Source organism: Camelus dromedarius, chromosome 14 (assembly GCF_036321535.1).
Source record: "Camelus dromedarius isolate mCamDro1 chromosome 14, mCamDro1.pat, whole genome shotgun sequence".
Lineage (NCBI taxonomy): Eukaryota > Metazoa > Chordata > Mammalia > Artiodactyla > Camelidae > Camelus > Camelus dromedarius.
Window position 1 is genome coordinate 12,052,425 of NC_087449.1, and position 144,179 is coordinate 12,196,603.

Consider the following 144,179-nt stretch of genomic DNA (forward strand, 5'->3'; position numbering starts at 1 on the left):
ACAAGTATGTGTCAATGATGCTTTATGTTACCATCACATTTTTTAATTTTATTTTTTATTGAAGTACAGTCAGTTACAATGTGTCAGTTTCTGCTGTATAGCACAAAGTCCCAGTCATGCATATACATACATATATCTGTTTTCATATTCTTTTTCATTAAAGGTTATTACAAGATATTTGAATAAACCATGACTTTTAGAAGAGTAAATGGTTACCTTTAAACTTGTCTAATCATTTCTGTGTAGGCAAAATTATATTAACATTTGGCTAGAGACAGTACTCATATTTATCATTATAGATGGAAATAAGGGGAAAACTCACAGTCTGATGTCTACCTTTAATAATTTTTTAATGAGATCAGTTACAAATGATTATAAGCTAATGTGTTTAACTGAGACTTCTAAATAGCTTTCTACTTTTTCAACCAATCCCTTCTTACAGAGGATATTAATAAAACAGATCACAAAAAGAAAATTAAATCTTTTCTGAGATTAAAGATTTGTGACAAACTAGAAAGTAAAGAGTAAGAATAAAAAGATAATTCTCAAAGTGATAGGAAGTTAATAATAATGTTCCCTGGAGATCTGAACCAGAGACTTATGTCCTCAATCTGCATGTTAACAATAATGGTGATAGTGAGTAACAAGCACCTGGAATAGGCTGACAGTATGTAATTACTATATTTAATTTTCCTAAAAAATTTGAGCCATTGTGAGGAATTATAAGAACGTATAATAGACTAGTGATTGAGTAACACAAAGGTAGATGAAATGTAATGTAAGGCACAACATATTATATACCTAAAGAAATAATTTAAATTACTTGTACCTCCTGATGGATTCTGTAACCTCTCAGGGTGCTATTTTGGGCAGCTCAATGAAGAAGAGCAATCAACTATGAATAAATCAATGCTATAACATGTTAAAAGCATGACTAAAAAGTATAACAATATTAAATAGATGGTGATTTTAGCATGGTTTCTATCTTAGAGGCATTGCCCTTTTAAAAAAGTGAGGTCAGTTTAATATTTTTGTAACATGGAAAAGGTTCAAAGGAAAATACATTAATAAAATAATTTAGAAGGCAGTTATAATGCAAACAATTAGCATAATGCACATCCTTCTTCTTCTCTTTCTCTCTTTTTTTTTTTTTTGTTGTTGTTGTCAATGCCTGGCTTAAAAATATCAGTTCCTAAACGTGGATGCTAATTTATAAAACTTTATGAACAGGAACTAAAGGAGAGAAAAAGCAGACAAAACAAGGACATTTGCAAATGTTAAACAGAATAATGGAAAGATGTAGTGAGTTTTCCGAAGGCCACAAAACAATTGAATGACCAGACTGGGAAGGAACTCAGATCTCCTTCCTTCCAGTCAGTGTTGAAAATTACCAGACGCTTTTTGCACCCCCTTTCACTAAAAAAAAATTAGTAGCTTAAACGCCAGTCAAGTGTTTCTGTTTGTAGTTTTGGAAACTCAATTTTCTAAAATGTTCTTTTATATATTAACTTGAGTTTTATAATTAGAAAATTAAGTTATTAAAAATGCCTCAGTGGAAATATATATTAACACATCAAAATTTATATTTGATGCAAACTGTTACCAGACATTAAGTAGACTCAATGTAGAGTCACAGATTTCCAGATAACTAGGTTTGAACTTTATAGCATCTCTATACTGATTATTTAAGATCATCAGTTTAAATGAAGATGAAAAAAAAATGTTTCTTATAATTTGGGAACTATAAATTATTCTCCAGTTAACTAAGAGTTTTTCTGGCTTTCCCCCTAAATTTAAATGTAAAAGATTGTGATTGACTATATCCCAATATTATGAAAGGAAACTGGAGACCTAAAAGACAAACAACTAATCTCCAAAATTAAAGATTTTCATTTCTGATAAACTTTACTATACACTGTTCTAGATATTTATTGACTTACTTATTCACTCACTCAACGCTTGATTATCTATTATCCTCAAGACACTGTGTGAAGTGTCGTGGAGGAAAAAATATTTAGGTTTCTTACCTTCAAGTTCTAAAAGCAAGACCAGGTTAAGGACCATTAACAGACAAGTTCACCCAGTGGAACCTCAATCTTTGTCTGTCTGTGGAACTTCCTTTGCATTGAGGAACTGCTGTCCCACTTAGATTATGCTTTCCTTGGTTTAAACATTGAGTATGTTGCCATCTGATTACTCTTCCCAAACTTACACATGACTCAATTTTCCTTTTTTTTTTTTTTTATCTTTTTGCCAATTGTACATTGTTAATTCTAGGTTTCACTAAAATTGACTTACGGTGGAAACATGTTATCTGGTAAATTGTAATCCTACTGAGGGTCCGATGGGAATAAAGATAATAAGAAAGAATGAGGAACTACCTAAATGAACAAATTGGTGACAAAGTTTCCATAGTTGTGAAAAATCAAGTGCTGTGTGAGTAACGATGTTACTTGGAGACAGTCACAGAACTGGCCACTTACAAATTGATCACACTACCGACACTCAGGTGAGGAATAAGAGGCCTCGTGATGGTGGACCAGAAGCTGCCAGTCTCTGTGGGCACAGATACATCAGTGCAGAAGGCTTCCATTTCAACTGTACTAATTTCCTATATTTGATGTGCTGAATATGAAGATATCAAATCCCCAGTCGTTTTGACATGTCTGTTAATGAACTTACCAACCCACTATGACCTATTAAGGTAGGCACTGTTATTACCATGTTACCATGGATAAACTGGCCCCCAGCAAGGTTAAGGAATCTATTCAGGATAAAAACTGGAGCTAAACCCAGGTCCCATGGTGAATTCTTTCCATAGCAAGCTTCAACCTGACCAAGAACCTTTCAAGGAAATCCTGTTTAATTTGGCACATTACAGACAGACCCAAGATAGAACTAATCATAGATTTGATAAGATCTCACATCGCAGGATGAATGTGTATACTAGTGTATTAAAACCACAATCAGGTAGGCAGCTTAAAATGATTTAACTTCCATGTGTTATACTCAGGCCAAAATCAAGCTGTAAGTGACTGTTCTAGCTTTAAACAATTAGACATGTCTCAGTGGTACCCAAATGAAGATTGTTGATAAAAGTTTAAAGTTCTACCTGTCTTTGAGAATACTTCTTTAAAATATACTTTTCCCCCACAATTAAAATATTTGGATTGAAAATTCTAAATGTTCCTTTTTCAGTAAAGACAACAGATCTAAAATTATTCAGTTACTATATTTATTCCTTAAGGCAACAGACTTCAAGTACTAAATTTTTAAGTGATTTTGATTTTTACAAAGAACAATTTTAAAGCTATAAGCATCATAAAGCACTTCATGCTTTCTTTTGGCTCTCCAGTAATTCCTTGATAAAATATACACAAATAAATTCTTACTTTTTAGTAAGAACACACAAGAAAAGGAAAGTTTGAAAAATACTTTAAAATTGTACTTCAGCTCATTTTTGTTAATTTTTAAGCAATTCATAGAGAAAAAAGTTTTTAATTGGCTGTCTTCTATTATCTGTAGTACAAAAATATAAAGTAAGCATGAGTGGTTGATATATGGAGTAAACTATTTCATGATAGTGGTTTTAAACATAGGTGCTGTGTTTCAGTTTATAACTTGTCTCAGAAAACAATATATTTCCATATTTATGTCTTTCAAATGATGAGTGTACTCAGTGACTTCATATGATGAGTGTATATGACGACTCTGGAGAAACTAGCTTCCTGTTAATGGAGTCAGGTCATTGGAACACCTTGAATTTTATAATATAAAACTGTGCTTTTAACTTTCTTTCCTTGAAAGCCACTTTTATAAATTGACACATAGTCAGTTACAATGTATCAATTTCTGATACACAGCATAATGTCCTGGTCATGCATATGTATACATATATTCATTTTCATGTTCTAAAAGCCACTCTTCATCCTTTCTTTCCTGTTTTTGTGAATGGTTCCAACCTTCTTCTGCTCACACAACTAGAAAATCTTCACATTCTCTTTGTCTTAAATGCATCCCTCAACCTTAGCAAGTCAACCAGATGTCAATTTTCTTTATCTAATCCTTTCCCCATGCCAGTATTCCAATCCTTGTTCAGGCACCTGTGGTCCATTTCCTGGACTATTCTGGCATCCTTGTCTTTGATGTCTCCATAACATCCCTCATACAGACTGCTGCCAGAGTTTTATTCACTGAATCACTGTCTAGCTTTAAAAAAAAAAAGGAAAAGGACTCTCAAAAGAAAAGCAATTAGCAACAAAGACCAAAACTTATTTTTCTTGGCATTTAGGACATCTAAATTGCCTTTCCAGACTCCCTGAATAGCAGTCACTGATTACTCATTTTTGCAGCATCCTTCTGAGGGTGGTACCACTGTAGATGGAATAGAGCTGGGAGACTGACAGCACCAACCAACATGGAAGCAAAATACACTGGGTCTAACAGAACCAGTCACTTAGACTAACTCTGTGACTCTGGGCAAGTCACACAACAGCTCTGTTCCTCATTCCCCTCATGTATTGTAGGACCACACTCAGATGCTTTTTGTGGGAATTAAGTTAAGCTAGAAAGTGTCTAGGAAGACGCAGTGGAGAGGCAAGGAGCCATGTCTATACATGAGCACATATATCATTGTGACTTATGTCACTGTGACCAGTTTTAGTTATTGCCCTGCTAGTTTACAATCATTTTGGCGTCCAAGGGCCACAGCTTGTCCATCTCTGTGAGGGTACTGTCTGTACAGAGTAGATTCTTAGCAGACGTTTACTAAATTAAACAGAATGCATATGAAATATAGCAAAGGCATGCCCAACTGTTTAAAGGTGACATGACTTGTGTCAGTGACAAAAACATCAGTCATTTCTTTTCTTTAAATCAACTTTACTGAGGTATAATTTACATGCAACAAAATGCACTACTTTAAGAGATGAGGTCTGACAAATGCATCATTTAGGGAACCACCACCCCCATCAAGATGGTGACTATTCCCATGACCCCCCATTTCCCTTAGTGCCTCTCTGCAGTCGGCCCCCTCCCCAACCTCAGACAACCACTGATCCGCTTTCGGTCCTTATGGATCAGCCTTGCCTGCCAGTTATTTCAAAATTTTTACACTAGACTTATTTCTGTGTTTCAACCTGAATGAGCTGTGTCTCTGTAATCAACTCATATAGTGTAACATGAAAAAGGAAACCTACGTGCATTGCAACGGGTGTTCCGGGGAGGGGGTGGTGAGGGGAGCGTAAATTTTAGTTGAAAGTGGAAATCAGCATTTTGTACTTCACAGTCACGTAGTTCTTGACACTTGGCTTTTTGGTTTGCTGGGTTGCCACTCAGCCGTTTTAGGCACAATCCTGACCTGTAGCAAGATAGTGCAGATCCTTCTTCTACAGTCTGGAACCCTGGATCCCAGCAAGATGAGGACTGAACGCTGGAAACGAAGGCCCCGGTTGGCGCCAAGCTCCAGTCTACTTCTGGGCCCATAGACCTTCAGGGAAACGTATTAGTGAGTAAGAGAAATCTGTGTCCTGGAACTGAGGCTGGAGGAAGGACCCCTAAGGCCTAGGCAGTTCTAGAACTCAGGGGGCACGCTCCGTGGGTCTCTGGCGCGCTGACTGCTGGGCACCGGCCCTGAGGGTCGTGCCCCGACGCTGCGCCTGGGGAGGGGGCACCATCCCCGCGTCGGGGTGCGCGGAGCGCTGGGGACCAGCGGCCCATGAGGTCAGCGGGGGCGCGGGGGCCGGGGCCGGACGTGGCCGGCGGACTCCGCGCTCCTCACACGCTCACACAAAAGAGGCCGGAAAGTGTCCGGAGGAAGCGGGTGCGTCACAGGGGACGGAGCCGGAGCCTGGCGCGCCCGCCCCGTCGCACCCCGGGTACCGGCCCGCTCGCCCCGCTGCTCCGCCACCGCCACCGCCACCGCCTGCACCGCGGCGCCGCCAATGAGACTCCTCCCGCTCCTAGGTGAGTCCGCGCGCCCCGGGCCCCGGGTGCACTCGCAGGGAGTCAGAGGTTTCCAGGGTGGCACTCACGTGCCAGGTGGATTTGGCCAAGACTCCAAGCGGCACAGCCCTTCTCAGGATGTTTTTCTCCCTGGCCTTTCAACTCTGGAGTTCGCTCTTCAGGGCCCAGGGACTGAGGCCCCTCTTCACTCCTCCTGACAAAGTCCCCGAAGTCTCAGCCTTTGACAAGTCTTCTGATCCTCCCCCGAGAAACTGGGGAAATCCAAACCATTAACACTTCTGGGAGGTTTTCTGGCCTTTGAAGGGGACTGCCGCTCAGCCCAGATTTGGGGTTCACTTCAAGTACTATTTCGATGATACTGTACGGAGAGAATAAATCACGCCTTTGAGGCTGAATTAATTCTGGTTTACACAGTGTGTACAGCCCTATGTGAGGCTGGGATTTAGAATTGAATGTTTAAGAATCTTTTGTTACCAGATAAGGGTAATTTATCTCAGATGGCTATTTGCAGAATAATAACTGGCATGATTTATAACTGTCCATCCCAAGTGGGCTTGTCTTGAGAAGTCCTAGGACAACAATAAAAAAAAAAAAAAAATAGAGGAACGTCCTATGCTTTCCCTTATCTTTTCCTACCAGCCCACAAAATACCACTGCCAACTTTGATTTCAATAACTCTGAAATAAAGGCTTGTTCTCTTTTAACGCTGCATATGGTTGGTGGTGTTTGGTGTTCTGTTTCTGAAAGATCAATCTTTGACCCATATGTTGAATTGATTGTTTTTCCCCCTAATGGGAGAACATGTGAAAGAAACTTCACTATGGAAAAGGCAGAATTTTAGAAGATCATTAGAATACAGGGGAAAAAAAACATAATTGCATTTATCTTCCTGGATAGTATGATCTGTTGCTCTTCATCATGAAATAATAGAGATTTAACTCTGGAAAGACTCCGATACTCAGCTGACCTTGATTTCAGCACAGAATCGTGCCCCAGAGGATGAATATTCCTTTATAATCATGCAGTGACCATTTAAAGTATTTCGTCTCAGAGTGAAGGGGCCAGTTATCCAAGAATGCGGTTTTCTTTATAAAGCCCAGATTGTGTATTACTTTTAGCTCAGTTGAGATTTACTTGGTAAACGATGAGGCTGAAGAAAAGTTAATTTTTTTACTTACTTGCTCTTGTCCTGTTATTCACCTAAATGCTCCCTGGGGGAAAATTCTCATGATGCGTTTATCCAAATGGAAAGAAAGAAGGATATTAATGTATACGTAGTCTACTACTCAACAATGGGGGAAGGTTTTTCTTTTTCTTTTTAAAGGGTGTGCTTCTCTATTTTCTTTAGTGGGTTTTTCCACTTTGCTGAATCGTTCCTACACTCAAAACTGTACCAAGACACCCTGTGTCCCAAATGCAAAATGTGAAATACGGAATGGAGCTGAAGGCTGTTACTGCAACATTGGATTTTCAGGAAACGGTGTCACAATCTGTGAAGGTAAACAATCTTTAGCACCTCTTTTGGATTATATTGTAAGACTAAATTCTGATGTGATGGCTCTTTTTCTTGCCCAAGAAATGAAGTTGTTTTCCTGTACACTGTTTGATTTCATGCCATTGATAAAAAAGCTTAATTACTAAACAATAAGTCTGAGCTCCCTAGGTCAGAATTTATGCTTGACTATTGATTTCTGTTGACTCTACATGTATCTTATTTTTGGTAAAGATTGCCTTTGAACCTAAGCTGAAAAACGAGGTTGTAGAGAGCAAGGTCAGTATCTTTAGAGACAAAAGAACAGAGAATTCATGAAGTCCAGGCTATACTGATAGGTGTTGCCCACAGATATCTTCTTCAGGTATTGAGTGTCTAAATTTGAGACAATTATTAAGAGATTCAAAGTTTTCTCCTGCATACCCAGCATATATGCCCTGGAGCGAGAGAGAGAGAGACAGAAAGAAAAATTTGAAATATATTCTTGTCTGAAAAAGAAGATCCCGTTTATGGAACTTTAGGCTAGAGCCCAGAGCAAAAATGCCCAGAAAATCCCTCCTCAGGTACAATTTAGCCCATCGGCTTGATGAACAGATCACCATCCAGTAATCAAATTTGCGTCATTTTTGTCTGTGGTTTTCATCACCACCACTCCTCTTCTTTCCTAAAGGCTCGCTCAATCTTTCTTTATTCTTGCTTTCATTTTTAGTAGAATCTAGTTTGAAGTAGGTCAACAGAGCAGCATTCTATGCAGGAGAGAGAGAGAAAGAAAAATTCCAAGTAACATAAATTAGTTTTAAAATATAATTAAATGGCAAGTTCACATTAGAACTGTGTAGTATTACACTCCTAAATGTATTTAAGATAACATGGACTTTTTCTAATTAAGCCAGGATATTGTACATTGTTAATATTGCATGTGTTTGCTTATAGCATAAACAAGTTGTGTCTGGTGATTCAATTTGATAGGCTCTTAAAAAAGATTAAATACGCAGTATATAGTAAGACCAGACCTCATCATAATTAGTTTAATGTTTAAAAAATGTGGAGCAAAGCTGCAGTTGCTTAATGGTGCATTAGATCAGGCGTTTCTGCTTGTACATACAGCCGGGATTTGTCATTTACTATTCTACAAGCACTAGAAAATTCCTTCCATAAATAATCTTAGGTCTTTATTGTGTACTTAATTGAACGGCATTACAGCAAGTTGATAGTTGAGTGACCTTCAAAATACTGCATCAAACATATTAGTGTGCTTTTCCACTAATCATTACAAATTGCACCCCAGCACTTCATAAGCAGCGTTGCCTTTTTGTTATTTAGATACTTTTCAGCTGTCATGATTACCATCGTAAACATCAATAATTTTTGACAATTTGGACCTTCCGCAGCCAACCAGCTTCTAATCATGTTTTTAATGATTTCTTCTAAAAACACATCTTCCATTATCCGATGCAGTTGTTTTTCCCCCATGCTGTTAAGTCAATAGCCAGCTGAAGGGCAGATAATATTTTCCGTGGAAAATAAAAATATTTCAAGACCTTTGGCCCTGCAGTTTCTTTTTGCACAGAACATAATTTGAATGGGAATTTTCTTCTGAACTTAAATTCTCTCCTTATTTAAAGAATGTTATATATTCACTTGTTTTAATATTCACTGTCTGAGGTTTCCAATGTCCTCTTAACAGTGTTCAAACCATGGTTTTTATCTTTTTCACCTTTTACTAATTCACTGACAGATTTTTGACACTTTTTTCCAGAAATATATTTAATATTGTTTTGGAATTAAAGCACTGTATTTTCAAATGCTGGATAGTCGAGGTTGTATTTTGGGTTTGAAGAGTTTGAAGATCTCTAAAGAGATCCCCCACCTTTCTTTATATTTCTCTAAGACTGTTGGTAGGCTATTAAGAAATCACTGGACAGAAGTTCTGTTACAGAGGATGCCTACTTCTTGAGGAAGGAAAGTTGATTTTTTTTTTGGCATCATTAACATCATCTTCATCATCTTTATAATCTTCAAAAAATCTGGCTCCCTCAAAGGCGTGCCAAATAAATATTATGTAGTAACCCAACATTGCTAAATGTATTCTGTTCCAAGAGCTAGTTTTGAACAAGTTACTCAGAATTGGGATTGCATGGTCCCCTAGAAACAAGTTTCAATAGCAGTGAATTTATTTCATTTAATTATCTTTTTATTGAACCGTATTTATTGAGTACTTTCATCATCGTCATTGTCGTCAGCACTGAATCGAAGATACTAATTAGCATAATGCCTTCATCCGTTATTACTCCCATTTTATCTACAAGGAAATAGAGTTTTAAGAAGGTTAGGTGAAATTCTCAGCTGACACAGCAAATAAGTGATGGAGCCAAGATTTAAGCCCAAGTCTGTCTAATTCCAGTGCCTGCATTATTACTCGTTCTGTTTGACCCATAAGGCCTCTGCTTAACAAACACTGCTATGCGCTTGGATTAACATCATAAATAAGAAATTGGCCTTGATTTCTAGTATGTCTGAGGACAGTTACAGAACTATTTTAATGATTTGATACAATGTTATAAAAAGTATAAAAAGAGGTAAATTTGAGATGTGCAATCAACTGCAGGGAAGCTTTCCAATTGGAGGTGACATTTAAGCTTAGAATTGAGAATAAATAGGTCTTATCAAGATTGCCAAAGTGACAAAGAGAAGTCAGGCAAAAGGAATCAGCAGTGACAAAGACCTAGAAGTTGAACACGTGTGTATTTTTAAGGCACTCCTAAGTATTTCATGCTGGAAATGTATCACAGGGTCCACTAGCTGAGGGATCAGTGGGAATTCAGTCAAGGTGTCCAGGGCATGGACTTTATTCTGTTAACAATAAAAAAAAAAAAAAAAAAAAAAAAGCTATTGGCAGGTATTAAGTAGCTGAGTTACACGATACATAGTGTGTGTTACAAAGATGGCCCCGTTAGGTCGAGTAAGAAAGGATTAGCTGGCAGCCCACAAAAGGCTACCTTCCCAATCTATAAAACAAATAGCACTTCCCATTTGTACAGTTCATTATAGTTTATGCTGCTTCTACCCAATATAGTTTTAATTTTCATAACAAGCTTTTGAAATAAAATCTACAGTTGCTGTCTTTTACTCACAAACACCATCATGACTGGTTATAACCAGCTTTTGCTGGGCTCCATGCTGTCGCCTTTTGAACATAGAGAAGCAGGACTTTGGAAGCTTAAGCGATTTTCCCAGCGTCCCAAGGCTAACCTGGAAAAGCTAGGACTCAAGCCCTGGGACCTCAGCCTTCTGCAGATTACCAAAACTGTCAGCATATTACTAGTCACCTGATATATTTAGTGTAGTACATGTTTTTAAACCAGATGGGTAGAACAGTATCATGTGAATAGGAATTTATTTTTTACCACTGTATTGAGGCATTAATGGAGTTTATTTACACACTCATCTCTATGCTGATAAGTATATTTTAAGATAAAAAATGGAAAAGTTTGTGTAGAAATTTGGGGGTACAGTCAAAGGCTTTTGAAATTGTTGAAGATATTTAACCATAAAATTTAAGTTATTTTAATTCTTTAGACGTACACTGCTATTGCTATTCCTTATGGTTCTCAGTATATTTTTGGTTACCTTCTGGTGCATAATAATTACAAATATAGGAAGTGAAAGATTCCTCCTCCTCCAGGTAATAAGGAAGGTGTTAAAAAAAGGGAAGGAAAGTTGAAAGGGCTGGAAGAATCTTTGTGCACACCTGGAACACAGTGCTGGCTGAGTTGGAATCAGCTGAGCTGTGAGAAGGAGAAGCAGGGACGGGGGAAGGAGGCTGTGCAGTGCGTGTTGGGTACGAGGATGGACGGGTGCGAGAAAGTGGTCTCCCAGCTCTCGTACAAACTCATTAAGTGGGGCTGTGTTCTTGGACGTGTCGTGGAATCTGAACGGGGAGGAGGGAAACAATTGCCCCGGTTAAGGTCACGAAGGCTCAGGAAGGATGCAACGGACTACCTGTACACATGCGCGGAAGTCTTTCCATAGCGCAGAACATGCCTGCTACGAACAGCGTCACAAGCACTTCACAGGGAAGCATGCCTGCACTCAGGGGGACATACTGTATGATTGAAAAGCAGTTTTTCATTATTATCTAATAACCGTACGTATGCTTGTAAAACTCAACGGGAAGAACACCATCATAAACTAGAGAGCAGCGTGATGGTGGTAAAGGCAGAGAGAACTGCGTCACGATGGCTTTCCAAGAGTCAGAAAGAAGGAGTCGTCCAGGGGTTTATAATGTGAGAAAAATATTAATTAAAATAGTCCACTAGCATGAATCTGCCCAGGCTGAAACTGACGTGCTGAGGACACGTGATTGCTTCCACAATAGTTGTTCTTCAGTAATAAAGAGGATGCGCATTAAAATGGGTGAACCAAGAATCATCAGAACAGATGCAAAGCATACAAAATGTGTGTGTGTGTCGTACATATACACAGACGTTAACGCAGTAAGATTTACTATCTAAACTATGTCCTAATAATAGCTGCCGTTTTAAATATTTAATGAACTGGTAATGTCTGTGATAGAAATGTGAACAGAAAGGTTGCTGTTAAGTATTCTTTGCATCACATCTCCACGATATTTCATATTTAATCATGTAGTCACATTTATATGATATGTGTGTGTGTGTTTATATACCTTTTGACTTTTATGAGGTCATGTTACGTATGTCAATGATTTTTAAAAACAAGCATGTCAGAATAACATAAACTAGTGGATATCACCCACTTCTCACTCAAATAAATGTAATTATGAGATAATTCAATTATGAAAATGATGCCGCCAGTACTCAATATTTTATTAGAACTCTCACTTTATATATAATATAATAAATTAAATTATTTAACTGTATGTGTATATTTCCCTGTCCTCAATGGCAGTGAGATTTTGAGAGTGGATTTAATTTTCAGAAACAGCTAAGAGAAACTTTCAGCCAAATTTCATGGGTAAACTGGAAGATTACTTGCCAAAATTGTTTTAAGAAAATAGTGTATGGTTAAAAAGTAATATGAAGTGAAATATTTTGCATGCATAGCCTGGAACAAAGACAATTCAAAAAATTTTGAAATGCTTTGATATTATATATAATAGCGAGATCAGTGGAATAAATGTACTGACTTGCATATTGTTAATTCTCATTCAGATGCTTATGTTCTGTGATTTATTTAAAGATAGGTGTGTTATTTTCATGTGTTCATCTCAAACATTACCTATTCTTCATGAATGCCATTCCAAAAATATTGTTAGTATCTCTAGCTCTAAAAGTAACAAAGAGACCTAATACATTGTTGAACTAGATTCTAAGTGTATGCCAGCTTATTCAGAAATATATTTATTTTGCAGTTATTAATGAAAATATTTTATAAAATAAACATTACAATGTAGGACAAATATGTCATAAAATGTATCAGTGCATTTTGGGGAACAGACCAAGCATTTTCTTGTGTGATCAAACACCATAATTACCTTTAGAAATGATTGAGAAAGAGGCAAGATCATTTACTTATTTTAACAATGGGTGTATATATTTTGTCTCTGTCAGTTTCAAAATTTATTATAGCTTTGAGAATTTAGAAAATGGTACCCTTAATAACTTAGCATACCAACATGGTGTTTCTGTTACTGAAAAAAGGTGGTCCATCAGTTTAGCTTTGCATATCCTGGCAAATTAAATACTCTCTTGACCCAAGTTAGTCTATTTATTAGGTGAGACAGTTTGGAACAAAAACAAGGAAAGTTAAAGTTTATAAATTACTTTTAAATTGTACCCATGTATAACTTCTGTGCAGTTACAAACCCTGAAGGTGGAGTGGCTCAAAACTGCCTCTAAGAAAGCCGTTGTTCACAGAAACTTCTAAATCTTGTCTTTTTGACTTAAATCTTCAAATGGTATCTTCTGAATATTTTTTTTTCATTTCTTATCAGGCATCATCAGCTTTCCTGGTAGTTCATCTGCAACCTCTCTTGTCCTTTTACATTTATTAAATTTTATGTTACTGGAACTTAGGAGTAGAAAATTGAGCAGCAGTCGGGACAAACATTTTCTTTGATTTCTTTCTCTCTCTCTCCCTCCGTCTCTCTCTCTCTCCTTCTTTTTCTCCTTCTCTCTTTTCTCCTTATTCCAATCCTTGGAAAGAAATGCCTTTTGGTTTTTAAGTAATATTTAAAGAATATTGAAAGATTTGGAAATATATGTTTCAATAACATTGCACACACATCTTCCTTCATATGTAATTTGTTACTAAAATTCTTAAGGAAGCAAATGTTTTTGTAAAACAAACATATTTTTACATATTCCAGAGGAATTTCTTAGGTAAATGAATACTAATACAAAAAAAAATTGATACACAGCTATCTAGAAACACATCAGAGTGAACTCCAATTTTTTTTTTTAAAGTGAGGTACAGGTTTCCCTGGGACTTCTTGTACTGAATGGAAAATGTAACCAATTTAAGGAATGAGAGTCTAAATTAACTCAAGGCTTACATTCCAGGATGCATGATTTCTGTGAACTTCATCCAAATAAATAAAATAACCTTTGCCAATTTCAGAAGTCCTTTTCCTTGTACTGGAAATACGACCTCTTTCATCTGTTGACAAGAAAGGTGACAATACAGAGGATAAACTCAACCACAATAATTAGATGGAACGTCCTCAGAATATTCACTCCTTAAGATTACAGATTCCTTTAACATACAGAAAGAGAAAAATAAAAGAATAAACCATTATAAAAACTTTCTTTAAGCTCATGTTTTAGTTTAAAAAAAAAAAAAGACACAGGGCTTGCTTGTGTCACCTGAGTTTCAGTGATCCGCTTCACAGTTTTAAAACTAAAAACTTGATCTGACTTGACAATGCCATTTTTACAGACTGAGTTTCAGGGATCATTTTTCTAAATCATCCTTCGTGTTTATCTCATAGGGCAACTATGAGAATTAATGAAGTACAAACTAAGAAATACCTTGAGATTTTAAAGAAAGGTTTAAGATGAACATAAGATTACAGATTTTCCCAAATAGTCTATAATGAAACATGAAAATATTTATTCATGTAGAAGTCTCATTTATTTTTAATTATTTTTAATCAGTATTTTCTAGGTGGATTACTTGCATATTTAGGATCAGAAAAGTAGTATCAGATAACTAATGACACAGAATTAAACCAAAATAGTAAAAATAAACATGGAACTTCTGAGTTCCAATTTCAGTCATCAAAAAGACTTATTCAAAATTCTGTGTTAAATCAGTCTAGATAAAACTTACCATCTGATTTGACATTATTAGAGTCTTGTTTTTTTTTTTTCCCAAGTGAAGACTATCTTTTTTTGTTTTTACTTCAGGCTAAAACATTAATTCATCATATACATACACAGATATATGCTGCTGATAAAGCATCAATAACAATAAAAATTTGGTATCATTTTTTCTAGGATTATTTTTCATTTTGCATGCAAAGTGAGCATGGAGTTTCCCCCAGCTTATATTTTCTGTCCAGTCACATCTTTAGGAGCTGCTAGGAAATTTAAATTAAATGAAGATTGCACTCTAGCTGTGGAATTTTCCTACATTTTAGCCCTCTGTTGCTTTTTAAGAGAATAATGATATAAAGAAGAACAGAGGAATTTGAGGAATAGAACCTTTAACACAACGAAGTGACTGACTGAGTCTCAATTTTTCTGCTTCGTTTATTATAGCTCTACTGTTTTGTCAGTACGTTAAGATTTCTAACCTCATTTGGCCAAATTGATGGCCTTTCCTCTGTTCTGGGACTGTCAGTGCTCTATAGTCCCAGTTTTAATGGGCATCACATACTTCATAGCCAACTTCCAGTTATTTCGGAAGCAAATTAACCAGTCTTCTGATTATCCGTTTTCCCAATATTTCTCTTCTTTCTTATGCAATCTCTTTAATGCTTAAGTAAGTGACTTCAGATTTACAGCTTACTCACAAGAAAAGAGTAATATTGATGTTAATTTTCGTGCTTTCTGTGAGCTAGACTATTCTAAGCACTTTACATGAGTTTATAAATTTAATCCTCATAACAATTTTGAAGTAAGGGCTAATATTATCCTCAATTAATAGATTAAAGAATTTTCCCAGAGAAAACACATTCAGACAATTGCCTCATATGGTCCTCAAACTACTATGTGAGGTACGTCTACAAATAATGAAATTGAATCTCATTAAAATAAAAATGAATTGTGGTTTAACCCCTCCTACCTCTATTTCGCTTTTTTGGCACTACGTTATCAAAATAACTGATAAAAAGAAAAAAAAATGTGTAGTGTCTATATTTATGATACCTTAGGAATAAGTGCATGCAAATTAAAACTATTTATAAACTTTAATATCTTGATGACATTCTTAGACCAGGAGCAATTGTTTAGCTCCTGTTCATCTACCTCCTAAATCTGTAAAGTCAGAGAAGGGCCATGAGAAGTCTATAAATTAAGAATGAACTTCTCAAAGCAAAATCCAGTGCTACAAACAGGGCAGTTCAGAATATACAAACAGGGCTTCAGTGAAGACAATGTCTTTTCCCTGGGGTGGAGATATTCTTTCCCCTTCCTGGAAAGGGAGTGGAAATCTTGGTGACTGGTTGAGACATTATTTTCCTAAGGCTACATAAATTTCCCATTGGTGTTTACTCCCAAATGAAGCCAAGAAAACACTATCAAAGGAAACCTTGTCATTTGCCTGTCATCCCTGAAAATTAATGCCACCTTTCTGCCCGCTCCTCACCTATGCTACCTGGAATATTGCCTGAACATTGCTGTGCCCCACCCACACAGGAAACTTGAAGCTTTATTGCACTGAAGAGGTCGTAATTGTCTGGCAGGCAAAATCAGGGCCACGCTACCTGTGGTAATCAACATTGTTCTCTAGTTATAAACATGAGGGTCATTTAAGGATAACCAGTCACTGGAGAAAAGCCAAAAATACAGACACAACGATGAATAAATAGAACAACTGGCCTGAAAAAAAAAAAAAAAAAGACACTTTTTAGGGAGAGAAGAGAGCTTGAAGGAAAAACTCCAGTTCATACCCCCAAAATGATTCTCAAAAATTTTGTATCCAAACAAACAAAGCAAATAGGCTTCTCTGGACGAAAGAGCTATCATACCACAAAAAAATACTTTCTTCTTCGGTAGATCCCATAAACTTTGTGCTATTCAGCTCCTTGTACCGTCTTTCTCCTTGTCCTCATCTCCTTTAATAGCAGTAGGAATCAAGACAATAAGCTGGTAAAATTGTCAGTAATGCAAGCCAGGGCTTAAAAATCACCAGAAGATGGAGACTAAAGTCTCTGGTCCTGAGTTTCCTTTCCTACAAAAATGATCACACATACAACAGGGGAGCTACAAATTTCAAATTTATTTACACATCAGTGGACGATACACCTGAATAAGTCCAGACACACTTCAGTTCATCAGTTCAATATCACCCTCCATTTATAATAATCCAATTTCACCCCCCACCATGATCTTTTCCATTATCCATGCCCAGACCTCTCCCAAATTCCTCCCCTACTTTATCTCAAAGGTGATGTGTTTTCTAACCATAATTGTATAATTTGCCCTTGATTTTTCACATTATAATTTGAGGATGAAGCCCTTGCTTGGTACCCAGGAAAAAGTGTGTTGTTTTAAGAACCTCTGCCCCATTTGATTCAACTCAGACTTTGCTTTTGACTCACTTATAACATCTGTGGTTATAATATTGTAATTACCTGCAGTTTCCAACCTATGTTGTTTGTTCCCCCCAAGTGATTTCCTTAATCCACTAGTTAATAGTCTTTCTTGTTCCTGCAAAACAAACCTGTTTTTCTCTTCCAGTAAAATCTATTTATCTTCTAATCTATATTATTCCCAAATTGAGGCAATAATGTGCAATGGAATGACAGAAAAATAATACCCAAAGACTGCAGAACTAAAAGGCAAAGGTGGAAAATATGAGAAGAAAACCAAGAAATGGGGACTAAACATGGAGAACCGAATATCCATCTAATAGAAGAAGGATCTGACAAAATGTAGCAGAGAAAATAACAAAAGATATAAAGTCTCTGAGACTAATTCTGGCTTAAAGAAGCGGGGAGGTATATTTTAGAAATCCTGTGATATTATCTCATCATCTTAAAAAGAAAATTTCTACACCAAAATCTTATCTTCCAGGTTTCCATTATTGGATCCCTCTTTTATATCCTTTTATCCCAGCCCGATGACTTGGAACCCTCCGGGTGTGCCAAGCCCTAGTAACTAGATTCTCAGGAATAAATTTTAATATTATTGTGTCAAAGTCTCCAAGCTTGTTATGTATATTCTAGTCCTGTTCAAGTGGGATTCTCACGGCATTGGACTAGGAGCATTATTAATGTCTCTTACAGTTTTAAAATTATTTGATTCTATTATTGTGAGACATTTATTTGAACTGTAGCCAATTTCCAGCTCATCTACTTTTTTGGATAGCTAACAGATTTTTGGCTCAGTTGGAAACATGAACGTGAAACTGATCTGGATTTTGGTCTCTTGCCTCTAAACTCAGTGCACTTTCCACTGTGCTATCCTGCTTGACTGATCTCTGGAGCTGGCATGACCAGTGCGGGTGATGCTTTCATCTGCTTGCATGTGCTCCCTCGTCCCTACTCCTAACCGTAACGCCGCCATGATAGTCTTTTCTGCTGAACCAGGTTGTGACCCCAAAGTTCCCCAGGTGGATGTTACAAATCAGTAGAGGTTGGAACATAAATAAAACGTATTTTCCACTATTTCCAACAAGAAAACTTGTTTTCTCTGGTGTCTTCTTTGTTTGGAAGGAATTTCTGGACCCGAATTCAGTGAACCCCCCCCCCCGTATTACAGTCCTAAAAGTAAGGTATTAAATATAATACAATCAGCAAAGAAGTACAATACCAGAGTCACCTAAATCACTAAAAACCCACAAGAAACCTATAAAACCTTGATTTTTATATTTGCTCCCCTGTGGGAGAGGTTTAGCACTGTCGTAGGTGACTGAGTGTACTCCCTTTGAATAAAATGGTACACGTATTCATTTTGTAGGGAGGAGGGTTGTAAGTCATGTAATTTTATAAGCGCCATTTAACAAACAATCTGAACAAAACGCTTTGAAATGGTTCTTGCCCTTGTGTTGCAGTTTCCAAAGAACACTGATGACTGTGAGATGAGCCAGGGATGGTGTGAGTGGACTTGATTAGAGGGGCGGTCTTCTCTGCTGGAAACCTGTGCCCAAATTTCTCCATTCTGAGGATTTCATATTTTTCCAGGCATCAAAATACTTTGTGTCAGATTCAATAAATGGGACAGGATCATCAATTGTGTGTGTGCTCAGGGGAGAAACTGGACACTTTCAATGTTGGAAATACTATAATCTGAGACTCATTGTCTGAGACCCAGTACTCATGTCACTTTCTCAGCAAGGCCTTTCTCATTTCTATATGTTAAGGACAATTGTTTGTTTTTTCATGTTGTCATATTTCCTTTTTATTTTTGTATTAATATGTAATATTGGAAAAAGTTTTGATGGAGTCTGTCTGCATTTAATACCACCTGGGGACTCCCCCAAATGACTGCTATTTGGGGACAATGACTAATTCTTTTTGACTGTATCCTTGGACACTCCTGAAATTCCTTGGATTGAATCTGTAAAATACAATGGATTGTTTTTGAGTACTTATTCTGATTGATTGGTACCCCATTCTTATCATTTCTTGCCTGTGCTGAATTTATTAAGACACTGTGGACAGTATTCCTGCTTGAATGGATCCAAGACTATCCATCATAGCCAGATGGAAAAATTTGTGTGAATGATCAGTTAGCACCATAACCTTCATGTTGGTTTTCTCCAAACTATCTTCATCTTCCTTCTTCATTTTGAATAATCCACTGTGCAAGACTGACTTTGCATTAACTTATCTACTGCTCTTTTGAACATTTTTGTGGACTAGGAAGTGGTATGTCCTAAGGCAGGGTCATTTGCAATATGGGCACTAATGTCTTGTGATGACCTCCTATTTTTGAAGCACCCACACTCTCATTCATCTTCAGAGTCCCAGGAGTCACAGTGACTATGTTATTTTCTTCTGCATTTTGTGTAAGAAATATGCCATTTTCACAATCTTAGGAAGTGTGACATTATTGGTATGTAACAAAATAATATTCTTACTTCTAATCATATTTGTACTTTGTTCTTTCTTTAATTGCAAAAAAGAATTCAAGTCTATGTGCAATTGAAAATACCTGTCCCACATTTATCATTCTTTGCAGTGAGCTAATCATTTTTAAATACACCATTACATAGAGCTATATTTATTCTTCAGTTGCCTACTTAAGGTAAAGTTTTATTTTTTTTTTCATTAATGCGTGCAAAGTGAAGGACTGTTAATAAAACAGATTGCATTGTGTTTATTTAAATCAGGCTCTAAATTCATTTAAAGTAGAATAAGTGATCACATGAATGAATTGGGAAGAAATAAAATATTCTTACTCTCTGTGACTTTACTTCATTAGAATTTTAATGCTTCCAATATATTGATTATGAAGAAAATTATGAAGATTATGAAGAAAATACTGTCTCCATCCACAAACATGTTTTGTTTAATCCTTAAAAAAATGTGTTTTAACCCTTCCCAAGAGTTATTCACATCCTTGCTTTAGAAAAGATTCTTTCCATTCTGTTTAGCAGTGCTGAAATCAACCAAAAGATTACATGTTTAGGAGGATGTGTGAAAAATGCTTTGAAAAACTCTAGTATATTACCTCAGATGATTTCTTCTTCCTGTTTTCTTGAAATATGATTTTATATCCTATATTTTACCAACTTTCAAACTGGTCCCAAGAATCTGAATTTACAATAGATTTTGTAGAATTTGTTAGTCAGCTGTATGAGATAATACCACTGTGTAGTGTTTAGTATGCAACATTTGTATAAATGTTTCAAATATTTTGAACCATAAAAACCATAAAACAAATCATATTTGTCTGGCATGAAAATTGTGATTTTCTGAATATTAAAACCTTAAGGCTATATTAATTGAAATATTTCAGTTCCTTTAACCTTTTTGGTTCACTGCCATTGAGAAAAAAAGGCACCAGGGCTTAAATTACTGTAGTCTCATGGGTAGTTGTGAGTAGGATGATAATAAGGATATTAGGGGAAAAAATACTCTTGTTTAAAGAAATTGGAATATAGAGAAACAACTCCAGTACCTGAATGGAATAAGTAATGTATTTTATATTCAGGTCAAAGAGTTTCCATTAAAAACTTGGTTATCTTGAGTGTCTTTGGTCAGACAAGCTCAATTCCTACAAGGTCCCTTTACATGGAACTTACTGCAAAAGAATGCTATTTTCCATATTAGCATGATTTCTCCCACAATTTCTGTTCAGGTACTTAATTTATATTATCAAGAAATCCTCATTCATAAACAGTTTCATGGGTTAGAATTGTTTAAAAGTTCCCAAATAAATTGCTGGAAGGTAGAATGCCAGAACTGTTCAAACCTTGTACGTATTTTAAGGAGGAAATTAACACTTTGGTCCTTTATTTGCCATGGAAAAAGATAATGACGTTCTCTAGAAGATTAGAATCTAACCAAACATTGTAGGCTATATATAGCATACAAAGCCTTGTGCCATTTGTGAAAACGCTCTCAGGCAGAACACCCAATGGCTGAGTTTCTGTGCTATATTTTTTAGGCACGCAGATTTAATTTAGAGATTATGGTTTGAAAATAAAATTTACTGTATGAGTGTTTTTGGCTGATAAGAAATTGATTTCGTGACCTTGCTACACATTAATTGAAAGATCTGGCAATGTGTCTTGACGAAGTTTAAGGAACCACACACACTTGGAAGCATGTCATTCCTTCCTGCTGAACTCGCTAGTTAATCACTTTGTCACCATGATAGGGAAGGAAACTACTTTTCGCTACTGTGGGGTCTGCATAATCTCCTCCCATGACATAGCAAGTAGATTTTACGTAATTGACATTATGTTTAGTTGTTTCACATTGAAAGTGGAGCCTTTAAGAGTATATCATTTATAGATTAATATGGTGTTTTATATTTTCTAATATTTTAAAGGTTCTATTTATCAAATTAAAAATTGAAAAGTGTGTGCACATGGGCCCAGATAGACATAAATATTATTAGTTATGTAAGCTATTCAATAAATTTTAGAATGCATTTTTATAATAGAATGAAAGTAGCTAAGTTGTCAGCATTCTCTACGTCTTAAATGTTAGCTTATTTTATTGATGGTAACTCAGGTTGTATTTACAGAGGGAAAAAATGAATTGCAGAGAAGAGTTAAAACAAATTGTGAAATCTGTAAAAATCTTCCCAGAGAACACCAAAATATATGTATGTTTTCCTTGCGATTCTTTGGGTTTACTAACTAGATCAGGTATCTATGCAGTAATTATCCAGAAAAGTGGACACCTCCATTTTACTTCTCTTTTGTGAGTGTAACCTCAGAACTAAAATTTTGGTCATACTTATTTAGAGACGTCATGCTGTTGGCCCTCTGCTGATCAAGAACACATCCTAAGTCTTAACAAATTTATAATTAAAAATAGAATTGAAGTCATGTTTAACATTGAGAACTCAAAGTGGGAAGGGAAGGAATGTGCTGTATTTGTGCATTTTTGATAATTAAAGTTGAGATGTACAGACAACAAAATCAATGTTGACAAGATTGAACAGAAGTTGAGGTGGTTTAACACTTGCTTGGTAGTTCTGCGTTTGTGGAAAAATGTTGATATTTTGAAATAAGAGAGTTCTGTATCCTTTGTGTCAGAAAGGTTCTTATGCCAGGTTTCCTGGTGCCATATGGTGGATAAGTTCTGAAGATAATTTCTGGACCTTTATAAACACAGAAACCGTTTGAGAATACTAAAAAAAGTACAGCAAATCTCTGCTGTGTATGCAATGCAGGAAGGCAAGCAGATGCTCGATTACAGTGTTATGTTTGTTCAACGAGTGTGATGTTCACTGCAGCAGTTTCATAACGCAACACCATGTGGAGAACAACGGTTTTTTAAATGTGTTTTGGACTTTGAATTTCAGTTGATTAGTAGATAAATATGTCTGAAAATTTTCAATAGAGGAATTAGCTGTTGTTTTACAGTCCATAATGTCTTTACAGTTATCTTTTAAGAAATCAGATGGCTGCTTTAAGAATAAAGAAGAATGAAGTTAATCTGAGGTTTTAGATTATAACCCATAATACACTTTCATTATTACGTTGAGAAAAGAAGACCTGTCTTATCAATTATTGGTGATACTTTTTTTTAATTTTTTAAATTGAAGTATAATAGATTTACAATGTTGTGTTAATTTCTGGTGTACAGCATAGTGATTCATTTGTACACACATACTTTTTTCATATTCATTGGCAATACAGTTTTATAAAAAGATTCCAGCGATTCATAAATTATGATCCAAGGACTTAGTACCAATCAATAATGCCTTAATATTTGAAGATCAATTCCTTCATTAATAGGAAAGAAATTATCCTTATAACAATAATTAAAACTGAACGATACACTTAGAAATATGGTACATTTAGGGAGGAGAATTTAAAATAAAATTTTGACCTATGATAAATATTCAAAACTAGAATATCAAGTACAAATAATGAATATAGGGGAGAAGAAATGACTATTGTTTATTTCAAAGTAGATTTCAGCAAATGAAGCGTTACAATGGAGACCCACTTGGGAAATCTGTGCCTCAACTTTTTAGATTCAGCTACTGCTGACAGTTTTAACTGAGACTGATCAAAAGTAGAATTACAGTTTATTGGAAGGGGCATGGCTATGGCTGTAGCAGAGCCTCTGAGGAAGCCGGCCCTCGGGTGGAATCCTGGTTCTGTCATTTATTAGCTGTCATAGTTGAACCAATTCCTATATGGTGTACACGTAATCAACTTCAAAATATTTTTTAAAGATTAAAGAAGAGAATACGAATATAGCACTTAGCCATGTTACTGGCCATATAGAAAGACCTCAGTAAGTGAACTGTTATTAATGTAAATATTAATATTCGGTCACTTCCTGCCAAATTGTTTTTGGTAGGCTTATTTTTTTCTACTTTTCCAAACCATCCAGAAAGTCAGATTAAGATCATCTAGGCAGCTAGGCTCTGTCAATAAGGTTACACATATAATAACAAAGTACTCCTCTGCTTTTCCCAGACTCTGTGAACAGCCAGCACCTGTGAGCACTTAACCACACACCTAACATAAGGGTATATGATGTCTAACTTGTTAGTGGTTTATTAATTCTCAACTTATATTTTAGGCTTGCTGTGTCTGAAGGAAAAAAAAATTATGACTTACTTATTAGTAAGCTTTCTTTAAAGAGTGATTTTTGTTAAATTTCCTTTGTACCAGTCATCTGGGTCAGCATGGTGGGAGACTGAATTTAACATAGAAGCCTGTTTAAAAAGAATATTTAGGAACTAACGTCTCCCAAATTGTATATATGTATACACCAATAAGTTATTTTTTTTTAATGTTTAACATTGAAGACATGATACTTAATGGAGGATATAAAGTACAGTAGGAAACAGATTTTAAAAGTATAAACTATCAGAAAACAGCTTGTTCTAGTCACTATAAATATTTTTCATAACTGATTAACAAACATATAAATATTCATATTTTTTATTGCTCAGAAACATAGGGCTTACATGAAAACTTGAACAAATCTATATATTATGACACTCTAAATATTTTTGTTTGACATAACAAATCACCTACTGAAATTAGCTATTTAAACATATATGAAGATTGATAAATACACGGAAAAATAGATAAGTAATGGATATTTCTACATATGAGGTTTTATTTTTGTCATTATTATTATGCAATTTAAAAAGAGACTTCCAGGATACTTTAGTATAAAGTTTATTAGAAGAAAAAGATACATATGTACATTGTGTGTATATAAATAATAAAGTTGCTATGTATAATAAGATTACCGTATTTATAATAAGATCCATGTATATAATAATAAGATTAATTTGTCATTGAATAAGGAAAAAAACTAGGCTAAATACAAATTCAAATGAAAAGGCATCCTTCTGAAACTAAATTTCAACTAAATATATTCTAAAAACTTCTTAGCACTTGGCGAGTGGTGAAAATTCCTATGAGTCTCTCCTAAGTTTAAATTTCCTCCTCCCTACGTTTTTTTTTAACATGTCATTTCAAAATTATTTTCAAGGAGTTAATGGCCATTTGAACTTTTTAAAAATTTCTGCAAATAAAGTGTTTAAATCCTGAATATAATAACATTTGTTTGGTTTTTATTACTTTCATTTTGTAATTTGGCAAGAAAGTACTAGGTTATATCTTACATTTCTTTACTTTTTTAAAATTTCTAATGTATTTTTCAACTTTTATTTTAATTTGTCAATATTCCTAAATTACAGACACACAAAAATGCTGCAGCTATTTAAAAAATACTTTAAGTAGTATGATAAATAATACCTTATCATAAGCATAAAAGTCTAGTCTGTAATTAGCATAGATTACTTTTTTAACAACAGAGCAATAAGGTTGAATCAGATCCGATGCTTTTTTGTATAATTTACCATTCATTAGTTCATGCATTCACTCACTCAAAAAATACTTGTTGAGCACCTGTGATGTAACAGGTACTTTTTAGGGTTAAATATAATGCCATGAGCAAGCATATGTGGCTCTTGTGGATTTTAGAAGGACTGAAAACATCAAAAACACAATTACACAAATGATTACTTAATCGTCTGAGTGGTCTGGGTGGTCATGAAGACTCATAAGGAGACAACGTTTGAGCTGAGGGCTGAGTTGGGAGGTAGCCTGATGAAGCATGTACCCGAGGATAGATATGGCAGGCAGGAACGATCAGTATATCACAGTGGAAGCGCAGAATGAATGATGAATAAATGCAAATTCTAAGAACAAAAATAAGTTGAAGTGTAGCTGGTCCAGTGCTGTAATTATAGAAGATGTATCTAACACGCTGTGGTCAGTGACCATATTTTGATGAGATGTGAAGTACACCTCTTAGATTTACAGTCTGAACCATTGGGGGGATGTTGATGCGTTTGATAAGAGAAATCTACATAGAGGGAAATGATGAGTTCTGTTTTGGACATAGTATGACTGTCATGCTATTCTTATATCTAGGTGGAGACAATAATAGTCTGGAACACAGAAAAGTCTTGAATAGACAGGAAATTTTTGGAGTCATTAGCAGAATACTGATGTTAATTAATGGAAGCCGTGGAAGCAAATATGATTGCCTAGAGAGACTACATAAGAGAGATCATAGAATGAAAACAAAGAGGAGTTAAGCTCAGGTCCTAAGAGACTAAAATCTTTAATCAGCAGAGAAAGGAAAATTGACATAGGAGGTTCAGAAATGTGGCCTCAAAGGTAGGGAGAACTTGTGTGTTATCATTAAAGATAAGGAAATGGGTATTTCAAGAAAGAGGAAGAGTTCAGTTTCAAATGCTATTGAAAGACCCAGTGAAAATTGAAAAAAGTTTAGTAACTATTTTAACAAAGTGTTCGAATAGTGACATTAGCAAGGATTACTTGGGTGAAATTTTGGTGACTGAATCCAATCTAGAATGGGTTGAGTCATGGCTGAGAAGCAAAGAAATCATTTTAAGTTGTATGGCTATGAAAGTAAAAGAAACAGCCCATATGGAAATTGACCAAATGTGAAGGTTGTTGGAAAGAATTGAGTAGACAAAGAGTAGAAGATGAGAGAAAAGAAAGAGTAGCTTCAATGAAGACAAAAACGGAGGGGATCTCAAGCACAGGAAAAGCCAAGCTAAGTGGGAGTGTAGAACAGAGGGAGATTCTGGCTTCCATGTGGGCACAGATGCAGGTTTGGCATCCAGAGCGTCCTCACGTGCTATTTTGAAGCCTTGAGGGATGGGGGACAAAAGAGGGAGGAAATGTGTCTCGTCTAGGAAAATGACAGGAGTCTTGAGATATTGAAAAGGAAAGGATAGCAACAAAAAAATTATCCACATAAAATAACCAAGAAGTGTCCAGAGCGGGATGCTAGATGATCGTTCCAATGATGTCATGCTTCCTGTCTTCTCCCACAGATGAGCATCATGATTTCTGTCTTAGTTCTGGCTGCTATTAAAAATATATATATATACCGTAATGACTGGGTGGCTTAAACAGTAAGCATTTATGTCAAAGTTCTGAAGGCTGGGAAGTTCAGGATCAATGTGTCAGCAGAGTGGATGTCTGGAGAGAACACCCTTCCAGGTCTACAGATGGCCATTTTCCTTTTGTACCTTCACGTGGTGCAGAGGGAGCGCTCTAGTAACTGCATCCCCTTAAAGGGGCACTAATCCCATCATGAGAGTTCTACCTTCATGACCTAATTACCTCCCAAAGGCCCCACATCCAAACACCATCACACTGGCGGATTAGGGATTCAATATTTGAATTTTGAGGGGGCACAGATATTCAATCCATAGCAGTACCCTTTACCAACATTGACTGAATAGTGCCTTGGAATTTTCTCAAGAGTAGTCTATTGATCAATAACTACCAAATAATTAGAATTGACATGGAAATCAAGCCTATTCTAACTAATGATGGTGATTTTTTTTTATCCTATGTTCGTGCTATAAATTAGAATTTTTAGACTACACATCTATGTCATTTATTTATAAATGATATTTGCAGCACTCAACATTATGTAACACCCCAAAACTGAAATGGGAAAAGGAAAAGATATCAGTAAATGAAGAAATGCTAACATTTTCCTGTGTCTCAGTAGATTATTTTGCACATGCTTTGGGGTGAATTTCCCCCACTGTAATTTGGAGACAACTAGTACTGGCGAGGTCCTCTTTGACAAGTGTCCCCTGGTAGCCTGTCTTAAATGATGCATGGAAATTGTAATTCATGTGTTTTCTGTTAGGTATTGATTTATATATTGAGATTTAAAGCTCTTTTTAACAAATGTTCTTGGTAGTGAAAAAAAATCATCTGAGATTGAAAATTTACTATTAAAAATAGCACTGACAGCTCCTTCCAAAATATCCTTTTTAAATGATATTTTAAATCATGCCATGATTTATCTATTTTTGTTTCATGACACATGTATTAAGATTAAAGTGCCTTCAAAGCATCCTAATGCTACAGAACACCTCCCTTATGGTCAAATTCATTTTTTTAGACTTTCTATGCAATCTCTTTTGCAAAATACATTTTTTTCCTGTTTTTGATAATCTTTTGAGGCATGAACATAAATTGTTTACAGTCATTTTGAATAGGACACCAGCTGCTTTTAGTTGTGATGAGTCAACAACTTGGAAAATATTTGAATTTGAGTAGAAATATAGTTTGTATTTGGATTTCAATTGTCTTTGATTAGTTGCAAAATATTATTCCATATCACATCTTTTGAAAGTCTGAATACAAGAAGAAAAAATAACGCGTACTGCTTTTTAAAAAATTGACATCTTTGTTGCAGATTTCATTACCGAAAAAGACAGTCATATTTCTGCTATATCGAAACAAATATGAATCATGTTTTTTCACATATTGCTTAAGTTTTGCCACTCATGTCTTCCACCAACTACGAGGATGGTCTTATATATAATTTTTGTTTTTCATCTTCTTTTGCATGGGAAATGAGAGATAATATGCCTGTCACCAATCTGGAATTGCCATTGGAGGAAGCATATTATGATAGTATGTTAGTTGTGCAAAACAACTAGAAGGTCAAAATTAAGATACTGTTGTTAGATTTATCAAGTAAAGAACCAACTCTAATCTTTTGTTTATAAACATTATTCTTTGTTTTTATAAGAGTGAGATATGTATATACTTGTTATAAAAATTTCAAGCCTTTAAAAAGTATAAAACAAAAAATCACTAAAATCCCCAAACCCCCCAAGCCAGCTGTTATGTATTTAATGAACACTATTCTGGAGATCTTTCTCTAGACACCTCTTAAAGGACATTATAGACAAGGGAAATGATTGATAAAAGATAGATAGATAGATAGATAGGCTATTATTTTACCGAAAGTTGCCACTCTTATTTCACTAGATTTAACAAAAGAAAACGAATATACAATTACAACTGAAAGTATATAATACACTGTATACTGAAAAATGCTGACGCTTGTTTTACTAGAAATTAACAGAAGAAACTGAAATGAAACTGAAAGAATTGCTGATTGTAGATTTCTATTTTTGACCACCAGAGAAATAAATTTTTAAGTAACTGTGGAAATAAAAGAAAAAATGTAAATAGAATCAGAGTGCTGAGATAAATTTTTTAACCACTCATTTTAGTTTCAAACAGTACCAGGTTGCCTGTTGCTGTAAAAGATGAACTGATTATCATAGTAACACTTTTCCCTTCCCTTCCGTTTTTACCTGGTTTTTGTTGCTTCTCCTATTTTTGCTTTATCGAGGCTTACACTACTGATTCTCTGTTCTCCCACAATTTCTACAGAAGTTTAATCTTGCTTTTACGTTTAAACGCTTTTAGTGCTTCCCTTGAGTAATTGTCACTATTGAGGCTCCATTTCTGGGATTAAAAACACACCTCCTCTAATTAGCTGAATTTCATCACTGAGAATGTTTTTTTCAAGAAGAATTTCTGACCACTATATTCTCTGTTCCTCTGTATATGAAAATGTCTAACAGCTCCTTTTGTACTTGAAAATCTTGCCTAGACATACTATTTTTAAGTCACACTGTCTTTTCATTAGAACTTGGTACACCGTTTTTTGTACCTCCTGCAGCTCACTGCTGTCATGCCAAAGATGCCGGCTAGCCTAAATTTTACCTCTCACAGTCGATGTGTCTTTTCTGTTTACATAGCTACAATCAAAATTTAGTCAGACTGTGTGCTGAGAGACATTTTCCTTTTCTATTCGTTTTCCTTTAGTAGTACCCATCATTTTTAGTTTGCATAATTAACTAAACAAGCCAAAGATAATCATTATCTCTACATAGATTTCAAAATATAATGCCTTAACTGTTTCAACACCTGTCGCTCATTTTTATCTGACTTGTCATTATAGTCCAATATTTTAGTTTGGTATTTTTTGATCCCTTAAATTAGGCATTATTATTTTGAAATAATAGTATAATAATAAAAATAATAAGAGATATAAGTTGCTCACTTTGTGCCTGGAACTGTTCTAGGATCTTAGCTTCTATTAACTCGTATAAGCCTCAAATATCTGTCTTTCAGATGTGAAAACTAATATAGCGCCAACGATCACACAGCTGACTAATGACTGAATGAGATTTGAAACACAAGCAGGCCAGCTCCAGAAAATATGTGCTAAACCGCTTCTCCGCTGTCTCTCTGAGTGCACTGCTGATGGAGTGATGTTATTTTCGATCTACCTGGTTACTTATCCATTTCTTTCTCACCTTCCTGTCGTGTTTACCATTCCTTCTTTCTGGGCTCCACATTCTTTGCCCTGAAGTTCATCATTGGTAGCAAATATACAGAGTTTGTTTATTTAAAGATGCTCGTAATTTTTTATTGAATTTATTTGAATGTAACATTTTGAGTTAACAGATAAATTTCCCTAAGAATTTTGAAGGTATATGGTACATTATTTTCTAGTCATCACTGTTCAAAAAAGTCAGTGGTCATTTATCTTTGCAGGTCATCTATCTTTTCTCTGTAGTTGTACATATTAATCATCTCAGACTGCTACAACACACCACCACAGACTAGGCGGCTTAAACAACAGAAATTTATTTTCTCACAGTTCTGGAGGCTGGAAGTCTGAGATCAGGGTGCCAGCAGGTCTGTTCCTGGCTAGCAGATTGTCAACCTCTTGCTTTGTCCTCAGACTCACATGGTAGAAAGAGACAGAGGGAGAGGGATACAGAGAGACAGAAAGAGAGAGATAGAGGGAGAGAACGCTGATGTCTCTTCTTGCAGGGGACTAATCCCATTGGACCAAGGTCCCACTGCCATGGCCTCATCCAACCCTAATTACCTGCTAAAACCCTGTCTCCAAATATCATCACATTAGGGGTCAAGGCCTCAACATGTGGATTTGGGGGGACACAAACATTGTTTATAACACTATTTATAAGATCGTCTCTTGTGTTTCACAGTGATGTGTCCAGGTTTAGATTTCTTTTTATTTCTCAAGGCTTGGAATTTTATTTCCTGTATTTAAACATTCTTTTCTTCAATTCTATAACTTTTTCATTTACTAACTGTTAAAATAATCATTTAATCTCATTGGAATTCCAGCCAAATGTTCTCTTTCATTCTTCATGTCTCAGACCTCTGTTGCACTACCCATCTCTTTGTTGATATATGATACACATTTAAGTAACTTTGTCAGATCTAACTGTACATCAACACTTTTTTACAATTATAGCTAATCTGTTGTGTTGCAATCTGCTAAATTATTAACTGCAACCATTTTTTAAATTCGAGAATTTCTACTTGATTCTTTTAAATTCTTTTGAGCCCTTAATAGAAACATTTTTGTTCCTTTTACATATTTTAAATTTCATCACTTATCACTTTCACATTTTAAACATAGTTATTTTATGTATTTCAATAATTCCATGTATAAAAGATCCTAAACTTCTTACTGATTGTTCCTGCTGATCCTCAGAAATGGTGAGGTTGTGAATGTGTGTGTGTTGTTTTAGTTGTAGAATTTACTATAGCCAGTCTTTCTGTTTCGGGTCCCTGTGATCCCTGTGTCAAGGATCTTTCTACGAAGGAAGAATATTCATTGGCTTCTTGCAGCTACCATGCCCTCATCACCACCATCTCAGAGTCCCTTTCAACTAGTTTGTCAGCTTGGGGTTTCCGTAGTGACAGGCATGTTATTACGGATTCTGAAATGTCCCCCACATACTGCCTAGGCCAAGACAGATCATTGTTTATGTTCCCTTTTTTCCCTGGTGAAGACCATGTAAAGTCCATCCTTTTACTAAGTGCAAAGTCCTTTGATGTCTAAGCAGTGACTTTAAGCAGTGGTTTTACTCTTGGCTTCATCTTGCGTAAGTTCAGTCCTTGTCTCTTCTCCCAGAGAACCCACTGAAAATCATCACCCCCAAAAAGTCCTTTGAGGCTTAGTTTTACATCCTAGTTTTTAATCTTCCTCTTCATTTTTGTCTCTGAGGATTTCTCATACTTTCTAATATGCTCAGTTTTGCCTTTAAGAGTATGATTGTTTTACTTGTCGTATTTTATCTGGTATTTCTAGTGTCTTGTTGGAGAAAGATATTAAGATTATCTAGTCTTAATATAGTTAGACTATAAATTCAAAACTTCGTAAGTCGTCTTATGACTATGAAGAAAGCTAGCCCGAGGCAAAAAGCATCAGTACTGTGGGTAACAGAGCAGAAAGAGGAAATAACCTTGGTGGTACGGTTGTGCTGCTAAATTCATCAGCCCTGTGTCACTCTAAGGCTACACTTTTCCTCTTGTGAGATAATCAATTGCCTTATGATTTAAACCACTTCGAAATGGGTTTTCTTTTATAGTCGGAAGCACCTTACATGACCTATAATCAATTTGTTTACTTTGATTTCTCAACTCTCCTGACCTGTGTTTTGATTGTAAGGCCACGTTGGTGTGAGCTGTTGGCTTACGTTTCTACACAAGAACATTAAAGCGAGGGGCTGTCAGCTCTAACAAAAAATGACATGCATATTTTGGAATGGTGCTTGCAAATATGGGAACTATAAATGAGATTTTCAAGGTAAACAGCTCTCAAGCTTAGGTTTAGGATTGCAAAACGAATCAGAACATATTCAAAAATATTTAATTAAAATATATCAATGCAAAAAATACATAAAATTGAAAGAAGGAAATTATGCCATCATTTTCTTAGAAGATCCTGAACTCAGGAGAAAGCAAAATAGACAGGTGAGGCAGATTGCAAAGACTGAAAACAGAGGTAAAAAGTGAAAACCAAAAATGAATTATAATACAAATGGAATATTAAGTGAAAATAGTAAAATTTGTAATTGTATTAAGGACATGAAGTGACGTAGAGCAGTCATGTAATAATATAAAAATTCAACTCTTACTAATTTTTGTTTTATGTTAATTATTATTTAAACAAAATTCATAACACAAGAAAGAGATATTTTAATAATTTTTAGCAGCCACTTTTATAAAACCAAGGAAAACTAGGATTTATTTCTTCCTCTGAGACAGTGTTCCTACTCATTTCAGGGCTTTTTTGAGAGTTAAAATGATATTACACGGTTCATATGTTTAAAGATAGTAAAAGGTCACTTGTACTACTACAAAAACTGCTGATAGTAACAAGTAACATTTACGGAGCACCTGCTTAATTCAAGAACCTTAAATTCATTCATAGTATCCTTATCAATCCTATGAGGTAGGTGTTATTATTGTAACCGTTTTGTGGATAAAAAGAAATAGTTATAACTTAACTTTTATACCTGAATCAGTAGAGGGATAAATTGACACAAATTAATTTGAAATATTACAAGGCAATGGGCATGACATAATCATGGCTTCCTTGTAACCAATCTTGGTCTATATTAGTCACTTCATATTAATCCGTTTTACTGTCAACAGATTTTTTTTATTCTCTCCTCTTTGAAGCTTGCATGATAGTGTGACTGCTTTCGAAGGGAGGGCTTGTTGAGGAGCAGGAGTGAAAGTTAGAAGGCTGTTGTAGCGAGAGGATGATGCTTTCAGCAAAAATCCAGAGAGGTGTCACAAAGATTAGGACAGTTTTGGAAAATGACTATTCAGCCTGAGACAAAAGAAGCACTCGGGCTCCAGTAATAGGCTGCAGTGTACGAGCTGCTTATGTGGAGATTAACCTGCTCTTCTCAGACTTAAATACTGACGGTACAAGAGGAAAGGGTTTAAATTCGAGCAATAGAAATTTAGGTTACATTTAGGGAGAGATTTTTAGCATGAAAAGTGTTATGTACTGGAGTACAAAGTTGCCGTATCTACTTTTCTGGAGTTTTTTTTTTTTTACAAATAGTGTAACTCTTCATCTCTCTGGATGATTTAAACGTGAGAGATGGACCAAGTGACCACCTCTGGTTCATTTCTAGCCTTGTAATTCCGTGAAGCAGTTCTTCAGAACCGCTCGTAAATTCCATTAGGCTGCAGCTAGTACTCTCAGTGGTAAGCAAGTTCCCGAAGATTTCATCTAAATTTTCTGGCTTTACTGCATCAATAAAGCTTTAATTCTTGGGTGGCTATAAAGTTTTCTGTTTTAAAAATATTAAGTAAAATTCTTAATTTTAGAAATCACTCTTTTTCAGTGGAACACTTAAATGGACTTGATTTGTAGGCGTCTCCTGGAAACAATGCTATATTGTAAGAAGCAGTGCTTTTTAAAATAAATATTTATTGTGTCTATTCTTATCTGGAAAAGGCGGGAACAAAATGTCCTTACTCTTCAAAAGAAAGGCCAAGTGAAAAAGTCATACAGTAAATAAAGGAATGGAAACTCAAGCACAGCAGGAAGAAAGACGGGAATGCCTTCCATCTCGGGGGCACGTGCAGGGGCATCAGCGCATACGCAGATGAGAAATTAGCAAGGTTGCTGGAAAAAGATGAAATCTGAATTTTGTCCTAAAATATTAGTATTCTTTGTTAAAATAGTTAAGAAATAATAATTTATCAGAAGCCATGTTTAATGGTTCTGAAAATGAGAGACATGAGTTGTTTGAACATCTTCAAGTACTTCATAGATCTGGAATGTTGGCGGCAGGGGTGGGATGAAAAGAGAGATACAGCCAAGGACTGGATCCTCGAGGAACTTCAGTATCAAGCTGTGGGAATGGACTTAAATATCAAGCTATGGAATTTGAAATCAGTTTTGAAAACAAAGTCTTTTTAAGTAGTGAAAGGACACGATGACATTTATGTTTTGGGCCCAAAGCTTTCACGACTGTGTGAACAGTATTTATTTTTGCAGGTTAGGTTAACCATATATAAATTGTCATAAAAGTTTGTTTCTACTTCCTTAGGAAGGCCAGCCACATTTGGGAGATAATTGTGCAGGCCCTAGAGAAGCTTGTGGTGTTTTCTTCATTACGTATTTGAAGATGTTTTTCATTACATTTTTCCCATACCTGATTCTAAAAATTGCTGCTGTTGCTCGTGGTAAATGAAAAGTATTGACAGTCCCAAAATATTAAAATGTAGAACATTGACCTTAGATTATCAATCTAGTATATGGAATGGAATGGAAAAGTTAGGATAGAGAGGAAAAATAGAAGAAGGTCTTTGGCAATAGATTGCATGTTTTCTTCCTGACTCCAAGCTTTCCAGCTTCGTAAACCTTGAAAAGTCAACCTCTTTGATTCTAATTTTCTAACAGGTGAAATAGAATTACTAAAATCTAACCCACAGGAATTTGGGGGAGAATCTATTGAAACAATACATGTAAAGCACTTACAGATTTCAGCACCTGGAAAGTACTAGATAAATGTTCGTCTGCTCTTGTGCATATTTGTAAAATACACTAAGGAATTAATTGGCAAAGATTAACACAATCAAAAGGAAGTATATATCATATGTTGAAGAGTAAGGCTATGAAAAAAAGCTGATAATAAAAGCAGAAATATCTGACAACAATGGTCTGAGGGTTTACCCAGGAGAGGGATTGAAGCATTGGTTATTGCAGGCAATTTTCTACTTGGAAATTGTAGCTTTTCATCTTCCATGTTCCTGTGGGCAAAGATAGTGCCTTTCACTTTTACAGTGTCAGCTGTATGTTAGGCAATACATTTTTAGTCCAAAAATAGTTGTTTAGGTAAAAGAACCTGTTATGCCAATGGATAGTCTGTGCTGATCCTTTGTAGAAGGCAAGAAAATTCCCCAGGAGTACCCCAAGCTGCAGAAATCTAGGACCTGATAAAAGGCATAGAGATTCGAGTCAGGATTAGACATCAGAATGGGTACTTTTAAACTTGGAGAGAACTGGAATGCTGATCTGATATGTGATTTAGGGTCTAAGAGCTAAGCGAAAGTCTTACTATTTTGGATGCCAAAGAAGCTGATACCAAACCTTTATCACATGGCCAGTGTAACAGAGGATATAGAGCGTGGTGGGGAATGGTTATGGAAATTTATATGGTTGCCAAATTTGGTGGGGAGAATTAGATTAGAAGTGTTTCTTATTTTTTAATTTCTTATTTATTTAATGAATTGCTTTCCTGGTGTAGTAGCTTATATTTCTTTGCTAGTATTTTCTACCACAAATACATTATAGGGGTGACTGTCTACTATTTTGATTGTGTTAATCTCTGCTAATTAATTCCAAGTAGAGGTTATACGTATATTACAAATGTAATCACTACCATAAACAGTCTATAGTTAAATTCTGGGAGTGCCACATGAAGAATTACACTTATTCTCCAAACTATTCATCAACCCACGCGCATGGTACTACTACTGTTACATTACTACTCCTACTACACACACACACACACACACACACACACACACATTTGCACATGGGTCTGTTTCTGGGTTTTCTGTTCTGTTTCACTGGTCTCTCTGTCTGTCCTTACATCAGCACTACTGTAACTTTATATTGTCTCTACTGATAAAGTCATCCTACCTTATTTTCTTCTCTTCAAGGGTATCTTAGAAATATTGAGCCTTTTGCATTTTTAGAAATCAACTTTGTTGATCTTTAATTTGCATACAATAATTCACCCTTTTAAATTTATATTTGATGATTTTAATAAATTTATAAAGCCACATACCCAATGCCACAATTAGTGTATAGAATATTTCCATCGCTCCAACAAGTTCCCATATAATCCATCATAGTCAGTCTTGTCCCCACCCACAAACCAGGCCTGAGGCAAACACTGAGTGACTTTCTATAACAACAGATCTGATCTATCTCAAATACATGCAATCATAAATACGTTATTTTTTTGAATATGCCTGCTTTTTCTCAGTATAATGATTTTGAGATTCACTCAAGTATCAGTAGGTTATTTCTTTTTCTTTCTGAGTACTATTTATAATTTATTAATCATTCACTTGATGGACAGTTGGGTTATTATAGTTTGGAACTATTATGAATAAAACTACTATAAAAATTCATACACTAGTCTTAGTGTGGACATTTGTTTACATTTTTCATGAGTAAATGCCTAGAAATTGAATTACTGGTTTATTTGGTAAGTGTATGTTTATAAGAACCTGATAAAATGTTTTGCAAAATGACTGAACCATTTTCCTCTCCCATAGATAATGTATGATAGATCTAGTTTTTCCATATTCTCATCAACATTTTCTACAGTCCATCACTTTAATTTTAGCTTTTCTATTAGATGTATAATGGTAGCTCATTGTGGTTTTAATTTACTTTTCCCAAGTTACCAATGATGGTGAGCATCCTTTTGCATGCTTTCTTGCAATCCCTAGCTTTTAAGTGTCTATTCAAACCTTTTGCCCAATGTTATTGATTTTTTTCCTCTTTGAATTTTGAGAGTTTTTGAAATATATTATGGATTGAAGTCTTTTCTGAGATATATTCTTTGCAAATATTTTCTTTCAATCTATAACTTTACATGATCTTAACAGTGTCTTTCAGAAAGCAGACATTTAAATTTTTGGTGAACCTTAGTTTATCAATTTAATCATTTCTTGATTTTACTTTTTGTGCTGTTATCCAAAAACTATTTTTATAATTCGAGCTATAAAAATTCACCCTAAGTTTTACATTGTGGTCTATTTGGAGTTATATTTTTTATATATGGTGCGAGGTAGGGATTAAAGTTCTATGTGTTTTTACATACAAACTATTCTGTCCTCATTTTCTAAAAAGACTATCCTTTTCAAGAAGACTATTCAGCAAATAGTTTTACTTATCTCTTTTACTTCCTTTTACTTCTTTTTTTTTTTAACCTAAATGCCATTTTTTTTTCTTTTTCCTTGCTTATTGCACTAGCTAAAACCTCTAGTTCAACGTTGAGTAAAAGTAATGAAAGCACATAGTCTCATTTTGTTATTTACATTAAAGAAAAGCGTCTAGTCTTTCACCATTAAATATAATTGTAGATTTTTTTTGTGATGTCCTTTATAAGACTGAAGAAGTCTCCTTCAATTTCCAGTTTGCTGAAGCTTAGTTTATCAGGAATAGACTTTTGTCAAATACTTTATCTGCATTAACAGAGATAATCAGATTTCTTTTTCTTTTTTAGTTGATTAATACAGTGAATTATATCAATTGTCTTTCGAAAGTTAAACCATGTTTACACTTCTAGAAAAAACCCAGCTGGTCATGATATTTCTTGAAATGCCTTTATCTGATTTTGGTATCTGGGTGATGGTGGCCTCATAGAATTAATTGGAAAGGATTTTCTTTTCTTGGATTTTTTTGACAAAGTTTGTATAGAATTAGTATTATCTCTTAAATGTTTGGAATAACTTGTCATTGAAGCCATTTAGGCCTGCAGTTTTCTTTCTGGGAAGACTTTTGATTACAAATTTGATTTCACCAATATTCAGATTATCTATTTCTTCTTTAGTGAGCTTTGATAGTTTGTGTTCTTTAAGGAATTTTTCCATTTTATCTCAGTCAAGAATTGGCAGATTTTTCCATAAAGATCAGAAAGTAAATATTTTAAACTACGAAAGACAAAATCAAAGTGTTTATATATGAATAGTACTTATATAATTATTTAACATAATATAAATATATATATAAGTGCTATTGAGTATTCACTTTAGATTATAAAAACCATCCTTAACTCATGGGCCATACACACAAAACTAAACTAAATTAAAATGAAAACAGACATGAAGTATATTTTTCATCTCAGATATTGAAGATTTTTTCAAGAATTTTAAAAATATTCTATATCTGTATGTAGTTTTTGAATATATGGGAGAAACTGCTGAAGCCCAACACTATTGAACCTTCTGCCCAGTGTCCTTTTTTCCATTTGGCTTTTGGGAATGAAAGTGTTGCTGTGTGAGCAAAGGGCACTGTTCTCTCCTTTCACATGGCTCTGTCTTCACATGCAGCACTATTCAGTATTCTGCTGAATCCTCAACAGGAACTTTGCAGTTCTTTAGGATTCTCTCTCTCAGCAGCTTTTTTTTTTTTTTTTTTTTTTTTTCTGTCCTGCAAACTCTAGTCACCTTGGTCTTCTGGCACTATTGGCTCCATCTGCTCTGCTCAGGGAATTTATCAAGCTGCATCTGAATCATGGTCAAGAAGCTCTCAAGGCAGAGCTTTTTTACTCATCTCACAGCGATTACTGCCTTTTGATATCTGTTGTCCAGTGCTGAAAACCATTTTTTCATATATTTTTCTTGTTTTGCTGTTGTTAATGTTGGTTATTTCTGGCAGGACAGTAATCTCATCTCCGTTATTCATTTCTAGCCCTTTGTGTTTTAGTGTCAATTGAAAAAAAACAGCATAACTAGCTCCACAAAAGCTTGATATTTTTTGGCTGGGATTTTGTTTCAAGATGAATGAATTGAAATATATCCTTTGAAATGATTATTTTGGTAATATTGAGGTAACCAATCTATGAACCTGATATATGCCTGCTTTACAATAATTCTCAATAGTGGTTAATGATATTTGTAGTGAGCTTGCAGAATTTTTTAGATTGCTTTCTAGACTTGTGTTACTTTTTTGTATTTTAAGTGATATTTTAATTTTATGGCCTATTTCTGTAAAAAATAAATGCAAATATTTTTTTATCTTGACTTTTTGTCTAACAAGTTTGCTACATTTCTTTATAATTCTGATAATTCATCAAGTCATCTACTATTTTATCTTTTTCTTCTAATAATTAAACCTTTTGTTACTTTGTATTGCCTCACTGTATCTCTAGTAAAATGATTAATAGATGTGGTAAAAGCAGCCATCCTTATCTCATTTCTGTTCTCAAAGGAAAACTTTCTTTTCATCATTAAACTTTGTGTTTATTTTATCCCTTATATTCCTCACTTATGGAAATTTTCATCAGGAATAGGTGTTGAATTTGATAAAATCCTTGTCCTTTATCTATTAAGATGACTCTGCTGTATTTTCTTTATACTACTATTTTGGCAAATTACATTAATTTTCAAATGTTAAACCATCTCTGTATTCTTGGAATAAGTCAAAGTTAGCAGTCACGTATTATCCATTTTTGTATTTTACTGGAATAGATTTGCTGCTATTTTGTTTAGCGTTTTGGCATTATTGTTTATTAATGAGGTTGATGTGTAATTTTACTTTCTCATAATATCCTTATCAGTCTTTCAGATTTTTAGATTTTTCTGGCTTCTTTGAATTAGTTGGATAGTATTCCATCTTTTTTTGTTCTCTGAAAGAATTTTAAATAGCATTATCTCATCATATCATCCAGATGGTGCACCATACAGGCCTGGTGTTTTGTTTATCTTTAATTACAGATTTAATTTCTTTAATAGTTAATTTTATATTTCTTTTCCATGCTTATTTTGATTTACAATAACAGAGGTACTGTAGACAAGGAGAAAGGATGATCTTTTCAGTAAATGGTGGTGAAACAATTAGATATCCATATGGAAAAATGAAAATCACACCCTCAATTTACATCATGTATAACAGTTAATTTCAGCTGAATTGTAAACTTTTATGAAATGAAAATCAGAAAACAGCTTGTAGAAGATTAAGAGCAGGTTAAGAAATGAGTTCTTCAACAGGACAAAATAGTAGTAACCATAAAAGTAAATATAAAATGGAATTAGATTAAAATTAAATATATATTTTTATTTAAATGACATCATTAATAAAAAGGCAACTCATATAGTGGGAGAAAATACATGCAACACATATAATTTATCAATGACGTTTACATCGGATATGTTAAGAACACCTGCAAAATAATAAGAATGAGCAACAGACCTGAAAATACATCAATGAAAGAAGACATCCAAGTGCTCTGTGAGAAAAAGAAAAGATGCCCCTGCATTAATAATCACAGAGATTAAAAGTAAACAAGTCAATACCACATACCCACCAGGATGGGTAAAACTTTAAAAGATTGTCAATATCAAATGTTAGTGAAATTTTTGGACAATGGAAATTCTCATCACTGCTAGTATGAATGTAAATTCCTAAAACCACCTTGGAAAACAGTTTGGCATAATCTTTACATTTAAAGATAAGGATATCTGATAACCCAGTAATTCTGCTGCCCATGCACCAAAAGACACAAAAATGTTTATGGCTGCAAGATTTCTAATATTTAAACCTGCAAACAATCCAACTGACCATCATCAGTAAAATGTATAACTCAACTGAGGAGTATCCGAACAATGGAATCATTTTCACCATCATCGTTTCCATACTGTAACTGTCATATTGTTAATTTATCACGGGATATTGATTCTAAGCAATCATTAATGTTTCCTCTATCATAGTTACAACTCAGAAACCATTTTGGTCCTATTTATCAGGCAAATCCAGAAACATAGTAGGCAAGAGTTAGGATTGCTTTATAATCACAAAAAGAAAACCACCAGTTTTAACTTTGTGCTAGAGAGAAAAGTTAATTTATTTATTCTTCTTTCTCTCTGTGTAATTGTATATGTATAATAGGATCTGAAAGACAAGGGGGCGGTGTAGCTCAGTGGTAGAGCGCATGCCTCGCATGAAAGACAAAGGTTTTCACCTGCCCACTGCAGTCTGTTTGGGAATTTAATTAGTGTTTCGTCACCATATTAAATAGGTTAACTGTGGTAGGCAGAATAATGGCCCACAAAGATAGCCATACCCTTATCCTTGAAACTTGTAAATAAGTTATAGTGCATGGCAAGAAAAAATTAAGGTTGCAGGTGAAATTAAGTTGCTAATCATGTGAGCCTGAAGTTGGGTAATTCCTGGGCAATCTCAGTGGGCCCGATATTATCTCACAGGAGTCCTGAAATGCGGAAGAGGAAGGCGGAAGTGTCGGTGTCAGAATGAAGAGATAGAAGAAACACTCAGCTGGCCATTTCTGGCTTTGACAGTGGAGGTGGGCCATGAGCCCAAGAACGCTGGTGGCCTCGTGGAGTCAGAAAAGGCAAGAAAAGAGATTCTCCATTAGATCTTTCTGAAGGGAACTCAGCGCCACCCACACATTTTAGCCCAGTGAGACCCATTTTAGACTCCAGTCTCTGAAATGATAAGGCAATAAATCTGTGTCGTTCATAGTCACCAAGTACGTGGTAATTTGTTACAGCAGCAATAGGATATTAACACAGCAATTGAGGATGTTTCCTTGAGTATATTGTATAAAGTGAGAAGCATAGCTGGATGAATTTTCACTCTTTTTAAAAAAGATTTTAGAGTCATATTTCTAAAAGAGACACTATACATTTTTTTTTAAACCAAATGACACAATTGAGTTGCCAAGAAATACCTGGAAAAATAGAGGAAAACAGATCATGGTGCTCAAATTGACCTGTATCCACAGGGAGACACAACACAGGATTGTGATTTTTAGCCCCGACTTTGTAGGTAATTATTAAATAGTTATTTAAGATCAGGGTACTTACCCCAAGTGTGTGTGTGTGTGTGTGTGTGTGTGTGTATGTTCAATATACTGTGTAAGCAAAGAAAAGAGTGTATTTGTCTCTAAAAATTATTATCACTATATTTCAATAATTAAATCAAGGTTAAAAGTTCATGGATAACTACTCAAAGATTTTTTCAGTTGCCCTAACCTTAATTTTTTTGTTCAGTTAGTCAAAATTCTTCTTGGAGTTGTTGAAAAGGAGAATTATGGAATATGAATGCATATGAGAAAAACAACATAAAACAAAAACCCTTCAGCAGTCATAGGTATGTTAGCACGTTTTACAAGTTGGGAAGGATAACAAGCAGGTGAATTTATCATAAACATTTCAGATGGCAAAAGTTTTTTAAAGTGTGTCTTATGTTAACATTATGTAAATACATTTCCTTCTTTACTTGTTTCTGTTGACACGTAACTATTTTCACTTACGACAGACCTCACATCACTTAGGAGAAACTGATACTTGTTACATTTATTCAAATTGCATTTTCAATATATTGTACTTGCTCATAAAATATCCCTTATTTTAAACTTTAAGTATAGTCACATAAATAGCTTTTAAATCCATCTATGTTTATTTAATACATTTTAAAATATTATTTTTAACAATAAGCAGAACAGTCACTCGGAATCTTTCATTCTTTTAGAAATGAAGGCAGTCTCTCACTGTATACAGCTAATATATAATACTTACACATATATGAAAGAGTTACTTGATATTTGCTTTGTTCCATGGAGCAAAAATAAACTCATTTTAAAAAGGCATATAAATTAGGTGGTAAAAAAGAGTTCTTGGTTTAACTCTAAGATCTGAACCAAAATTAAAGAACCTGTTTTTAAAAATGCTTTGAAACCAGCTCATAACGAAAGACTAAATCTGGAAGGAAATCAAAGGAATAAAGTGGAGAAGAACAGACATCTAAAAATGCAAATGCTGACAATCTAAGGATGCGACCTGTCTGGCTTCCTTTAAAACCACAGAAATATGTGCTTTGCAAATGAATTCAGTCTGACATTCAAAGCTGAGAGGCTCCCACCCGGCGGGAGCAGGGTCCGCTGGCAATCTTGCTGCTCGCCCAGACTTCCCGCACTGCTGGTGCAGAATGAGTGAGGCAGTAACAACAGATGGAGTGTCGTTGTGGAACAAAAGACATTTGAGGGGAAACGTGCAGATGTATGTTGGCCGAGAAACTATGCGAAAGGTCTTACAATCTAAGAAATTAATCAGAAAACAGAACCGTTGTGTAGAATTTGAGAAAAATTTGGCAATGAGAAGATTACATTTGTGAAACCGAATAGGCAATACCATCCCCTCCATCTTTCAAATCATAAATTTTATTTCCCAACATGTTCCTTTTCTAATTCAACAAACTCCTCTCAGTGTGCTAGTTGGAAATGCGTACAGTCCTTACATGATAAAGGTTTGCTATAGGAATGAAATGACTTTTTTTATGTAAGTTCCTCATGCTTTGGATTTTATTCTTTTTAACATATTTATAATTTCCATTTGTTATGCATATGCTCCATTTGGCAATTTATGAGTAAAGAAGATTTACAATGAAGCCTAACTTATTTTAGTCTCAGAATTCCACAGTAACGTGTTTCTGTTTACTTTCTTAATGAAGATTTGACCATAAATGTTAGACCTTAGCATTCCTCCTGATGTAAAATCCAGTCAGACTTTTCATCCTAATGATATAGTATGGTGATAAATACATGCTTTACATAACGGAGGTAGGATTCCATAGCCTCTGTAGTGGGCTAAAAATAATTCTTTACTTTCTTACCTATTTACTCAAAAGCTAGTATGCTTTATTATTCACAGTACTTGAATGTTAGCACCTTCAATGTACCAAGTTCTCCCTGAGGACATTTGATGTTTTGTTTTTGAAGTCTTGATTTTGAAAGCAGTTTTAGGCTCATAGCAAATTGAAAGGAAGATACAGAGATGGCCTGTACACCCCCTGCACCAGTAATGGCACAGCCTCCTCCATCGTCAACATCCCCACCAGAGGGAGACATTTGTTACAATTGAGGAACCTGCATTGACACATCATTATCACCAACTGTCCATCGCTTATATTAGGGTTATATTAGGGTTGTGCGTTCTATGATCATACAGACCATTTTCATGGCCTTAAAAACCCTCCATGCTCTGCCTAGTCATCCCTCCCTCCCCTCTTTAGTGGATTTTCCATCTTTACAACAATGCTACAGTGGACATCATTAATTCTGTTTTGCTGATGGGGGAATTAAACTGTGAACAAGTCACATAAGATTCAGATGTTGTTTTCTGCATGCCTCTTCAGTCTATGTTTTTTTCTCAATCTCATGGTGGCTCTTTTCAAACAGGATTCCAAATAACAGCTTCATTTTTTTTTTTTTTTTTTTTTTTTGGTTGGGGGAGCAGGGAGTCTGTGCCGTCATCACTGTTAAACTGAAATAAACTTTCTCATAAGAAGAGTTCTTTTGGCACCATGCTCAGTGGAGATAATATAAATCTGGCTTAATATTTTAGAGCATCAGCTCAGCTGTTAGATTTAAAACCCAGCTCTGACACTCCAGTGCTGTGCCTTTCAGCCTGCCACCTGACATCTCTGGGCCTTCAGTAGTTTATTCTACAGAATGGGGGCAATGTTTTTCAAAGGTTTGTTTAATATTTAAATGACACAGTCAATTTAACTGCCTAGTACGTCGTTAAGTGCTCCATCATGATTATACCATTATCATTATATATTTCATTATATAATCGTTATTAGAAGAGAGAGGTGGAAAGGGGTACAGTAGTTTTAATGCTTACAATCTCTTGTTCTTTCTAGCTGTTGATTTTTAGAGTGGATTATTTAAAGGGGGATTCTGGTTATACCTGTTCTTGGTAAATCATTTTGTTGTTTGCTACAAAACTGTTGAGTTGTAAGATAAGGACGTGCTCCACTTGTTTCTTCAGTTAACACTTTATTCTGTGCGTGTCTGCAGGAATACTATAAAAACTGAAATATTAGCATGTGGCCCCACATTATTTATTTTTAGGTTGGCCTGCAAGTTTTGCCTGCTATAAACAACAAAGTACAAGGAGTTAGTGCTCCAAATATCTACTTTGTTAGCACAATTAAAATTGAATTGTCAGTTAACATTTCACTTAAATTTTTTCTTATAACCAAGTATTATACAGATTATAGGCTTTTGTGTCATATTCAAGTGTGATTATTTTAAAATTTTAAAAATGTGCACTTTTAGCTTTTACATTAAAAAAAGAATCTCCAAAAATAGGTATTTGCATTTTTATCGAGGTTCTGTACTGAAACAGTTATAAGCATCAATTAGGCTTCTATATTATGACTTAGGTAAATTTCTGTTTTTAAAGATTAAAATACTAGGATAAAAGTAGCTTCACAGCTTAGCTTATTCAAGTCCATGTATGGCCACTATCTCCTTTATTGCTGAAAGCAATTCTACAGAAATTTTCAAAGGAGCAATATTAACATCACCACTTTAGGTGAGAAAACAAAGAGACACAAAATAGAACTAAGCGGCTGGCCTGAAATAAAGCGCCCCGTTGAAACTAAAGGTTTATCCTCCCGATTTAAAGTCGTCCTACTTTTTAACACACCAACAGGCAGATTTGTGTGCTAATTACATGTCTTTTCTCTTCCAAAATATCTGGTATGAGTCATTTAGCCAGAACCAAAGGTCCCATTTTCAGGAAGTCTGTACCACAAAGGCGTTAGGCTCAGCTAACTGCGGCCACGGCCCTCTTTAAATGGCTTCGAAAGCCACAACTTTGATACTGTAACAGAATACACCACAGAAGCCGAAAACAGTCACTTATTTGATGAGTTTAACAATATCTCAACGAATAGATTAGCTTGTCGTCTTTGCCCCGCGTGGAGATAAGGGGGACGAGGACATGCAGATGCTTTCTTTGGCATGCCACATGCCACTTTGCAATTACCCCATGACAGAGAACAGTTTTACAGTGATTGATGAAACACGTAAGAGGGGGGAAAAGGGGCTTAATAGAAGAATTTTATTAGGCTTTGAAATGGCATTGCTAACAATAGTCCTGGGGGAAAAGTAAACATGAAGACATTTTAAGTAGACAGTAGGAACACGACTGAATCCCAGCAGCCTAGAATGTCCTTGCTGTTTTCACTTCCTTTTGCATCATATGTGGGGATGTAAACCACTTAATTCTCAGGTTATTGTTGCAACCTTTTCTGCTTTGTACTTTGATCAGAAATAGTGTCTGAAATAAAAATGAGATACCTCCAAGACTTCAGTGGTTTGTCATAAAAGGATGTTATTAAACATAAAAAAAAATGCAGTAGCTGCATACTCTGAGCTAAAAAGCCACGAGAGTGATAAAGATTTAAATGTACATTATGCAGTGATATCCGGATCACTCTCTTCTTGAACGTTCATTTTCAAGTTGAACAAAGTTTGGGAATCAGTCTCCTTTGCTCTTAGGTATTCACATCTCAGGTTATATAATCAGTTTTACTATCCCATATTGGGTCAGATCACTGGTCCAGAAAATAAGGCATCATGTCTTTTCCCAGGGTCTGTACTGTTAGCTAAATCATCTTCCCACAGCTCAGTGTACCTCAGCAGTGGTGTAAGGCTGCAGAACTGATGGTGGGAAGCAATTCCTAACTGACCCTTAAGGCAGTTGTGTTAGGGCTGGAAGCATGATGTTTGATTACATCCAGTATCATTTTCAATTTAAATAGCTATAAATTACTCACAACTTCTTTTTTGAATAGCCACAATTTTTTTAAATCAATGAACACTTCTAAGAATTGAAAAAACATCCATGTTTATTATATGCACCATAAAAAAGTGTTTCTTTACATGCTTTAATTATTTCTTGAGGCCTTGATTTTATTACATGTCACTTTATTTTTATCCTTTTTACCAGGAAATCCTGTAAAACAGTCAAGAGACTGATGATCCGAGACCAGCCAGACGTAAATGATAAAATAATAATTTTGTGGCATGCTTTAGGATAAAGGCAGATTTATCTTAAAATATAAACAAATGTCATATTTAATCCTGCTAGAATGAAAACTAGGAGTACAAGGTTTATTTTCCGCAGTCCCCAAAGTGGGCCTCAAAGATGCAGATCCAATTAGAGTTTGCCGTTTCACTAAAGAGACTTCAAAAGGCAGAGAAATACAATCTTGGTAGCACCCTGGGATTTTGAATACTCCTAACTGGGCGGGGTGCCTTTAGCTTTTTTTCTGGACTCAGAGGAGTTTGGGGTCAAGTAGGAAAGACAGAAAGGTACACAAAGGAGCAAAGAGGGGTTGGAGCAAATGAAACATGGAACATGAATTCCGTAATGAATTCCAGCCTCCGCATTGCAGTGTGCACACTGGTGTGATTTATACAAATCCCCTACTAAGTTTTCAGCAGTTTGTCCATAAAAATTGTATGACATGCTCAGATCTGGGTGCAAGCAGGAAGACCCAGGATTGTGGTCTCCTCATTGAACAAGCATTTATTGTGCATCTGCTATGTGCCAGATAGACAGACATGTCTGAAAATTCAAATGTCAATCACTTATGGTCTTTTTCCTTGAGAATCTCACAGTTTAAAATACAGGACATATTTATCGATAGTTCATCAACATCATAATAAAATATGGAAGCCATATTTTAACAATAATAAAATATGAAAACAAGCTTTTATGCACACCATAGTTTCACACATCATTTTTTTAAGAAAAGGTAATCTTCTGTGACCATTTTTCTTAAGTAGACTGGCACCATATTTTGGGATTACTTAAAATGTATTATTTGATTAATTTTATTAGCCACAGGTTTTAAATATGTCCTCACCATTGTTGTTCTTTATTTTGTATATGGTGAGATATCGGTCAGATTTGAAAGGATACGTTATCAGAAAGATGGAAAAAAATCATTGAAATTAAATTTCTATATTCTTTTCTTTAAAAAAAAGCAATGTATATTACATATAAATATATATATAAACATATATACATATATGTATATATATTAGTTATGCAAAATACACAAATGACATTTTCTGAAGAATGTTTGATATGACTTTGGGGAAATAGTTAAAGAAAAAGAGGTCATAGTGACATTTTCAGGATAAAGTTTATGCTTGGATGGAGAAGACAGGGGAGAGAAAGGAATCAAAGATGTCTTCAATATGGGTCTGCAGGAGGACTCATGAAATGATAGTGTGGATAAAAAGAACTTGAAGTTTTTTTTCACTTTTTAGTAAAAAGCTAAAAATAGACTTACCTTATGCTCCAGCAATCCCGCTCCAAGGCATCTATCTAGAGAAAACTCTAACTGGAAAAGACACCTGCACCCCAATGTTCACAGCAGCACTATTTACAACAGCCAAGACATGGAAGCAACCTAAAGGTCCGTTAATAGATGACTGGATAAAGAAGTAGAGTATATATACATATGTATAATGGAATACTGCTCAACCATAAAAAGAATAAAATAATGCCATTTGCTGCAACATGCTAGCCCTGGAGATCGTCATTCTAAGTGAAGCCAGAAAGAGAAAGGAAAAATAACATATGATGTCACTTATATGTGGAATCTAAAAAAAAAAAGACACAAATGAATTTGTTTATAAAAGAGAAACAGACTCACAGAAATGAAAAACAAACTTATGGTCACCAGGTGGGGAAGGGGGAAGGAAGGGATAAATTGGGAGTATGAGATTTGCTGATAGTAACTACTACATATAAATTAGATAAGCAATAAGTTTATACAGTATAGTGCATGGAACTTTATTCAATATCTTGTAGTAACCTAAGATGAAAAGAATATAAAAACAAATATGTGTATGTATATGTATGACTGAAATTTTATGCTGGACACCAGAAATTGACACAACATTGTAAACTGACTATACTTCAATTTTTTTTAAAAAAGGGAAAAAATAAACTTGAAGGAGGCAAAATGGCTGTCCTCTTAGAAGAAGGTAATAAATGAAAACGTTCCGTATTTAGTAGGGAGAAATGCTGAGAGAGATTAAGTGGGACTATCTGGTAGCTATTGAATTAAAGTGTAGAGAGAGATCAAAGATGGAGAAAAAAGTGTAGCTATGTCCCCCCGGTAATAGTTGAACACAGAGAGTGAATGTGATCTCTAAGAGGAAGGACAAAGGCACTAACTAAGGTACTTTAGGGATGCGTTAAATGTCGATCGCAGCGTAAACTGAATTCTCGGCTTGCTCTGCCCTTCAAGCCCTGTTCGAGGATGCAGGACTGCTTTCCCACGGAGGAGGGGATGCTTTTTACAGATTGATGCAAAGGCTCCATATGTTCCCCTACTTTCCTGCCCACCAAGCTGTGTCCACCCAGAGGAGACATGTTTTTCTAATACATACAATGGTGTCATCTCAAAGACACACATACACTTACACTAAATGGAATCAAGTGACTTGAGCCATCTGTTCTTGTTCAAACTGTAGTTCATTAGTTAAAAGGCCAAAGTCAATGGAGTGGACCATGACCAGCTTTTTAAAACATACTGAGGTAATATAGAATTGACAATATCAAAGCACAATAAATGACAGAAGGGTAAATTATTTTATGAAAAAGTTGTTTCAATGTATTTATGAATATACCCATACATGGGGATATATGCACTTCCTACCATAGGTGACTATATATAAAAAAAAAAAAGTTGGCAAATCTTAACCTAAGAAATACACAGTAAAGTAGAAGAGTTACGACAATATCTCAAATTTTCTAACTCCACATCCTGATCACAGCTGGCTGTGCAATCTATCTGTGTGGTCCGGGAGCGAGGATGGTTATGTTAGGCCACTCAGTAAGGGTGTCAGAGCTATAATTATTGTTTCAAGAGCAAGAGATCATTGTCAGATGTATGGTCTGTTCTGAAGGCTTATGGTTGCCAGAAACCTGATTTAAATTAAACCTGATTATGGCATTTTTGTGATCATTTTAAATGCTAGATATTTTTTATAATATGCAATATGTAAAATCATAAACTGCCATGGATACAGATATAGTTCAGAAAACACCTGGATAACTTTTGTAAAACTTAATTGTTTTAGTAAAATCATGGTTCAGGCTGATGCTTTTTTAAAAAAAGCCACATTTTTATGTTAGTGAAGTAGTTCATAGGAAGATACGCCTCCAAACAAGCATGTCTCTTAAAAGGTGCCAGAGAGATTTCAACCAGGTAGTAAGCAGTGGGGGGGTGGGACTCATCGTTGTGTTTTTCAAGATATTTCCCTTATTAAACTACAGATGCCATCTAATAAAGTTAGCCAATATTCTTCAAAATATTATTTTGAATGGCTGTAGATTAGCAGATAATCCAAAATATTTGTAATGGGAATTGAGCCTTTGGCTTATTCTTGCCACCATAGTACTTTGTGAAAATTCTTGAATTAACTTTTGCCCTATCTTTGACGCTCAGAATTATTACCTGGAAGGGAAATTTCTGGGGGAAAAAATGTGGCCATTGTTAGGGCTCTTGATTTAACAGTGTATATAGACCACCTTTAGCAGGATATGTGAGGGCTCTGATTATACTAACTCTGGTTCCATATTCTCTTAAGTCACTATATTTTCTCCTTTATAGTTAAGGGAAATTAAAATGTTGAAGTGTTAAAGTAATGAAAAAAGAGTTTAAAAGAATAAAATCAAATGAAATACAAGTTGAATGCTATTACTTCTGCAAATTGCTATTAAAAATAAAAACAGTCCGAACACAGTTCTGACACTTTCCCTCGGAGAAAGAAAAGAATCCAAAGGTCAGAGTGGAGGCAGGCCTGAAAGACATTAGGGAAGAAGTTCATGTGTCTTTGCTCTTTCTGCCATATGCCCCAGTCTGGTTTAAAAACTTGTGCAGTAGCAAATAGGGAATACAGTGTCTGATAGTGTCATACCGGCGACAGTGGACTGGTAATCACAAAAGAAAACATCTGTAGCTTTAATAAAAATGATCATTTTTAAATATACCTTGCCAATTTTATAGATGATGATTGGCTTTGCCTTGCTATTTTAAGTAGAATGTCTTTGTTTATTAGTAAGGATAAATATTTATTTGCAGGGCAGTTATATATTTTTAATTCTTTTGTGAATTATAGACTCATTTCTAATGTCAGAAGGCTACAAAATTTCCATTATAATTTCTGATTTCTTCTGTTCTATGCATTATTTAGACGTTTTTGGTTTCTTGCTGTTGTTTTCTAAAACTTTGTGTAATTTTAATTTAAAAATGTGTTAACTCTTTATGCTGTTGATAACTAATTTAATTCACTGTTGTCAGCAATACTATTTTACATTATATATTATAAAAAGTGGAGAAACCTAATTCAGCATGAAAGAATTGAAAAATAGGGAGAAAGGAAATTAGAGTGAGGAATTTGAAAAATGAGTTTTAAAACTCTTGCTTTCCTCAAAATAGTAAGTTGCAAGTTTAGTGCCATTTCTTGCTCAGATACTAACACAATTGTATCTTTAGGAATGGATAATAAAATATGCACGGCTGAGGGAAGTTGGTGTAACCAATGTGGGCATCAGGAAGGAATATCACTCAGGCTTGGAACTCTGTCCTTTGGAGCTTAAAACTGAGTGTTCAGAAAGTTAAGTGAATTTTCGGTGCATACACAGTGCAACAAAAGCAAGTGAAATCCTAGTTTAGCTAAAAAGAAAACACAAACAAAATTCTGATAGTTTTTGCATTTCAGTGACATCTGCCACGCCTAAAAGTAGTAAATATAGAGATTAAGATCACAAGTTAGGGAAGGCAGCAGATTATCATAACATACATACTGTTGGATACCAAAGGTAATTCCAAATTTACATTAGAATATAATGTGAAAAAGGGTTAGAGTCAATTGTATGACACAGTAAAGAAGGTGCTATGTAGTTGTATGGATAAATGTTTAAACTTTCAGTAAGTGTAGGTTGGATATATTTTTTTCACAAAATATTTTATTACATCAAGGAAGTGTCAAAATGTATGACATCCTAAAATCAAGGAAACATGATTTCATTAATAATTAAATCAAGCAGGCAGTGATGTGGGTATTTACTTTGATATTAAATGTACCATCTATATTTCCTTTGTCCATTGATTTACTTTCAAGGTTGCTTCCATTTAAACATTGTGTGTTTATTATTAACAAAACATAGCTGGATTTCATCTGTAATGTAACTTAATAAGCCATGTCTTATAATGAGGAAGTATGAGTCTTTTACAGTTCATCTATTTAACTGATGTTTTTATTCCACTAAAATTATTTCATGTTATCTATTCTATTGTTTTGAAAACTAAACTGTAAATTTTCAGTCTACTTCCCATTCTTGATACTCACAATCAAATTCATATTTTTGAACTTTATCAAAATTAGGTGAGAGCACTTCCTTCTGCAGTGTGCTTTACCTGCCTCTGTACTTTCTCCTCACCCTGGCCAAAGTAATGTGAGCCCTGTGGACCCTATTATGTCCAGACTATTTATTAGTCCTTTATTTCAGTAAATATATTATTAAAATCCTAACTATCTTTTATATTGCACATTCATAATCATACAGTCATCTTCCATTTGAATTTACATATTGCAGGGTTCATTGTCTACCATTGTTACACCTTCATCTCATTTTCCCATGTTGAGATGTCTTCTAAATCCATTATTATTTGATTTGAAAACTATCTTAAATGTGTCCTTCACACAGAGTGCATGGGTGACCTAGACTCTGGATCCATGTATTTCTACCAGTTTTTCTGCCAGATGAGTGAAAATTTTCTCTGGCTGATTAGAGAATTACGATGCCAATTTTATCTCAGTGACTTACACATGCTACCCAACCCCATCTCTCAGTTATGTTAGCAAGAAATTTATACTATTTGGATCATTTTTCCTATGAAAGTTGGCAAATTTTTTTGCAGCTGAGAGCTTGTTAGCAAACCAAGCTTGGGTCTGCTTGCCCGATGTGCGGCAAAGCCAATCTCCTGACCAGGTGGTTGTGGTGAAGGGAGGTATAGCATTTACTGCAGGGCACCAAGCAAGGAGAATGGGTGGCTCATGCTCAAAAGACCTGAACTCTCGAATGGCTTTTAGGCATTTTAAACACAAAGTTAAGGGAGAAGGTCATAGGATGCATGATCCACTTGTGGACCTTCTTCTGTTTGGTTGGTGACGAGGTGACAGGGTGACGTTTTGAGAATCTCAATCATCAGCCTTCTGGTTCTAACCAGTCTGGGGTCTACATGCTTGTGATCAGCCTGAAGCCACCATCTTCCACCAGGAGGGGGTCTTAGTTTCTGGAGACCCACTCAGTGATACGCTTCAGATCATCATCTATACCCCTTCTGGAGGAACTGGGAGTCCTGTGACTCACTTGTTCTGATCATTAACGTTGGAGTCAGCTCTTTGGAAATTCAGGGAAGGCTTGGAGACTAAAGCCTTTTTTCTACAAACAAGAAATGGGGACATGGAGAGGCTTTTACGACTGGAAAGGCCCCACAGGGTCCTGATTGATTTCAGTCCCCCCTTTCTTTGATGCTCATCTATCCTGAGGAACGAGGGCAGGACAAGAAGGGGATAGAGATGTTAACTGTAAACTCTGCATGGGAACTCAGTTTTAGGGGAGCTCGGTTTCAACCTTGTAAGATTTTTCTATTATGGATGTGATTGAATATGTATTACTTTAATGACTAGAAACAAAAAGCATTAAAACTAGTTTCTCAAAAACTATTTCATAACCATCACTCAAGTACCAGAAAGCCTGTATATCAGTATTATTCATTTTTACTATTACAGTTGATAGATACAATGAAATGAAAAAAAAAGCTTCAGAATAATTGGTTTATAATTTGAAATAAATATATGAGGATTTTTATCCTTCCACTTGTATCAAATGAACAGGAGAAGTGGCTTCCAGTGTCTAGAGAAATAAGATGGCATATTTTTCTATTCGCCTTCTCACACTTGGTTTTGCCTGTTTGCTCTAAAATGTGTGTTTTAATAATTCTGACAAAGGATGAAAAAAATGACAGCAGTATAAAATGAGAATATTTTCCTAAGTGCTACATTTCCCTGGGAAAATAAGTAAATGTCAAAACAGCAACAGAGACCGTTCACACGTTTTTTTTTTTTCCTTGGTTTATATACCCTTTCCATAATCTGATCCATAGTCAAGGCACACTTTTCCTTTCAGAAGACTTTCAAATGATACTTGTTACTTCAAATTATTTAAAAAAAACACATTTCCACTAAATATGTTTTTTCAAATAATGAATACCCTGCTATGAACACTGTATTCTTGTGTAATCCTACTTCCTTTACCTAGTATTTCAAGGTAAGTTCTAACTTTTTGCATTTGATGTGTCTGAATTTTCTTTACTAAATTGGGCTTATTAATTATATGGTCATGGGAAACATATGTTGACACTATGTGTTTCATAATCAAGAATGGTAAAGTAGGAAGTGTGTCTTCAGGACTGGATTTGTATTTTTATCTGTATTTTTAATGATTCTGCCTATGTCCATCCGTTTATGTGGGTTATGTCTGTATCATACTCATATTCTGGCCCGCACTTAAAGGTTCAGGTGCAGAAGAAATCCCCAGAAGGGAAGAAGGACGTGCTTTTGCGTCTCTCCTTTGGTACCCTCCCTCGTCTTAGATGGCGGTTGGTAATGACAGTTTCAGCATGGAAGCAATAACTCCATTACTCTTCTTGACTGACTGCACCCATTCTAGTTTCATTGCAGCTCCTCTTTTTTCTTTCCCTTCTGCTGACCTTTTCCTCCCCTTTACCTCCATGACTATGTGTTTACCTTCATATGCCCCCGAAAAATACAAACCACAGGAAGTTCACAATTGAGGAGGCTCATAAGGATGGTTTTTCTAAGTTCATTAGACAGTACTGGATAAGAGTAGACAATCACCAATGTTACTGAAAACAAATCAGCCCAGCAGGGTGCCTGGGGGAGAAATAGAAAAAAAAAAAAAAAAAAGCAAGCGTCTGCATTGCTCCACCTTTGACTTTGAGGGCCTGTTTCACAAGAAATCACATAATGGTTAAGTCATTTTAGTGTTCACATTTACGGAGCAATGCTGGCAATCATGTCCAGAGGGAAAATGTGTGTTAGAGCAATGCTGCTGGTAAAGTTCCGTGGCTTTCAAGTTGTTATAATCAATTTGAACCCAGGCGGTAATATTTCAAGTGCTGGAAAAAGAAAGGGGGATATTTTCTCTTTTGTAATTATTTTTCTCTATCTGTGGTCAATAGATTGAAAAAGTCGAACACTGACTAAAATCTGTTTCAGACTCTGGAATGCCAGTAACTTATATGGCAGTAAAATTCTACTTTATTATACAAGATGTAATACAATTACATGGTTTGTTGCCAAAGATGTGTCATTACTAGGGAATTCAGTATCACTCTTGAATTTGAAGAATTAGATGCTCACTATTTGTGCCTTGTTTAGAAGCACACTTTGCAAAATACACCTCACTCTGCAATGCAGAGATATAATTTGGTCTTGTGGAGCCAGGCAGTGTTAAATATAAAAACCATATCCAACAGATTCTTTCTCTAAACTAGCATAATTTAACCCATCTGAGCTTTAGTTCCCTAGTAAGTAAAATGCGAACAGTATCAATCATTGTGTTACTGCAAAGATTAAATAAAATAAAATGAGCCATCTAGCAGAATGTCTGAAAAATGTTTCCCCTTGTCTTTCAGATTATTAGGTATAAATCATGCTGATCTGGTTTTTAATTTAAGCTCACAATAACTAAATGAGTAACTAACCATCCAACCATAGGAACAAGCTGCCCAGAAATGTATTGAGAGAAGATATTTCTGGCATGTGTATCTGTTTATTATCTTAAAGCCCTGTGTAGTTTCCTGGCAGACTGGACTGAACCATGTGGAAACACCCATGGAATTTTCTGGTCAACACTGAGAACAAAGACAGGGTAAGGGGCTTCCTTAGTCCTTTTCTATTCTCTCACATCATAACCTCTGGACTTTATCACTCAGTTGGTAGGCAGAGGCAAACTCAGGTAGACACATACCAAGAACAAAGAGAGAGAGAGAGACGGAGAGAAAGGAAAAGGAAGGAAGGAAGGAAGGAAGGGAGAAAGGAAGGAAGAAAAAGATAGTGTAATGATGCCCAAGGCAAAGTTCATGTGAACTACTGGGATCAAAGCAGGAGGAGTCAGAGAAAAGGTCCATGTAGAGATAAGTGCAAAGGAAGGCAGTGGGTTTGCTCCCTGCACTGGAGCCTAGTAAGTGCCAGGCTCTTGCTTCTTTTATTTTGTTTTATTTTATTTTATTTTATTTTATTTTATTTTATTTTATTTATTTATTTATCTATCTATCTATCTGTCTGTCTATTTTTAATTGAAGTATAGTTGGTTTAAAAAGGTGTGTTAATTTCTGGTGTACAGTATGGTGATTCATTTATCTGCATATATGTGTGTGTATATATATATGTAGGATATGTATATATATATATATATATATATATATATATATATTCCTTTTCACATCCTTTTTCATTATAGGCTGTTACAAGATATTGAATATAGTTCCCTGTGCTAAACAGAAGGACTTTGTTGTTAATCTATTTTATATATAATAGTTAGTATCTGCAAATCCAGAATTCCCAGTTTATCCCTCCACCCCTTCTTTCCCCTCTGGCAACCATAAATTTGTTTTCTATGTCTATGAGTCTGTTTCTGTTTTATAAATAAGTTCATTTGTGTCACTTTTTTTAGATTCCACAGATAAGTTATATCATATGGTATTTTCTTTCTCTTTCTGGCTTACTTCACTTAGAATGACAATCTCCAGCTTCATCCATATTCCATTTTTTATGGCTGAGTAGTATTCCATCGTATATATATATATAGCACATCTTTTTTATCCAGGCGTCTGCTGTTGGACATTCAGGTTACACCCATGTCTTGGTTCCTGCAAATAGTGCTGCTGTGAACATTGCATGTATCTTGCTTCTGATTCATCTTCTGGAAGAGAATAAGGGAGTCTTGAGCTCCATCTTGTGATTAAACAATTTGTGGCTTCACACTTGACTATTCAGTGGTGGTTACTCCCATCCGAACGCTCTAAAGGCACCTCAGTCTCTCCATGTCCCAGTGTGAGCTCACTCTCTTAGCCCCAAAGGAAGCCCCCCTTCTGCTTCTCTCTGTCTTCATAAGCGAGTCGATTTGTCCACCAGATCCCTCCAGACAGAACCTGGCAGTCATCTTTGCTTCCTCTCTCTCCAGCCAACTCACATCTAGTCACTCTCCAAGTCATAGTAATATTTTAAACATGATTTTATTATGAAAAATTCCAAAGACACAAAAGTAAAGATACTCATATAAAGATATGCATGTGGTCATTATCCAGATGACACAATTTTCAGTTCATGCCTAGTGTAGTTTAACTCTATCTGCTTTCCTTTCTCGCCCCAGATCCCTGACTTTTAATACCTCATCATTTCTAAAATATAGCCCACCCCCCTCCTTTCTCCTGGGCTCTTGGGTTAGTTATTCATCTCTTACAGGGTGTGGCAAGTCTACCTGGATCTTAGCTAATTTTCCTTGTATTTCAAAAACTTGTTTTGAAAATCAAATCTGATCAGTTTTTTTTCCACTATATAAAATCTGATGATGACCATCTTCTACCCACTGAATTTAGTCTGAAATTCTTAGCGTCTGGCTAATGCACCCACTTCCCTTTTAAACCTTTTCTGCAAATAACCTTCACCCTTTTATCTGGAAAACTTGCAGAGGAAACCGTCTCTTCTCTGAGTTACTTCTGTCCTGTTAAATACCTCATGTATTTATTACACACACTCCGTTCTAATCATTTGGGGTTTGTCTGGTTCCCCCCAGCAGCCGTAGATCCTGTGTATTACAGGCTGTGTGTATGCCTTTGTTCTTGCAGTGCTCAAGTCTCTGCATTAGACGTGAGCCAGGAAGAATTTTTGCTGCAAGAATGCTAAATCTTCCTCTCTACTAACAGTTTTTGATCATTTTTTTTAAATTTCTCTTCTATTTAACTGTATTATAATGAATTTTTCCAGTGACATCCTAATCTAAATATTTATTTTATAATCCCACAAGACTCTAAATACAGAGTCACAGAGTGTGGGTATACAATACTGATCATTGATTTAAACAGTGGAAATCAGGGTACAGAAGAACAGGCTTCTGTTCTCCTGCATTATACTCACTCAAAGAAACTTTCTCCTTGAAAATTAATAATTATGAGGCTGGACACTGGAAAGTTTAAGGCGATTGAAATAAGTCACATTTCTATATTACTTCACAAAGATAATTTCTTGCCCACCTCCGCTATCTTGGGGGAAGAGAAGAGGTTACTTTCAGGTAAGTGGTATTTCATGGAATAAGATTTGAGTGTGACCATTTAGGGAATTCATCCGTATTGTATATCTAGTACAGAAGATTGGGAGATAGATAAGGAAATGGTTTTATTTCCAAATTCTTCATAAGGAAGCTAAGAGGTCAAGTGCTCAAAACCATGCAACAGGAAGAGACACAAAAACCATGTCGGTCTTAGTATTTTTCTACCTATTAATGAGTTATCCTAGACATAGAATATACTGTAGTCAAATGACATATTGGTATATTAATTTATTTTTTGAAACACAGTCAGGTGACATGAAGTGGCTCATTTTCTTGGACTCTGACCAATCCCTCAGACCCAGAGAATTCTTTTTCTCTGTATTTTTGCATATCCTTTTTTTTGCAGCTATAGACCACAAGGGATTCAATCTTCATCATTCTCTATATTACCAATAACTGATCTGAGAGCACAATTCCTTTTAAAGTTAATATAAACTTCTCCCAGTATGCTGTGGAGGGAGTCAAATTTTGAGGTAAAAATTGAAACTTTTATTTTAATAAGAACTCAATTATATGCTCGTATGTTAACTTGCTTTAGAATGTGAACTCTGACAGCGGGGCACAGATCCTGACTTTTTGATTAATTTCTACTTATTTCCCAGTATAGATATCTTCACATTTGGGAACTGGGAAACTTCATAAATATTTGAGTAACTGAATGATTGAATCAAACTCAATATGAGTGAAGTCGTTTTCTTTAACTTGATTTAGATGCTTGTGTTCAATTTGTGAGCTGTCCTCGGGTAATTTTGATAAACTAGTATAATTGAGTTTGGATGCAGACGTAGACATATATGTTTACTTTCTGGGTATATATGTACATGTAGTCATCTAGAATTGTGTAATACCTCTGAATACAGAATAGATAAATTAATAATTAAATATACACATGTTAATAAAGTATTAATTCTTCAGCATTTTATAGAATAGCCATTCATAATTTCTCCTACTTTATTCTCATACTTCCACAAAATTTCCTCAAATACCCATATGCTTTAGTTAGGGGTGACAAGTGCCTAGCCAAATGCTAAATCTGAAAGGTATTTTAAATATGCTTTTTTAAATTTAAAAAATTTAAATACTCTAGATGAAGTGAGTACTTCCCTATATCATAGCCACGCCACCTTCTGTTGTCTGGCACCTGGTGAAGTCAAACTTCTACTTACCCACCTGCCTGACCCAAACAAGCTTTTGAGAGCTCAGCCTTTGCACGTACGTGTCTCCAAGTTGTTGGCCTCTAGGGGGAGCTCAAAACTCTTTTCTTGCTGTTCTGCTTTTCTCCTCATCCGAGAATAAATCACATGCTGGGAATGAGAATTTACAAGGGGGACAAGGGATTAGAACTCAAAATGTCAGAGAGGTGCTTATGGTAAAGTGCAAAGAGGTCTGATGACATAACATGAAAAAATATTAGGTGTGAGGCCTGGCCGAGCTTTGCTCGAGACATTAGAGAAAATGATCTTGCTTCTCACGGACTAACTGGGTTTTCTCATGAACTGTTTTTTCCAAGCAAACCCAAAAGTAGAGATTTGGGTATGTGCTCAGAGTGAAAGGCACCATAGGTGCTGCTTGCTTCCTTTGTTTTAGGGACCGGCCTGCCTCTGACACAGGGTCCTACCAGTCTTACTATGAGATAGGCCTGAATTGAAAGGCATCCACGTAGTAGTAATGAGGAGCTCGCATGTGTTGAGCTTGGGACCTCATGGGAACAGTCAAGGCCAGGTCTCAAATATCTGACAGTCTGTTTCCAGAGACCTATCGTAAGTAAATTGTATTTTTTTTTCCGCATTATAAAGTGGAATAATGCCATTGTACTGAAGTATTGGGTAACTTTTAATAACATGGAATAATTCTTAGTAAAATAAAGCTTACTATAATGGTATGGTATAATATAAGCCATGTACAAAAGTGGAGATTCTGCGTGCTCCAAATTATCTTTCAAATGGAGGTGCCTCAAAGGATGAGAGATTATCTTTGTGTAATAACATTGCAAATAAGTTTTCTTTCTTTTTTTCAGTGCCCTTTCAATAAATTATAATTAATTTATATTATAATTATTATTATTATATATAATTATATAGCATTAAATTATTAGAATTTTTAAAAATGAATTTTGGGGAAACTAATGTGGCTCTTTTTTTTGTATTTAGAATGGATATATTCTATCTTTACTAATGGAATCTCTGGACTTTTTATGATCTTACATTATAGATTCTTTACAAATATATTGATTATTTTACATGTGTAAGGATGAGCAATTTAAACTGGTTCCCAGACTTTGGAAGCTCACCTCTACACAGAGAGGAGATAAAACTCTTGTCAGTTATAAAGGGCCTTACATTACACGTTAAAAGCCAGGTAGCTGTTAAGAATTTTAAGCAGAGTTTAACTGGATCAGATTTCTAGTGATGTAAATAATAATCATGTTTTTAAATAATAAGATTAGCACCCCTGTATATAAAGCTTATTACATGCAAGTCACCACACTAAGCATTATCTTGGCATCAACTTCTTTTAATCTTCTTAACAACATTTTACGGTTGTCATATGTATTTTCCATTTTACAGTAATCTTCCTATCACAGTGAACAGCACATAATAAACCCTCAATAAATAATAGCTATTATGAATTCTTTTTATAACACAGTATTTAAGAAAAATGAGATCACTTTGACGTTCAGAATACCCAAGACTTGAATCGGACTTTGCCACTTATTAACTGTGTGCCTTTGGGCAAGGTTATCCAACTTTATATATTTCAGTTTTCTTATTTGTAAAATGGAAATAATGCCTGCCTCATAGGGTTTATATGAGGATTAAAAATGCAAGTCAGATCATGGAGATGAAGTGCTTAGTGCCTGGTTCATCGGGAGCCTTCAGTGAATGGTGGTCATCATATTGATCAGACAACCATGTCAGTCAGGTGTCCCCCAGACACTACAAGGTGGGAAACTCCCCCGTCAGGTGGGAGGGGAAAAGACATCAATTACATTATTTCCTCCTCTGTCCACGACATCTTTTAACGGTTCCATAATATGTAAAATTACACCTAAAAATGACCATATAAAAATGTGATGCAGTTACACCTCATCTTTCAGGGCTCAATGACATCTTTCCTGACCTCTTTCCCAACTGAAGTAAAATGAGTGAGTCCACCATTCACCCTTGCCGTCTTCTTTCACGACACCCACACTTCACTGCTCTTCTTTGCTTACATCTCCATCCTCCCTTCAGGATGCTCAGGTTCAGGAAGGCAGAATCAGCGTCATGGTTTTTCTTGTAACCTCCATCAGAGACACAATACTAAAATGCCAAAACAAATTTTAAAATGTATAAAATAAATGATTGGCCAAGGGAAGAATAAAAGCTATCAATGCAATGAATGTGCCTAATCCAAATGATATTTATTGACTTAAGAAATTACAATAACTTAAAAAGTATAATGTTATCTTCCCTTTTGAGTTCCAGTCAATTTATGTAGGCTTACTATTAATCAAAATTATTTTCTTATATTTGGTAAATTCTTCATATATACGGTTTTATTCTGTAAGTAACATTATACTTGTGGGAGAGTAAGTATGGCAGAGAGCTCTGACTGTTCAAAATCTCGTCTACTTCCTGGGCACCCAGCTACCCTACAGCCTCCAACCTCCCTTGTAGATAGGTGTGGATATTTGAATGAATGCTAGTAAACAGAATGTGGATACAAGCTATCCGTGTCATTTGTAGCCATAGCTCATAACTCTCTTGTGCTCTGTTTGACCCCCAAATCTTTGCCTGGATGAATACAGACAGTTTGGGGGCCCTATGGGGTGATGGAGCCATTAGATGAAGCAAGCCTGGGTTCCCAAACCATCATGGAAGAGGTCAAACCATCAACCTAACCCTGGCCTCTGACTAGAGCAGTAAATAATCTTTTATTAAATTGACCCCATTACATGTTTGGATATATTTGTAGCAGTTGGCCTATCATAATTAATATAATAAGTCAAAGTGATAAAACATTAATTTTAAAATAAAATTATGGAACAGAATACATAGATTGAATATCTTGAAAGGATAGGATTTTCAAATCAGCCTGACCCATCCACAGTAGTCATTTTTGAGAAAAAAGAGGAATTCACCTCTAGTTGTCTGTCATATGTTAACTTGTATCTGTAATGCTTGAAAATGGCTAAGTGGAAGTAAATTTTAAGTTAAAAATAGATAAAGTTTCTATTTTTCCTTCTGAAATCTCTACCTCAGTACCTTTCTTTCCTTCCCTCAAAATAAACCCATTCATTCATTAGATATCAGTATGATCTTATATTTTTACTTTTTCAAATGATCCTCACAGAGGCAGCTGGATGTTGTCTGGCACCTGGTGAAGTTAAGAGATGTTAAGAGAACAGGCTTTGGGACCAGACTACCCGGCTCTGTAACTCAGTGCCTGTGTGATCTTGACAAGTTACTTCTCCTCTCTATAGTTGACTTTCCTCTCCAGTCACAGAGGATAAAAAGGGTACCTGCTTCCTAGAATTTATGTAAGGATTAAGTGAATTAATATTTATAAAGCATTTGGGAAAAATCCCCAACTCTTAGTTATCACTGTATGTGTGCAATAACCTGTGTATAAATTTAATGGTACACAACTCATCCTTTAGAAATAGATTAACCTTGGCTTGATTGCAGTGGAGAATGAAAATTCAAGACATTTTCCAAACCTGACTTATTTTCACAACTACCCCCTATGATTTCTCCCCTGTGCTCCCCAATTAGTCTTCCCTCTACCTTTGTACTCAAAAAGGGGAAAGGAAATGACCCCAGTTCTTGTCTTACCAAAATATAAGAATTCAGACCGGAGATGGAGTGCTGTGCAGCAAAAGATTTTAGAAGATTTATTAGCAAAGGGAAGGTACACCTCCAAGATGGGAGACGGACTGACCCCAGGGAGGAAAAGCCGTGGTCGTCGCTTGCCCTTTCTCTTACACCCTTGCACAGAGGGGGTCTTTTGCTTGATTGACAGCTCTTGCCCCTGGAATGCCTAGTCTTGTTTGGTGCCTTTTGTGCATGTCCTTCCCCATGATGCATGCAGAAAAACTCATGCGGAGCCTAAACCACAGTGCTAATTATATTACAGTGAGCATTGGGCCATGGCTGGTGCGGTCCTTGTCTGCTCCTGGGCAGGTGCAGCTCTTGGGTTCTAACCGGCTTCTTGCTGGCACTCATTTAGAGGAAGTAAAGCCCCTTTATGGTGGAGGCGGGCATAACACCGCCTTCCAGACCATCCTCCCTCTCCTCCAACTATCTGCCCAGTGCACCCACTTATCTAACTGCCTAACAACCTTCAGAAATGTCTCCACAACCCCATGCTTGCATGTGTGCCAGTATTTTGCCTTCCTTGTAGTGACTTTCCTTCTCTCTGTCTAGTCAATGGTGTCTATCCTAGATTAGCCAGTTTGGGTCTGTTGGTTTCTTAAGGCTGTCCTAAAATACTAGCACTAACTCGGGGGCTCGAAACAACACAGATTTATTCTCTCACAGTTTTGGAGGCGAAAACTCTGAAATCCAGGGGTTGGAAGGCCCATGCTCCCTCCGAAGGGTCTAGGGAAGAATCTTTGCCTCTGTTTTTCTGGCTTCTGGTGAGTGTTAGCTGTCCTTGGCTTTCCTTGACTCACAGCTGCATCACTTCAGTTTCTGCCTCTCTCTCCACATAGCCTTCTCCTCTGTGACTCTATGTCTGAATTTCGTACATATTATAAGGACATCCATCATGGGCCCCACCTAATTCTGTATGACCTCATCTCAACTGGGCTGTATCTGCAAAGGTTCTATTTCCCAATAAGTTCACATTCACAGACACTGAGTATTAGGACTTGAATGTACCTTTTTGGGAGACACAGTTCAACCTACAACAGGATCTAATGTCTCCTCCAGCCCATCACGATCACTTCTAAGAAACACTTACTTTCCATTTCATTTATTTAACAGATAATATAAATCTGCTTTCTGATTTTTTAAAAAAAGATTTTTGAACCTATATCTTTTCTAATAAATTATGTTATGAGTATAAGGGTAAGGACCATTGATCATGATCTAATTTTTTGTATTTGTGTGCTCTTTTGCAGAGCAATACGATGCCTATGGTAATGAATAAATCCATTAAAGAATAAATAAAAGGATGCAGACCTAGTAACACAAAATTCTTCCGGAGAATAAGTGATTAAAATAAACGGGACGTGATTAGAGCACATCAATTTGTAATCTCTGATGTTTCATTTTTAACTTACGGTATACTTTTGACTGATTATAAATAGTATTGTAGGTTCACAAATGAGTATATATTCATTGACATTATAATAATTAAATTATATGTGAAATTTGAAAAATAATATAGGTGCAACAGCTATGTTTAGTGTTTTTGAAGTAGGAGATTCTGTTTTTCTTTGCAACAACAAAGATTTCACGTTTAAACAAGAATAAAGCAAGTAAGGAATGTGGATTCTTTAGTATTAATTTTTCTTAGAACTAAGCATCACATTACATCAAACTATTTAACAGGCAAAGTTACCAAATATTGATGGAAAACATTAGGAATTCATCTCAATTATATAAAAATAATGTTGTAAATTGGTGTGTCCACAGATGATAATGAGTGTGGAAACTTAACCCAGTCCTGTGGTGAAAATGCCAACTGCACTAACACGGAGGGAAGTTACTATTGTATGTGTGCACCCGGTTTCAGATCCAGCAGTAAACAAGACAAGTTTATCACAAATGATGGAACCGTCTGCGTAGGTAAGTTCAACCATCTACTTTAAAATCTGTACCTACCTCTTCTTGCTTATTACCTCCAGAGATTAAATAATATGCAAATCAAATCCTGTCAATTCTTGATTGTACCGCAGTTTTTAGATACTTCCAGAAATTAATCCCTTTAGTTCTTTAATGCTGTATCAGTTACTATGGTATATTTATCCAAGAATGTAAAAAGAAGAGAATTTTTTTGATAATATCAAAAGTTTACCCCCCAAAAATCAGTAAGTTATGAAATCTAGCATGGTGGCAAGCAACAGAATAAATATTTACACTTTAAAATAATACGTTCACTCAAGAAAATTGTCATTTGTATCACAAGATATTGGTACTTTTATAAATATGCACTCTTAGGTGAGCCTTGTGCTTTCCTAGAGAATGTTCAGACAGGCATTACTTGTGAAAGAATCGTCCTAGTGCTTTGCTGAAAATTAGTCACAGTTAAAATCTGCATGAAGTTCTTGTGAACACTGGGTCCTATTTAAAACTTCATCTCAGGTTCATTAAAATGTCCTCTAAAGGGATAATAATTTCAGTTCAGTCCCTAAGTGAACTATTATTGTGATTCTGAAGGGAATATCTATAGTTTTTTAAATGTCCGTCTATTGTATTTTGGTCATGCATTCGATTTATCAGAGCCTACAGAATTTGGATTACAGTCTGAGCAAAAAAGATTGTTTAGAAATTTCAAAAGATGAACGATCTTCAGAGGCACATTCTCTAGACAAAGACTTTAACACTGAAAATAAATTATAAATTATCTTAATCATGGTTTCTAAAAACTGTCTAATTTATGAACAACTGGTATAATTAATTATGATTGGTAATAATCTATGAAATTCATAGGTGAACTGAGGCCCTGAGAGTTTAATTACATAGTCAGGGATAGATATGAGACCAGAACTCAGGACTGTATAGGCTTGGACAGAAGCAAGATACTGCTTCTGCTTTCTGTAATTAGATAAACCAGAGATGCCTCAAAGAATCTACATCACACTAAAGCCTTGGATGAGCTCCTAGAGAGATTCTGATCAATAAGCTAAGGAGAAATTTGGCAATGTTATTGTTAACACACATGGTAAGTTCAGAGATAATGTTCAAATAAAATATTTGAAATGTTTCTATCAAAGAAATTACCCTGCCTTGTGTACTTACGGTTCACAGCATTTTCTCTGCTATGTAAACAAGGTAGACTTTATTCTTATATTATAGCCAAGGGGAGGGGAGGGCTGCCCCAGAGGCACACATTTAGGATGAAGTGGGGACCACAGTCACAGTCTTGAATCTAGAAAGCCACTGTTATTTCCACAGGAGGCTTAAGTGCGTGGCCACTTAACTCTCATACCTGGACCTGGATCATGTAAATGCAGTGGATCAAGCTTTGCAAGGGCATAGATGATCTAAAATAGGAGAAAATAATGCTATTTCTGTTGAATGAGAATATTATCATTAAGTGTTCACAGCAAAAAAAAAAAATTTTATTGGAATAGAGCATTACAATATATTCAAGAAATAAGAATCTATGAAATCCTGCCCAGAAAACTTATAGTACCTCACGATTCCTTCTTCTCAAGTCTATACGCTTGTCGCCAGTTTTAAATGTTATAAATGTGTGTATATTTTACCTTTACTAGCTGAGTTCTGACTGTATAGCTCTATGCGCTTTACTAGAAAAGTTCCAGTTAATGAAGAAATCTAACCTATAACATCTTAATCACTGGAATTTAATACAATTTTAACTCTGATCTCCATTCCCTCTTGGCTCTAGAAGACATCTGTCTTTTCATCTGATCCTGGTTTCTTTAATATGCCTCAATTCACAAAGGGCTGTATTTCTCTGTTTGTGCTCCCTAAAAGTAGAGAATTCCTGTATTAGAAAAAAAATGAATCACAGGCACAGAGCAAACACACACACACACACACACACAGATGAGTGAAAGCCAACATTGTATGCGATCGCAATACATTTGTAATGCAAGACCCTTTCTCCCAGTACTCATTTACTGTTGAGATACTGTGGAACAGCCCTATGTTTTTGCTAATTCCCTTCTTCACTATTTAAGTAATCAGTCCACACAATAACTTAAATTAAAGCCAATACCCAATATTGAGTCCTTCAGTTCCTACCTGTTTTGTTTGATGGATTATTCAGTGAAAAAAGTCATTTTCTGGAAAACCGTTATTTTTCACCAATTGTGTTGTCCTTAAGATTAAGCTTTTTAGAGAAGCAGAGCAGCTATTTCTTTTCTTTTTTTCCCCAGTCCTGTAGTAATTTTCGTTGTGCACTATGCTAATCCTCGGTGAATCTGAACAGAGAACCACAATTCTGCTCCCTTTTTACATTAGCGTATCACCTTGTAGTGTGTTGCTTCTGCTTTGAAAGTTTAGCTGATCCTGAAATTTGACAGGTCTGTTAATTATAGTCATAGGAATCTCTATAAATACATTATGAAAAACTCCAATCCAGGGCAAGAAATGACCCAAGCAAAATTCTTTATCTTTAGTCAGTATTCAAATACTATTTTCCACAGAGGAGGTAATTTTGTTGCAGAAGCTTTGGGTGAGATTTGGCTTCATGCCTATTTTTCTTCCCCTTGAAATCAGGATAAGACAGAACTTCAGACGCCCCATTCCCGAGAGACCTTATTCTAGATTCTCATTTCACAAGTGGGGAAACTGAGGCATCCAAGAGTAAAGTGACTCTCCCCTAAAGCAAATGAGTAGAACCCAAGAGCTTCTTCTCAATTTCTGTGTGTGCTTGAGAGCAGTATTTACTACCTGTAACTTTTTATGTCCTGTTGCCTTAGGTACTCTGATAAGTACCTATTTTTTTCCTGGCTTTGAATAATATTAACATGCAATTTTGTCTTGCCAATTACTTCCAGTAATTGAACATTTTATCTTTTCTTTGCAGTCTGTGAGTTAAACAACATTAGAAAATTCAGTTATTGATGAAAATTATAAAAATCAAAACAATCATGTGATCATGTTTTGAAAGAAGATTATGATAAAACACCGCTGGGTTGGCTCATTTTAGACATGAAAAACAAGCATAACCTGATTAATGAAAAAGTAGCAAATGAATTTTTTGATGTGCAAAACAAGCGAATGCGTGTTATTATGCACCTGCATTTAGCAAAATCAGGTTCTTAGTATTAAGCGGAGTGTTAGGTTGGTAGTGGAAAAAGCGGATCAGTTATTAAATATAGTACATCAAGTCTAGCCTGACTGAAATAATTACAAAGCAGCAATTTAGCTTTCATTGAGATGGGGGAGGGGGTTCCTTTTCTCTGTACAACTCTGGGGAGCATCAGAACATGGCAATGTAATGAGACACTCATTATCCATCTGTTTTCTCCAGACCTACATACTCACAGGGTTCCTCACAGTGTGAGTAGAATCAGGGGACCTGATTTCCAGTTCCAGTATCAAGTACCAGGGATATCTTAGTCACCACGCCAAACACCTTTAAGTACATTTCCTTTAAGTTCTTTCCTATGGAAAAGAACTCTTTTGAATTAAAAGGTTTTTTTTTTTTATAGTATTACCCAAGGTCACAAAGCTAATGAGTATTAGAGGCATGATTTGAATTAAGGTCCCTGCAGGGCATTTACCCATAGGAAGAAGGATTCATACTGGTCTTTTTAGACCCAGTTAGGCCCAGCAAGTGATTGCAAGAGATGTTAGGGTGGATCTTGATGTAAACTGGTAGCCACATTCATTTTGGCCAAGCCAGTTTCATCCCATTTGGATATGGGACACTCTTTCAATATTTTATGAATCTCTTTATACTACTAGGTAGCAAAGGGCATCGAGTGATGTGCTGAGGGTAGTGGAAGCTCTTTGACACCCTGACGTAGCCAGTTGTGGGGGGTCACACACACCACTACTAGTTAAACACAGTAAGCTATACTAAAGGGGCCCAGAGTGAGAGGAATGTCAAATTCAGCGCACCTCACTTCGACATTTTGGTAACAAGTTAAAGGAACAAAAATATAAACAAGAAAATTATAAACAATTTAGAAAACATTACTTTGATGGGATGATTAAGGTTTGAAAATCATTTCTTTGGTAGGACGATGAGTATTTGGAGGCAGGATGTAAAAATTTATGGAATCCTAACCTTGAATGCCAGTTTCCCAGGGTATGCCCTCATTATTTCACAGATCAACATTTGTCACTTGGTGACAAGTTCAGAGGCTGAAGTACCCTAGTGGGTCCAAGGCTGACATGCTGGGAAAGCAAACAGCTGAGTGGGTGCTGGGGGGGTTGCTTAAACTAGGGCAGAGACCCAAAATAAGCACCACAGGGTGTGGAAGATGCACAGGGGAAAGCCGTAAGAGTCAGGTATGAGCACCACGACTGTGTTCACCTGTGTTCAAAGTGCAGGAGGGAGGATGAAAATTGAGTTTGTCGAACCAAGATTTGTATGATGCTCAGAGACTGGGTTAGAGACAAAGTCCGGAAGAAACATGACACCCTCAAATGAGTTTGAAATTGTGAGAAACCAACACTTCATTTCCAGTTAGCCATAGAAGGCATCTAAAAACATGAGATGTGGGTTAGGAGAACATACAGTCAGCCCACTGCCACTCCCTCCTTTAATTCTGTTCTTTTTTTTTTTTTTTTTTTTTTTTCTTTTTTTGAGTGGCAGTTTCTGAGCATATACATACATAAAATAGGAGGACAAGCGTGAGGGCGTAGGGCAGCATTTGTTCCTGTAGAAGTAAGGTATTGGATTGGGTAGTACAGATCATGAATAAATAGATTTGGCAGAAGAACAAGGGGTGTTGGACCTCTTTTTCAGGCCTGTTAATTTCTTCTTCTATCCAGTACCATCACCTTCTTAGTTAATGGAAATTTCTCCAAGAAATGGCAAAACGCTTACTGTCAGTTCCATTTTCTGGCCCTATGGGTTTTAATGGTTTGTGTGTGTGTGTGTGTGTGTGTGCCCTTATTGCATTTGTACAATGAGAAATTAGGATCAGCTACATTTCAGATAACTATCTCAAAGACATTTTAATTGGACTTTGATTACTCCTCCTTTTTTATGGCAAATGGTATTGTACCACTCTGTTAGTTTTTAAAAAATAAAATTATGTATGTAAGATTACAGGTTTGTTCATTAATCTAACATAAATTAGCTGGAAGATGTCAGAGCAAGATGTTAGAGTGAGGCCAGGAGCACAAAAATCTTTGCATCGGTTGAAGGTAATGATCTGGACTCTTCATTTCCTTGGAATCATTCCCTTCTGGAACTCTGCCTACTGGCAGAGCATTTATACTTTATTTGTAACTTTAAGACATGTTTCACTGTAGTATATAAAATTTTAAATTAAAAGTATAAATTATATAGTTTATGACCTACCACATTTATTGTAGCTTTGATATATAGCTACTGAAAATCTGAGACTTAATCCTGTACACTTTGTTACTTTATCTACGATGGCTGTGTATTAAGAATCATAGTAAAATATAACCTGAACAAAAGCAATAACTTGTGGTAAAATTTTAAGGGAGTTGAATCACACGTTCTGCTACATCTTAAATTTTAGTTTAACTTACATGGAAAAGTGAGGCTTTGGAAAGAAAATGGGCCACTCTTTTTTGCCCTCTAGGTTACTCTAAACTGAGTTGTTACAATCAATTTTGATGTAATACTAGGAGACAAAGAATTCCAAATGTATTTTGTAAATTGGATTCTTACTAAATTAGGAAAAAATATTACATCATCAATGATAGAAATTACTCTAATGACTTTGTCGATGAATCAGGCTCTTCAGAAAACAACTCAAGAGTTGGCCTGTTGTTAACATTTTTAGGATACTGTCAACGTGGATTGGCCAAATCAAAGTTAAAAATATATCTGCACCTAAGTTTGCTCTGTCATCTTCCTAATGATGAGATTTTCCTTGCTTTCTTTTAAAATTTGCCATGAAATCAAATCTCTATGTAATACTGTTATCAACAGGGTAATATAAGCACTAAATTAAAAATTTACTTTTTCACCTATTTCCAGATATAGACGAGTGCAGTGAGTCAGCAGCCTGTGGTGATCATGCCGTGTGTGAAAATGTGGATGGTGGGTATAACTGCTCCTGCAAAGAAGGTTATCAGACATCCACAGGAAACTCCCAGTTCACACCTAATGATGGCGCTTACTGCCAAGGTAAATTATATTGTTAAATTTTATGTTTGCTGAAACTTTATGTATTATAAAATATGTACTATCTAGTGAAATATCAAAGAGCTACACCTTCCAAGAAATGTACCAGGAGCCTTTATCATCTATAAAATGAAGTAAGAAAAGGTATTGTTTTATTTAATGGAAGCTGTAGACCACATGCACATGTTTTATGTAATTAACATGACCTATTCTTTAGGGTAGCTACAAATTTTCTAGATTCCATAAAATACCGTGCATTTTAATGAAGAAAATTAAGTGAATTTTTATTATGACTAAAGTTTTAGGGTAATGAATAATGAAAACAATTTTAAGTAAATGAATTTTCATAAAAAAAAGAAAATGAAATTCAAGTGTTAAGAATGTTTTCAATGTTTAAGTAAGTGAGCAGAATTATTGGAATCAATATAATTATCTTAGGAAAGCTATTTTTAGAAACCTACCATATAATGTGTTTTTTTTTTTCCTGCAGAAATTGTGAATGCAGACTGCCACTTAGATAATGCCTGTATTGCTGAGAATATTGGTAAAACTTTAGCAAAAGTGAGTAAAGAAGTTGAATTAAAAATCTGTTCTCTTTTGACACTTTGGTTTCCATTAAAATCTCTAATGGCACGTTTTAAAAAGAGCAACAAGCAGTGGATCTTCATATAGAGTTGAAACTATGTTCGTTTAGAGATCTAAGTATTTTGTTTCAGTCAGAGACAGGATTAATTGGAAAATCCCCAAAGTACTGAAGAAGACTTTTACATATTTAACTTATGTTACTTTTTTACTGTTCAATATACTGAAAGTTAGTTTCAACATGCAAAGAACATTGATGAATAAAGTAGTAAAAACATACTTTGACCCCAAGCCGTTCCCACATTCTAAGAAGACATAGATGAATGCAACTAGATTTTGTACCTCAAAGTAAATACTATTTCAAGGAGTAAATAAGTAGAACATTCATAAAATTATTGTCCTGTGATTGAAAGTGTGAGTCTCAATATGACTCATTAACAATCCACTAAAGCAAATTTCCATTTTATCATGTAAAGAATTTTCTCTGGTTGATTAAAATCTAGTTCAAATTAAGTTGTAATTTATTATAACTTTTAAAAGCTCATTTTAAAAATGATCCATTCAAACATGCTATTTACTCCCTGAAGTAACTTGTATACTTTTTAGGTCATTGGCTAATCTTCAGGTTTCAGTGTTTCATATTATAGTTTAGGTTTAGTCTGATAACTTACTAATGTATAGGACAAAAAGAAAAACTCAGAATATATTTAGTATACAATGTTTATTCTTGAAAAGATCCAGTGGTACTTTAAACTGGTTTCCTTTTTCTGAACTCATTTTTGTTCAGATCAGACACATCAAAGAACCCATGGCTTTGCTACAAGAGGTCTATAGAAATTCCGTGAAAGATCTTTCACCAGTGGATATAATTACGTATATAGAAGTATTAGCTGAATCATCCTCATTACTGGGTTACACGAACAGCACTAATGCAGCCAAGGACATCCTTTCTAATTCAACTCTTACTGTAAGTATGCTGAGTTTTAACTCAATTATAATTAAGCTTTAAATTTTTCTTTACATCTGTGATTAAAGTAAGATTAAGAGATATACTTATTTTTTTTTCAACAGGAGTTTGTAAAAACTGTGAATAATTTTGTTCAAAAGGATACATTTATAGTTTGGGACAAGTTATCTATGAATCATAGAAGAACTCAACTTACAAAACTGATCCATGCTGCTGAACAAGCTGCCTTAAGGATCTCTCAGAACTTCCAAAAGAACACTCAGTTTGATACGAATTCAAGTGACGTAGGTAAGAAGTCAAGGTCAATGTCAAAGCAACAGTGTTTTCCAAACAAGCTCTTCTCAGAAGGGAAGGAAACTATTTCAAATACTGTTAATTAAATTGGCTGTTTTTTTTTTTTTAATCAATGCAGAAATGAATGGTAATGCATTTCACAAGGGTGGTATAAATAAAAAGGATGACTTCATACAATTTGCCTCTTTCCGGTACCCTCTACCTTTTCCTATTTCTCAACTGTTTAGCATTTAAATGCTCAGAGATTACTCCCTTGTCATCTCATGACTCGGTAGGATCTGCCTGGACTAATGATAGTGCAGACAGATTTCCTAGATATAGGATGTTAATTTTTAAGTTAAATTTTTATTGAAGCACACACATACAGAAAAGTGCACTATCAAAAGAGTATAACTTGACGAATTTTCACGAAGTGAACACGCTTGTACAATCAGGACCTCAGAAGCCCCCTCCTGCCTCCTGCCAGCCACGCCCTGCACCCTAAAGGTAATGCCACCCTGACTTCTAACACTGCAGCGTGAGCACCAGTTTTAGCGTCTCTGCAGTGGTCTGCAGAGAGACCACTATTTTACGTACTCATTTCCTGCCTTTCTAATGTTGGACCTTGAAGATTTTTTTTTACTTTTACCTTTGAGATCATTTGGGCATATATCTTCGTCCTGGAAGTGGTATATCTAAATTTCTCCTTAGGACTCCTTTACCTTTAGATAATATAAAGAAATTAACATAGTCAATTAGAATGTTTCTTGCTGTATGAAATCTCATACTTAAAACATTAAGAATCTAGATCAGACTGAGGAGGAAGTTTCTTGAGGAAACAAGGTACACTTTCAGAAATAATCATTGCACACACCTGTATTGTATTTTCTGGATGTCACCCTGCTATGCAGCAGTAGATATACAAAAATCATTATCTCTTCAAGATTCACCACTTACTCAAAATTAAGGTAGAAAGCATTGTGACCAACACATAGGAGCCTAAATTTCGATGATGTTCCTGAATGACAAAGGTGAAAATACATGAGGTAAGGAAATTATCACTCAAGAATTTAATTCAATCGCTCTGTATATAATAAATTATATTGTACATAACATCCTCTCATTAGATTGTAGTTGCTTGTCTGCCTTGATAATTATGATTTAAAGCTTCTTTGTATACATACATGTTTTCTTTTATTTAATTCAATAAATATAGAATTAAACCATGAATGCTATAGTGAAATCAAAAAAAAAAATCTTGAATAAGATTTTTAAATACAAATTATAATGTCCAGACATGTTTAGCATATGTTCATTCTACCTGCTGTAATTAAGAAGTTGAAATAGAATGATAGGTGAAATTGTCTCTAACTCAATAAATACCCTGAGGAAACTAATTGCGGAGAATTTGATTTTCGTGGTTCTGTTTCAGCTCTCAAAGCTTTCTATTTTGATTCCTATCACATGAAACATACTCATCCCCATATGAACGTGGACGGAGATTACATAAAGATATTTCCAAAGAGAAAAGCTGCGTATGATTCAAATGGTAGGACTTTGACAATCTTATATATAGTATTTTGACATTTTCCAGTAAATACTTATCATACATTTGATTGCATCATATGTACATAGAACATGTGTGGTTTTCTATAGGAAAAATGTTTTATGTTTGTGTACAGAATTTCCATATTTGTACTTGAGATTTTCATTATGATTTAAATACCTGGGGAGAATTTTAGCTGATGATATTAAGATCCTCTTGTTTCACCTCCAACTCTGTAACTGTCGAATATTGTTAAGATCCCAGTGGAAAAACACAAAGCAACTGTATTTCATTCCTCACCTTGCAGCGGTACATAGATGCTGTAATTTTCAAGGAGTTCTTTTAATATCTCCTCTCCAGTAATCCTTCATAGTCCTCACTGTGAGACTGAATTTGTGCTTGTATGAGGAAGGTGAATAGTGATAGTGTTCAAAAAGATAGAAAATTATGTTTAGGCTTGGATTTCTCGTCCACTTGTCATTTTCTTAGTCTTTGTACAGTAAACTCAACTAATCTACCGGCAGGCTTTCTCGAGAAATGGGATTCAGGAATGCTAGTACTCACAGGTAACTTTATGATTATCTAGCGTAATTTCCTCATTTCTTTGGTACTGAAACTAAGGAGCAAGAAGTCAGCAAATGGTACAGGACTAAGACTTAAAGGGGAGGAATTAACAAAGAAATCAGCCCCGAACAGCTTTTCCTTGCAACCTAAACACAGGCAAAGGAGCAGCTGCTATTTTAATTTATCCCTTTATCTGCTCTCTTAGTTCAATGCACTTAGGGAAAAAAAAAACTCTGCTAATAATACAATTGTTGTTCCCATACAGGTCAAAATATATGACTTAAGGAAAATGTGAATTATAATATTTTCCCAAAGCATGAGTAAGTGGTCATACAAATGAATGAAAACTATATATAACAACACACATATGTCTCTTACAGACATCATTTTATAAAACAGATGTAGTCTTTATTGTTAAAAAGCATGTTGACGCTTATTCTCAGACCATCTTTTAAAAAACTTTTTACGGTGCTACTGTAGGAATTTTTTCTAATCCGTTGATATTATCCTCTCCATTCTTTCTTGCCATTTTTTATTCAAAAGTAGGAAACAGATGGCCATAAAAAGCAAAAATAACTAAGCCATACTGCCATTGAACCCATGGTTCTTACCCTATTACATCATATTCTAATTAACCAAGCGCACATATAATATTTAGGAGCAAATCCAAAGAATGTGTTAAACTGTTGTATTTTCAAAGACAATCTTGAGTAGTGTTTAGAAGTTGAGAATAAAGACATTGAAAATACTTATCATAGTGACAGATGATGAAATTGTCATGAAATTAATATCTCAAAGAGATCCTGTCTGAGTGTATGGTAGTTTTGTTTCATTTCATAATCATGCAGGCAAACTCTGTCATTTGAAAGGGACAGTAATATCAGCTCTCAGGAAAGCAGAGGGAGAAAATTTGTTTTCCTCAAGGTTGAATCTTAAAGGGCAAAGCTAAGAAACTGATCAAAACCACTTAATGATGTCTACGTGTGATTATTCACTTATTGGCAAAACCTATTAATAAAAACATACATTAGTTAAAAGCAGCATAGAGGCATTAGTAGGAAAATAAAGGAGGCACAGATGGGTTTTTAATCTTTTTATAGTCCCTGTCATTAGGGAATGAAACCCTAGTTTACTGAAAGTAGGTACAGATTTGATACGAGAGCTAAATGAAATTTCAGGCCTGAAATTAGTGAGAAATCATGGGAATTAAAAGAGGCTTCCCCAAAAAAGATGATAATGGACAAATATTTGAAACAGTATTCATAAAGATATTAAAAGGGGGTTTTGAACCTTTCTATGTGACATGAATCTCCTTTTACCAAATGTCAAAAATTGATGTTAAATAAATATTTTCCTTTAGAAGGGGTAGGAGTGATGAATAGATTTTTAAAATCCATTTTATCTTTTTGGTGCTTCATTTGATTTTGGACAGTTCCCCACTATTACCCCCTGAAAAGTGGCTGTTGCACGAACTGGTTCATCGACTGGACTAGGTCAAGTTCACTCAAGAGGTTTCCAGGTTCTGCTTCAGGCCCTGGTCTGTTACAGCAAATGCTGGGCTGGTTGTCACCTCCGGGAATTAACAGAATTCACTAGCCCAGCCATGTTATACTAACATTATTTCTTTGATGTAAGCTTTCTGGGTTGAAAGTTTAGGAAAATATTCAATGTGCCTGAATTTCAGCAAGGCTCTTAGCAGTGTCTTGTGGGGCTTTTTTAGATTAAGGTAGAGAACATGAATGGTGATGTACTTCTGCAACTTCCAGCTCACATAATCATATCCAAAGAATACTATTTATTAGTGTGATATTGTGATGTGAAGGGTTGCAGCTTTGTATCACAGTCCCTTGCTTTTGATGATTGTCAACATTTGTATTGAAGATTTTGATTCATTTATGCTTTTCAAATTGCTGTAGTCACAAATTTGAAGGAACAACTGAATATGATAGAGTTCTTCCTAAGTTCTCCAAGTCTCTAAAGCAAACACGTTTCTGTTAATAAGTATGATGATAATCATATTAAGATAGCACCTTAAAGTTTACAGAAGACTATGTACTATTTCATTTGGTCTCCACCTTATCCTAGTAAAGAGCTAGGTTATGTTAAAGGTAAGAAAGCTCAAGTCTATGCAGGGACACCCAAGTAGGAGCAATGACTAAAACCACAACTTTCAATTCCAAGAGTAAATTCCAAATATAAATTCCTCAATTTACTGTCCATGATTCTCTACGGCAGACAGAGAAGGAATAAGACCTAAGTGGCAACAGGAATTTTAAAAAATAATTGTTTTCCATGTTGAGTTGTTCACACACTTGATATCAGTGATAATGAGTTGTTACAAAAACCAAGGCAGTTTGAGGTCCATTAATACAGGCTTAGTGTCCAGGTGAAGGGGAAAATGGTCACATGATAATCCAGACTGATCAGGGAAGATTTCCACCTTGGAGTTATGTGCCAACATGCTGTGTTTGGGGAGTGTCAGGCGTGTGAACAAATGGCTGCCTTAAAAGGCTGTAAATTTCCTACCGAGTTCACGTAACTGTATGTCATCGATTTAAATAGCAGACATTTCATTGGGCATGAGTTTAAACTCAGTGGCATCTCACAACTCTTTCAATTCTAAACTTAATGCTGTAAATCTGTTTTATTTCCCCCCAATATCTTTCTAATTCATATATTTGCACAGCTAAGTAGTAAGTCAAAATCTTATTTTTCAAGTGAATACACTTTGCACCTTGGTTCTTAGTCAGTACTTGGATGTAAATTTATCTAGGACTACTTTTATCCTAAATACAGTTTGTGCCAAGAAGATGTTAGTCCACGATCAGTTTTAGAATCACAGGGGTCAGAGAATAGGCTTACCGTGGTTTGACAGTGTAAGCGTAAGTATATTATGACCCACATTTCAGTGTCTGCGGATTTGTATGACTCCCTTAGAGTAAAAATTTTGTCTGGTCAATTTTTATGTTTATTTTAAAAGCTTAAATACATTTTTGTTTTATAAGAATTTCACTGAATACACTTATTTAATTGATAGGCAATGTTGCGGTTGCATTTTTATATTATAAGAGCATTGGCTCTCTGTTTTCATCATCGGACAACTTCTTATTGGAACCTCAGAGTCCTGAGAAAGCCGAAGAAGAAGGAAGAGTCATCTCTTCAGTAATTTCAGTCTCAATTAACTCGAACCCACCCACATTGTATGAACTTGAAAAAATAACATTTACATTAAGTCACATAAAGGTAAGTTGCGTTTCTGGTGACTGTTGGTTATGGCTATGAAACATTCAAAGAAATGAACATTTTTTTGTGACTTCACTTTAATGGCATGTGAGTTCTTGAGTTTAAGAACAGATTCAAAATTAAAATAAAAGAAGAGTAAAGTGGTTTAAACTAATTTTTCAATAAAATAATTTTGTACTTCCAGTGACCTTCAAACTTTCTAATAAGCCAAAGGATGTCACCTATTTGATTCCCTGAAATTAAGCTGTATTTTAGTTTTATTTTTAAGTATATTGCTCATTTTTGGAAGATGTTCATACCTTTAAGGAAGAAGTAATTAAAAAGTATCAAAGAGATAAATGTTACCTATGTAATGACGGAGACGTTTGGTTAATAATTGTCATTTAAAATAATATTTGCAGAGATTTGGGTGCTGATTAAAATAAAATCATAGAGAAATTTACAATATTTCATAAAGAAATCATCTGAGACTATTTTACTCTTAATGTTAGTCTAAATCTTTTTTTAAAACCGTGTATAATAAAACTGTATGATTAAAAAAAACATGATTAGAAATAACCAAGTATTGGGGGTTTTTATAGACCTAAAAATGAGTGGGGAAAGTTTAAATTATATTGTTTGCTGCATTTTTACATTTGATAGTTTCTTGGGCTTTCAATCAAATTTCAGTCCTAGTACATGATGCAAAGTGCCTCAGAAGCTCCGTTTAGAGAACCCTGGAGCTGGGTAATTGTATGTGCATGTTTATGGGGAGCAGAGGACTAAAAGAACATACAGTCAGCCCTCTGTAGCCACAGGTTCTGCATCCGTGAATGCAACCTGACACAGATCGAAAATATTGGAGGGAAAAAAAATGCCAAAAAGTTCCAAAACTCAAAACTCGAATTTGCTGCAGGCCCTTTACTTAGCATTAACATTGTATTAATTGTTATAAGCAATCTAGAGATGGTGTAAAGTATACAGGAGGATGTGCGTAGGTTATATGCAAATACTACTCCATTTTACGTAAGAGACTTAAGCATCTGTGGATTTTGGAATGAGCAGGGATCCTGGATCCAACCCCTTGTGGATACCGAGGGGCCACTCTGTATGCTTACGCACGGTCCAAATGTGTCGCTGTAAAGAAAGGCATCTGAAGTAGAGAGAAACTAAATGCATAGAAAATGCACATAAATAGTAGTTCAGACCTAAGCATTGGTAGGCATTCTGCTGAGGGGGAAAGAAAGTGTGAACTGTTTTAAGAATGGACCCTAAATTTAGATATTTTCAGATGCTAAATGCAAATGTCCTTTTGACACTAGAAAACAAACGCTGTTCTTTCACATGGTCTCATGGTTTTTCTGCAGTTTTTATTAGCTGAACGTTTTGGCAGCTGAAGAGATGCCAAAGGCAGCCCACTTGGTCAGTCTCTGACACAACAACAAAACAAAACACACACACAGCCTTCTCCTTGGTTAATAGAAAGCTTGATTGTCCTTAATCTTCTCTGTTCAAATCCTTTTCCCATTCAAAGTAATGACCACTCTGAAATTTCACCGCTTTTCTCTAACACACCTTCCTTCTCTAAGAATAAAATTTGATCCCATTTTTTTTCTCTAGGAAAATAGAAGCTGTCTCATTTATCACACCTTCAGTTTCCTGATCCCCTGACAATTTATTTGCAATTTTACCAACTAGTATATACTGTTTCATTACCTCAGAATAATATTAATCATAGCTTTTATAATAATATTGATAATGATAATAATGATAGCAACCAGGACTTGAATAATGCTTATATGGGACCAGACTTTGTTCTAAATTATTTACTTTTAAAAAATTCACTTAATTCTCACAATAGCCCCATGAGGTATGTACTGTTATCTCCATTTTACAGATAAGGATAGTGAGACTCTGAGGAATCAAATTACCCAAAACCCAGTAACTCCTCTAATTTTAAGAGTCTAAAAAATAGGAATTATCTGTTGACTTCCATCTGCAGAAAATTTGGATTTAGTTTTCCTATACATCTCTTTCCCTGGGAGACACACCCTCCCGCTCCCCCAGCAATCTATTCTCCCGTGTTTCATCAAGTTTCTGATTAAATCAATTTTCAGTGTGTAATTCACACCTGAATCAGCAAGCCGAACCATTCTCCTGCTGTTAGTAAATTCCTCAAATTTATTTGTTTAGATTTCTGTTTATCCATTACTAATTTGTCCCCAAACTTTCTGACAGTACTATAAATCTCCTCAGCAAACATTTAAATACATAAGATTATCAGATGATTTCTACAGACATCCTTTTTTGGCTTCTGTGAACTTGATCCTGTCTGGATGGTCTGCTCTTTGCCTGCTGTACAGCTATCAGCCTGGACATTCCTGCCACCTCATCCTGGACATGCAACTCATCTCTCTCCTGTGTCAGCTTCAACATTTCCTTGAGCTACTGTTTTCTTCTTTCGTGGCTTATCCCTGTGTTTTGGTGGCATATTCTCCACTGGCTCTTGAGAAAAGATGCCCAGAAAGTCAACTTTTTGAACTCTCACATTATCTTGTGAGATAAGTATCTATATTTCTATCTTATCCTTACTAGATAAATTCCATGGGTATAGAGTTATAAATTGAGAATAATTATTTCTTCAGAATTTTCTAGACCTTGCTCATTGTTTTCTAGCTTCCAAGGTTTACCTGGAGAAGTTGAACACAAATTGATATTTTCCTTAGAATCTGCATTCTTTTGCATGTGATCTGTCTCTTTCTGTCTAGAACTTTTGAGATCTTACCTTTGTTCTCAAGATTCTAATCTAAGATGAACGTTGGTGTGGATCTTTCTTCATTAACTGTGCTAGGCATAATCTGAGTCTCTTCAGTATGAAAATGTACGGCCTTCAGTTTCAGGGAATTTTTTAAATATAACTTGTGTGTTAATTTCTTCCGCTCTAGTGTCTCTGGTCTCTTCTGTTGCTCCTGCTATTTAAATATTAGACTTCTCAGCTGAAACTCTGAGGTTTTTTTCTTTTTAAATTTTCTTCTCCATTTTTAATTTCTTTTCTAACATTTTTTTATTTCTACTTTATACTTAATTATAATTGAAAACTCTTATTTTTTAAACTCTGCCTTTGTTTTATGGGTGCAGTATCTCTCTGCGGTATCATTTGTATTTAAAAAAACAAAGAAAAAACTCTTTTCTGCTCCCAACATTGTGTTGCTCCTGATTTTTTTCTCTGTTTGGCTTGTTGGCCTTTATTCTTTGTCTTTCATGTTAGAGTGTGTGCCCCGGAGGTCTGGTGGTTCCTGGTAGGTATTCATACCTAATAAGGAGGCATTTGAAAGACGTGCATATTCAAGTGGCTTGTGGCAATGGTGTGCTTCCTTAGAGAGTTACGTCAGGCTGGTTTCTGACCGTTGCATTGGAAGATCCACCACCTAAAAGTCACTTTTCTGGGGCCTTTCAGTTTCCCAGAAACCTTTTAACCTCATGCCTGTAGACAGAGCTTGGATTAGGAGAATGAAGAGAATGTGGTAGGTGATACTGAGAGCTCCGCGTGTAGACAGACCCTCACTTAACCCTCTGTTTTTTGCATGACACACTCTCAAGTGACTCAAGTTCCCCATTTCTAGAGTCCCTCTGGCTCCTCTAGTTTATGTGGGGTTTTTGTTTTTGTTTTTTTTTTAACACGTGTGGGATTGGGCATTTTCTTGGCTGTTTAGGGGGAACTAGATGTAGAGTTTCCATTTTCTTCACATAGCTTGACCTATTTGAAAAATTTCTTGACATCTCTCCAATTTTAGCTTAACCACTGTCTTCCCAGACTCACTCCAGTCAGATTCTCCAGAGCGCCAACTGTTGATCCAAGTGCTGGGATTTGTATACATGCCGTTAAAGCAACTGCCTGATTTAAAACCATCTGGGTTTCTATTATCCCTGAGGGAAGATGCTTTATCTTTTCAACTGAGGACCTCTGGCTCCAAGCACAGTGCCTGTCTCATATTTGATACTCCACTAATATTTTCTTTAATGAGTAGTTGTCTGAAGATTTGGGTTTGATTCTGTGTTACTCCACTCGCCAGTGGTTATGCTTGAGTATATTTTTAGATATCTCGTGATCTCTTAACACTCAACACAATACGTACCTCATAGGGCTCTTTTCAGGGTCAAATTAAATGAAATAGGTGAGAAAGGACCTAGTTAACTACAAATTGTTATAAAATTGTGAATAGTTTTTATTTCTACAAGAAACAAGTATAATGTGCACCATACTTTATGAATAAATCATTATGAAAACTTACAGTGCATTAGGCATTGTTATGATTAGTTAATATAAATATATGACTAGGAGGACTCTGCTGTTACTGAACACCCATCCTGTGGTCTACACGATCAGCCCCGTGCTGCCTGCTCTTATCCTCACTCCTCTTTACCTCACCCCTTGCTTGAACTACACTGGTTTCTCAATGTTTCTGGAAGATCCCCATTGAATCTCACTTAAGAGAGTTTCCATTTTCCATTCCAACTGTCTGGAACACTCTGTTCCCAATTCTCCGGGGCTCACTTTCTCACTTCATCAAAGTATTTACTTTAACGTCATCTAGAAAAAGCCTCCTCAGATTACTTTTATTCTCCTTTCCCAAGTTTATCTTTTTTGTTTAATAATTTCTTGTCTCTTCAATAGAATGTAAGGTCAACAGTGCAAACAGTTTCTCTGTTTTGTTCAGTGTTATATTTTTAGCAACTGGATCAATGACTAATGTCTAGTGTATACTCCATAAACAAACATTTATTGAAGATAATATGATATGTCATGCACCATTCTAAATGACATGCATGATCTCAGCTGATAACAATTCTCACAAGTCTGTGATGCAGGGTTGATAAGCTATAGCACCATCGCAGTATAATTTCAGTTCTTTCACACAACAGCAAAATTCATTTATTAGCATTGATTTTATGCTTCACTTTTTAGGCAGAGCTTTAATTATATTGATATGCAAAAATGGTATTTTAAATATAACAAAAATGATACCATATGGATAACTTCTTATCTTTCTTCCATCAGTAAAATGTCTCTTTTTCAGACCACAGAGAAGCATAGGAGTCAGTGTGCGTTTTGGAACTACTTGCCTGACACCATGAACGGCAGCTGGTCCTCCGAGGGCTGTGAGCTGACATATTCGAATGAGACCCACACCTCGTGCCGCTGTAATCACCTGACACATTTTGCAATTTTGATGTCTGCTAGTTCTTCCATTGTAAGGCAGTTTTCCACTTCATATTTATAAATCTGTCTGTGTTTTGTATGTCATTCATAAGAATAATTAATTTTTATGTTTCCTTTGGGTATAAATAGTATATTTAATTAATTGATAAAACCCCAACAGTATCTTTTTTTAGTCTGTTTTTCTACCTAACTTCTATGACATCTAGTCTGGATTTTTGGTTATTTTTAGTGTAAGACTTAGCTAGTCTATAATTTCTAGTAGATTGTGTGCTAAATATCTATCCATTGACTCTTAGATTTTAATGCTGCTTTTAATGACCATTTATACATTTTAATGTATCATGGACTTAAAGGGTTTTTGCTTTTGTATCAAAATTCTTTAGAATATTTGATACCTAGCCAATAAGTATTAGCACATTTATAATTAATGTCATCTTTTAATAATACAAGATTTTTAAACGTGAAAAATCTCTTTAACGTAAATAGCTTCATAATATGTATTTTACATCAGTAACATCTTGCTTTTACATTATATAACTTTTTTACTTTATATCTCTGCATCATAATCTTGATTAGATTACAGGTTTATTTCCATACAGGCTTAGACTCCATCAAATATATAAAGTAGTCAAATAAATCTGCTTCACCACAATGTCAGTGATAAAGGTGCTATTTTTTTTTCTGAATGTTAAGTAAACAAAGATGCTTCTATTCTGTATATAAAACCATTTAGTTAAAATGCAACCAACCTTTCTCATTTCAAGTCTCTCATCTAGACTGTTTTGTTATTCTATGTATGCAGCATTTCTATATATGCAGCATTTCTGATACCTTTGCTTAATGTGTTTAAATGAATTGCTGCATAGAAATAAGACTTGTTCTTACCCCCGATAGATCTGTTTTAATTAACCACGTTCACATTACAATAATGAATTTCCTTTCTAATATCAAAACTGTTGATGATAACGTTGTTAAACCATATACTAATATATACTATGGCTAGAAAAGAATCACTAATTACAGAACTGTTAAAGTGCTGTATGATTGATATCAGATTTCTCTGAATATTGAGCATTTTCAAAAGCACAAAATTTTTCTCTTCTAAATGCACATTTGTATTTTTACATTTTATGAACATTTTGATTAATGTTTCACCAAAAAAGGAAGTTCATTATATGTTATAGTTCCTTTGACAAGCTACTAAGTTATTCTGTTAACAGCTGTATTATTATTTTCCCTTAGGGTATTAAAGATTATAATATTCTTACAAGGATCACTCAACTAGGAATAATTATTTCACTGATTTGCCTCGCCATGTGCATTTTCACCTTCTGGTTCTTCAGTGAAATTCAAAGCACCAGGACAACAATCCACAAAAATCTCTGCTGTAGCCTGTTCCTTGCTGAACTTGTTTTTCTCATCGGAATCAATACAAACACTAATAAGGTATGTAGATCTCCCTTACTCTCTATTTTTATTCTCTAAATTTTACTGTCCTAAATATATATGTCATAGAAACCTGAATTATTAAAGGCTTATATGGGGCAAACACACAATATACTTTGTTCTTAAGCCTTTTCTCAGTTTGATAATGCTACCATATCTAAGCCACTTGCTTATCGATTCCCTGAGCTACGATGTCCTTCATAATGATGAACTATGAAAGCCTGGCAGAAAACTAAAGAAATAACCTGTTTTGTTTTGTTTTGTTTGAACATGGGCATTAAACAAAAACAGAGGGAAGAGAGAGAATTGGAAGTAAAATTTATCTTAACACAACAGCCAGAGTTCATTGATTGAAATTTGCACTTTTCTAACCACTAGTCACTGCACTTTTCTAACCATTTTCCACCAGTATTGATCTAGAGCCTTACTGAATAAATAGTTCCCATATCGTGCTGGTCTGGGTCTTCCTAGAAGCAGACGCTAAAGCGGGATAAAACATGCAATAGATTTATTAGGCAAAATGTCTGTGAGAGAAAATAGGAAGGAGAGTTTTGGAGAGCCATCAGAGCAAGACGCAGAGCTGACCGTGAGTGAAGGGAAGGAAGGAGAAAGGACGAGTGCGGGAGACTGTGCGCAGCAGTGCAGTCCTAGGCAAAGCGCAGCGTGGTTGGCCAGGAGCCCTTTGAGAAGACCCAGAGCCACAGGCAACAGAAACAGGCTCACAGACAGAGCAAACAAACTTATGGTTACCAGGGGAGGGGAATGGAGGTGGGAAGGGACAAATGGGGAGTTCAGGATTTATAGAGACTAACTACTATACAAAAAATAGGTAAACAGCAGGGTCCCACTGTATAGCACAGGGAACTATATTCAATATCTTGCAATAACTTATAATGAAAAAGAATATGAAAAGGAATACAGTATGTGTATGTATGACTGAAACATTATACTCCACACCAGAAACTGACACAGCATTATAAACTGACTACACTTCAATTAAAAAACAAAGCAAAACAAACAGGAAACCAGGAGTGTCTTAGTGATCTCGCAGCGCTCAGGCAATGGCTGGCAGCAGCGCTGGAGAAACAGGAACACATCACTGGCTTTCCTAGCGCAGCAGCTGCAGCTCCCCCTGCAGGCGGAGATGGAGAACGCATCCTCGTGGCGGCAAAACATCCTGTCCTCTCCATTAAATTGCCTCTTACTAGAAATCCTTCAAGTATTGAAACTAACCATCAGCTATCAAGGTTTTCTTCTCAAGCAGATGCCATAAAGCACTTACTGTAAATGGTATACACTAGACTGTAAACTTCATATCTGGTTTATTTTTATTTTTTTTGATTTGTTTTGCAGTGGTATTCATACCATCTTTCAATTTTATGTACTTCCCACTACCCTCCATCAGCGCCTAATTCCTTCAGCCTTATTCCACCATCATCCTCACCACAAAACTATTCCTTAGAGTGTTTATTTTCAATTCTGTTACCTATCAAATTCTTCCCATTTTGAAACCATATTTCAAATCTCACTTCCTCACTAAAGTGGTCCCCAAATTTTAATCATTATTCCCAACCTCATATAATGTTCTCCAATGTATTTTAGTATGTAATCTCATTATGTTGGATTATACTATGTTTTGTTAAATGCAATAGGTATGTAAGTGTTATTATGTTACCTCACCAGTAATAGATTGTGTTAGTTCTATGAATGCAGAAGTATGTAACTACTTGTTTTCTGTTGTTTCTCTTTTTTTTAATTGTAGTGTAGTTGATTTACAATGTTGTGTTCATTTCTGGCATACAGCGTAGTGATTCATTTTTTATATATATATTCATTTTATATATATATGTAATTCCTTTTTCATTATAGGCTATTACAAGGTATTTAATATAGTTCTCTGTGCTATACAGTTGGACCTTGTTTATCTGTTTTATGTATAGTAGTTAGCATCTGCAGATCCCAAGCTCCCAACTTATCTCTCCCTACCCCCTTTCCCCTCTGGTAACCAGAAGTTTGTTTTCTATGTCTGTGAGTCTGTCTCTGTTTTGTAAAAAACTTTATTTGAGTCATTTTTTTTAGAATCCACATATAAGTGACATCCTATGGTATTTTTCTTTCTCTTTCTAGCTTACTTCACTTAGTCTGATGATCTCCAGGTGCTAACTACAGTTCTAGGTGTGAAGTCAATACTAATAAATAACATTTAACTGCAGTCCATCTCGAATTTACCTGATAATCATATCACTTAAAATGACTCTAAAATGGATATTTTGGTAAAATACATCATCATTTGTCTGTTTTGTAAATTCAGTGTTTTCACTTAATCGAGCTATTTATTATTTTTTTAGGCATAATATTAACAATAAGTTTCATTCTTTTTGCGTGAATAAAATAAAGAAGAGTGAAAGAATGTCCAAAACAGTAATCAATTCAAATTACTAACAGGCACTAAAATATCGTGGCTTACATGTGACTAATCCACACTTTATTACATAATATAAATGTATAAAAAGTATAAACCTCTGGACAAGAACAGAAACTAGTTCTATCACAGAACTAATGTGAACACAGATGAACGTTTCACATCGATGAAGCACAGTTATTTTAAATCAGATTCAAGAGGTACATCTTAAAAGACTGACCCTTGCCAAGGCTAGTTTAATGGGATCAAGCATTATATAAAATGGTATAATTGGTGGAGAACGTCAGTATTTTATGTTACGATAATGTTAAAGCAAACATTGCTTACGGCTTCTTTCTTTCTTTCATTTCCAGCTCTTCTGTTCAGTCATAGCCGGGCTGCTGCACTACTTCTTTTTAGCTGCCTTTGCGTGGATGTGCATCGAAGGCATCCACCTCTATCTCATTGTCGTAGGAGTCATCTACAACAAAGGGTTTTTGCACAAGAATTTCTATATCTTTGGCTATCTCAGCCCAGCTGTGGTAGTTGGATTTTCAGCATCATTAGGATACAGATATTACGGCACCACCAAAGTGTAAGTTAAGACAATCTCATAAAAATTAGAAATGCAATTTTGAATATGCTTTGTGCATCATCGACAATTTTGCTTTGTTGAAGTACATAGTACATATTTATAGATTTTTACCTCTTATTTACTTTTCAGATGTTGGCTTAGCACAGAAAACAACTTTATTTGGAGTTTTATAGGACCAGCCTGTCTAATCATTCTTGTACGTATATTTAAAATTGCGGTGAGAATTCAAAAATGTTATGATTTCAGGGTGCTTAAAACTCTCAGCCATCAGTCATTTACTTGGAAGGGAAAAATAATTTTGAACATTTTACAGTATATCATGTATTAACATTTTATATACATTGCATCACTTTTGAGAAAAAACATACATATTTTGAATTCAAAACTATTACAATTCATTTGCCCCTCTTGGGAGGATATATTTTTGCATTACATGTAGGAAAAGCATCTCTCACGTCTCAGTAGTGTCTCTTCATACTCCAGTCCTGAGAGTGTGCCAACCAGCTAATAATCTGGCATTTCAGATGTTTACGTTATTTAATCTTTTATCGATGATCAGGGATCTTTGAAGATTAGACTGTCATCTTTCTAGTTTTATCATCCTTATGTACCCTGTCATCATGAAAGTGATTTTAAACTAAATTGCGACATCAGAGACCAGAACCCACTATTTCCCATGAGCAGACAAGTTATACATTGATAGCCCTATTTCAGCTGGGAAGAGGGCCTTTTAATTCTTATTGGAAGTAGTTTCAAACCTACAAATTTGGCAGGTGTTATGTGTTCTGTTCTAAATAAAGACATTTTTATATGTCTCCAGAGCATTTCTAAGTGCTGTAAGTTTTCAAAGCCATTCTGAATATAATAGTCTGTCAATGAATCTGGGAGGTCTGACAAGATTCTACAATAGAATGAATTGTCAGTGGAGGAGTTGTGACAATATTTTGGACAACTTTGCCCCATATGTTTTGATCGTAAGCTAGCTATCTTTTTGCTTTTTTTTTTTCTCTTACGTTTCCCCCATGCATTTTTTATGGCTGTGAGGAAGATGCTAAATGGAGAAAGACTTGTAATGCAAAGGAGAGAATTTTTATCAAGGTTTATATTTTTAATGGTGTGGGTGAAATAAAGTGCATTTAGAGGCTATATTCCCTAATCATCACAGAAAATTGTTTATAACTCTCACAAGGAATCTAGTAATAAAAAAAGAAACTCTTGGCAAGGTTTTAGCTAAAACAGTTTCAATGTTAGTTTATTTATAATTCCTAAAACTTCAGCTCCCATGAGAATCCAGACTGAGTGGTGGCCCATTCATATATTTTCATGTGTTGCCCTGATATGAGTATTCTGTGTGATGGCACTGCCTTCACATTCTGATTTTACTGATTCCCTCTCTACAGAGCGGGCCATCTCTGATACTGTTTTGTACAAGTGAAAGATCAGTGGATCAGTGGTTCTTACAGTTTAGATGAAAGTTGTAGGCTAGGAATATCCCGAAAACAAGAAAAACAGGAGCATTTCTCTAAAGTAACAAATGGAAACTGTTCCCTGAAAACATTTTTTTTACTGTTGCTTCTATATGAGGAAAGATAATTTTGAATTATCTTATAGTAAGGTCAATAGATTTCAGATGGGCTTATCTAAAAAATGAGTCCCATGACCTTTCCTAGAAATAAACAATGTCCTAGTCTGGAATTAACGAACCAATATATTTTTCATACCGTTTCAGTATGAGAATCATTCCACTTAACTAGAGGGTCAGGCTACTTAAGAAATGGATAAGGCTCCTTGATTTGACTCTAAAGCTGAATGCTGTTTATCTTTTTCTGTATTTTTAAAAACTGCAGAAATTCTCTGAATAACTATTGAATGGAAGTGAATTCCTTTGCTGTGGTTATCTCTGGTGTTCTGTGCCAATGCTGGCTGTTATTATTATTATTACTACTACTGTTATTATTCAGCTGTATGACACAACTTTAAGTAAAACTTTTCCTGTTGTCCCAGAATAGTATCGAGTTCAAAGGTAAAATAAAAGAAATACTGAGCACCAGACATTTGAAAAAGAGCCACCAACAGTTTGTGCCTGACACTCCCCGTGGGTCTTACAAAGAGACAGTAGGACCAGCAGTAACTCAGTAAGAGGACTAGGGATGGGGGCGCTGAGAGGTTAGTGGCTCAGAGTGAGGAGTCCGTGGCCTTTGAGGGAGTGCATTGTTCTCTATGAAAAGCTTTTCTTTATCCTGCCAGTGAGAAAGAAACGTCAGTGCGCCCCCATTTCCCTGAAGACGAGCTGTGGAGGAGTACTCCAAAGGGTTTGTAGAGAATGGAACCAGAAACAGTAAGAGTGAAAAACTCTCATTCTGATCCCAGACTGAATGCCAGTGTGGCTGTGGGATTATCATGTCTCCTTGATGTACAAGAGCAGAGTGGGAGCAGGTTTTTATGACAGCTTGACATGATCCCTGACTTTGGGTCAAATATGAACATAGAGACTAGACTTGCTTTTGGTTAGAGTTTCCTGCAGGCTGCATTTCCTGACAGCATGCAGGTGAAAGGATTACTATGGAATGTGCCTAGGAATAAAATAATGGGGGGCAAGGGGATACACAAAGGCTTTAGCTATCCTATAAGAACAGAAAAGTGAGAGAAGTGGAAAATAGTTGTGGGGCTGCCCGGAAAGTTGTCAGGTCAAGTGAAGTTATACATAACAAGAGAATGGGTCGAACAGAGGTGATGCTGAACGGTGGCATGGCTAGCCTTCTCTGGAAAATAGAAGGGGCCACGATGGAAGTGAAATACTATAAACACTAAGAAAATCACATATACCACCAAAGTGGAGGCCGTCACATAAGCTAAGATTACCAGCAGTAATAAGAACCAGACTAAACCAAAGTGATGTCCTGAGCTCTCTCCATCCACGAGGTGATCAGACCCTTGTAGCCCCCAGCAGCAGAGAAGCTGAGCTTTGTCAATGGAGGAACATATCCTACAACCACCCTTACAGTCAACTACATAGATTCACTGAATTGAAAATCATCATCCTATGTTTGGGGATATTCTGGGAGGTAAAGGTGCCAAGCCACATCCTTAAGTTCACCATGTTAACTGGGCGGTCTGGGCATGATGGGAGAACAAAGGGTATGTAAGAGTCATCCCCTGCCCACTGTCGTATCAATAAGGAGAAAGCAAGACAAAACAAATGGCAAAGAACATCATATAATAATATAAGTGATGCCAGTGAGCTGTAGGAGAGACCAACATGAGCTCAGAGTCATCGCTGTGATGAGGTCTCATTTGGAGGTGGGGAGAGGGGAAGAAGCAGAGTCGGCTCTACATGCATCGGATTCTTAGTGTGAGTTTGCCCTGTAAGCTTGCCGGGGGCCATTTGAAGAAACACAATGGGCACAGACAAAATAGTCGCCATTGAAAATAAGGCAATACCGGAAATCACAAAATTATCATCATCTGTCTGTTACTCAGAAAATTCAGGAATCATCCTTTCATAGATTCATCACTCACTGGTCGAGATGCCATTAACTATTTATCAAATTTTTAATTCCATTTCTCCTCTCCTTTCATAGTCAAGCCTTTGCTACCTTTTTTAGTCATTGTTACCCCTTACTAAGATTCTAGTATTATTAACAGTAATAGGAGTTATTTAAATTTACAGTTTTATTGAGCAGCTACTAATTTTGAAACACACAGCTAATACTTTAATACTCAATCTCCTTAAAGCAGCCATAGTGTTATGATATCATTTTATAGTTAATGAAAAATAGAATTTGATTCAAAATATTAAGTGATCGAGCCAAGGCACTGAATCTACAAATAAGTAATGAAGATAGAACTTGAAACTATCTCTGTCTTAATCTAAAGCTCGCCTTTTCATTTTACCTTGCCTCTTCTGCAACTGCCTTCTAATCTATCTTTCTGCTGCCATTCTGCCCCATTTCATTTTAATCTACCCATAATAAACTGCCCCAAACTCAGCTCACATAATGGGAACTATTAATAAGAAAAATAAGAACATTAATATTAAGCTCTGGTATACTCCTGGCACTAAACACTCTCCATGTGTTAACACACTGAATCTAATCTTTTAATAACTCAAAAATGGCTGTGAGTGTGTGTGTGTGTGTGTGTGTGTGATTTATTTTATTTTGAAGTTGGAAAAATCGGGGCATAGAGTGATTACACAGTTTGCCCAACAGCTAGTAAGTACCTGAGCTGGAACCCATGTCCATGAAGTTGAATCCACGGCCAACCTTCTTAATCCCAGTGCTGACAGTTTCCCTTTGTCTATAGTCCAAATGCCATCGGCTGGTTTATAATGTTCTCGGTATCGAGTTGAACCCTATCTATTTTCAGCCTTTTATCACACTGCATGTTCTCCTTTAAGAACTTTATCCTCTGCAGGATACTTGTTGTCCCTTGGATATTTTCTTGGTTCTTTGCACTCAATAGTCCTACCATCTTGTGTGAAATTCTACTACCTGAAATCTTTTCCTTAATTGATGCACAACTTCAGGAAAACCTTTCCTGATTTGTAACTAATCTCTGTCTTCATGCTCCTAAAGAATTTTGATTCAAACCTTTGTATCATACTTTTCACGCTTAGTTTTTTTCACATGACGATTTTCTGTGTGTATTACACTACGCATCCTCCACATCCAAACACCCAAACATAGAGCTATGAGTTTCTTGATGCACTGACCATAGCTTGTTTAATAATCAATGCCCGTGTGCTACATGAACTTAGGGGCCACAGCCCAATAATTGCAAAAGGATTCTCCACAGAGCGACATTTACACTGTATTCTCCGAGCTTGAGTGAACCCTAGACTCCAAAACTACACAGCCCTCTTTCTGGTCACTCCAGAACACAGAAGACAGTAAGCCTTTAATAGTTTTTCAGTTGATCCATTAATAGAAACCGTGGTAATAAATGAGGCAGGAAGAAATACCCTGTGATCTTTCTTAAGCTCTATGACTGTCCTGTGTTCTGGATCCCCAACATGGAAAATGAAGGTAATGATGCCAGCGCAACACAACAAAGAATATGGTAAAAACAAAAAGAATTTTTTTTTTTAGAAAGAGCATCTATTCTTTAAAAATTAAAACAGGAAAATACAAAATTATTTGGAGGGCAATCTTGGGCTTTCTCAGTTTTACCTGTTGTATTGAAAATTAAATTAAAACACTAATTTTAAAACCGTAATTGGCACACCAAAAATTTATATGCAAGACAATATATGTTTGGCTAATACAGTGTGTGTATATACATAAACATATATATACATATGAGCGCAGGTCCTAGTTTTTTAAATATTGGTGAAGATACGACAGCATTTGGTTAATTATAGCAAGACATGATTATATGTGCTTGTTACTTTGTGGAATTTGTTAAAAGTCTCTAGTACACTCTGGTGGAAAAAGTTAACTGAAATGAAACTAAGTGTGAAATAGCTTAAAGAAAAGCACTCGAAATTTAATAGAATAAATAGTATTTATTTTCCAGAATGAAGAAAAATTGTAAGTGAGCCTTCAAATTTAAATAGATAATTAGTGGAGACTTTGTGATGTCTGGCTTTATACGAGTAGTAAGATTGCTTTCACAGCTTTCTCTGAACAAATCTGGACAGACTTGTCCTCCGAAAAGACTTTTTTTATAGAACAACTGGCAATGGCTTTAATTCTGAGTCTTCGTATTTCTTCTATAAAGTGAGAACTAGTTCTCAGTAAATGGTATTTGCTTGTTGTTATGAATGGAGCCCTAGGGGGCACGTCTGGCTTGGGGTTATAATAATGCCTTTAAGACAATATGTAAATGAGTACAAACTGAATTAGTTCAGCCCTGGTGGCTTTTTTCTACCCCTAGGTATGTTGTTTCAAAGGAAGATTCCAGCTTTCAACCTACTCTGATAAGTGTTAACTGCTTAGGTATTTGAGCAGCAACATACTCTGTATTGATCAAATGAGACACTTCCTCAGGTGTTGACTCATTAGCATGAAGGCTCTCTTAGAATTCTGAAATGTGAACCAGTGACCCCACTGATGGCATCTATGAAGCACTACATTTAGAATGTTGAGATTATAACTGTACATGAAAGGGCCTAGCCATGCTTTTGAAAGATTGAGCTGGACAAGAAAGAGATTTCTAAATCTTTGTAAAAGCAAGCTGCTGACTGCAGATAATTTTCATAATTTATTTCTTTCTCCAATATTTTTCATCTTTAGTGCTGAATTCTTTCAACTAAAACTGTGCAAATGATTAGATTCAAGTACACAAATATAAAGAAGAGTTTGTGAAAATAACTTAACTTTTGAATAGAAATTGAAGTTTCCCATAGACATGTGCTGAAGAATGAAATTTGCTTGATTGAGGCAAATACTGATCAAGCTGTGTCCAAACAAGGCATCTTCTTTAAAAAAAAAAAAGTGAGAATTTTCATTTGGATTTGAATCACAATTCTTATAATTGAGTGCTTCTATAATGCTACGTTGCTCCCTTCTTTTTCCGTTGCCCAGAATTCCACCCAGTGTTTTGCAGTGGTCTCCTCTAATGGTTCTATGACTACAATCTCTTAACTTCCTTTCACTGGGAAATCCTTATCAAAACCTTCTCAAAAATGAATTTCTCACATAACCCTTACAAGACAGACAATATCTGTCTAAGTATATTTATTACTGTTATTGTTATTACATTTTTAATTTCACAAATTTCCCAAGCTTGAAATACAAATATTACAAGGCTATGTAAAGTAAAACGTGAATGTTTCAAAACATACTCATAGTCTCCATGATTGACTACGCTTTTTCTTCATATTTACTTTGTATCATTCTAGACCTCTGTTTGCCTGCACACACACGCACATACACACATACACATGCAAATATATCTATAAATGTAAGCAAGGAATTTGATTATAAATTCAAATAACCTGGATTATTTACAACCTGCAATATATCACATTGATCCTTCCTTGTTAATTCTGCCCTTTTTCATCATGCCATATTATGAGTATGCTCTAATGTATTTAACCACTTCCTTACTGATGAACATTTGTTTGCAGTATTTTCTTATTACAAATAATACTGCACAGAGAATCTTTGTTTCAGTACAGTTACGCATATCCACTATATAAAACTGTTAGGAAGTGTTTCTTGGAAGTATAATGTACAGCACAGGGAATACAGTCAATAACTAATAACTTTGGATGGTGCCTAATATATAAAAATATCAAATCACTGCATTGTACGCCTGAAACTGATGTAATATTGTAAGTCGGCCAACCAGACTTCAATTTTTAAGAGTACAAATGCAAGTAAAGGAAGATTTGCAAATTTACAAATTGCCTTCAAAATATTTACTTCACTTGATACTTCCATCAATAACATATGAGAATGTCCATTTCCTGACATTTTTGCCAACAGTAGACATTTTTATCTACTATGGTGTCTAATGGTTAAATTGAAATCTATGAACCAACAGGAAGAATTATGACAGACCAAGGTCTGCCACAGTGGCACCACTGACACTTGGGACCAAATCCTTGTTGTGCAGCCTGTGCTGCGTGGAAGTTTAGCAGCATCTCTGGCTTCTACTCACCAGATGCCAGCAGCACCACCACCATCCTCACCACCTCGGTGTGACAACCAAAAATGTCTCCAGACGCAACCAAATGTGCCGTGGGGGTGATACTCCCAGCTCTCTTGCTTGGGAGCAACAGTATACTGTAGACTCGGAATTAAACATCCTTTATAGGAGTGCTTTTGCAGCTTTCTTTAAATAGCATAAATATTTTTTAAAAATAATTAAAATCATGGTTTGGGCATGTCCTTTAGATGACCCCATTGAAGCTGTATTAGAAACACTGTTTATTGTAAATTTTAAATGTTGTGTATAACAGCATCAACATTTTAACTACGTGCTTTAATTTGTTAGATGCATCTTTTAGTGACCTCTGTGGTTCAGGTCACTTTAATAGTTTAACCTTTTCTTGAGATTATGTATTAAAAAGAATTTCAGGGCCTATAACATTTAGCTGCTTTTTTTTTCATATTATTTTGACCTTCTTGAAACAGGTAGCTGAAATTAAAAAAAAGAAAAGAAAAGAAAAAATGGAGTTAAAAAATACTTATCATAAATAATACGTTTGTAGTTTTCAAGGTATCCCCATACGTGGGAGCTATATTCTTACCGGAAATACCTTCACAGATAATCTCCTTGGGACTCGTACTAGAAAATTTCATAAAAATTGAATAACTTCATAGAAATTAGAGATCAAAAAGTTACTGGAAAAAAAAAAAAAACCCTTGGGTCTCTCAAGCCCAATTAGAAATAACCAGCCAAGGTGAAGTTTACCACTGGTATTTTCTTATAAATGCAGCTTTACAGTGAAGGATGTTACATAATGATATGGTGAGAGGGAAGCACTAGGGATGTTATTAGAGCAAGATGGTCATTAGAATTATTATTCACTTTACATCCGTTTAGTCTTTTAATCTTTACAAAACCCTTTTAGCATCTTAGTTAATCCTCGCAAAAGCTTCAGTAATACATCAAAATAAAGATAGTAATGGCATTTAGTAAGAGATAATGTTTTACTAAATTTTCACTAGATCTAGTAACTATAATCTTGACTTATCTGTAAATACCTGTGGGGGTTCTGTAATTTATAACTTTCTAAAGACGTGTACTAATTCCTTGAGAAGAACTGGTTACACTAAAGCAAATTGTGTACATTCTTATGTAGCTAACAGACGAAATCTTCAAGCCTCTACTCACTAAGAATACATAAAAATCCTTACATCTGGCCAACAGCACACTACATATTCTGATCATTCTTCTGCTTTGATCATCCTCTGTGTGTAACACAGCATCCTTACCCAAGCTAACCTGCAACAACAGTGAGCCTTTCTCTGAATCAGTCTTTCTAAGCATTTGCTGAGCTCTTGTTTTACACATCTGAAAATATTTACTCTTCCCCATAAGTATTTATCATGTCCCTCTGTCCTCTTCAATGTTCTCTACAAAACATAAAATGCTCGTTCTGAGAGAATGGGCTATCTGTGTGGGACTGTATTGATTTCTGTTTCTCATAAAAAAATGGTGTGTCTAGTTTCAACGCTTCCCAAGAAAGGAACATTTAAAATTCCTTCTGATGTAAAAAGCATGCCTCCTGATGGTATCTGTTCAAAAAGAGAGCCCAAGTTGTTCAGTGTTAGAGCACAGCCTTTATTCATTAGAGATTAATTCACACTCATTCAGAGCCATCATTTTTTCTGCAGTTTAAATAAGTGGAAATGTATCTTAAGGTGTGGAGAGCTTAAGCAGTTTACTCTGGATCACCCAGCTACTGAGTGGTAGAGGCAAGCTCATGCTTTCCGAATTCAAATCCTGCGCTGTTTCAGCACGGCATAGCCTTTCATCTTTCCTTGCACATGATTGAAGGGAGTAGATCTTTGTTGGGTCCATGAAAAACTTGTTCCCATCTCCCAGATTCCACAAATGGTTTCGGGGGGAGTTGTGAGAGACCCAGCAACCGTATACCTCCTAAAAATTATTCATAAACTTTCAATTCTTTACTTAGTGTAGATGTCAAGATAAATTACTTTCCATCTTGTTAGAAATGAGGGAAATCTTGCCTACTATAAAAGTCTCTTCCTCCATTTTGTATTGCTGTATCTGGATATTTGTCAAGCATATCTAACCACTAACCAAAATATCCTTCCTAAAATTCTGACTACATTGGATTATGGAATACAGACAGTCTGGATGCTGATTGTTCCTTTAATTGTTATGCATCAATAAGTAATTTTCAATGTTCTGTATACTATCTAATTACTCAAATTCTTTTTTCATTTTCTCTCATCAAGAAAAAGCTGAGATGGGAAAGAGTATACAGCTCAGTGGTAGAGACCTTGTTCTCAATTAGTGTATCAAGCTAACATGTGTAACAAACAACTCTAAGACAACACATCAGTAAGCTTGAGGTAACATTTTGGAAAAGCAAATCTGAACATCTCTTCACCCCCTCTTTACATCTTTCTTGGCTTTACATTGCTCTTGGGGTCAAGTCTAAAACCTGTATCAAAGCCAATGATAAGGGTGGCCCATCAGTTTATCATCAAAATTAGAATATTTCTGCAAGTGAAAAGTAGGTAATAAAAATACTTCAAATTGGTTTCATGGTACGGATGAATCTATAAAACAGCTCTATTCAGAAATCTATTTTCAAAAGTAATTTTTTTCTACATTTTTTTCTCTTTTTGAAGACCTTTCTCCATTTATAATTACATGACTATTAGTTTAAATGACTGATTAATAACTGATCCATATCTGTCTTATCTTACCCAGGAGACGGTAAACTCTTTGAGAGTAAAACCTTATGGATTTTCTCTCCGTCTGTTATCATTGAGGTTTTCCAGGTAGTAATCATTCAAGTAATACTGTTGGATGAATAAATAAATGATGTACCAAGTACAGCAGTTAGTTAAAAATGTTAATTATTATCCCCAAAGATGTTACCAAGTCCCAGTTCATACTGCTCACCAAATGATAGGACAAAAATCAAGAGATGAGTTGTTGGAACAAGGAATAGTGACTTTATTCAAAAAGCCAACAGACCAAGAAGATGGGGGACTAAAGTCCTAGAGAACCATCTTACCCAAGTCAGAATTTAGTCTCCTTTTATACTAAAAAGAGGAGGGAGTGTGGTTGGTTGTTGCAAACTTCTTGGTGTCAGAATCCTTAATCCTTAGCTCTTGCAGCCGTCCACGTAGGTCAGGTTGTGATGTTCCTGTAAACCTCCAATAAGACAAATGCTATTCTCTGTTCTGCAACTTTGTGTCTTTATATGAATGGAAAAGTGTTACACCCTTATAGGTCAGAGCCTTGAGAATGGGCTCTCCTGTATATTTTCAGCTGGAGGCGACATTCTTTTACAAAGGGTACAGAACCAGCATGACTAAGCACCGGGAACAGAGCACAGGGTTAGAGCCAAAGGAACAGATCTACCGTGGAGTCAGATTTGTTCTTCCCTGTTAAAAAGGAAATTTAAAGAAATCATCATCACCATGAAAATGGGATTCTTTTGAGAGGACTTCTCAGAAGGCATAGCAAGTAAAGCATTCCTTATAACGTATCACTTTTACTTTATTTCTTTAAACCTTAGAAATGATTGCTATGTCTATCTACCTAGATCTACCTTCTATAGCATGCTTTCACTAGCAATTTCAACATTGGCATTGAATAAAATGAGGTCCCAGCCAAATATTATTAGAGTTTTTCAAAAGCCATATAGGATTGGTGAAAAGTATGTATCACAGGGTCCTTTCTGTGCCCTGGGTTTCTGATATGTACATGAGGCTAATGTTGCCAAACTATATACAGAGTTACCGTTAGGAAAAAAAAAATAAGAAAGAAAGAAAGAAAAAAAATTAAAAGGATAAAAACATCTTTTAAAAGTGGGGGACAATCTTAAGTCCCTCTTCTATTTTTACCTTTTAAATTGGCCATAGCTTTAGATACATCTTTGAATTTAATTGTGTAAGCCTTGTATGAGATGCTAAGTAACAGTCAAATGATTTCTATAAGTTTGTATACATTTTTTAATTGTTAATAACCTCTACCTTCATTTTATACAGCAAGTATATACAAGGAACATTTTTCCTTGCTTATAGCTTAACAAAAGAAATTTCCTCACTCAGTTTTCATTGTCACATTAAATCGAACAATTGCTGTAAATACTCTTCACATATAACTTTTCTCCTTCACCTTTGTTCCTTTTCTACTGTCTTTCTATGGCTTATAACCATCTACAGTTAAAACCAGCCATAAAAATACGCTCACGAAGTTCGCTTACACCCACCGAGGTCACTTCCTCCTTCTTGTTTATAAATTTCTAGTTCTCCTCACTTTTTAATTCTGCTTGGAGACTAGTAAATTATTCTTTTAAACACTGGAAAAAATTCAGCTATTAAAATATTCCTAATAGAAACATGTTAAAAATATGAAGTGTGATTTTTTTAAAATATTTTTAAGATGGTTATATATTGCTGTGGGGTTTTACCATAATAAAATAGAGCAATAATTTAACTATTACCTCAGGGGTTGTGGGAAGATATTTTCCTAATGAAGCAGCATTTTGCCCATTTTTGATTACGACTTTGGTTGTGACCTACCTGTGTGCCCAAGTCTGATTAACAAGTATACGTCATAAAAGCCATGGGTCTGTGATTTCTGTTAGATGCAAAATGTTGCATGCATCTCAAGGTATCCACTCCTAAAACAAAGGAGTGTAACTTTGTTCTTCTCCTTTTTTTTTTTTAAACTTGTTCCTAGATGGTCATTACTTTTTGGTAATTATGTCTCTCAGTTTCAATTGGTATATCTGTACACAAATAATAGATTTCTAACAAAATATCATTTTGTCAAAATCTGCAAGACACAAGATGAAATAAAATACAATTTTTAAAATGTTTAATCAAATTCATGGTTGAATGCTCCTTTGCATAAACCATTGAGGATACCTGGGTTTAGGGTGTACCACCCTTCATTCTCTTATTCATTCAACAAATGTCTATGGATCATCTTTTATAAGTCAGACTTTGTGCTATGCCTTGAGAATACATCAGTGAATAAAATAGGAAAAAGTCCTTATCCTTCATGGATCTTGGATTCTAGACCAAAAGTCTGCAATGGCCATAGTCTTTTTTTATAAATAAAGTTTCATTGATTCCAATGACAGTCACATTCATTTGTTTGCATATTGCTTAAGGCCATTTAAGTGTCCATGGTGGGCAGAATTGAGTAATTGTGATAGAGACCATATGGCCCTCAAAATCCAAATTATCTACTTATCTGGCCCTTCACAGAAAAAGTCTGCAGACCCCTGTTCTATATTAGAGTGACATAAGAAAATATAACTATCCTCTCCCATATGCTGTCCCAGACTATCAGACTGGATTCATTAAGGATATGCTTATATATTTAAGGTATCTGGTAATTTTATATATGGATTATCCTTTGAAACCTAGTTACTCCTCCTTTTTCTATTAAATTCTTAAAGATAGCAAGAATTTTTACCTGGAAATTTCAGTTCTACCCTTGAGTTTTTTTTTTAACAATAATAGGAAATTGTTTACATGAGCAATAAATAATTGACATATTATTGAATTACATCTATTTAAGTATTTATTTTTGCTGACATTATTTTAAAGCCCTGAAAGTGGAAAAAAATCTTATGTTTTCTGTTGAAGACATATTGCCTAAAATAAAGACTGACAGATATAAGTTCTGATATTTTTAGGTGCTATTTACAGGTCCCATGAGACTATAACACAAAATGATGCTTGTCCAATTGTTGAAAAAATATATGTTGGATTTATTTCTAGACACTTCAAATTTTCCAGACAGAACATACTTCCAAATGAATTAATAACTCAGTGATAATGAGGTTTGTTATGAACTTATATATTGAGCACTCTTCTAAGTACTTTACATTAATTATGCATATAATTTAATGCACACAACAGCCCTATGAGATAAGCACGAAAATATCCATAATTTACAGACAAGGAAAATGAAATGCAAAGAATCAAATAAGTGTCAGAGCTGAAATTTGAATCCCTGAAGTGTGGCTCTAAAGTCTACTTATTCTACTTATTTTAAAGATCTATCCATTGCCTTTTTGAAACTGTCAAATCATACGAGGCAATGATCTCCAAACTTTTTTGACTAAAGAGCCCATCAGTTAAAAAATATGTACTTCAACAAATGTATGTTTTCATCTTGAAAATCTGTATACATTTACTAGTTTATTAATATCTTATGCACTTTACGTTATACATCATATATATAGTGTACATTAAAAGCATGCTTGAAAATACAGATTTAAAAGATTAAAGATGAACTAACAATATTTAAATGCATTCAATGTGATTCTCACTAAAATATCATTAGTATTTTCTTTTTAAAAAGTGAAATATTGATTATTATTTTAATACAGCAATCCAAAGTTATAGATCTAACTTCAGTTCAATATTTGGTTTTAATGGTTATCAGAGCTAAACTGTCACAAAGATACATTAAAGCTGTCCGTTAGGGCCACTACATTGGAAGTACACCACGCTAAGTACTCTGTTCTAAAACTCACTTCTTCAGATCTTCAGTAATGTTTTCAAATTGTACTTTCCATTAGCATTACTGAAAAGAATGTACATTTAAATGTATAAAGGGAATACATTTAAGTTTGTGCCATATTATTTTTCATGCATTATTTCAGTTAACATACTTCATCATGAAAGAACAAAGCTTTTCTCCAATGGCACATGACTTTTTAAAACTCTCACTGATAAGTAGAAAACTTTAAGAAGACTTCTAAACGTGTATTCTTGACTTTAGAGAAATTATGTGTTGAATTGAGTACACATGACTTTACATACAATTGAAAACTGTGGCTCTAAATGTATATACTTCAAATAGTCCTCTTAATATTTTGAATTTTTGAACAACGTGTTATCAAATTTGAATAGATCTTCATGAATTTTAACTTGACTTACTTACACCGTCTTGCAACTTGTCTGGCACGTAACTCACCCTAAGAGTAGGAAGAGTGTCGTCTGTGTTATTTTCTCCTTTGTGTGTTCCTTTTCAGCATTGACTTTAACCCACAGCACACTTACAGACATTACATCTTACCTCTTCATTTTATTGGGGTCACTTTATTAGAAGTACCTAATGTGCCTTGGAAATCCACCCAGCAGGCGCACATAGGATACACTGCAGTAGCCGAAAGATAACAAAGGGGTGACCCTCTCTACCTTCAGTAGGAATCACTTGTCCCTCTGAATGGCTTCCATCAGAGGTGTGTTTGTGTGACGTGGGCAAAAATGAGGGCACCGGTGTCCTTGGAAAATATCAGTGAGAATTCCAATATGTTCTTCCTATGCAACCACAGATTTTTTTTGCGTTCCACTTATGGCCACCAACGTGAACCCAATAACCATATTAGAACTCTAAAGGATAGGATAGAAAGCTCTGCTCTTCACCAGCAAAGGAAAAACTATCATTTTCTTAAATCTCTGACCACAGCAAACAGAAAACACGTGTCTGCATTAGGGAATCACTGGCATTGAACACTAAATCCTGTTCAGTGTAAACAAGGCCTTCGCCCACAGGCATCTTGACTAAGTTCAGTGAACTCTAATGCCAGATAGCTCACCACATCATTGCTCATGAGTGTTTCACTCTTCTGCTTCTACCATTTCTAACATAAAGTTACTATTAACCGTTAAAATTTTAAAAGTCTACAGAATTAAATCCCTGAACTGTCAGGTGTCAATTGAATTTCTTTTTACTGATCCTTCGTCTGTGTGGTTTGCCAGCTTTGCAACGCTTTTAGGAGCATAAACGTTAAAACGGGTCTCCTAAGGATGCCTCCTGGCTCTCCATCCTAAATGTATCACTTTGGGCCAGTTATTTAGCTTCCATATGCCTCTGTTGCCATAAATGTGAAATAAATGTAATGATACAGATCTTCCAATGGGGTCACAGCTCGATAAACCCATCCTAAGTTGAAATGCATTTAACACACCTAACCTACCGAACATCATATCTTAGCCTAGCCTGCCTTAAACAGGCTCAGAACACTGATGTTACCTGCAGTTGCGTAAAATCACCTCACACAAAGCCTGTTTCATAATAAAGTGTGGAAGAGCTCATGTAGTTCATTGAAAACTGTACTGAAAGTGAAAAACAGTGGACATTTGGGTACAGACAGTTGTCACTGTGTTGGATGTTCACCCTCATGACTGTGTAGCTGCCTGTGAGCTGCGGCTGCGACCCTGCCCGGCATCACAAGAGTGATGCGCACGCACACTGCTAGCTCGGGAAAAGATCAAAACTCAGAATTGGAAGTACCATTCCTACTGAATGCATATCACTTTCACATCATCATCATGTTGAAAAATATCGTAAAAGTATCGTAAGTCAGGGATCATCTGTAAACGATAATATTAAGAGGAATAAGAATGCCTCCCCCATAAAGTTCGTGTGAAGGTTAAATAAATGAATAAATAAAGAAGAGCTGGAATCGTGTCTGGCATGTAGAAAACACTCAGTAAATATTAGTTAGTTTTATTTTTGTTATTGACATGAGGCTCGATTTTATAGACGGTGTTGAGTATGTGAAAAACGCTTTTATTCCAGAACAACCGTTCATCCAGTGCCTGGTAGAAGAACACTGTAGTCTTCTAAAGTATAAACCTCAAAACATTAGTGGAGTATCAGGAATGCTGTTAACATTCCAGAGAAATCTATGAATAACACTCTTCTCTTACGGTATTTAGAACCTACTTAAATATATTCACTATGTTTTCAGATTGTTTCAAATATTTCGATATGTTTCAGATTACTCAGTATTTTTTTCGTGTAAGGATAGACTGCACTCCCATTTCTCTGTGTTCTACTGCCTCCTCAGCCGGGTGTTCGTACCTGCAGCAGAGGATTATCTCTCAGCTCTATCGACATTCCCAAGGATGCTAAATCCTGAGTCTACGGAATGTTAAACACGATAGGCTTGTGACGTTAGGAGAAAAATGCTTCCTAAGGGGGTCACGTAGGTGTCTGAAGAGGGAAAAGCTATTCCACTCCACAGTTCTGACAAAAGGTCCACAAGCATGGTGGTATCATAATTTGTGAGTTTTCCTTAAATTTATACTAATGCAATTTCACATCCAAACTTTGGAAATTTTATTTTTAACTGTTACTTTTTTAGTAAAAGATTTTTAACAGGTTGCCAGCCTGATCCGTTGCTTCCTGACCCAGCTTCACCATGAAGATAGAGGGCTTTCCGGGGTGGGGGGTGGGGTCTGGCAGGCCTGGGCATGATCTGTATTAGGCTCCAACTTTTATGTATGTTTTCAGCCACTGTATACTTTCAGGATATTTTCTTGGTCTCAGCACATACACATAGGTTTAGGTTCCACAATGATTGCAATATCTGAAAATGTACCCCCTCTTCCTTTGAGATGTCTTTTGAAACAGTTATGTATCAGCCTATGTCGAGAGGGAAATGTCCCTGGGGTTCTCTACTAAGAAGTCAGTGTCCTTAGATTGTAAAAAGAATCAGCTATGAAGTCACAGTTGTCATACAAACCACAAGAAAGTAGTTAATTTGAATTTCAAATAAACAACAAATTATTTCTAAGTATAAATATGTCCCCAATATTGTATGGGACAGACTTACACTAAAAAATAATTTGTCATTTATTTGAAATTCAACTTTAACTGGCATCTTGTATTTTTATTTACCAAGCTAGCAACGCTATTAGAAGGGCCTATAAAGGCAGGTATTATAACAAAAAAAAATGTGACAGGTACTTGAAAGTACAAACTGCATGTATGACTTGCTGGAAAGGAAGTCATTTACAAGGTATAACTCGTCTTTGTCTTGATCTTTTTATTTTAGAAACAGAAGCAGAATCCACAGATAATGAACGTTTTTATATAATTGGCTACTCACCAAATACCTAGAATGTCAATAATAAATACAAATTAGTGATAAATTAGTATTTATTTTAAACTGGATTTTAAAATTTTATTTAAAAAATAAGAAACACTACAATGACAGGGTGTTTCACAGTGAAATCTATCTAGTCAGCAAGAGGAAGCTAATCCAGAGCGGCTTTCACCCTGGATTAGCTCTCTGATGCAGTTGGAACAAAATACTGCAAACTTTCAACTTTCAACACCACAGATCTATTAGTTTAGTGCAGTAGGTCAGAGGTCTGGGTACTGCGTGCCTCAGCTGGTCCCTCTGCTCAGGGTCTCACTGAAGGCATCAGCCATTCTGGAGGCTGTGGGAGAGAATTTGTTTCCGTGCTTATTCAGATCATTGGCCAAATTCGGTTTCGTGCGATCGGTTTCCTTGCTGACCGTTGGACAGAGGTGAGTCTCAGTTTGCGGAGACCGCCCACACTTCCCGACTCATGGCCATTTGGCTCTGTCTTCAGTTCCCTCTGACCTCCACTTCTGCCTGCTCTCTCCTACCTCTGGCTGCATCTCTCTTCTCTCTGCTGAATCCCTTCTGCCTTCCCCTCTGGTTTTTAAGGGCACACATGTTTGCATTGAGCCCTTATCCAGGATAACTTCCTTGTCCTAAAGTCCATAACCTTAATTCTATCTGTGAACTCCCTTGTGCTGTATGCACAAGTTCCAGACGTCAGGGTGTAGACATTTTTTTTGGAGGGGGCATTATTCCACTTACCACACACCCCTATACTATGTCCATATCACTGTCACAGAGGCATGCAAAGAGGTGATTCCAATTAGAAAATAATTTTTTAAAAAAGAAAAAAAGGAAAAACTCAGACTGAAGAGAAAACTCTAAGTACTTAATTCCAATCTAGCTAGTAGACAGTTTTTTTTTTAATTAATAGGTCATCTCTTTTCATTTTAAAGCTTAAATTGAAAAGCACTTAGCCATCTCTGCAGTGGCTAGGGATTGAAAATGAGTTTTGTTTTTTTTTTTAAATGGTCTCTTGGTAGGCCAGTAGAAACCCAGCTTTTGTCCGTGGCAGAAGCAGGTTTGTCCTGGGCCAGTTAATTTAGAAGTAATAAAACTATTTGAAAGGATATAGTAGTTGTGATTATGACACATTCTTATATGAACCAGATCCTGCTTGATATATATGAAAAATTAAAGTGTGAGTCTAAAAGTGCTATAAGAGAAATTTTCTCATTCTTTCTGGTGAGATTTGACATCAGCATATAGATGGCTTCATCAATTATTGAGAAAAAGACAAAGAAAGGAAAAATGACTGATCAGGATGCTTTATTTTGAAGTCTGAATTTGAAGCCCTTGGGTTGAATGTACCTGTAGGTCTAAATCTTTCAGAATTAGCTCCCACCCTCTCACCAGATCATCTATTTAAATTTCTCATTTAAAAAAATAGGCACTTAAAAATTTTAATGCACTCTGTAAAACATCAGAACATGTCTGCCAAACTTCAAAGTAAGTGCATGTACCAATGAAGTGAAGAAACAGTTTTCTGTATAGATAAGTATCTCTCTCTCTCTTTTTTTTTCTTTTTTAGGTATAGTCAGTTACAATGTGTCGATTTCTGGTATCTCAAGATAAAGCGAGGGAACTGATTTTAAATTTAAAATATTACTGTTTCTCAAGGGTTAAATTTTCACGACTGAATGATTCTTCACAGCTATTTTCACTCTCTTCAGTATTCTAACGTGCAGCGATGAATTTCAGAGTTCTTATGTTTGCCATCTAATGTCCTTGTCTTGTTTATTCCTAGAAAAGGTTTAATAAGTTAAAATTGGTTTTTTGGAGGAGGTGGGTATAGCTTAGTGTTAGAAGGCATGCTTAGCATGTAGGAGGTCCTGGGTTCAATCCCCAGTACCTCTATCTAAATAAATAAAATTATTTTTTAAAAATTGAGACAAAAATGATAATGAATGACTTTACTCATTTGTGAGTCATTAATTAGCCCCTGTGTTTTGCGACACTAACATTAGAGATAAATAATAAGAGAATCAGCACATATAGATAGACACAAATTAGTGAAAGTGTGAATCAATTTAAAGGCATCATTTTCCTAATTAAGGTTAATATAAAAATTTTCATTATATTTTAAAGACTTACTGAAGAATTAAAATATGTTCTCATTGATGTAGCCATTGCTTGTAAGCACAGTGTTTATAGTACCTTTGCAACTATTTAACCTAAAATATAAATATTTCTCTATCAGTTCTCAAAGTCATTACTTCTAGAATAATTGCAAATTATTTCTTAGTATCAGAAATACTTTTTAACTCTTGTTTTGAGCTTTTGTTTTTATCGCATCTCAAGCTGTTCATACTTATTTCATAAAATATTCTTTCCCAAAATATATTTTTCTATACCATGTAAAATGCATAGCATTTCAACTTAATTTCTACTTCTAAGTAAATAAAGTCATGTGCTTTTAGGTGATATTGATTCTTTGTTTAGGGTTTTTCTTACTCTATTGGAAGAAGAATTTAAGTCACATACATCTCTGGATATAGAGAAAATGCAGGCAGTTTAAAAGGAGTAAATGTAGGTTTTTCTAGTTATCTGAAATTTGCTGAATATTATAATATGCTTTGGATTTGGCTCTGAGATTTGTTAGGGAAAAAAATTATTCTGCCACTTCTTAAAATGGTAAAGAATGCTTTTATTTAGGACTATTTTGATAGATATCAAAACTATTGAAATAGGGGAGATGCAGCTCAACTCTGAATATAATAAAGGCAGCTGGGGATTTCTGGCAAAGGAACAGGCAATGTGTGGGAGAGAGGGTGGGGCTGGTGGATGGAAAATCACTAAGAGGAGACATCAAGGGTAGGGAGAATTCTTGCTAAACTTTCTTTAACAGCTTTCTTCCTGAACGGCAGGCTGGGGTGATCAGAAATCAAGGATGTGAGATGCGGAGTTTGATTAGATATTGAAAGTGATCAGATATGAAGAGTGGGAAATCCTCTCGCAGCTGACTTAGCAGGATTCTTGCTAAAACTGGACACCGCAAGGATGGCACTGACACCCAAGGTCGAGGCCTAGATGAGAAGAGGGCTCACAGGAACCCGACCACAGTTTAGTCGAGGAACGTTTTTGTCAGTTTCCTAGCAACTAAGGCAAGGGGAGAGCACGTTGATGTAAGAATTTGCATCATTCAAAGCAGTAAAGAATAGCATCACTCTCTACATTGCCATGGGGTTGAACGCACAGGTCTGATTTTATCACTCGGGTTTCAGTTTTTCATCGAAGTCCACTGGGAGGCAGTGTGTAGGTTAGGGGCGTTTAAACAGAGGTGGTGATGGAGAGAGCCATGGGGATACCCATGGGCCCTGCACATCCAGTGGCCAGAAGGCAGGCTTTGTGTGCTGGGGGGAGACCGGAAGAGCCAGTGTGAGTGGAGTGAAGTGATCAAAGCTTAGAGAAGCAGGACTTGCAGGAAGAGGTGTATCATTCCAGGCCTGAGAGACTGTTGTGAGATCTTCAGGTTCAACCTGAGATGGGCAGCCACCGGAGGGTTCTGACTAGAGAAACGGTCTGAGTTACATTTTAAAGGGATTGGTCTGACTGTTGTAATGAGAGTAGATTGTAGGAAGGCGAGAATACAAGCAGGAGACCACTTAGGGGGCTTTTGCGATTGCCCAGGAGGTGGTGGTGGTGGTGGCCTCTTCCAGGAAAGGCTCTGTGAAGGCGGCAAGTGGTGGTCATATCCCAAATATGGTTTGAAAGTAGAGATGAAGGGTTTGCTGATGAGTAAGCTTGATCTGCTTGCTGGAAAATGAGATAACTTTTATGTGTGAAGTGGGAAAGTTTACAGCGAAAGTAGGTTCTTTCAGGGAAGACCGCAGTTTAATTTCTGACATTTTTAACTCAGGAGGCCAATTAGACTTCCAAGTGGTGAAGTCAGATAAGATCTAAGGATACTATTTGGAGCCACGGGGTCTGACCACCCAGGAAGTGAGTGTACATAGATGGGTCCAAGGACTGAGATGCAGACAAATCACTTCTTTTCTCTGTGCTGCCCTCCTTGGGCTCTGCTGGTCACTGAAGATGGGCTTAGAAATCATACGTTAGGGCATCATCGCCTGGGTTCTACTGCTGCTGTGCAAACAGCTGCATGGCACGTCCTGAATAGTGCTGCTCTTGACTCTTGCCTGCTCACCTCCGTCCTTATACTGTAAGTTCCTTGAGGAAAAGGACTCTAGCGCATAAGTGATTCTTAAGTGAAAGAATAAATAAAAAACCTTTGCCGTTCAGAGAAAAGCTAAGTACTATTCATCTCTGTCTACCTCACCTCCTGATCCTCTTCCCTGTGTTTGCTACGTCTCAGCCACCACTGTGGTTAATGCCTTAAAGGCACGTCGCATTCCTGACGCTCTCAAGCATCAAGGCTTTTTCTATGTCATTTTCCTTCACAGAAAGCATTTCTCCCTCATTCTCGTTCTGCTCAGGCATTATCATTCATCAGGTCCTGGTTTAAATGCTAAATCTTAAGAGATAGACTTCCAAAACCTTCATCCTAATCCACCTTCATATAATTTCTCCTAACAGTCTAAACTTGTGACTTAAGAGCATTTTTCACAGTTTGTAGAATTATAAGTATTTGTATGATTTTTTTTTTACTATTTTCTTAATAAGTTTATGAGAACAAAAGACAGTATTTTGTTCCTTAATAGGTACCCAGCCCTCACCACTCTATCAGCCACTTAATAGACCCTTTATAAAATGTTTGGAACACATGCAAGTAAAAAATTCCATATATCTGTATTATTGTCAATGAATGCAGATAATACAATCAATGTATTTGTGAGTATTTTTATTATACAAAACCATAACACCTTTTGATAAAAACGCTTTAATCTGTTTTATCTTACAATTGGGAAAATAGAAATTTATGGACAAAGAATTAGTCTCCTGTTCGTCCAGTGCACCTGGTTTTCATAATAGGTAAACATTTTCCTTTTTAATGCAGAGAAGGTGTACTTTCCAGAACTAGATCACCCATGGAGAATGTTCCATTTCCACTTTTCACTGTTTTAGGATATAATGTAAAAGAGCATTTCTAAAATGTGTGTGCACTTCTGAGAAACCCTAGCAACATGGGTGACTATTTTTCTAATTTGTTTTATCAAAAACAGAAGTTTAAGAAACTTTAATATTACAAATCACTAATGTGGAAAAATTATTCATTAGAGAACAATTTTGTAATCATTTAAAGTTATTTTATCTTATAACACTTCCTTTGTTTAGATGACAAGTTCAGTATAAACACCTTATTAAAAATTTTTTGAAGATTATCAAACCAATAATGTTTGAGTATACTATTTATACTAACCAAATGCTAATACTTTGATTATTTTTTAAAATATACATATGGCAGATACAAACTACTATGTACAGAATAGATAAACAACAAGGTCCTACCATATAGCACAGGGAACTATATTCAATGGCCTGTAGTAACCTGTAATGAAAAAGAATATGAAAAAGACTATTAAATATATGTGCATAACTGAATCACTGTGCTGTACACTAGAATAAACTAATACACATTGTAAATCAACTATACTTCAACTTCAAAAAGCCTAAGTGTATATATATATATTTATAAAATTAAATACCATTGTTGTTTCTAAATTTATTTAAAGAAGCTATAAATATAGAAATCTCATAAATACTATGCACCTCTCCTTTATAAGTAGCAAAGGCTACTTATAAAATTAAATATTATTGAATTGTCATTTCAATTAGTTATTTGAGCATAATACAACAGGGTGAAACTGTCAACTGAATCAATTTAAATATATTTTATCTCCTCTCTGCATTTGCTGAAATTTTTTCTTTGTGGGGGGGTCTTACTGTAATTAAAATTAATTAATCATATAATTAGAAGTAATAGACATTTGGAAGCAAGAAGAAGGAACTACATCCATATTCCTCTAAGATTTTCTCTCAAGGACCTCTCCATGGAGACCCAGTAACATGAAATTACCTGACCCTTTATTTTATACTGTTTTTTATAGTAGTAATTTATAAATTTCATTTTCAGGAACTATATAAAACTCCTTAGAGTATAGAAGAAAAAAAACAGAACTTTTCTATAAGTTTCTGAAATCCTAGTGTAAGAATTAGCTGAAAATTAAAATACTGCACTTTGCTGCTGTTATTACAAAATGGCTTTTGAAAAATCTATTTGGATTAATAAAATATATTCGGTAAAAGATTAACCTGCAAATTATTGCTATAATTTAATATTTTAAATTACTAGTATGCTTATATTAAAATAGATATACATTTAAAATATATCCCTCAATTAATCCTCTGACACTGCAAACGTGACTTACAGGTCTCCAAAAATACAAGAAAGGAAAGAAAAGAGGAAATTTTACATAATGCAGTCACTTTAGAAGGGGTAAAAATCCTGCGTACCCTATGTAGCTCATGTGAGGAAATATAAATAATAGAATGTGTTTTCCAGTAAAAATGTATATGCCTTCACACAAACATGTATTTCATTGGCTAATATTTTGAAAGTTCATGAGGTTAAATCTAGGGAAAGAAAACAACAACATGAATATTAGAAGGAATAGCCAGTTGAACCAAAGAAGGTATATTCAGACATTTTCTAGCAATAGAGATTGAGTGTGTTCTGGTGAGTTTTCTTATTTCCTTTCAGTTTCTCTTCTCTAGTTTAAATTTTCAAAGGGTTGACAGAATTATCACTGCAACTCCTTTTCAAAGAAACAGCACACAATTTAATGAACAAAAATTTGACTTCTCAAGTGTTCATAAAGTTTTTCAAACCAAAATTTATCTTACTATGTATATTAACCGTATTATTGGCAGTAGACGATATTCATCAATCTGTAGAAGTGATCGTAACATCTGAAGAAGTTCTTGAACAGGTGCTTGATACAATCTGGCAAACTGTACTAATTACCATTTGTACCAGCAATTTTCAATGATATTGTAAAGATCAACCACAGATTTGTTTGCATAAGTCTACCAGAGGGTTTGTGCTTCTTAATATACATAAAAATGCCATGATTTGCTGGTTTCTATTTATTTGATGTCTTTGCTACTTGTTTATTTCCTTTATATATATCTAATGTACTATGAAAATTATCTCTTTTTTGAAATTAATTTATTTCCTCAGGTTAACCTCTTGGCATTTGGTGTTATCATATACAAAGTTTTCCGTCACACTGCAGGGTTGAAACCAGAAGTTAGTTGCTATGAGAACATAAGGTAAGTGTTTTTTCAACTGTACTTTCTTTAGTAATTAAAAGCTTCTGTAACTTAAAGTACAAATCATTTTTGGAAGGACAATTTTTACATGATTTTTTCACGTTTTTCCCCCATCATATTTTAAATACTTATTGCAAAATAGCATTTAATATGTTCAATAAGCCTATAATCATCAAAGATTAAACGGTAAGTAAAGCAATCTTTTTAAATATACTCCCCTTCAAAATAAAAAACAAATGATGATTGCATTTGAAGACAAAAGAAGGCCTTAGTGATTTTATTTTGCACAACATTTCTCAGAGCTTGGTAACTGTGTTTCTTTCTTGTGATTACTAGTTTGCATACTGCCGTGATTTTTCCATCACCTCCTCCCTTTAAAACTGATTTATTGAGACCTTGAAAATTGTTTGTTCAGGAAAAATTGAAGTGAGCTGTAGGGAATGTTAGAAACAACTGATTTCAGGTGGCTTGGGAACACTCCTGGAGCTTGGATACCTTGCACAAGATTTACAGTTGGGATTTAGCAAATGTTTGATCTATTACTTTCTTTTACTCTTCACCATTCATAGTTACATATAGTTTGCCAGTTTAAATAAGGTTAAGAATGACGCTTTTTCTAAGGTACACTGCTAAAACATCTTCGGCAGTAAAGAATGATTGCACTAAGAATGAATGAGAAAATAATCATTATTTTCAAGGCAGTGTCCTCAGTAAGCAGGATTGAAGATTATTTTACTGAAACTCATAGGCTATAAGTTGAAACTGTATAAAAGAGACTATGTGCATGTATTTTTTTTTAATTTTTAAGAAATCAGTTTTCTATCATGAATTTATTTTGAGGTAACTGTATTGCAAAAACAAAACAAAACAAAAAATTCTTGTTTCATATCTTCAACATTCTTCTCCACCAAGACTGAAAGGAAACAGAAGCTTCCTTTGATGTCCGGCACAAGGTAGCCTTTTCAAGGTTTCTTAGGGAGAATAATTTCTAACAGATAACTGTCTTAACCTTCGGGAGTTACCACAACATTAGATTGGAAATCAAAGCATACACCCTGCAGTACACCAGATGAAAATATTTTAAGATTAGGGAAATTCCTTGCAAAAGACCGTATTTTAGTAATGATGCCTTGAATTTGGAAGCACATCCAGCCACAGTGCAGCAAGCAGGATACCCCAGTCTGTCCCCTGTAACTTGAGCACAATTTGTCAGTTTCAAAACCATGACTGGTCTTTACCAAAGATTCCTCGATTATGCAAAAACTGACTCCCCACATGACTGGAGGAATTTGGGGATGTCCACGTAGATCTTTCAGCTGGAACATTTCACATTGGTTCCAGGTCTTGTGCCAGAGGAGCCCTTGCTCTTCTGTTCCTCCTCGGCACCACCTGGATCTTTGGCGTTCTCCACGTTGTGCATGCGTCCGTGGTGACCGCTTACCTCTTCACCGTCAGCAATGCCTTCCAGGGGATGTTCATCTTCTTGTTCCTGTGTGTTTTATCTAGAAAGGTAAGCAATTTGTTATTTTTGTCGACCTCATAGAATATTTTTGTAGCATCAGCTACCAAATTGATAACCATTCTCATAGATTTATTGTATGTACCTTTATTGCCTAAATGCAGTACATTTAATATCAAAATAAGCGGAACATCTAGTTGTTCATAGCACAATATGCTTTTAAAAAACCTGTTAGTAAGGATATAAATATAGCTTATACTCACTGGAGCGTATTCTGACAGGTAGTCAGAAGACAATAATGATTTAGAAAACCAAATATAACAGTTTAATGTGATTCGAAAGTAATTTGTTGTGATTGCTGCAATTATGTTTAATATTTCTTTCTTTTTTCTTTTTAGATCCAAGAAGAATATTATAGATTGTTCAAAAATGTCCCTTGTTGTTTCGGATGTTTGAGGTAAACAGAGAGAACTATGGATAAAAAAGTCAAGCTATGGACGGCCGATGTGTAAAAATGACCCAATTATTAATTACTAGATAATCAAATCTTTTAAATCAGTTTTTCTGTTTACTGTGTAGAAACTGTAGATAATAAGAGATAAAATTATGTACCATATAGGTATAGTAAGCTTTCCTACATGACTTAGTTATGTCAAAAGTAGTATTGCAGATATTTGGAAAGTAATTGGTTTCTCAGAGTGATATCACTGCGCCCAAGGGAAGATTTTCTTTCTAACACAAAAAATATATACATGTCCTGAAGGAAACCCCTGGCTTGATATTTTTGTGACTCATGTTGCCTTTGAAACCAGTCCCCTATCATCTTGGTAATGAGCTCTGTTACAGAAAGTGGAGCGTAAGAGAACGAAGGAGTGGAATATAAAACAGTAAAAAAGGAATAGCTGTTATAACAATGAGATGTATTTCGAGCACACTTGTTTTGTAAACTAGATGAGAAATTAAAGGGATAAAATCAAGTACTGAACAAACACATCTTACCATCTTGTGAATTGTTCTGAACTTAAATTTCTACTGAAATGACTCTGACCTGTATTTATGTCCATTTTCTATTCGAATAGTCTAAAAAGGACACAAAACTTTACAAAAGGAAAAACTAAACATTTCTGTTCTGTTTTTAGGTTCACGTTAGAGTGAGGTATATGCTGTTTCTATACTTATTTCACAGATGGTGACTTCAAATGCTTATTCAGTAGTACAGAAATGTGTTAAAATATAATATTGTTCATGCCTGTAAATGTAAAAATGGTGTATATAAGCCTGAAGCACTGTGTGCTATAACCTTTCAGTGTAGTGAAAAATACTGTATCTCATTAGACTAGGAAATTTGAGTTCTTTTTTTTTTTAATTTTAGAAATGTAGATCACATGGCAATACTCCCTTTTAACTTACTATTTGTAAAATGGCATTGTAAATATGAAAGTATTCATAAAGTGAATTGCTATTTTTTTTTCTGTTCAGAAAAAAACACATTTTAAAATGTTATTTATAGCAAAGAAATCACTAAGAACTGTGGAAACTTTCATGGTAGCTCTTTCCTGACACTTTCCCACTATTAATGTATATCTGCTAAAATGTAAGGCTTCTGTCTTCAAATCTTCTCATTCAAATGCAGAAGTAGTAATTTTATTTCAAAAATATGTAATTGTTCTGCACTTACCTGTAAAAGTATGCCAAGATACGAAATGTTGTGATTTTAACTTAATTTCTCCAGCCGTTAAAATGAAGTCTGTCAAATCTTGCTCTAACAAATAAAACATGATCTAAATGAACCTTTCTGTTGCTTGGCTGAGTCATTTTCTCAAGATGAGCTACCTGCCAACGTCTTAAACATTTTTAGAGGATTTGTGATAATAACTTTTGATTAGATCTTCTGATCTCTTATAAGAGAAACCTATGACCTATTATTAGCATTGTCATCATAGGACAGTGTTATAGGTCTACTAGAACTGAGATTGGAAAAGTAACCTGGTAAGTCAATGTGTACAAATCACGTGTGATGAGCAAAACAGTGCCCCCCCGCCAGAATGCCCACACCCTAATCCTCGGAACATATGACTATGTTAGGTTGCATGGAGAGGAGAATTAACCAGCTAACAGCTACTCAGCTAACCTTGACAGGAGGAAATTATCCTGGATAATCCAGGGGGGCCCAATGCAATCAGAAGATTTCTTATAAATGAAAGATGGCGGCGGCAGAAGAGGGAGCCTGTCAAAGTGATGCACCATGAGGCATCCTCAACCATGCCTTGCTGGCGTTGAAGCTGGAAACAGCTCGCAAACCAAGGTGTGCAGGCAGCTTCTAGAAGCTGAAAAAAGCAAGGAACTGGATTCTCCCCCAGAGCTTCTAGAAAGAAGTCAGCCCTGCTTGCCGTACCTTTGTTTTAGCCCAGGGAGACCCAATTCCGACTCCTAATCTCTGGAATTGTAAAATAAGAAGTGTATATTGTACTAAGACACCAAGTTTGTTGATAATTTGTCACAAATTTATTGATAATTGTTTGATGATTTGTCACAGCAACTATAGGGAACTGATACTGTGGAGATATGCAGTGTTAACATCTTCAGAGACAAACAAGTACTCATAACATTAGGGCAAACCTTAGCTCATGCACTTTGTTTTCACCAACCCTCCCCTAGATATCACTGGATGAGATTTCAGGCCTTCTCGTATCTGCTTACCTCCCCGATTTTCACTTTTGCCCTAAGAGCCTCTTCAGTTATACTAAACCATTTCTCTTTCCCAGAACTCACTATGGTTTACCAAATCCCCTATTTCTGTAATTTTCTCCTTGTGATCGTCGTTACTCTGACAAACATCTACTTTTCCCTAAGGTATTTTTCTCTGTGAAGCCTTTCTTGGTTCACACAAGGAATTAGTCCCTCCCGCTGCTGTGTCATCCCTCCGCCTAGTGCTTATCTGTTTTAACATTTATCACGTTGTATTGCAATTATTTAGCCCAAGCTTGAGATATTTATTGTACCAAGATTTGTTCTTCCTTAAAGGCAAGTACCTTCTCTTTTTTGCTTCCTGAATCAATGTTACTGCCTTCTGTTTTGTGACCACACAGTTGATGTGATAAGAGAGTCTGGATCCTCTGAACAGTCTGGCTTTTGCTCTTTTGCTTTAGGTATTCCATACTGGAGGCCCCTTGGGTGAGCCAGCTTCCCAGGTAAAGCCCTCCATGCTTCTCTCAAACTGCCACACAGTTAGGCGGAAGAGACAGCCAAAAATGTCAAATTGGTGGCATGGAGCAGGCAGAGGAATTAGGCTACTAGTGTACACCTTGAGCTCATAATATAGCTTCAACTCAAGTTTTCCAATGAAAATCTTCTTTGGGGATTTCTAAGGAGCTTGCCAAACTACTGATAAAGTAGTGCTTCATTTTCCATCGGGCTGGTATTCCTCACATGTCACTTCCTCATTTGATAGTGATACCAGGATTTGAGATGCAATCTCCTCAATTCCTAAAATGTATCACAAATTCATTAATAAATATTACTTTACAAACTCTTCTTTGTAAACAAATAAGGATGGGAGAAGGGTTACAGAATTTCAAGAGATTTAATCAAAGAACTCACTACTTGAAGGATGGCCTTGAACAATGAGATGAAAGGACATCAACATACAAGATAATTACCCTGACTGTGTAAAAACATTGCTATTAACTAGAGATATTATGATCCTCTATTAAAAAATATCTTTTGGTTGATTGATTGCACTGTGGTTAGGAAAAATATTTATACACAATGTAACACAATATAGAAAATACATAAGAAAGTCTATTAACAAATACTCCACAATCTGCATGCTAGATAAACTAACAAACTATACATTCTTAGTTGAAGATGGTGTCATTTCTTCAGTCTTATTAAATTCACTGTCCCCCCAAAGTGACCCTGCATTTCTTAATTTTCCATATTTTTAAAGTTATTGTACCCATCTTCAATGAGTTAGAAAATATGACTCTTTTCTGTGTCAAGATTATTCTCTAATTTTTCCAACATGAAATCTTTGAGGAAAGTATGAATTATTGATTAAGTGTGGATCTAGAAAAAGTATCTGTTGTTCAGATTTTTCTTTTACTGAGAATGTCTTCTTCCATGCAAGTTCTACCCATCATTCAAAATCCCTGGTATGAAGCCTCTCAGATCAATTTGGTTCTTACTAATTACCCCAGTCACTAAAACTATAGCAGTTATAAAGTGTATGAAATAACATAACACTTAACAGGGGTTGTTAACTTATCATGCAGTGTTGAAACTTTTAGATTTTAGACTACGGAGGTGAGAGAAATAACTTGGAGATGGCATTTAAAAGAAAAAAAAAAAAGGATCTCTTCCTGAGAGTTAATACCGATTTCATTGTTAAATTGCAGGATCTCTTTTAATTCTTACAGTAACATATGCAGTTTTATCCTCATGTTTCAATGTGAAAAGTACTCAATGTCACACAGCTAGGAAATTGCAAAGTTAGTGTTTAAACTGAAAGCCGTAGCTCCTTCTGCTCCTCCATTGGAACTCTGAGGGACGTGCTCAGACTCTCTCAGATAGGAAGTTAAATTCCTGTTTACAGTTATGCTCTTTGGGGGATGGAAGATGGGTGACGTGCTTTTTTAACATGTCTCTTCTACATGCATGTGCAATTTGAAGTGTGTATTTTATATGCTCTAAGGTGAAGTGTTTTTCTCCTTTCCCCTTTGCTTGGCTGCCCTTTCCCCCCGCATCTATTTCCATCCCCCATCCCCACTTACACCCTCAACCAGGCAAGTTACCTTAACTACTTGGGATATAGCCTTCCATAATTTTCTTCCTGTTCATTTCATCAGATTCAAATGATTTATACGTGGGATCACATTTTAAAAACATCTCTGTTACCTGCTTTTCTCACATGGAAAGCTAATGGATTATTTCATTCACTCTTTTTAAGAGACTGAGTAATATCTCATATTGAACCTGGACCATAATTTGCACAGCTGGTATGCAATCTGGATTAATGAAGTAATATATTGGAAGACTTCAATATCTTTCAGGAATAACGCTCTCCATGCCATGTGGCTTAGTTTTATTGTTTAAAATACCAAATGCCAACAGTTTTTTTTTTTTTCCGTGACGGATGTGGATCTATGTTGATAAGCCAAAGCACTATCGCCTTTTCATTGATACAGAAGTAGCTTGTTATTTCTTGTAACTGTTCAGTGAAAACCATACCCTGAATTTGAAATCCACAAAGCTCCTTGAGCATTTTCATTTAAGTGAAAAGGATTTGAATTACTTACCCCAGATTGAAGGCTTGAGCAAGCATTGAGATCAGTAGGTGATCTGAAAGTACAGAGCAGTTTTCTTGGTGTTTCATTCAGATGTTATACATCATAGGTTTGTATGGTAGTTATGATTAATACAAAATGAGAGGGTTAGTTTAGCTGCAATGGATCTCTTTCGGTCCAACGGACCCATGATTCTAATCTCAGCCCCCCACTTTGAGGCATAGTAATTAATAAACTCTATAAAGTATATTACAATTTTATGCACTCAAAAATATGGGAAAAAATAATAGGTTTCTTGCAAAATTGGCCTTAAGAAATGTGGTTTTGTTTCCTATTGGGCTGCAATTTGCCATCTATCAGCATCCGAGGGCCAGGCTGTTCAACCTGAAAATGATTATTTTCTTTCTTTTCCTTAATGTATCGGAAGTGGATCTCAAAGAACCTCCAGGATGCAGAGGGGGTTAATTATCCTGGCAGTCAGTTAAGCTCTGCAAGTTTTAGGTGATAAGAACAGAATCCTGTAAAAGACTCCCTGGGACTGCTGCCTGCTGTGAAGAAAGAGCCTTGAGCTGCCACCACTGCAAATATTGTTCAAATTACCTGAAAATTCCCCTGGTTTTCTGCTCGTCGGGCTCCTGGAAGAGCAGCCCCCTTTCCAGTGAGGTCATTTATGCTGTCACTTCAGCCTACTCAGCAATCATGACAACTACATCTTTCACTCAATCGGATGCAGAAGGCTTTTCTGCAGAACTTTTGTGACCCAAGTGAGGAAAATAATTATTCAAAACAACATGGCTTCTTGTTTCTCGAGTGCCACTCACTCCTCTGCAGAACCACCTAAACGCTCCCTAATCTGATCCTCAGATCTATGGCTCAGAGTCTCCTAAAGGAATGTGTAAATAAACAGCCACCTCTCACATCTTTCAGAGGCACTGCGGTGTTGGATCACTCTGCAGTCCAATTGCCTGGGCTAGAAATCCATTTCTACCCCTAGTGAGATATGTGATCTCAGGCCAGCTACAGCCCCATGCCTCAGTTCCACAGTTTCTCAACTAGGAAATGGAGATAACAACAGTACCTACTTCATAATTAAACAAAAGAATATATGGAAGATAATTACCACAGTGCTTAGCAAATAGCCAGTGATATTGAAGTACGAACTATTATTATCACAGCCTGGGTGAGCAGCCATTCACTGTGTGCACTTGCTAGGTGCCAGTGACTGTTACAGGCATGTGGTGGAATTCACTAGTAAAAACCAAATTAATAAAAAAAAAAAAATAGACTTAAATTTCTTTTTTTAATTTTATTTTTATTGAAGTATAATTGATTTACAATGTAAGTTTCAGGTGTACAGCAATGTGATTCAGTTATACATATACATACACATGTATATTTCAGATTCTTTTCCATTGTAGCTCATTACACGAAACTGAATATAGTTCCCTGTGCTGTACAGTAGGTCTTTGTTGTTTATGTGTTCTATAGGTAATAGTGTGTGTCTGCACATCAATTTCTTGCATAGGATGAGGGTTTCCATAACATTGATTTATCAGCAAGTTATTTCTGAAACAGGGAAGGAAACAGTAATGATAAAATCAAATTGTAGGTTTACTTGCTCTGTTTTCTCCACCTCCCGACCTATCTTGCCAATCTCCGCCTTGTCCCATTCAAAACTTCAAATTTCACTGCCATCCATTGTGAAGCCAGTAGAAAGTCAGAGAGAATTTTAAATGCTTTAACATTGCCAACGTGCTCTTCAGAGTGGGGGTGCTGCCCAAGCCCCTTTACTGCTCTGTACGTGTAAAATCTCTGCCTCTGAGGGGCTAAATGTCCTACAATTGAATTAAAATGGCTTTCCTGTACAAAGGTGCATTGATATATTTTTATCTAAATATAAATATTATTAGCATGTACATGAAACTGCAAAATATAATCTCTTCTTTAAACAGTACATATGAGCAAAAATAATTTGATATTCTCAGCTTTCCACATACTCCTATAAAAGACAGAGAAATTCATACTAGCATCATGCAGGTTCCTCATATTCTTTGCTCAGGACAATTTGCAGTCATTTCGTTTGCTCTCGCCTAATGTAAAACAACAGAAACCAAGCTCCTTTAAAACACAGTCTTGATTTCTTTAAAGGCAAAAGCCAAAGAGCTATTTTAATACTTGTGGGAAAAAAATAAGAAGGAATTTTCAGTAGAAAGGAAGAAATATTCTTCAATAAATGCATCTCCCTCATATGTAAAATGTATTTGTTTTTGCCTATTATTTATGCTATTTAAATATTCAGCATGGTTTCCTGGACAATAAGATGTCTTTGTTGTGATACAAAGGCAATTTATAGTTTCCATATTTAGTAAACTAGATATTGCAAATTTTTGAGATAAACGAGCCAGGAATTCTATTAGTTACTAATTTAAGAATTCAGACATTTTGTTTTATCTGTCACCCTCACCTGAATATCTCATCATTCTGATAAAGAATGCCTCAGAGATCAGAAACAAGGTTCTTTATTCTTCTGTGTGCCCAAGTATAAGACATGTTTAGCATTCTGTGATTTTTTTCCCAAGTAGATTTGCATGCATAGCTTGAATAAGCTGAATAACTCTACACAGCCAAACATTTTTTTTTTTCCTACTTGTTGGGACAAGCAGCATAGGAAGCTCACTCTTGCTCACCAAATCTCTGTTTCCTTGAGACAAAGAATGTAATGTCATTTCTTAGTATCTCCTTGTTTTCTTTATAAATCTCAGAAAAGGTAAGTGGATTAATATATATTTTTGGACTTGAACATGACGTGATTTTAGACACAAATCATGATGTATATTCAACCTTCTTACAAAATAAATTTAAGGCACTTTTACCAACATGGGTAAAATAGAAACTAGATACTATAAATGCAAAAACAAGAGTCGCGCCAAAAGAGAAATAAGGGTACAGCCATAAAACGGAGGTAAAATATGAATGCTTTATTCATCCAGGTTCCGTCCTGTTATCTATTGCTGTGTAACGACACCACTCCAAACCCTAGTGCCTTGGAAAAATGGTTTATTACTGCTTCTCATATTTCTGTTGGTTGATCGGGCTCAGTAGGGAAGCTCTCCCCAGAGATTCTCGTGCTGTCGGATACTCACTGGGGCTACAGCCGTCTGACATGGCCATCCACCACCATCTCAACAGGGACTGCCAGCCACGCATCCATTCATGGTCTCTCCGTATCATCTGGGTTTCACACATCATGGCTTCTGGGATCCTTGAGAGAGCATTCCCAAAGCAAACATTCCAAGAGGCCCTGGTTCAGGCAGAAAGGCTTCTTACCACCTGGTCTCTGACGGCATAAAGCTTACTTCTGCCAAAAGTAGTCACAAAGCCCACCCAGATTTAAGGGGTTGGAAATATAGACCTGCCTTATAATGGAGTGACAAAGTCTCATGCATAAAAGCATATGGAAACGGGAAATATTACTGAGGTCATTTCGGTTAAATACAATCTGCTGTAAATTTTATGCTCTTGTTAATATCTATGGATCATGCTAATATCCTTTCATCAGACAAAGCAATGAATTCAACAGGACTGTCTCCTGAAGTGTCCTTGAGTATAATCCAATGATGTGATACCAAAGAGCAATCCAGTAAAAGCAATAAAAGCCATAAAAGTCCTAAACTGTGTGACCCAGGTAAATATTTTTTGCTACTATATCTTAATCCAGAGGTAGCTTTAAAAATTCATGTTTACATCAGTATTTTCCATACCATATCCTAGTATTCTAAACATCAGTTTTCTGCTTAAAGTTTATAGGGTCCTATTTGAAAAAATATAATAATAAGGGCATTTTATAAGTAAATATTTTTGAAAAATCCTGCATAGTTTACCCGTAACCACTGCCCAACTCTCTACCACTGACTCTGAGTCAGCTTCTCAATCATCTTAATACATCAAATGTTTTGAAAATTACTGCTGTTTTAGAAAACACACAAATGAAAATGTTGATGTTAACTTACCGTAGTTTTGCCATACCTTTTTAAAATTCAGAATACTTCTTTTTTCTCTTTTGGGTGTACCAATGAAGAGCTAAGAAACTTCACGGAACATAGATTGGGAGGTACTGATGTGATACAATACAGAATGTTCACATCCTGCCACTGTCACTCATCCATAATTATTGCCTCTATCAGTTGAGTTGTTCAGCAATATTGACTGGAGTGACATTCTGTTTGAGAATAAACTCTAAGCTATGTACCTGTTAGTTGTGAAATGAAACTCCTTGGCATTCAATTAATCCAGGAATGTAGTTGATAATTCTTCTGTAAAAACAACAACAAAAGAGGACCCAGTAGTTTTATTAAGAAGCAAATCAACAGAATACTTTCCTCAGACAATATAACAAAGGATTGGGTGATTGAGTGCCCAGAGGACTCCACATCCATAGCACAGTTGGAGTAATTTACTTAAAATTCCCCCTGGTCAATACATTGACAAATGTCAGGCTACATGAAATTTACAAATATATTGATCTTAATACTAAAGTCAAGGTTATAAGTAGAAAATCCAAAGTCGGTGTGAAAAAATCTACTAATGTCTTCCCTTCACTCAATAACTTTCAAAACAATTTCAAATTTAGAACATACTTGCAAATATTTAGTTCTCAAAAAAACTATAATTCTAAAATTTAGATGAACACATTTTCTTTTTATGAAATGGCCCATAAATTATTTTGTATTACTCATAACTATTATTCTAAGTTTAATCATTGCATAACTAATAATAGTGTAGTATTTTCTAGATGAATGTGGATTAACTAATATTTAGTAAGTAAATGAATACAAGATCAAGTATATTATATAATCATATCTGTTCTGGCATTGCTCCAGGAAGTGGATACTGTTTACAGAATAGTATTTCTATATAGTACTCTGACTAGAAATAACAGAAGACAAAATACTTAATATCAGAGAAATTAGGAAGAAAGTTTACATAGGTAAGGAATCTATTTCAAAGTTTGATACACTGAGTGGGACTAAACGATGTCCTATTTTCTCTTCCCATGAAAACCCAAGTCAAAAGGCTATGACCTAAAACAGATTGTATGCTAAGATTAGATTTCATCTCACCCCAATCCAGTTGTAGAGCTTTCTCAAGACAAGATGACTGATTCAAAAATAATATGGGTGCTACCCACAACATTAAAGATCTTTCGAGAGTCTCTGCTTCACTGCGGCAGTGTACAAAACAGAAAGGGAAGTAATGAAGCTGTGCTGAAGGAAAAATAAATTTATGAATTAGGGAGTGAAATTAAAGAAGTTTTCAAGGAAAGCAGTTTGCAGGGATTCCTTCCCTGAAGCTACACAAAATTGAAACGGCATCTACCGAATCTGAAAACATTCGCTATGAGATCTTCTTGTCTACCCTTTTAATGGATGATTTGTATGCAACACTTCCAAGTGAGATGACTGAATCAGGCATAATCACCCAATAGACTCAGCAGGGGAAGCGTGAGATAATAGGGAAAGGGTGAAAAATCCCATGTTCAGAAAGTGATTTTCTCTGAAACCATCCAGGCAACACAGACTGTGAACACTGTGCACATCATTATGAGGCCATCGCCACAGCTTAACACTTCTCATCGTTAAAGGGAAAACAACCACGAGCAAAAAGTTAGCCTGCTTCCTTTAGTCCTCTGTCTCTAACATGCTAAAGCTCAAAGTAAATGATCATTGCCTTTGGTAGTGTTACAGGCACTCACAAACTAATGTGCTTTAAATGAAGACAGCTGTTTTGGTATTAGGCAAATTTCTTTTTAAGACGTGACATTCCAAAAGTATTGTAAGCTAATGGAAACCAATGAGGAGACCCACCAGTGGCCCCATCACTGAAAAACAGACACACAGAAAACAATGCCATCCCTCTATAAGCAAGGGATAATAGCTAATCTGAAGAATTGTCTTCCTTACTGGAAGAACACAGCCATGAGGGAAGACCATGTGGACATTCTTCTCTTTCCGACAATGCTAAAGAGAAACAACATCCCATGAAGATTAACATATAGTAATAAAGACTTCAACTAAGATGCCTAAGTACAAAAAATGGCCATTTTAACATTTTCTTATTAAAAATTTGTCCTATAAAATACTCAAATACATTATAATTTGCACTCTACTTTCTGAAAGAGAAGGAAATACTACAAGTTCTTTAAAAATCTCAAAGTGTGTATTTTTCCAGCACTAGTAAATATTGTCACTATCATATTTAAATTATGTTTCATCTTATTTAAAATTCATGTAATCTTTGTCTTTATAATGTGATGTGTAGTGAAAAATTATCCAAGGAGAGGTCTGAGTTTTGCCCTCAGTTCCTGGAAGATGATCTCAAGGTCCCTGGAATGTCCTGCCTGATGGGAGTGTCTTCATTGGCCTAGGGGTTTTGACCACCAGACAGTCTATCAGTGTGATTTGGGAGGGAGACTTGGGCCACACCATACTGGTTCTGACCTCCAGGGGAACTGGAAGATAAACTTGTTAGCTGAGTCTCCGGGAGGGGCTGGAGACTAACGGTCAGCTGTGCAGGAAACACATATTCAAGCGTCAGTAAAAACTCTGGGCACCCATGTCTCTGGTGAGCTTCCCTTGCTGGCAATGCTCTGTGTGGACTGTCTCACAGGGTGACCAGCAGGAGGAAAGGCTGCCCATAACTCCAGGGGGAGAAGAAAATCAGAAGTTCTGTGTTTGGATCCCTCCTGGACTCTGCCCTGTGCAACCCTTCTCTTGGCTGACTTTAGTTAGTATCCTTCTCTATAACAAAACTTTAATCATAAGTATAAGATGTTCCTGAGTCATTTATTCTAGTGAGTTATCAAGCCTGTGAGTGATTATGGGGCTCCTGAATTTGTAGTTGTATCAGTCAGGGTTCTCAAGAGAAACAGAACATATATAGATATATATATATATGATTTTATTGAAGTTTTTTTTTTTTTCTTTAGGAAACTTCACTGTTTACTCTTAAAGCCTTCAACTGAATGGATTAGATTCATCCACATTTTGAAAGTTATGTCCTTTTCTTAAAATAAATTTATTGTAGATGTTAACTGCATCTACAAAATACTCTCCCAGCAACATCCATACTAGTGTTTGAGTGAATATCTACTATGGCCTAGCCAAGCTGAGATATAAAACTGGCAATCACAGTAGCCAAACGGTCTAAAGTGAAGGCAGTCCTAGGATCCCCTTGAACTTAAGACTGGTGTCTGAAATGAGGGTAGTCTTATAGGGACTGTATATAATTGGTTAAACTCCAAAAATAGACCCACACAAAAATAGTCAACTGATTTTTGACAAAGGTACAAAGACAATGCAATGGAGAAAGAATAGTAGTTGCAATAAGTAGTGATGGAAAAATTAAGCATTCATATAAAAAATAAACTTATAAACAGACTTTACATTTTATACACATACACCCCCAAAAAAGAAAAAACTTGAAAATAGATCATAGACTTAAATATAAAATGCTAAACTGTGACACTTGTGTAAGAACTTAGGAAAATGAGTTTGGTGATAAGATTTTACATATTCCAAAAACACAGTTTATGAAAGAAAAATTGATAAGTTGGACTTTTTGAAAATTAAAAACTGATCTGCAAGGACACTGTCAAGAGAGTAAAAAGACAAGCCACACACCGGGAGAAAATATTTGCAAATCAGATATCTGATGAAGTGCTTGTATCAAAAATATTCAAAGAACTCTAAAAGTCAACAATAAAAAGTAAACAATGCAATTTAAAAATAGGCCGAAGATCTGGACACTACACTAAAGCAGATGTACATATGGCAAATAAGCATATGAAAAGATAGCCAACCAACATCCTTTGTCATTAGAGAAATGCAAATTAAAACAACAATGAGATAGCACCACATGCTGATTAGAGTGGCTAAAATCCAAAAACCTGACAATAGTTACTGCTGACAAGAATGCAGAGCAACAGGAACGTTCTCTCATTCATTGCTAGTAAGAACCCAAGGCCATCCCTCTAGAAGGCAGTTTGGCAGTTTCTTACGAGCTAAACATAGCCTTACCATATGATATAGCCATTGTACTCCTAGATATTCACCCAATGGATTTGAAAATTAATGCCTATACAAACGTACATGTGAATATTATAGAAACTTCATTCATAATCACTGAAAAATGTAAACAACCAAGGTGAATTGATAAACAAATGGCGGGAAATCCACACAGTGAACTGGTACTTGGTGGTTAAAAGTCATGCACCATGAAGCTGTGCAAAGACAGGGATGAATTTCAATGCATATTACTAAATAAAAGAAGCCAATCTGAAAGGACTATATATTTTATAATTCCATATAAATGACATTCTGGAAAAGTCGAACCTTAAAAGACAGTAAACAGATCAGGGGTTGCCAGGGAGAAGCGAGGAACTAGCTCTATAGACAGGAGGAATATAGTGCATTTTTTAGTGCAGTAAAACTCTTCTTTACTGTAGTGGCGGATTACGTGACACTATGCATTTGTCAAAATACACAGACAGTTACAGCGCAAAAAGTAAATCTTAATTATGCAAATTTTTAAAAATCACTTAGAAAGGTGAGGGATTCCAAGATACAGTGCAGAATGTGACAAGAGACTGTAGGTCTGTTACAAATGTATGATGTAACCTCACTGAAAGGAGGCAGGGGAAGGCGTGCTGAGTGAAATAACTTTGGAAATGAGACTAAAGGACCAAAAGGAAAAAAGAAATGTACATAAGCACTCTATTCTAGCTGATGAAATTGTTTCCCAATTTTGAGGGGCCATGGGTTAACAATTCTGAAATCACTATACATGTATACTGGGATTGAATAATTAAGTAAAAATAAGGTGGATGCTGATAGCCAAATTTCTCACTTTGGGAGTGAGAGGTTACGGTTAAGCAGGAGGAGAAGGCTAGAATGATATAAAAGATAATGCATTAGAGATGGAGATGTCAGTGTGAACTACTTAATACAGATACAGATGGTTACATATTCAAATGTGTGTATGTGTCTTCATGTGCAGTCCACATATTTGTATCCATGAATCAGCAGACAACATCTATCTAATTGCTCTATCATCTAAGAGAGTCTAAAACAATGATAACCTGATAACCATGAGCACATCTAACACAGAGGTCTGGATTTTGAATACCATTCTCCAGTAAAAGGAACTGGGCTTCTTGAAGAAATGGCTGTTCTAGGAACGAGCAGGAACTATACAAGATGAGCCTGGATTATTTTTCAGTGACAGAAATTAAGGAAGTTCTCAAAACTGTGGGGTCTTTTTAAATGATGGAAATATATTAAAGTGGCCAGTGGAAAGAAATCCCCAATGGCCAAAGCTGGACCCCAGCTGATCTTTGACAGAGGGGTAAGGGCAACATATTGTAGAGAAGTCAGTCTTTTCAAAAATGGTACTGGGACAACTGTTTACCCACAAAAAAAAAAAAAAAAAAAAAAAAAAAAGAATCTACACACAGACATTTACCTTTCATGAAAATTATGCAAATGTAAAATGCTGACCTATAAACCCCCTAGAAGATAACACAGGAGAAAACCTAGGTGACTCTGGGTATAGCAATGGCTTTTTAGGTAATATCAAAAGCATGATGCATGAAAGAAATAATTGATAAGTAGACTTCATTAAAATTTAAAATTTCTGCTCTGCAAAAGACAATATCAAGGGAATAAAAATACACGACACAGACTTGGGGAAAATATTTGCAAAAGATGTGTCTGATAAAGGACTGTTTTCCAAAGTATACAAAGAACTCCTAAAACTCAGCAATAAGAAAATGAACAGCTTGATTAAAAAATAAGTAAAAGACCTGAACAAACACTTTACCAAAAGACACAGATGTGGCAAATATGCATATGAAGCTCAACACCATTTGTCATTAGGAAAATGCAAATTAAAACAGTAAGACACCACTATTAGAACAGCCAAAATCCAGAACATTGACAACACCAAATGCTGGCAAGGTTATGGAGTAACAGGAACTCTCATTGATCGCTGGTCAGGATGTAAATTAACACAGCCCCTTTTGATGACAGTTTGTCAGTTTCTTGCAAAACAAAACGTACTCTTACTCGAGCAATCACGCTGCTTGGTATTTACTGAAAAGAACTGAAAACGTATACCCGCACAAAGAGTTGCACAAAAATTTTTATATCAGTTTTATTCATAATTGCTAAAACTTGGAAGCAACCAAGATGTTCTTCAGTAGGTGAATGGATAAACTGTGACACATTCAGACAATGAAATATTATTTAGCACTAAAGAGAAATGAGCTATCGAGCCATGAAAATACATGAAGGAAATTTAAATGATTATTACTAAATGAAAGAAGCCAGTCTGATAAGGCTACATATGGTTTGATTCTATGTCTATTTATGACATGACATTATGGAAAAGTCAAAACTACAGAGGGAGTAAAAAGATCGGTGGCTGCCAGGAGTTAGCAGGAAGAAGGGACAAATATGCAGAAGAAGGAATGAAAGCACAGAAAATTTTTAAGACAGTGAAACTATCTTATATGACGCCGTGACAGTGGATATATTTTGTAATACATTTGTCAAAACTCATAGAATGTGCAACATCAAAAGTGAACTCTAACTTAAAGTATGGATTTGGAGTGATACTCATGTGTCGATGGAGGTTTATTGTTTGTAACACATGCACCTCTCTGGTGTGTGATGTTGATGGTGGGAGAGGCTGGGCACGTGTAGGGGCAGACGGTGTGTGGGAACTCTCTGCATCTTCCGTTCAGTTTTGCCGTGAACCTGAAACTTTCTTAAAAAGTAAAGTTCATTAAATAAGTACTTAGATAAAGCATTCAGTTATAGCAGAAAGTACAAAATAAATATCCATGTGTCCAGACTGATATTAATAAATAATTAAGAAAATAAATGGGAGAGAGTAAGCAAATCTCGCATACAATAGAACTCCAAATAATTCACGTAAATATCACTGCTCAAGCATGTGGACCTTAAGTCCCTCACTTATTAATTATGGACTATGCACTGTGAGTCCTTCCAAAGATTACACTATGGAAAAGAAGAAAAAAAGAGAAAGAGTGGAGAAGCCTGCCAAACACTACCTCAGTCTGTTGATCTAGGTCAACATCTGCAGTGATAAGTCATACTGTTAAACTTATCTCGTAAGTCTTGATAGAATAAAAAATGGCAAGTTTTCTCTGTGATTTTTCTCCCCAAAGCCCAGCATCCCAGAGATGCTGAGAAATAATGAGCAAAGCATAGACACATCCCAAGTGAAAGACATTCTACAAAAATCCTGACCAGTATTCCTCAAAACTGTCAAAGACATCAAAACCATGGAAATCTGAGAAATTATCAGTCCCGGGAGATAAGGAGACATAACTAACTATGGCGTGGTGTCCTCAATGGAATTCTGGAGCAGAAAAAGGACATTAGATAAAAACTAAGAAAATCTTAGTTACAGACTTTAGGTAATAATGTATCAGTGTTTATTCATCGATTGTGACAAATATATTGGGTTTGGGGGTATATAGGAACTGTGTATCTTCACAATTTTTCTGTAAATCTAAAATTTTTATTCTAAAATAGAAAAGACTTTTTAAAATTTTAATACTTTTCAAAATTTTCACCTTAAAATGTAATTCAATTCTCACGCCAGAAAGTGAAAATATTTTTGCACATGGAAGAAGTATGTTTTTTTATTCATAAGCTGTACCCACCACCCAATCTCTGTTTACTTTCAAATACACAGCTTTACTTGGTAATGATAAAGTTCTGCTCCATCACTCAAATAACATTTGAAAACAGGAGATAACCTCAGTGTTTGGCCTGACATATAACCGAGGAAATTAACACTTACCTAACAGCATGTGTAATTGCCTGCCGTAGCTGACTGATCCCTTTAAGGTCTTGACCCTGACAACAGACACTAAATTAAAATGGTCGCACAGAGCAAGGGGGTCCTGTGGCTCTAGGGCATGGAATCAAAAGACACTGAGCATTTTCTAAGGTCAGAAGAATGGTGAAGACCCAAGCTGATAGAATGAACAATCCAAAGAAGACAGGCAAGGTGGTTAGAAGAACTTCTTAGGCAATGAGATTTCAAAGGGAAAGGGAAAAAGGAAGTGATAGTGGCTGCGTTGGGGATTCATGATGCAATGTAGAGGCTTTACACAGGGCGCCTTTAGAGTCATTTGCCCTCATACTTGGAGGGCAGTGTCAGTGAGCCAACTAGGACACCAGTTTTCTTTTTTCCCTAGCTTTCAGAGTCTATGCTTGAGACGTGAATAGAAATTCTCTTAGTTGAAGTATCAGGTATAGCAATTTTGAGAACTGAAAGAATGAAGAGGATGAAGCCCTTAATAGTTAAGTAACCATTAGTGAGAACGGCCCCATGAAATCCTTGGGGAGGGAGCCCTGCACCAAGAGGACCATGGTGAGATCAAACTGACCATTCCACTGTTTCTGGCTCTCTTATGGATACCCACTTCCTTCCTTCAGTCTATTTAAATCCGTTTCTCTGACTCAGCTCATTGACTCCTCATTTTTCACCCTTGGACTTAGATGGTCTACATCCATGATTTGCTACCCCCATACCCATTTCTGTCTCCTTGCCCTACAAAATGAGTCTAGTCTGATCCAATATCCAGTAGTGTTCCCCAAACTTCAGTCTGGGCTGAACCTCTTCCTAGCCCTACACAGAATCCAAGACACCAGCCCAGGAGACACATCTCTCAAGGGCTTTGTCCCTGTGGCACGTGCCTCTGAGATAACTGGAACACTCTACTCTGCTCTTGTGAGTCCTCTGAAAATACACGTTCATCTCAAGAATTCTTTTTATGTGTATACAGTTTGATAGTGTACAAAAACACTTCCACATCTATTCGGTCATCTGATTCTTCCACAAATTCAATGAAATAGTCAAATAACAGTTTCCCGATGTTAAAACTAAGTAATTAAGTCAGTGTCGTATTGTTATCTCAAGTAGGTGCTGATCACTAAACTCTCTACCCATAGAATCTATTTCACATTTCTCTACATTAATTAATACCCTTCATTGACTTTAAGATCTAAAAATTCAGCCTTTTCTTTTTTCACTCTGCAAGAAATTCATCCTTTTTAAAGCATGCATCTGATTGTCTTTATACTATCAGTTAAATCCATCTCTGATAATATTGTTTTCAGAATATGTTTTTCATCTGGAGTAATTGCATTCCAGTTGTCAGAGGGGAAATATATTCTCTGTCCTCTGCCCAAACTCACGCTGGGTACTTAGAGCACAGAGAATGCTCTAGTTCTTTATTGCTTCATAACAAGCCAATCAAATCAGTGGTATAAAACAATTGCTTTTTTTTTTTTTATGCCACCTAATTTTGGGGGCAGGGGTGAGAAATTGTACCAGAATACAGAGGTGTGGCTTATCTTTTCGACTTTACATCTGGAGCTTCCTCCGGAAGCAGCACAAATGGCTGGGAGCTGAAAGAATCAGGGCTGTTGGGTACACTTCCAAGACAGTTAATACAGTTGTATGGCTGGTGCCTGGGCTGGGATGACTCAAAGGCTCAGCTTAGCTAGGACTGCCGATCAAAATACCTACACGTAGCCAAGCCAGTGTGGCTTCTGGGCTCTAAGAAGGAACAGCCCAAGCACAAGCATTCCGAGACACCACGGCAGAAACCACACTACTGCCTTTAACCTGGCTTCAGAAACCCCGCAGCATCACTTCATCACTTCTGCCATGTTCTGTTAGCAACAGTTCAGATTTGGGGAGCAGAGGGAAGCAGTTAGACTTCACGCCTTGATTAGACAGTGGTCAGATCATATTGAAGAAAACATGTGGGGCAGATTGGTTGCCACCATCTTTGAAAATACAATCTTAAAATTTATCATAAGGCAAAAATTAATTTTGTTAGGATGAGTGTTCTATGTCAGGAGGTGTGCTGCTTACTGTGTTGTTTCTAATCTAGGAAATACAATCTCCACTTTTAGGTTACAGTTGTAGACATGTGCTGAATGAGTGGCATCTTTTTTGTTCTGAGAATTCTCCCTTCAATATATGTAATCTTGCAGTGCTGTTACGCAGGGTGCTTAGCACACCTGGGCCACTGGAGGTGAAGGGGTCAGAGAGGGAAAGGACACAAACAAAGCCCCAAACCAAACTAATCATAAAACCTAACTCTGCAAGTCATTCATAGGAACTGCGTGTCTGGCAGGACCAATCAATCTTTTCTGAAGACAAACATTAGAGCGAGGATACCCATGTCCTCTAGTGTTACTGAGCTGGAAACGTGAAGAACTGTGCCCACTAGCAGCCTCAGCATCCACGTGTGAAAAGCTCATCTGGAGTAGAAAAAATTCAAACTGACACACAACAAGCAGCAGAGGCAAGGGATGAAGAGAAAGGCCTGGTAACGTCATCAGACCCCTAGATTGTAATGGTCATGAAACTAGATCCACCCTTGACTTCCAGGTGACCCAGGCCAGTAAGTTCCCTTTTTCACTCATGGTGATTTAAACTGAGTTTCCAGTAGCTGTATGGAAAATGCCCTTCTGATCCGAGTAAGGCCCACCCATTCTGTCACCTATGTATGAGAATACTTGAAAGAAAATCTTTAACAAGGAATAACATTCCATAGAGAAAGTTAACGTGAGAAGAGACATATAGAACAAAAGAAATTCTCATACAGATAACCAAGGCACAAAATAATAAAGCAACGTTGACTATACAACATGAGCAATGACATCAATTTGCTCACTTAGAAACTGGTAAGAAAACTTGGCAAGGAAAGCCAAAAGAAAATATTTGAATTTTTTAAATCAATTAAGTCTGAGTTACCTTTTACTTACTCATGTCACAGAACCACTGTTCATTTTCTGTATACCCAGTAGAAATCTCACCCCACAGCATTCGGTGCTAGAAGAACCAGGATTTGCTTTAGTGCCCTCATTCCTAAGTCTTTTTAATTGCTTGTTCACAAATGATCAGTTGACTTTCATTACTAGGCAAGGTGGTTATAATACTGAACAATAGGTACACATTTCTTTCACACCTTTGTGAGTGTTTTGCATTTTGTCAGGGTGCACTGAAGAATACTTTGTAGTTTTGAACACTTTTCTTCTTCATCCTAACTTGAGTGATCTTTCAACAAATGTTTAGTGAGGACATACCATATGCCAGCTACCATGTTAAACACTGAAGACACAAAGTTTTGCAGGGTAAATTCCTGTCCTTGTGGTGCACACCACCCAGTCTGGAGGTGGGAGTGATGGACAAGGGTGTTATTTCTGCCTCGGTGAAACTGAGCTCCAGCCCATGTCTTGAATGTCCTTGTTTCCATGCTTTTGTTTAAGCCATTTTCTCCACCTTAAATGACTTTCCCTTCCTGTGTCTTATGTGCTCAGTCCTCTACTTCTTTCAAAGAACTTTCTTTCCAGCTTTTGGACTTGAATCAGATCCAGATTTGTTTTATTTTGTTTTGTTTTTTGAGGTTCATTGGCAAAGAAAGATTCAAAAAATATCTTTCTTTAGTAAAAAGAATCACTCCTTAATGGGGACTCATTGAAGATAAGTTTTCTGTGGACCAAATGCATGATATTATCTGGATTTTTTATTACCGATCATCACCCTTGTGGCACTCATTTATGGAATTTCCTGTTCAACAATTGCTTATTCTGTTTCACATTGTCTATACAACAGATATTTGAGCACTGATTATGTGTCTAGAACTGGGCTGGGCACTATGTCACACAAGCACAGTAATATATAGTCCTAACACACAGGAAGACAGAGTCAAGCCAATACCCACACACAGAAGCCAATTAGAGAAGAAAGCATTGTGTAAAAATCACACCACATAAAGAATCTGAGTAATAAGTCATAGATAACAGGACGGTACTTACAACGTTCAAAAAAAATGGCAAAAAGGGAGGATCACCATGGGACAAAATCCTTGGAGAGGCTGGATAAATGTGTTAGAACATCATTCTCGTGGAATGAATGAGATGTGGCTAAATGCATAAGGTGTCAAAAAAGGGAAGTGAATGAGGCAGATCACATGCGTGGAATAAGCATGGCGGTCTAGGGTGCAGGGGTGAGAACAGGCTCCGCTCGTGAAAACAATTGAAATAAACTGGTCTAATTATGGCAGCGAGCACTCATTGGAGAGGAGTCAGCAGTGAAACTGAAAGTTTAGGAAAGGGTCATGTTACCAAGAAAACTGATCAGGAAAAAGGACGGTTCCTAGCACCGGATACCTAGCCCAGTGATAGAAGAGCTCCCGGTACGAAAGATGACAATCATTATTAGTTAAGCCAATCAGACTGACTACGTCAAGGACTGTTCAAAAGAGGGTAAGAGCTAAAAAGAGGAAACTTGTACATAGGAGCATATCATGATATTACATAGTCAAGAAGGGAGATTAAGAGACTAAACAATTGCTTCCAATAATCTCCTTGTATGTTAGGTGGTCAGAGCAAAACTCTATTTGGCTTAGGAAGCCTGCTTAACAGATTGACATCATGAAAGAGATACTTTAGGAATATTTATCAGGCAGCACTGCTGAATCTTGGGGCTAAGTGAGACAGGAGGGAAGGGGGCAGGGCACAGCCACTGAAGGAATGACACAGCAGTTAATGACAGGACAAACTGGTTAGAACCAAGATGGTAGAAGATTCGATTTCCAGTAGACCTTGAGCCTCATGGCACTCCTACAGGCGCCACGACAGTTCCTAGGATAAGTTTAAAAGGTCAAAAAGTGGATGGGATCCAATTCATGGAAATCCCCCCTTCCCCAAAACGGTTGGAATAATCCTCCTACTCATTAGCATATGAAGGTACCGAGCCCATAAAAACTAACAGTCCTGTACCTTGTAGTTACTCTCTCTCTCGCCTTCTGAGATGGCACGCGCTCTCCATGGATTGTGTGACTCCCTCAATAAACTTACTTTCACTTTACTATGCCTCACTCGAGATTAGAACCTATTCTCTGGCAACATAAGGAACAGAAAAGCAAAGGAAACTGCTAATACATTGAAGCAAGCTAGACTCAGGGACGTGGGGGCTGGAGGCTTCGGCAATGGAAATGAGCATAGGACAAAGGAGGTGCAAATATGCAACCCTGAGAAACTCGACAAAGTCTGGGTTACTGAGCTGACGACCGTCATTGGTCAATTCTCTAACTGAAGTCCATAGATAAATAGATAAATTCTTTGTAGGGGGAATAATAAATAAGGTCCATGTCTAAAATTTTAACGAGCAAGAGAGAAGTTTTCTTTGGTTTTCTCCCTTTGGTTTCCTTCCTCCCTTCCTCCTTTCCTTTCTTCCTTTTTTCCCCCCCCTTTTTTCTCTTTCTGTAATGTAAAGAATGCATTGGTTGAAACACCAGGTCCCAGTCAGGCAGTCAGGTTAACTTGGATAACTACATCTATTTGACCTCAGGAAAACAGCAGTTGGCTTATCAGCAGTCAAACAATGACTTTCTCGAAAACCTCGTGTTTTTTAAAATAATTAAGTCACAATGGACAGCAACAAGAAAAATGATGAACTGTATCACCCACAGTAATATTTAGCTTCTAAAAACAGGCAAACACAGCTTTGGCTTAAAATCTGAAGGGTAGCTTGGGGGCCTGTGCCGTTCTGTTCTCAGTTCTGAATTTTCCGATCTGTGCGCCTTGCGGCAGAGCGACTACCAGGCAAAGCCCCCTGTGGCTCTGCTGGGCTGTAAACCAGCTCATCGCAGCTGGTTTTGTGCTTAGCACGGTTACCAGGGAGCACTGGAGGAAAGGAAAAATATACGGCAGTCGTTCTGAAATTTTAGTGTGGTGAGAATCCTTAGGAGGCTTGTTACAATAATAAAAGCAGATTTCTAAGCCCATCCTTAGAGATTCTGATTCAGTAAGTCTGGGGTGGGGCCGAGAAGTCTGCATTTTATTAAACACTCCATGGGTGATTCTGTCGCAGGCAGTCCATGGACAACACTTTGTGGAACTGATTTGTGGAAATAATGAGCCCAGTGCTCCGCCCAGCACGTCCTCGCAGCAGGCAGTGCCTCTCCCATTATGTCAAGGAGCACGTCCTATTAAGGTGATTTGTTTATATTTTGTCTCACTAGAGTGTGAGCTTCTTGAGGGCCTGTCTTGGTCAATTAATTTTATGTCCCCAGTGCCTGGAACAGGGAGTTTAATGAAAGATAACCTAAAGTTGATGCCACAAGTGCAAACAGAATGCTTCTCAATGACTGAAAGAGATAAAAGAACATTACAGTTTAATTAGAATTCACTGTTTGCCAAGATTTTCCCCTATTAAAATGTACCGTCCAAGCCATATCTCGGCTATGTCCCAAGCCACTCTGACTTTGGGGGGGACTGTTTCTTCTCTTCCAATCTGTTACATAACTGAATCACCACCTTCTGAGATAAACTTACCTTTCTATCCACAGTAATTTTTTTTTAAGTGAGCAACTGACTGATTTTGAGCTAACTTTGCTACCTAAGTTCATGGTCAATGTCATAGGATTTGTTCAGAAATAGATTCAAACCCAAAGCAGAACTGCTCAGTAATGCCAAGGACTTATTTTTTTCAAGTGTAGCTAGTGTAACATATTTTTCCCTTTTTTATAACAACTCATTCATTTATTCATCCAGTAAAATCATGTCACTTCTCTGTCCAAATACCAAATATGGACAATGAGCCTCAAGTCTCTTGGTGAACTGGCCCCTCTCCTTCCTGCCTCTGAGCTCATTCACCTCAGCTCCTCTCTAACTTCCCTCCTCGCTCCACTCAGCCGCAGTAGTGATCACTCTCCAGTCAAGCTCCAGCCTCAGGGCCTTTGCACTGGCTGTATTCCCTGCCCCGATACTCTCTCCACTCCCGCCCCCACATTCACATGGTTCACCCCCTCACCTTCAAGTCTTCATGGGGAACCAGCAGCTGCCTACCTGGAGAGCATTCCATCTCCTTTTCCCCTGCTCTGCTTCCTTGTCATTTTGTAGAATTTATCACCTTCAAACAGTACAAATGTTGCTTTTATAATTTATTTTTTAAATTGAAGTATAATCAGTTTACAATGTTGTGTCAGTTTCTGGTGTACAGCATAATGTTTTAGTCATACATATACTTACATATATTCCTTTTCATATTCTTTTTCATTTACTATAAGATATTGAATATAGTTCCCTGTGCTACACAGTATAAGCTTGTTGTCATAATTTACTTTTAGATTATAAAATTTACTTTTAGATTATAGTTTATTTTTATATTTTATAATTTACTTCTATAATTATCATTTGTTTTATTCCTCTAAACCTTCATCTCATGTGAACTGCACAAAAGCAAGGACCTTTGATGCATTTTAAGTGTCTGGAATAGTGCTTGGCACACAATAATTCAATAATTTAATTTGTCCAACCAATATTTGAATGTTTCCATGTGCCAGTTAAGCAAACAGATCAAGTCTCTATTCCCACGGAAATCACATAATAGTGGGGAATACAAATAAAAACCAATAAATGTAGAACACCAAGTGTCGATAAAATGCTTAGAAGAAAATAGAGCATGAAAAGGGAGAAGAGCAGGGTACTTTAGAAAGGGCAGTCAGGTCTTTGAGATGGTCTTTAAGCAGAGTCCTGAAGGAATAAAGAGAATGAAGACGTAAAGCCTCTGAAGCCAAGTGTCTAGGGCTTGAATCTGGCTGGGCTATTGATTCACCGTGTGACACTGAGTGGGATACATTGCCATGAGTTAGTTTACCTCTTCTGTATAAATGGGGATAAAAGCAGTATCTTTCTCAGCAGTTTGATTATTCATTTATACATAAAATCCATACAATAATGCCTGAGTATAATAAATACTCTATAACTGGCTATTACTATTGCTATTTGGGGGTGAAGTCCAGTGGAGGACTTGCAATGGTAACATGCTTGGCAGATCCAAGGAACAGCCAACAGCCAGGAGACTCAGCATGGCTGGTTGGAGGAGCCAGGGGTCTGGAGGAAGGGAAGAAGATTTGAGAAGGAAATACCTATGGACCAAATCACTGGTCTGCACTCATGAAGGTGGCAAGGAAGAGCCCAAGAAGTCCAACCGTGTTCCCACTGAAGGGGTAGAGGGAGGCATGCTTCTGGAGGAGAGGACACATTTTACACACTGATAAAAAGTAGGGATGAGAAAGCTGCAGAAAATGGATTTGATGACACTTGAATTGCTGGGATCCCCAGAGATAGTTTAGTTTCTCTTTTACCAAGAGCTTGTGATCCTCTTCCCCTTTGGGAAGCACCTTAGAGCCCTTCCAAGAGGTCCATGTTTCCCATTTCAGTGGGATGAGAGTGTCGGTTCAGCTTGCCTGAGCTGGGTTTCTGTCATCTGCAACCAGTGGGGTCTGGAACAGGACACCCCCAGCTGCCATATGAAATAGGTACTACTGTCATTACACTTATTTTAAAAACAAGAAAAAAGTGCAGAAAGTACAAAAAATTTCCAAAGTTATAGATCTACTTAGTGGATTAACAGAGAATTGAAATCACAATGGCCTCATTTCTTCGTAGTTCTCTTAAGGATCTATTTGCATGGGGGTTAAGGATGTAGATGCTATGCCAGACTGCCTGGGTTCTTATCTTAGGTTTTCACTTAAAATGCTGCTTTGCCTTAAATAATTTCCTCATTTACAAAACTAAGCTAACAATAATGCACATCTTAGTGGGTTCTTGCAATGTTAAAAGTATAAACAAATGTAAAGCACTTAGAACAGTACCCCTCCCCCCACAAAAAACAGTACCCAGCATATGTAAATTGTCAATCAAATGTTTTTATTATTATTATTATTATTACTATTATTATTATTACTATTATTATTATTATTATTATTACTATTATTATTATTATTACTGCTACTACTGAGCTGGCTGGGCCAGAGCTCCATACAAGTATGTCCTGTGTTTGTTAGGTTTTGATTGCTATGACTGGCCTGTGAATCAGTTTCCCCTTTCCTTCCAGAGAGGGCACCAAACACACCCGGTCCTGGCTCTCCTCCCATAGAGCCGCCCACTTTCTCTCTTGCCACTGACTACGCCCACCTCCCTTTGCTTTCCTCTTGAAGTTAGGTTCGGTATTTAGTCCTTCTCACTTCACTGTACATTCCTTCTCCGGTCAAGGTCACCAGCCCCGCAGCATCAACTATCACGTTGTTTTAGACGGATCCCCAAATCTGCTATTATCATTGTATTAGTTTCCGATCATTACGGCAATATGTTACCAGAAGCTCAGTGGCTTAAAACAACAGAAGGTTATTACCTGAGAGCACGGGAGTCAGAAGTCCAAAGTGGGTTGACAGACTTGCATTCCTCCTGTAGGACCTAGGGGAGAATTTGTCTCCTTGCCTTGCCAGCTTCCAGAGGCTACCTGCCTTCCTTGACTCACGGCCCCTTCCTCCATCTCCTCCTGTCTTTCCCTTACAGAGAGTCTTGTGATCACTTTGGACGTGCTTGGAAAATCCAAGATAATCTCCAACTCAAGATTTTAACTTATTCACCCCTGCAAAAGCCTTTTCTATGTAAGACAGTATTTTCCAGGATTCTGGGGGAATAAGACATGGACCTCTTGGGGTGGGGGCTACTATTCTGTCTACCACACTAGTTTTGATTTTTTGCCCAAGTTTTATATTTACGTTAAATTGTGCAGTGTTCTGCTTCCAAAACTTTTTCAACTCTATCTAAAAATATATTAAAATGCGACCATTTCTCAACACAGATTCAAGGAAACTCTCTTTCAACTAATGTCACCATAACAGTTATTCCAGTCACCCTGACCAGGACACATGACAAGAGGCTAAGATGATGCACAGATGTGGTCACTGGGGGGAAATCCTGGCTTGAGTATTCTGACCAAGAAACCTTTAGCCAGTCTCTCTTCACAACAATACATCTCAGATCCTCACCGAAATACAGAGACAATAACGATGTCCATTTAATAGATTCCTTTAGAGGAATGAACAAGATAACTAATGAACAGATAATGCCACGTAGTAATTACTCAGTAAATGTCAGCTAGCTCCCACGTCCCTTGTATTAGTCCAGACAGGCTAGGTGTGCTGCAGCAACAAATAAACCTAAAGTCTCAGTGACTTACAGCAGCAGAGGTTCCTTTGCCCACACAGATCATGCCTCTCAAAGATCAGCGGGCTCTCTGCTCTTCACAGCCATCGAAGGACCAGGCTGAATGAGAAGTCACTTTCTCAGACATGGCATATCGCAGGGACAAGAGGGAAAGAGAGGGGTCTGGAGGGTGATTAACTATGCAGGCAAAAAATTACACACTTCACTTCCACGTACAACTTATTGTCTCAAATTTACCACATGACCCCCCCCCAACTACAGGAAGACAGAACGTGCCCTGAACGTGTCTGGAAAGAGAAAGAACTGGAATTTTTTGACTAATAGCGCTAATAATAACCACTTCACCAAACTCAAGCTATTTGAGTCCTTTTTTGCCTACTTTTGCCATGACTTTTATATCCAGGCCCTACTTTCATCTCAGCTGCCGTTTCTAGAGCTGTGCTTTAAAAGACATCTTGCTTGGACCGTGGCAATAATCTTACTGGTTTTCACTGGAGTGTTTTCACTTCCAATCTCTCATATCTTTATTGCACACTTCAAAGTGATGACATGGTCCTAATCATATCTCCTCCTCCTCCAAAAGCTTTTGATAAAAGGCAGCTTAATATGATAGTTAATGGTCCTGGCTCTGGAGTCAGATCTAGATTGAGACAGATACGCTCTCAGCCAGAGAGGCGACTTTGGGAATATGACTTAAACCCTCCACTAAGCCTCAGCGAGGTTTAGAGGATTAAGTAAGATAATGTTTGTAAATTGCATATTTACATGCTATAAAACTCAATAACCACAGCTCAATAAATGCTAGCTCGTTTTCTCCACTGCCTAAAGAATAAGGCACAAAAGTGTTAACATGACATTCACGCCTTTCGTAGCCTGACAGCAACTTAATCTCTGGTCGTGTTTCCTCTCTCTCACATTCCCCAGGAACTTCCTGTTGCAGCTCTGCCCTCCTGCATTCCGTCAGCACAGCATAAACTCTCTTCCCATTTTGCCTTTTGACGAGTTGACCCCGTTTGTAGAAATACTCCTTTTCCCTTTGTCCTATAGGAAGGTCCCCACACTGTGGGATCCCGAAAACAGATCTCAAACACTAAGTTCCTCCATGAAGCCTTCAGTGATTATCTACTCAGAATGAATCACGTTCTTCCCTCCTTCTTTGTGCATTGATTATCTCACTTATCCATTGTTTCTTGGATTGCAGCCTTATGTTTGCATCCCCACTGGATTCTAAAGCCTTGATTCAATTCATCTCATATGGACTGAGGTACCCAGAACAGGGCAAAATGTGGTGGTCACATTAATGAATAAAACAGATGTGGCTCCAGCCTTCTTGAGCTGTGCCTTTCCCTCTGGGGTCCCTTGCCAGGAGTGTTTGTTGAACTGAATTACTTTCTTACACGAGGCAGACTGAGGAATCTTTACAGCATTCCAGACTCTCTCCTCTGGATTCTCTCCAGGCTCCACATATCTGTTTAAATTGCTTTGGTCAATTCTAAACATGAGGCTCTTACAAAAGCTTTACAAACGCTAAGGACCGTGAAAGAATTAACTCATGTTTCCTCCAGTTACATTCCTGTTTGTATGTCCCAGAATCAAACTTTGCTTCATGAACAGCAGGACGATAGCGTGGCTGTGTTTTGCTATACATTAAAATATGTATTGGGGAAGGACCAGATTCTCAGCCTGTAGAGCTATAAACATTTTCTCCAAATTGCCTCCCATGTGATCCACCCCACAAAGAATATGCACAAAAACAAAGCTTTGAAGCAAGGTATTTTCCCAACTTGAAATTGAATAACATATAAACCACCTAGCAACAATCCAACACTCCTTTTTTTAAATTAGCTAATGACATGTGCCAAGAAAATATATTCCCCCGTCTTAAGAGCTGCCTTCTCTGTGAAGTCTTCCCTGTTCACTTCAGTGTTCCTGGCAGAACATTTGACTTGATCTTTTGTATTCCAAAGAGAAGGGAATAGCAAGGTGAGGAGAAAGGTTTCAGTTTCAGGAGCCTGAGAATCCTGTGTTCAAATGATGTCTTTGTCACTTAATAAAGTACACTTTAGCCATCGAACGTAATCTCTCTGAGCTTTAATTGTCTCTTTGGTAAAATGCAGAAAATAACCTATATTTTGTACACTACGTGGTTATGAAGATTAGCAAGATGTGTATATCAGGTGTTTAACAGTATGTGACACACAGAGTCACTTTGTTGATGGCAGGTGTTAGCTCCTGTA

The 144,179-nt window shown here is 36.1% G+C and overlaps 1 protein-coding gene across 1 annotated transcript; it reads left to right on the forward strand.

The window, feature by feature from the left end:
* The first annotated feature begins 5,840 nt into the window (after positions 1 to 5,840).
* ADGRL4 (adhesion G protein-coupled receptor L4) lies at positions 5,841 to 116,311 on the forward strand. The gene is made up of 16 exons (XM_031465455.2): positions 5,841 to 5,964; positions 7,313 to 7,462; positions 65,107 to 65,259; positions 71,297 to 71,446; positions 71,934 to 72,004; positions 72,813 to 72,992; positions 73,097 to 73,280; positions 74,698 to 74,814; positions 78,413 to 78,618; positions 83,676 to 83,849; positions 85,061 to 85,264; positions 88,040 to 88,260; positions 88,390 to 88,456; positions 112,971 to 113,062; positions 114,404 to 114,572; positions 114,920 to 116,311. Exons 1-16 carry the CDS (start codon positions 5,943 to 5,945, stop codon positions 114,980 to 114,982), a joined length of 2,223 nt encoding a protein of 740 aa, XP_031321315.2. The 5' UTR covers positions 5,841 to 5,942; the 3' UTR covers positions 114,983 to 116,311.
* Positions 116,312 to 144,179: the final 27,868 nt, after the last annotated feature.

Excerpts from the sequence above, each read along its gene's own strand:
- ADGRL4 (XM_031465455.2), top strand. The coding sequence starts at position 5,943 with ATGAGACTCCTCCCGCTCCTAG. Across the intron at positions 85,265-88,039 it reads TCAATACAAACACTAATAAG|CTCTTCTGTTCAGTCATAGC; the intron begins GTATGTAGATCT and ends TTTCATTTCCAG. Across the intron at positions 88,261-88,389 it reads TATTACGGCACCACCAAAGT|ATGTTGGCTTAGCACAGAAA; the intron begins GTAAGTTAAGAC and ends TTTACTTTTCAG.